Below are 106,301 nucleotides of genomic sequence, written 5' to 3'. Positions count from 1 at the left end.
CCTGCAAGCCGCCTACCAGTTGTGCAAATATTGCCGGAACGGCTGTAATCCCCGTGTCCAACGTGAATTATGAGATATTTCCACCCATTACGACAGCCCCCCCCCGCCCCGCCGCGTGTGTGCGAGGCCGGGGGGATTAGTCACGGGGCAAGCCGCGCTCGGCACAAAGCTTTGGGGAGGCCGACGGCTCTCGCACCCCGCGCTGGGACGGGTTGGTCGAGGGGGGCTCTTTTGGGGGGGGGGGCGTGCCTCCTGAAGCCTTCCCGGCTCCGGGCTCACGCCTGGTGCGGGGGCGAGGAGGGGGTGTCGGGGTGCCCGGGAGGCGGTGGGAAGGCGGGGCCGGGGCATGTGGTTTCGCCTCGACCCCGTCCCCGGGGAGCAGAGGCTCCTTCCTGCCGCCCGAGCCCGGCTCATGTTCAAAGCCACGAGCAGGCAGCAGCTAATGAGGCCAGACAATAGGGAGCTGCGTGGGGCAGGAGTGCGGGCGAGGGCCCGCCGCGACGCCCCCCATGCCAGGCACGGCACAGCCCTGGCACCGCGGCCCACCGGGACCCTCCGCGGGACCCTTGCCGCCGGGCAGGGCACGTGCCCACGAAGCCCCGGCGGCGCTGCGGGCTGTTTCGGAGGGCGCCGCTGGGGTGTCCCACCCACGCTGTGCGGGGACAGCACCCCACGGGGCCACTGCCTCCCAACCCGGGGACGAGCCGAGCGCCCGCTCCGGGTGGAGGTGCCGGAGGGATGCGGGTGCCAGGCGGGGTGGCCGGGGCTGCCAACGGCTGGCTGGCTCCATCCCTGTGCGGCTCCAGCTGCCCGCAGCCGGCAGCCCCGTTGGGGCTGTGCCGGCGCCAGGCCCAGCTCCGGAGCGCCTCAGAGCCGCCTTTGTGCAGGGCTCTGCCGGCACACATGTGCGGGTGCTGGGAAGCAGCTGGCGGGACTGGGACCCTTTCCCAGCGCCGCCCCCGGCCGGCGCCACCCCCCTCCCCACCAGCACAGGGACCCCCAGGGCTCTGGCAAGCTGCCCTCTGCCCCTCGCCTGGGGCACCCCGTGGCACTTCCAGGGGCAGCCGGGGCTGTGGGTGAGAGATGCCCAGGCACGGCTGGGGCATCCGTTTCCTCCCTGCCCGTGTCCCCCACAGCAGTGGCGATACCTGGGACGCCCGGCGCCCTCCTGCCCGGCCAGGCCCTGTGCCCATGTACCACCCTGGTCGCAGCCTGGCGGTGCCGGGACACCCTTGCAGCCCCCCTCTCCCTCTCGTTGCCACCCTGTGCCTTGGTTTCCCCCATGCAGAGGGTCATGGCCAGGTGGGTTCCCCGTCTCTCCTTCCTTTCCTCGGGAGAGGGGAGGGAGCTTCCCCTGCCGCTTCCCTGCGTCCCGCAGCCAAGCCAGGAGACTGTGACGAGCTCTGGGTGCAATGAGCCAGCACCGGATTCCTGGCACTGGTGGGGCAGCCGGGAGCCATCACCCTCCTCCTCCCTGCTCAGCCCCGCTCATGTCCCGCTGTCCCACAGGGCTGCTGCCATGCCACAGCAGGCACAACCACACAGACCTCAGCCCTCCCCTGCCCACCGTGCTGCCGGATCCCAGGCCAGTGGGGACGCTGGGAGAGAGGAGAGGGGACAGGTCAGTGGCACCACCAGGGACAGCGAGGAGGGCACAGGGCCGGGGGGTGCCATGCTGCCAGGCATGGTCCCCGCTTGCAGAAAGTGCTTGCACGCAGCAGGGCATCGGGCACGGCCATGCCCAGGGGATCCCCAGGCTCTTGGCAGTGTCCCAGCCCCAGTGATGCCAGCAGGCCATGCCGCCGGGGGAAGCCCAGCGGCTCCTCGCTGCCTTGCGCCAGCACCAGCTCCTGCTGTGGGGCAGGTGCCCGGCACGGCCAAGCCCCCACGCCCCACTGCCCTCCCCGGGAGAGGTGCCCACTGCATGGGGACACATGCCAAACCAGGGCAGGGAATGGGACGGGGTGGCCGTGGGCAAGCTGGGGATGGGCAACCCCATGCGGGCTGGCATCGGGGGCATGGGGCAGTGAGCTGCCGCCCCCCCAGCTGCTCGCCGGGCCGCAGGGAGGCCCAGGAGGAGCCTTCTGGGGAGGCAGGGGCCTGTTGTGCTCCAGCTGTGCCGTGTTTCCCTAGCTACACCGCGCAGCTGGCCGGGTGTTTGTACCGCCCGGAGTTGATTTTGGCAGACCAGTGCTTCCCCCTCCTCCCCTCCCCACCCGCCTTCCCCTCCCCGGGCGCCCGCCCGCCACGCACCCACCACCCCTCCCTGCCACCCTCAGTGGGGGTGGCAAGGCAGGGACACGGGTGGCACACGCTGCCCCCCCACCCCGCGGTGCGTGCCTCAGTTTCCCCAGCTGGTTGATGCTCTCCCCAGGCTTCTCCATGGTGTCTGCTCACTGCCCACCGCCGCCACCCTCGCCAGCCCGCGCACATGTGGGTGAAGAGCGGGACCGGTGCTGGGTGCTGCTCTCTCAGCCTCCTCCACAGCTGCCCCCTCCCCGGGCAAGGGAACCCAGGCATCCAGGCTCCCGTCCCCCTGCAGCCGCTGTCACTGGTGGGCAGAAGCCCAGGGTCCCGCTCTGGAGCTTTCTTCTGCCTGGGGTGGGCAGCAGCCAGAGGGGTTTGGGGATGTCAAGGGCACAAGTTGTGAGGTGCATGTGCCTTTGCAGAGTTCAGTGTGGATTTGGGGGAGGGCATGCTTTGGGGGCCCGTGCTCAGGGGTGCTGCATGGATGGAGGATCCGTATGTCCTGGGAAGGGGCTGGCTGCGGGGAGAGGTCTGCAGGGGGTCCGTGTGCCACAGGCAACTGTGTGGATGGATAGTGCCCTGCAGTGCCCCGTGTCCTGGGGTGCCAAGTGGCCTGGAAGGGGGCTGAGTGGGTGGGGAGCTCCCAGGATGTCCCATGCCTGGGGGGGCCCAATGAGCCCTGTGAGGGCTCATGCCTGAAGGTGGGCTCGGTGTATCGAGCCCCCAGGATGCCCCATGCCCAGGCGATGCCCCATGCTGGGGGAGAGTATATGGATTGAGGAGGGGGGCGTTTGAATGGGGTTGGCCTGCAAATGCCTTATTCCCAAGGGGGCTTATGTGGGTGGGGGACTCCTGGGGGGCTGATGGAGGCATACCCAGGATGTCCAGTGCCCAGGAACGCCCCAAGCCCCGTGGAAGGGGTGTGGATGGTGGTGGTGGTGTCTCCACAGTGCCCTATGTCCTGGTGGGTGTTGTGTGGATTTCAGGGGGGGATGTCCCCAAGATGCCCAGGCCCTGGGGGTACCCCGTGCCCTGAGGGCAGGTATGTGGATAAAGGCATCCCTCAGGTACCCCATGCCCTAGGGCTGGCGTCCGTCTGAGCAGGGATGCTGCACACCCGGGGGTACTCCATGCCCGGGGGCGGGTGGGCAATGGAAGGGGATGGGGAATGTCCCAAGGACACCCCGAATCCGGCGGCTACCCCATGCCCGGCGGGGAAGCTGCGTGCCCCGGGGTGCCGCAGGACAGCCCGGGCCCGACGGGGTCGGCGGGGCCCGGGGGGGGGGAGGGGGGTGTCGGAGCGCAGCGGGGGCGCGTCCCCCCCCCGGCCGCTGCCTGCGCCTCATTAGCGGGGCCTTTGTTTGCACAGGGCTCGCAGCTCCCGCTTGCCCATGCCGCCGCCTATAAAGCGGAGCCGGAGCCGGCGGCCGGGCAGAGGCGGCGGCAGCGACAGCGACAGGCAGCGCCCGGCCCCCCCTCCCCTCCCCGCCCCCGCCCGCCCCGGCCCGGCACCATGCGCGCCGCCCGGGGGCTGCTGCCGCCGCTGCCGCCGCTGCTGCCGCTGCTCGCCCTGCTCCTGCCCGCCCGCGCCGCCCGCCCCAAGCTCGCCCTGCCCATCCGACCCGACACGGACCCGCTGCCCCCCGGGGGGGCGGCAGGTAGGAGACACCCCCCCGTCCTTCCCCCGCACCCCCTCCCCGCTCCGGGCACCCCCCCCGTCCTGTACAAGCCGCTGCCGCCGCCCCTCTCCTTGTGCACCCCCCTCCTTGCACCGCCACTCGCACCCCCATCCGTGCACCGCATGTCTGCACACCCCCCCTTTTCTTGCGCCCCGCTCCGGGCCCCCCGGCTGGGGCCGGCACCGGGAGCGGCACCGGGAGCGGCACCGGGGGCGGGCGCCGTGCCCCGCGGGCGGCGGGGCGGTGCCGGCCCTGTCCGGGGCTGCGGCAGGGGGGTGCCCGCTGCCCGGAGGTGACCGGGGGCGGCGGTGGGTGGGGGGTCTCCGCAGGCTGCGCCTTCGGGGGGCACTTTTATGGCCTGGAGGAGACGTGGCACCCGGACCTGGGGGAGCCCTTCGGGGTGATGCGCTGCGTTATCTGCCACTGCGAGCCGGTGAGTGCCCCCGGGAGATCCCCCAGGACCCGGCCCCGCTGGGGAGGGGGCTGGCAGGGGGGCGTTCGACCCCTTCATTCAATACACCACCCCCCCATGGAAAAGGGAAGAGGGGATCCCTCCCTCCAGCCAGCCGGACACCTGGATGTCCCCCCCCGCGCCCCGCGGCAGTGGGGAGGAAGAAGGGAGGTTTAAAGGATCAGGCTTCATTCCTCCGCCCCCTCCTCGGGGATGGCCCCCGGCCCCCTCCCTCCCTCTGAGTAGCCCCCCGAGGCCGGGGCTGGCGGGGCCGTGCACAGCTGGGCAGGGGGCTGGGGCCGTGGGGAGGGGGCCCGGCCTTGGCGGCCGTACAGGCAGCTGGGGGTGCGCAAGGTGTGCGGGCAGCCCGCAGGGCTCCAGGTGGGCCGGGCCGGGGGGAGCCAGGCTGTGCCGGGGGGGCACACCTTGGCACGGCTTGGCACGGCTTTCCCGGGCTCTTCCCCTCCCTGCAGCAGAGGAACCGCCGGGGGAAGCCAGCGGGGAAAGTGAACTGCAAGAACATGAAGCAGGACTGCCCCGTGCCCGCCTGCCCCCGGGCCACGCTGCTGCCGGGGCACTGCTGCCATACCTGTCCCAAAGGTGAGGTCGGCGGGTGACTCCCTGCAGGGAGCCCCCCCTGCACCCACAGGGTCCCCCGTGGGCAGAGGAAAGGGGGCACTGCGTGCACACCCCTAAAAAGGGCTGTTCGCTTTGTCATGGAGGCGGCCAGGGTCCTTGGAGTGCCCGCGAGGGACTGGGCAGGGGGAAGCTCTGATGGGCACAGCCATCCCCGAACCACCCTGGGAGGGGTGCAGAGAGGGTGCCCAGGGGTAAACACCCTGCCTGTCCACCTGCCTGTGCCCAGCGTGACCCGCACCCCAGCGCAGAACCCCGCGGTGATCCGCAGGGCGCATCTCTCTTTGTCTTGGAGGGGGGATTTGTAATTGCCCCTCACCCCAGGCTCTTGGGCACAAGCAGCCCAGTGCAACGATCTGTGCCCACCCCATGCCAGCCTTGCCAGGCCCCCCAGAGAAGAGCCCCGCACCCCCCTTCGACACCTTCGAGTACTTCCAGGACAAGGAGGACGACCTGGACAAGCCCTACAACGACCGCTCCTACCTGAGCTCCGAGGGCCTGGCCCGCGACGATGCCCGCACAGGTGAGCCGCCCGCCCGGGCGCTCCCTGTGCCTGCACCCCCCTGCGCCCCCCACCGTCATCAGCATCCCCTCCCCAGAGTTCGTGGCCTTGCTGACGAGCGGCCCGGAGCCGTGGCACCCCACATCCAGCGCGGTGGCCAAGGCTCGCTTTACCCTGCTGCGCTCCTACCTGCTCTTCTCCATCAGCTACGAGCGGTGAGTCCTGCCCCTGTCCTCTGCCCAGGCTGGCACAGCGGGCACCCCCCTGGAAAAGGGGGGGATGTGGTGGTGCTTGTGCCTCAGTTTCCCTTCCAACATCCCCCCGTGGTGGCACAGCCTTGCATGGGCAGGGCAAGAGATTTGGGAAGGGGGGCAATGTGCTGGGGGTCCAGCCCAGGCGAGCAGCCGGGATTTCAGCACGGCCACGGCGTGGGCCTGGCCTCGCCCCTTGGCCTCCAGGTCTGGAGCAGGAACAAATGGGAATGGCTCCAGGGCTCCATGGAGTTCGTGGATGCAGTGGGGCAGAGGTCCGTGCCACCCCTGGGCTCTGCCAGTGGGCACTGCCGGGGCGCTGCCGCCGGGGTCCCCCACCCTCGCCGGGCCGTCGCCGGATGCCCGCTGGTGGCAGAGCCGCGCTCCTCTCCCTCCCTCCCTCCTTCCCGCTCCAGTTTCTTCTGCTCTTCCTTGCTTCCAGGCCCTTTGCATAGTAAAGTGGTGACTAATTTCCAGCTCTGACTGGGGGAGCCAAACGGAGTTGAAAATGCTCCTAATTTACAGCTGGGCCCGAGCGCTCGGCTCCCGGCGGGTCCTGCCCTGCCGCCTTTCCCGGCAGGGACCCCCCTCCCGCTCGGTGCCGGTTTGGCACCGCGCCGGGGCAGGGGAGCCTGGGGGACCCGTGCTGAGCTGGCAGCTGGCGGGACGGCAGCGTTGGGCCAGTCCGGGCGTGGGCAGGCAGAGCATGGCGCTTGGCACCCCAGGGGGACGTCATCCTTCTCTTGTGCACCCCCAATGGCTGGGCAACACCCATGTGCCCTCCCGGACGCGCGCCTGTGCCCGGTGCTGAGCGAGGGTGGTGCTGCGGGAGGGGGGGCCGGGCGGGGGGTCCTTGCTCACCCCCTGGGTGCCCACAGACTGGGGCGGCCGAGCCGGGTGCGTTTCAGCGACCCTGAGGGCAACGTGCTGTTCGAACACCCCGTGCAGAAGAGTGCTGCCCCCGAGGACGGCATGGTGAGAGGGGCCGGGGGCGGGGGGCACGGCGCCTCTTCCTCCCCCTGCCCGGGCGTGTGGAGCCCCCGGCCCCTGCCCAGCCCTGCCCTCGCCCGCAGCTCTGCGGGATGTGGAGGACGGTGTCCAAGGCCAACGTCCAGCTGCTGCGGGGGGAGCAGCTCCGTGTGTCCCTCATCACGCGGGCACAGCCCTCCGGAGAGGTTCACGGGCACATCCTCAAGCACCGGGCGCTCTTTGCGGGTAAGTCCAGCTCCCGTATGCCCACCGGGTGGTTGCCCACCGGCATGCCCCTCATGCCCCCTCTTCCCGCACAGAGACGTTCGGTGCCATCCTGACCTCGTCAGACCCCACGCACCTGGGTGCTGGGGGCATGGCCATGCTGACGCTGAGCGACACCGAGAACAACCTACACTTCATCCTCATGGCCCGCGGGCTGCTGGAGCCCAGTGCCGGCGGTGAGGGTGGGCAGGGGCACCCCACAGGGCCTGCCACCGCCATAGGGCTGGGGGGTGCATGGCATTCATGTGGCTCGGGATGCGTGGGTCGGCATTTTTGGGGTTGGGGGGGTGCATGGGCTGAGTGCAGGGCTCAGGGTGGCTATAGGGGCTGTGCATGGCGTGGAGGGGGGTTGAGGTGTGATAGGGGTTGTTGCGTGATTTGGGGTGTGCATGGGGGGGCAGGGGGTGCTGGAGGGTGTATAGGGTGTATGGGTCAGTGTGCAGAAGGATGCGTTTGGGATCTGGGTTGTGCAAGGATTTGGGGAGTGCAGGGGGGAATGGTGGGGGTCATGGTGTGTGCAGGGGTCCAGGCGTGCAGGACAGGCAGCTGGCAAGAAAGTGAGGGATCAGGTGCAGGGATTTGGGGGTGGTGGGCACAGAGGGGTGGGCTTGGAGCACAGAGGGACAGTGGTCGCAGGCCCCCAGTCCAGCGGGTCCAACCCTTCTGCCATGGCCAGAATCCCCCTGGGTCCCACTGCGGGTCCGCATCCTGCACCAGGACCAGACGCTGCGGGAGATCCGTGCTAACATCACTGTGGAGGTAAAGCAGTCTGTTCCCCCACATGCCCCGGCAGCCATGGTGCTTGCCATGCCAGGGCTGAGCCGTGGCACCGTGCCCCTCCTCAGCAGGACCCCGACTTCGCGGAGGTGCTGAGCGAGCTGTCTGCCCGCGAGCTGCAGTGGCTGGTGCAGGGGCAGCTCCGCATCGTGGCCGAGACGGAGGGCCGGCACGCACGCCAGCTGGCGGGCACCATCACCACCCGCCGCAGCTGTGACAGTGAGCATGGGGTGGGCACCCTGGGGTGCAGGGGGGGCGGCCGTGCCCCCCATGCCAACCTCACACCCCCCTCCATGCCCTTCTCCCCTGGCTGAAGCCATCCAAAGCGTGCTGTGTGGAGCGGACGCCTTGTTGCCGACCAAGACGGGGGCCGTGGGCTCAGCCAAGCTGGCACTTCATGAGAATGGCACCTTGGAGTACCAGGTAAGCAGGGGGCACCCATCTCCCTCCTGGGGTCCCAGGGGTGTCTCCCCTTCCCCCAGTGCTGCCCCTCAGCACCCTTGCCGCAGGTGCAGGTGGTGGGCACTGCCAGCGAGGTGGTGGGCATCACGCTGGAGACCAAACCCCGGCGGAAAAGCAAGAGGAATGTCCTGTTTGATATGACACCCAGCTACAAGGATGGTCTGGTGAGCGCTGGGTGGCACTGGGGGGCATGTCATGGGGACCTTGGGTGAGTCTGTCCCAACCCATGTGGTCTCCCGCCGGCGGCAGGCCCGGGGCACCTGGCAGAGCCCCAGCGCCCGCGATGCTCACATGCTGCTGCAGAACGAGCTCTTCCTCAATGTGGCCACCAAGGACTGGGCGGAGGGCGAGCTGCGGGGCCAGGTCATCTCCCTGCCCTACAGCGGGCTGCTCGCCCGCTACACAGGTACCTGGGGGGCACCAGGGGCGGTGGTGGGGGCGGTGGGGCAGCCCCCCCGCCCACCAGCTCCCACGGCCCCTGTCTGTGCGCAGAGTTGCCCGTGGTGCTGGCAGGGCAGCTGGTGTCCCCCCCGGTGGGCAGCGGCGCCGGGGGGCACGCCTGGCTCTTGCTGGATGAGCACTGCCACCTGCACTACGAGATCTCGGTGGCGGGGCTGGGCCGCCCAGCTGATGGCACCGTCAGCGCCCACCTCCATGGGGTGGCTGAGCTGGGCGAGATGGGCGCGCGTCCCCACCAGCACAAGCGCCTCCTCAAGGGTTTCTACAGCACCGAGGTGAGGCGAGCACCCTGACGGGGCACCCCACAGTGGGGCCTGGGCCAGCCCTCATGCCCCCCCCGGTGCCCCTCTTGCCCCGGCAGGCTCAGGGGGTGGTGAAGGACCTGGATGCCGACCTGCTGCAGCACCTGGCCCAGGGCACTGCGTTCCTGCAAGTCAGCACCAAAGCCCACCCCCATGGGGAGATGCGGGGACGGGTAGGTCCCCACCTCGGCAGGGCACCCCTACCCATCCCCACCACTGCCCGGGGTCTCCAGCCAGGTGACACTGCCCAAAGCAGGGTGGGAAGGGGACAGGATGGGGGGCACACCGTGGCGTGGTCCCAGTAGCCCAGCGTGGTGTGTATGGTGGCCATGGGTGCTTCCTCTGCCAGCCCTGACCATGGAGGGCAGCTGGGCATCAGCATGAGAAGTGGGGTCCCCAGCGGTGCCGACCCTCCTGCTCCATGCCCCCATCCAGGTGCACATCCCCAACCGGTGCCATGCAGGAGGGACCCGCCTGGCCCCCGGGGAGGCCGAGCTCTCCGAGGGGGCCAAGATCAGGGACCTGGAGCAGCTGAAGAAGGACCCCAACTCCTGCTTCTTTGAGGGGCAGCACCGGGCGCATGGCACCCGCTGGGCACCTGACTACGACAAGAAGTGCTCCATCTGCAGCTGCCAGGTACGGGCCGGGGGTGGCAAGCTGGGGGGTAGCACCCGTCAGCGGTGCCCCCCTGTAACAAACCCCTTACCTGCTGCCCCCAGAAGCGCACGGTGATCTGCGACCCCATCCTGTGCCAGCCCCTCAACTGTACCCACCAGGTGCACCCCGAGGAGCTGTGCTGCCCCGTCTGCGAAGGTACCCGGGGGCCAGGGGCGTCCTGGGTAGGAGGCTGGGGGAGCAGGGGTGTTCCCCATGGGTACTCGGTGGGGGGGTCCCTCTCTGAGCCTCTGCACCCCCTTATGGCCTTGCTCTTCTTTGCAGAGAAGAAGATGGGGCAGGAGGAGCTGAAGCTGGAGCGGGCACGGGACAGTAGCGAGGGTGAGTGACAGCAGGCACGGACTGAGGGGGCAGCTCTGCCCCACTGGCCTCCCCAGCAGCCCTACTCCCCCCGTGGGGGCTGTGCCCACCTCCTCCTCCTCTCCCAGGCTGCTACTTCGATGGGGACAAGACATGGCGAGGCTCTGGCACCCGCTGGCACCCCGTCGTGCCCCCCTTCGGCCTCATCAAATGTGCCATTTGCACCTGCAAGGTGAGTGTGGGTCCTAGTCCCCACTCAGACCCCCACCCTGCTTTGGCAAAGCTCCCTTGGCTCCCATGGTGGCTGCCCTGAGCAGGCACTGTAGCAGAGTCTCAAATCTGGGAGTGGGGTGTGTGCCTTGTACCAACTGCCCCGTGCCCCCCGTGAGCCTCCCGCGCTGCCCGCAGGGCACCACAGGTGAAGTGCACTGCGAGAAGGTGCAGTGCCCACGGCTCACCTGCGCCAACCCCGTGCGCGCCAGTCCCTCCGACTGCTGCAAGCAGTGCCCAGGTACCTGCATCCCCCTCCTGCCCTTGGGTCTCCCGGCACCCCTGGCACGGGCCCTGCGACTCCCAATGCCACCGCCAGCGATGTCGCGGGGTGCCCCGCCGCATGCGTGCCCCTCCCAGTGCCCTTTCCTGCAGCCTCGGAGAAGACCGTCCCCGAGCTGGCTGACACCATGCAGGCGGACGGGCCGCGGGCGTGCCGCTTCGGGCGCCGCTGGTACCTCAATAACGAGAGCTGGCACCCCTTTGTGCCCCCCTTCGGAGAAATGAAGTGTATCCTGTGCTGGTGTGTGGTGAGTGTGCCAGGCCTCAGGTGGCACCAGGGGAAGGAGAGGTGCCCCGTAGCGGCCCCCAGTGCTTTGGGGACTTTGGTGGGAGAGCAGCCAGCGGTGGGCACACCGGGGACTCACCAGCCCCCTGGTCCCCGCGCTCAGCCCCTCTTTCCGCCCTGCAGTCGGGGGAGACACACTGCCAGCGCCAGGAGTGCCCGCCGGCCGCCTGTGCCAGCCCCGCCAGGAGGGACAACCCCTGCTGCGCCAAGTGCCGCGGTGAGTGCGAGTGCCCGCAGGTGGGCACTGCTCCCCCCAACACCCCCCAGCGGCCTGTGCTCCTTCCCAGCCCCCCGGGTGCTGAGCCATGGCTGGGACTAACCCAGGCGCCCTCCTGGCACCAGCCGTGCCCATCTCTCAGCCCCACTTCCCCCCTACAGCCCCAGATGCCCCCCCAGACGCGCAGGAAAAGGTCCACGACGCCAGGGCGGAGGCGTGGAGCCGCTGAGCAGTGACCGCTGCCCGGAGCGGGGCGAGCGAGCAGCGAGGCCGGGTGGCCGTGGGGGGGTCCCCACCGCCCATCACCCCCGCGCAGGGCGGGGGGCACAGAGGAGCACGGCGGGGTGGACACGGCCAGGAGCCCAGCCCGAGCACCCCATCTCGGCACGGCCGCGATGCCAGGGCTGCCCTGCCCCCTCGCACTGGCGGGCAGCGGCCGGGCTGGTGGAGGCCGGGGCAGCCACTTCCCTCTGCTTCCGAGCTCCCCCGGCCGGCGGGCGCAGCGGCCATCGCACCCACCGCACCCACCGCACCCACCTTGTACATAGTGTAAAATCCCTCCGGCCTCCGACTCCCTGTACCCGCCCCAGCTCGGCCGGGCTTGTCACGTAATTTATGGTGCCCAGGGACGGGGGTCCCCATGTATTTATTAAAACCAGAGCTATTGCCCACTTGGCTCCCCGCCTCTTCCTGGCAGCAGCGGGCTCAGGGCTGCGCCCCTGCGTCCCACCCTGGGCTCCGGTGGGATTTGCAGGCCCTTGCCTTGCTGGTTTTGGGGGCGCGCATGCTGGGGAGGGTATCTGGGGAACACAGGGCTTGGGAGCCAGAGCCAGGCTGGGGGCACCCATAGCAGGCTGGGGGGTAGTGGGTGTAGGGTGGTACCGGAGGGGACCACAGCAGGGTCTGGTGCCTGTGGCTGGGCCTGTGTCCGTGGGGGGGGCTGCAGACGCAGCGCCTGGTGACGGTGCCCGCTGGCACAGGGACAGCAGGGCTCTGTCCCCCGCACCTCCACCGTGGCACAGAGCCCAGCCCAGGGCCCCAAGCCAGCTGCCGCCCACGGAGGCACCTGCCCCCAGCATCCACAGCACCCACAGCAAGCCAAGTGCCCGGAGCTGGGGGTGCCACACAGCCACCCTTAACCGGTGCCAGGGTGCATGCTCTGGGGCAGCGCTCCCCCAGTCACCCCAGTACAGCTGCACTGGGCCAAGGTCTTGCCTTAGCTCATAAGGACACCTGCCCTTGACTCCTCAATGGGGGGGACTGGGGCACCTCTGTGGACGCCACTGTGCTGTACTAGAATACACTGGGACAACTGGGACAGCACCAGAGCTATACTGAGATACACTGGAACAGTGCCAGAGCTTTAAGGAAAGTAGCACTGGGCTATACTAGGAGAGGACTGGGGCATACTGGCACAACAACAATGCTATAGTGGGACAGTGTTTGCCAATACTGGGACTGCACCAGAGGTGACACTGGGCTAGACTGGGGTAGTGGTAGGGCAATAGGAGGATGGCACTGGGGCATACTGGACTGGTACAGAGCCCTGGCTGGGTGTCCTGCCCTGTGCGTGCCCACGGCCACGTGGGTGCCTGTGCCAGCAGGGTGGCAGCACCCATGGTGGCCTTGCAGTGTGCTGATGGCCTGTGGCTGGGCACACTGGCGGCAGCGGGCAAAGCGTGTGTCCTGGCACGGGGCTGCCCCTCCGGATGAGTGTCCCAGTTGCCACGGGGCAGTGCCAGGAGCTGATGAGCGAGGAGGAAGCTCCGTGCCCGGGGACACAATGAGCAGGCAGCCCATTTTATCGCCGCCCTGCTGCAAACCGGTTCGTGTCCGGCGATGAACCCTCCCCAGGCTGGCAAAGGGCATATCCCAGCCCCCAGCCCGGCCGTCATCACCCACCCTTGGGGGTGCCAACGTCAAATTGGAGGGCGGCACCTGGGCGGCAAGAACTAGCCCAGTCCTGGTCCTGCAGCTCCAGCCCAGCAGTGCCACGGCTCCATCTTTCCCCACACCCAGTTCCTGCCACAAAAGCGCATGTGGTGACCCAGGGAGGAGGGCGAGCTTGGCCCTGCCAGCTGCCCCTGCCCCTGAGCCCGTGGCGGCAGCGAGGCGGCGGTCCCGGCAGCCAGCCTGCCATGCTGCAGCGCCTTGCCCAAGCACTGTGGTGCCAAGCTCTGCCCGAGTGCCCCTCTGGAGAGGGCTGAGCCACTGCTGCCCGGCGGGTTTGGCAGCGAAGAGCGGAGCCCACCTTCCTTCCCTGGGGCTGGCAGCCCCAGGGGTGCTGAGCGGCATCACGGTAAGGACAAGCTCCCTGCCAGCTTTGGGGTACCCCTGGTGAGGGTGCCGAGGTGCCCTGCCACCCATGGGCATCCACGGGTTCCTCCTGCGCCCTCAATTCCAAGACCTCAGGCATGCTGCACCCCACGCCTGCCCTCCAGCCAGGCACGGCCATGGGCCTGGGTGCTGGCTACCCGCGGTGCCCCCCACACCGTCCTCCCCGCTCCTGCCCCGCTGCCCAAACCCCACCCGGGAGGGACTGCAGGCAGGCAGGCACCGTGGCAGTGCCAGTCCCACGCCAGCCCCTTGCGCCCGTGGGGAGAGGGAGCAACGTGTCCCACAGGGACCTGTACCTGCGGTCACCTCACGCCAGCTTTTACCTCCCACCTGCACCCCCCACCTGCCCACGGGTGCTACCCGCAGCTGCGGGCAAAGACCACGGGTGGAAGGGACCCCGCCGCCGGGGCAGGGCTCCCCGGCCGGGCTCCCCCTGCCCGGTGCCGGGTGCTCGGCGCTGGCTGCCGGTGCCGGGCGCTGCCGGCGGAGGCGGAGCGCGGCCGGTCCCTCCCCCGGGCAGTGCCCCGGGCCCGCCCCGCACGGCCCGGGAGGAGCAGCCGCCGCGGGCACCGGCACCGGCACCGGCACGGGCAGGAGCGGCGGCAGCATGGCCTCCGGGAACGAGGCGCAGCGGGCGCTGCAGTATGAGCAGACCTTGGTGAGTGCGGCCGGCACCGGTGGAGGCACCGGGGGGTCACTGGGAGCGGCGGGGCGCGGCGGCACGCCTGGGGATGATGGGCGGTTTGGGGGTGCTGCCCCGCTCAGCGGGGCAGTGCCTGTTAGCTCCGCAGTGCCCGGTTTGGGGTGCCGTCTCGGGCAGGGCACCTGTGTGGGGGTACCACCCCACCATCCCCCATGTGGTGGAGGACCCCAGCTGAGCCCTCACCCCCAGGGCAGGACTTTTGCACACCCCTCCATTCCCCCCACCCCCCTCATCTCTGGGGGGATGATGCCCGCCCTGTGGGGACTCCCACAGGCACCACCCGGGTACCTTTCACCCCCCGCGCTCCGTGTCCCCAGTCCTCTGCCCCCAAGATAGCGTATCTCCCCCACCTGCAACCTTAGCCCCACGTTTGTGACTTTGTCCTCTCCAAGGCCTCCCCGCTGACATCCGGCTGCCCCACAGCCGTCCTCCCTCCCTGCCGTGCCCGCAACCCCTCCACTGCCCATGGCCCTCAGACATGCTGGGCAAAGGTGCTTCTCCCTTGGCCTCTGCTTGGGACCGTGCCCGGGGCAGCTCAGCAAATGGGTACTTTGCCCTGGCAAAGGCCTCAGCCAGGCAGGGCTGGGGAGGTGGGCAGGGAAGGAGGGGGCTGAGCTGCTGCAGGGTACCCGTGCCCATGGCTGCCCAAGTTTGCCGAGAGCCTGAGCTTGTTGCTGCGACCGGGGCTGGCCCTGCTGGGGCTTGCCCACCTGGCATGCAGGCACAGGGCAGCATCAAGGCACTGCTGCGCCGGGCACCATCCGCCTTGTCTTTCCAAGCACGAGGCCCTTGTCTGGGGGTGCCCCTCAGTGCCCACCCCAAGCTGCCCCATCTCGGCCGCTGTCGGGTGGCTACGGGGCACCAGCGGGCCATGGGAGCCCCGGCCATGCCCAACGTCTCTGATCTTATCAGCCCCATGGTGCCTCCCCGCCACAGCTGAGCTGTGGAGAAGCCGGGGGCACAAGCAGGGGTGCGCAGCACTGTCTGATGCGAGACATGGGGGTGCCTCTTCTGCCCCCCAGTACTGGACTGTCCCCCTCGGCGCTGTGTCCATGGTGGGTGGGCAGAGAGGCCAGCCCAGCTGGGCACTGCGAGGCGGAGGAGCTTGTGGGCACTGCGGGAAGGGAGAGACACGCTGGGCTGGCATCGGGGCAGCTTTGCACCGTACTGACAGACTTTGCCCTCCCTTCCTCCGGGCGGGGTAGCACCCATGCCCTGGGCTCCTCAAGGGCATCCGTCCCCATGGCCTCCGGGCTGTGGCAAGGCTCATGAAACTGCCTGGGGCTCGTGGGTGAGGCTGGGTGCAGGTGCCTGTCCCACAGTCTCACGCTTGGCTTGTGGGAGCCGCCCGGGCACATGCTGGGCAGGAGGGGTGCCCAGCCCTCCCCAGTGCATCTGAGCCACCACCAGCTCCTGCCAGCATGTGCCAGGACGGTCAGGATCCAGCCAGAGCCTGGCACGGGCTGGTCTGAGCCGGACAGCCCTGGGGACAGCCCTGGGGACAGCTCTTGCTGCCCATGCCCACCACCGGGGCATCACAGCCAGGCTGCAGGGCTGTGCCCAGCCGTGCCCAAAGAGCCCCATCTCCACCCCACATCCTTACCTCCCCCAGATCTCCCCAGCCCTGGGGTGCCTTGGGTATGGTGCCACTGGGGGCTGGCACAGCCCGAGCCCTAAAGGTCCCTGCAGGACCCACAACCGTTCCTGGGTGCCAGTCAGAACCCCCCGCTATGCCATGGGTGCTGGGGTCCACGCCAGCCGTGGTGCCCCCCACATGCCAGGCTGCTGTAGCAGGGAGCAAAGGGCCTCCGGGGGGGGCACGGATTAAGCTTGACAAACTGCCCTTGTTCGCTGCGGAGCCGCTCAGGGCGATTAGAGCCCAGCTAAGACGGGCAGCGTGACACACCCCCCCAGCCTCCCCCTGCCCACTGCCAGCCCGGGGGACCCCCCGCGCTCCTGTCTTTAAATACCTCCTCAGGATCACAGTTTGGCAGGGGGGAGGTTGGCTGGCACCAGCCGTGCAGAGGTGGGCACCGCTGCCAGGCAAGCTCGGTGCTGTGGGACAGGGTGGCACAGGGACATGGCAGCGCCAGATGCCAGCACCTGCCCCGGGAGCAGCATCACCCGGGCGCAGTGGGCACCATGGGCTGGCACGGCCCGGGGGGCTGCGGCACGGCTGGTGCCCACAGCGCAGGAGCCCGGGACCGTCGTAGCGGCCTGTGCCCATGTCCCCGGGTGCCCCTCGCCAGGCCCCCCCGTGCCCGCTCCCTGCCCGCCCGGCACTGTGATTGTTCAGCTGCTTCGCGGCGGAGGCCGGAGTCCCGGAGCTGTTTGTGTTTCAAAAGGCCTTTGTGGAAAAATAACCCGAGCAGGAGGAGGAGGACGAGGAGGAGGAGGAAGGAGAGAGCCCACCACTGGCCTTCGCCGTGGCCCTGTGGCCATGCTGGCTGCGAGCACGGCGGCTGTGGCTGCCCGGCCCCGTTATGGGGCACCCCCAGGGTCTCATGTCCTGCCTGTGGGGCCATGGCATGGGTCAAAGGGGTGGCACGGGGTGGCAGGTGGCCGCGGGGTGGCACGGCCCCTTCGCTTGCATCCCTGTTGTTGCAAGGGAGTTAGCTGCAAGCGGGGGGGCAAAGGAGAGCAAAACCCACCCCCCCCAACCAGGCTGGACACCCTGGGACTGGGCATCCCCACCAGCTGCCCCGACACCCGGGGGGCAGCGTGCCAGCCTCTGGCACGGCCCCAGGGGGTGGGCACAGAGCCGATCTGGGGGGCACTCAGCCTGGGGGTGCCCTGGTCCCGACCGGGACTGGCCGTGGGGCGACAGCGGGGCTGGGGGAGGCAGGCGCTTGGCAGGGGGACAGCACTCCTCAGGGCGCCCGCCCGTTTAGTCTTCCAGAGGAAACAAGCTTCGCCCGAAGAGAGCCTTTGAACACCAGGCCCCATGCGGGGCCAGGGTCCTCCTCTGGCAGCCGATGCTGGATCCAGACCCCTCCCCGTGCCGGCATCTCCGCCCCGCTTGTGCAGGGCGAGGAGCCACCCAGCCCATGCTGAGCAGGATTTGGGGGGGGGGACATCTGTTCTAGGAGGGGGTCAGCAATGGAAATGAATGTGACCCCCTCCCTGGCTGCCTCCTTGCCCTCCTTCCTGCTGCCGAGCACAACCCAGGTATTAGACAGCAGAGAATCCACCTGGCGCCACTCTGGCTGCTTTCTGTTCCCTGCCAAAGGGACCTGGGCAGGAGCGATTCCTCCTGAGAAACGCACCTTCACACCGTCCCCACGGGGAGCTGGCACGTGCCGGCGGGCCGGGGCGGGCTGTGAATGGGACCCAGGCGCCCATGGCAGGCACTGCCGCCGGCAGCTGGGGCTAGGCTGCCCACGTGCCAAGCGCAGTGCCCACCCATGGCGTTGCCCCTCTGCCGGGCGCTGGCACAGGCCATGCCAGGGGGAGGGCGGCTGCGCCCCGGCTGGGCAGCCACGCGCTGCGCTGGCACGGCACGGCGGGTGGGCACGCCATCGGCATGGGGCTCACGTCGCCCCGACGTGGGAGCCTGATGGGGCCCCTGCAGCCCTGAAACCTCCCTTTGTGCCGGGCCAACCTCTGGCACTTGGCATTCAGGTTGTGCTGGGGGGAGTGAAGCGGAAACCAAGCAACCGAGTCCTTGGCAGTGCCCGCCAGCGCGGGACAAATGCCCCCAGCTCAGTGGGGAGGACAGGCACAAAGAGATCCTGGCCGGCACAGGAGGCACTGCCAGGGCCACCCCCCTGCCAGGGCCAGGCCACGTGCCACGGCCAGGCAGGAGGCACCCGAGGAGGAGGGGGTGTCCCCTACGTGGGCACGGAGCCCCTCGCACTCCTTTGCTCCCCAAACCCCCTCCTCACAGCCCAGGGACCACCCTGCACCTGATGCTGTGTCCCCCCTCTCCCCAGGGACTGGGTGTATGCCCTGCCCCGCACTGCCCTCCTGCCTCCCTGCTGCTGGCTGAGACCGGCCAGCTCATGTCACGCATGGCCTGCTGAGGCTGCCTCCAGGGGGGGCATCCCGGCCCTGCTTTTAGTGATGCTGAGGCGAGGCTCCTGCAAAGCACCAGCACAACCCCGACACCAGCCCTCAGAGAGTCTCCTGGCCAGGCTGGCCGTGCTCCCATCACCAGAGGCCCTTCCCCACCCTCTGCCTGGGGCACCTGGGCAGGGCCGGGGACTGGTACCGGCAGTGCCGGCTTCCTGCGCCGGGCACGTGGGCAAAATGATCGCCATTGATCCCTGTGTGCCTTATCTGCCTGGCCACTTCCCACGCCCCAGCAGGCGTCTGGGGACCCCCAGAGGCACCACTGCCCCTTCCCCTCAGGGTGCCATGGCCACCTGTCCCCTCGCCTGGCACCCCCCGGTACTGGGAGGCCCTGCCAGTGTGGCTGCTGCTCCCCTGCCTCAGTTTCCCCACTCAGGCGCTGGAGATGGGGGTCCAGCCCCCTGTGACGCCCCTGCTCCCTCCTTCTCCCCCAGATGTATGGGCGCTACACGCAGGACCTGGGCACCTTCGCCAAGGACGAGGCGGCCCGGCTGCGGCTACAGCAGGGGCACGGGGAGGGGGCCACACCCCGGCCACGCCGCCCCTCCGAGCTGCTGGAGTACACCCAGGGCCGTTGTGGCCCCTGCCGTGGTAAGGGCCATTGGGCACAGGGACATGGGGGGACACCAGTGGGCACAGCCCCACAGCAGAGCATGGTCTGGGCACGGCTGCCCACCTCACCGTAGGGGCAGCGGGTAGGGTTTCTCCGGCTGTCATGGGACACTGGCACCAGGGACACTGCCACCTGCCCGCCGGGCAGCGGGGACACAATGGCCCAAAATAGCCGGGCACACCGCGGAGAGCCACGGGGGGCCCCCAGCCCCTCCAGGGGGCCATGCCAGGGGGGCCATGCCGGTGGGAGGTGCGTGCCCGGCGGCACCATGTGTGGCTGCGCGCCGGTGGTTGCAGCACGGCTGTGATGGCTGGGCAGGGTGGTGCTCCCAGCCGGTGCTGGGTTGGTGCTGCCGGTTGTCAGTGCTCGTGTCCCTGCCAGCCTGGCCCCACCGCGCCGGTGTGCCCATCCCCGGGGCATCCGGCCCTGAGCCTGCCCTTGTACCCGCAGTCTGCGCCTTGCAGTGCCAGCGGTTCCTCATCTCCAAGGTGGGCGAGGACTGGGTCTTCCTCATCCTACTGGGGCTGGTCATGGCGCTGGTCAGCTGGGCCATGGACTTCGCCATCGCCACCTGCCTCCAAGGTGAGTGGACACCAGTGGGCTACCCGGGGTGTCACGGGGAGACCATCCCACAGGGCCGTGTCGTGCCCCTTGCCACCCGTGACGTACCTCGCTGGCTCTGCCTGCAGCCCAGAAGTGGATGTACGGGGGCCTGGACACCAACGTGCTGCTGCAGTACCTGGCCTGGGTCACCTACCCCACTGTGCTCATCACCTTCTCGGCCGGCTTCACCCAGATCCTCGCCCCCCAGGCCGTGGGTAAGGCACGAGGGGGCTGCCTGCGCCTTAACAGGGTGTCTCCTCTCTGGGGCTGGGGGCTGGGAGCTGCATGGGTATCCTCCTGGGCTATGGAGTTGGGGGTCCTGAGGGTCTTCCCAGGGCTATGGGCTGTTCTTCAGAGGGTCTTCTGGGAGCTATGGGGTGGATGTCCTCCTGGGCTATGGGACTGGGATCTTCCTAGGGCTATGGGCTGGTCTTCAGAGGGTGTTCTGCAGGCTGTGGATTTGGGGTCCCTGCAGGGCTATGGGTTGGGGTGTCCCTACATGGCCATGGGGCTGTTCCTGGAGACTGTACTGTGGGGACAGATGTCTCTGAGGTCTCCTTATGGGGGGGAGGTGGCAGAGCATCAGGAATCTCCCCCAGAATGATGGGGCAGGGGCTCCCAGGTGTCCCCCTGCCACGGCTGTGGGTCAGGGCTGTCCCCACGGTGCCAGGCTCGGGGATCCCCGAGATGAAGACCATCCTGCGGGGCGTCGTGCTGAAAGAGTACCTCACCCTCAAGACCTTCGTGGCCAAGGTGATCGGGCTGACGTGCGCCCTGGGCAGCGGCATGCCCCTGGGCAAGGAGGTGAGGGCACTGCCTGGGGCAGGGCAGGCGGGGGGGCGGCACTATCCTCAGCACCCCCGCTGTCCCCGCAGGGTCCCTTCGTCCACATCGCCAGCATGTGCGCGGCCCTGCTCAGCCGCTTCCTCTCCCTCTTCGGGGGCATCTACGAGGTGAGCAGGGCGGGCTGGCCCCAGGGGGGCTCTGCCTGTGCCCCCCAGCAAGGTTGGCAGCGCCCAGGGTGGAGCGGGGGGACAGTGCCCGCTCACCCCTGGCTCGCCCACAGAATGAGGCAAGGAACATCGAAATGCTGGCGGCCGCCTGTGCTGTCGGTGTCGGCTGCTGCTTCGCTGCCCCCATTGGAGGTAGGGTCACCCCGGGGCCCCCCGCCCCCCCCGCACCTCCCGCCTGGGCACTGGGCTCCGCGGGGCAAGGCGAGCAGCACCCCCAGGACGGCTGGCACGGGAGAGGGCAGTGTCGCTCAGCGGGGAGGCAGAAGGGAGGAGCGGGCACTGTCCTCCTGGAGGTGTAATGTCTGCTCTCGTCCTCTCCCCCGCCGCCCTGCGCTCCAGGGAGCTCCCTGCTTCGGCCCCGCTGAGCCCTGCCCGTAGGTTGGTGACGTGTCTCACTCCTTCCTTGCCCTCTGCCTGCTGTGCCGCCCCATCTGTCTGTCCATCCGTCTGCGTGCGCAGCCCCCACCCCAGCGCCACCCGCCATGTATCTGCTCACGTCCCTGCGCTACCCTCTTGCTTGTGCCGACTCCTGCTCCGCCGTGTCCACTGCCACCAGCCGGGGACCGGCCATGCGCTTTGCCAGGGAAGCCCTTGAACCATCCTATAGTGTGTCTGTGGGGCCGGCTGGACCCCGGCGGGCCGTGCACGAGCATAGGCTCGGGGTGGGAAGCACGCCAGGCGCTGGGGGCCCTTCTGGGTTTCGCCGCCTCCCTTGTGCGCTTCTCCCCGGTGCCAGGCGTCCTCTTCAGCATCGAGGTCACCTCCACCTTCTTCGCGGTCCGCAACTACTGGCGTGGCTTCTTTGCCGCCACCTTCAGCGCCTTCATCTTCCGCGTCCTCGCCGTCTGGAACAAGGACGAAGGTACCTCCGGCAGGGTGGGGGACACGCGGGTCCACCCACCCAGCCCCACTGACCCCCGCCGCCCCCCAGAGACAATCACGGCACTGTTCAAAACCCGCTTCCGCCTTGACTTCCCCTTCGACCTGCAGGAGCTGCCTGCCTTTGCTGTCATCGGGTGAGTGCGGCTGCCGTGGCACCCGTCCTGTGGCCCCGGGGTGGCAGCGGCAGTGCTGGTGGTGCTGGTGGCAGTGGTGGCAGCAGGGCACACGGGTGCTCACCACTTGCCTCTGCCCAGGATCGCCAGTGGCTTCGGGGGCGCGCTCTTCGTCTACTTCAACCGCAAGATTGTGCAGTTCATGCGCCGCCAGAAGACCATCAACCGCTTCCTCATGAAGAAGTAGGTGACTGGTGGTCCCTGGCATCGGGGCAGAGGAGCCAGGGCTGCACCGACGTCACCCACTGTCCCGTACCATCCCGCCAGGCGCCTGCTCTTCCCTGCCCTGGTGACGCTGCTCATCTCCACACTGACCTTCCCGCCCGGCTTCGGACAGTTCATGGCCGGCCAGGTACCTGCCGTGGGGTAGCACATCAGTCCCCACCCTGGGGCTACTGCCAGCCCCAGCCGACCCCTGCCCCTCTCCAGCTCACCCAGAAGGACACCCTGGTGACACTCTTCGACAACCAGACGTGGGCCAAGCAGGGCCTCAGTGACGAGTTCGAGTATTTGGGCATCCTGGAGGCCTGGCGGCACCCCCGCTCCAACGTCTTCGTCACACTCGTCATCTTCATCCTCATGAAGGTGGGTGCCTCCTACTCCTGCCAGCCCTGAGGTGCCACCAGGAGGCTCTGGGGAAGGGCTCCTGGATGCTGCCAGGGAGGTCATGGGTAGTTGCCAGCAAGGCAGCACCGGGAAGCACTGGGTGGCTGCTCCAAGAGGCCACAAAGGCGTTGGCTGGCTGCCACCGACATGCCATCAAAGAGATCTTGTCTGGGAGCCGCCAAGGTGCCAGCAGGGAGGTCCTGGCCAGGTGCCCCCAGGTGCCACCGGGGAGTTGCTGGCAGGGTGCCCCTGGGAGGAGCGGGGCTGCCTCTTGGCACAGTGTGGTTGCCCACATGCTGCTCCATGGCAGCCAGCTGTGGGGCACGACAGAGGCAGGGCTGGGCTGGGGCAACTAACAGGTGCCTGTGTCGCCTGTGCAGTTCTGGATGTCAGCCCTGGCCACCACCATCCCGGTGCCCTGCGGAGCCTTCATGCCCGTCTTCGTCATCGGTGAGAGCCTATACACCGCGCAGGCACAGCAGGAGGAGGGAGCCACCTGCCAGCCTACGCTGGGGCACCCATGGGTGTCCCCTTCCCCGGCAGTGCCAGGGTGGAGGAGAGGACTTGAGGCTGGGTCGGGTGCCAGGAAAGCCCCCGCACCCGCTCCCAGCCCCTCTCTCTGGGCAGGGGCAGCCTTTGGGCGCCTGGTGGGGGAGAGCATGGCAGCCTGGTTCCCCGATGGCATCCACACTGAGAGCAACACCTACCGCATCGTGCCGGGGGGCTACGCTGTGGTGGGTAAGCACTGGGCTGGCACAGGGCCACCATAGCGGGCATCACTTGGAGATGCTCCAGAGGAGATGGTGGGTTCCCCAGGGCTGAGGTGGTATCCCTAGGGAGTGGGGATGACCGCACCACGGTGGGTGTCCCAAAGGCTCGGGCTGTGGTGCATGCCCTGGGTTGGGAACCCAGCCTGGCAGGCAGCGCCTGACAGCCACTCCTGTGTCTCCCGGGGACGGGCACAGGGGCGGCCGCACTGTCAGGTGCTGTCACTCACACGGTGTCCACGGCTGTCATCGTCTTTGAGCTGACGGGGCAGATCTCTCACATCCTGCCGGTCATGATTGCTGTCATCCTGGCCAACGCTGTGGCCCAGAGTCTTCAACCCTCCCTCTACGACAGCATCATCCGCATCAAGAAGCTGCCCTACCTCCCTGAGCTGGGCTGGGGCCACCACGAGTGAGTGTGTGTCCCCTGCCCTGTCCCCAAGCCCCTCACCAGCCACAAGGGGAGGAGGTGGCATCATTCTGAGGCCACCATTACCCTCCCTGGGCAGGAAATACAACGTGCGGGTGGAGGACATCATGGTGCGGGACATCCACTATGTCACCCTCAACTGCAAGTACCGGGACCTGCAGCACGTCCTGCACAGCACCAAGATGAAGAGCCTGCCGCTGGTGGAGTCAGCTGGTGAGACACAGGCAGGGGGCTCTGCCGGTGCCCACCCCGGCCATGGGGTGTGCCGGCGGGGTGTGCCGGCAGGGTGTGGGGGGGTGGTGAAGGGGGTGTTGGAGCCAACGCAGCCCCTCACTGCCACCGACAGAGTCCATGATCCTGCTGGGCTCCATTGAGCGGGCGCAGGTGGGGGCCCTGCTCAGCCACCAGCTCAGCCCCCAGCGCCGGCTCCAGGCCCTGCGGCAGAAGGCGCTGGCTGAGGATGGGCACCGGCTCTCCGATGCCAGCATCCGCTTCCAGGTGAGGGGGGTGGCCGCCTGGGGGAATGCCCGGGCAGGGTGCCCCCAGCCGCCATGCCACCTCCACCGTCCCCCTGCAGATCAGCACGGAGGCCTCCTCGGGCGCCCCTGCCCGCACTGCCCCCCGCAAGCCCCTGAAGCCGGCACTGAAGCGTGTGCCCAGCAGCCTGGCCGAGACCCCCCTTGGTGAGTCTGCGCCCGGCCCTCCCAGCCCCTGCCTGCGCTCCCCCGCTGACACCCCCCCGCCCGCAGCCAGCACCGCCGACCACACCAGCATCGCCCTCAAGAGCCTCTTCTGTGCCAACACCGCCGCAGCGCCCAACGAGGTGAGCACCCGGCCCCGCCTGGCCCTGCCCACCCCTGCCCACCCCTGCCCGGCCCTTTCTACCCACTGCCATCATTTCCCGTCGCTCCCGTCCCTTTCCATCCCTTCCCACTCCTTCCCAGTCCTGCCCATTTCTGCCCATCGCTTTCCAGCCCTCCTCCTCCCTGCCCCATCCTGCCCGCCCCTGCCCATTCTTGTCCCACCCCTTTCCATTGCTGCTCAGCCCTGCCTGTCCCTCCCCATCCCTCTCCCACCCCTGGCCTCCCTGCCTGGCCCACCCCGGCCCTGCCCGGCCCTGCCCATGGCACCACCAGGCCATGCCCTAACACCGCTGTCTCTCCCCGCATGGTGCCAGGCCCAGGGCACGGCCTATCGCAAGGCCAAACACGTCCGCATTTCCATCACGGTAAGCTGCAGCCAATCACCGGCTGGGCAAGGCTCCTCTCAACCAATCGGAGCCCAGCACAGATCCTCTGAACCAATCAGAGAACTGGCACGATTCTGCTTGGCCAATCATATTTGGCCTGCACCTGTGCAGCCAATCTCAGACTGCCCCGATTCTGCTCGGCCAATCACAGCGTACCTCCTCCTAATCCCAAATCTGCCTGGCGAATAGTAGCGCAACCCGCAGCCTCTCAGCCAATCACAGCCACGGAATTTGGCCCCCACTTTGCTGTGCCAATCATGGCACAGCCTGCTTTCTCTCCACCAATCACAAGCCTGGCTTGTTCCGCCTTGGCTAATTGTGGTGTGACCTCTGTCCTCTCAACCAATCATGTTACCTGACCTGTGCTCCGCCCGCAACCTGCCCACGTGCTGGCTGCACCCTGCCTGCATGTGCTGCCGGCACCCTACCCTGTCACTGCTGCCGCGCTGCCTGCGGCCTTGCTGCACCCTGCCTATACCCTGCTTGCTCCCTGCCCATGCCTTGCCCACATCCTGCCCGCAGCGGCGTGCAGGCACGCTGCCTGCTGCCCTGCCAGGCCGCTCACATGCACCTCTTTCGCAGGAGGAGATGGATCTGGGTGACAAGATGACCCCGGCGGAGGTGAGGGGATGGGCAGGGGCAGGCAGGACCCTCCTGCCCACAGGGACCCAGGAGATCCCAGCAGGGTGCCAAGGCATAGCGGGGGGGGGCAATGCCCCCATAGTGGTGGGTGCAGGGAGAGTGGGGAGCCCTTGCTAGCACCCTGGGGGCTGTGCCCCCTCGCCCTGCCCCACAATGTGTGTGTGTCCCAGATCCTGGAGTGGGAGGAGCAGCAGCTGGACCAGCCAGTGGACTTCAGCAGTGCCAAGATAGACCCTGCGCCCTTCCAGCTGGTGGAGCACACCTCGCTGCACAAGGTGTGCCCATGCCCCCCTGGACCACCGCCTGCTCCCCCGGACCCCCCCAGGCCCCCAACTTAGCCTCCTCTTCCTGCAGACCCACACCATCTTCTCGCTGCTGGGCCTGGACCAAGCGTACGTCACCAGCATTGGGCGCCTGGTCGGCATGGTGTCCCTCAAGGAGGTGAGCCAGGCGGGGTGGGGTGGGGGGGCACGGGGGTGCACCCGGAGCCGCCTGCCCATGGGTTTGGGGTGCCCACAGCTGCGCAAGGTCATCGAGGGCTCACTGACGGCCAAGGGGGTGAAGGTGCGCCCGCCACTCGCCAGCTTCCGCGACAGCACCACCAGCGCCGGCGAGCCCGACACCACCGCTCTGCGCCAGCTCTGGGACCGCCACCAGCACCACCCCATGCCCCGTGAGGCCGGTCCCGGGGACGACGACAACAACGACATCCCCAAGGGCCAGTGAGATGGGGTCCCCTCCCTGTGTCCCCAGGTGCCGCAGGGGCTCCCAGTGGGTGTTGGGGGATGCCTGCCCCGTGCCCACCGATGCCGGGCTCGGCGTAGGGGTGGGCACCCTCAATCCAGTGCTGCTGCCTCCACACTGTGCCAGTGGCTGGCCAGGTGCCCCCCAGCCTGCCCGTTCCCCCCACCTCCCTGCCAGCTCCTGGGGCTTCCCACCTTGCTACCTCTGCCCCTCCCCAGCCCAGGTGCCCCCAGCATGGCCACTGTGCTCACCCCCCCCACCCATGGGCACCCCAATGACCCTGCTCGGGGTGGCACGTGGACCAGAGGGGCATCAGGTTGGGGCACCTACGGGGACACGGGTGGGCGCTGCCCTCCTCCCCAGTGCCTCATGACCGGGAAGCGGGATCCTGCTGCCTCTCCACTGTGTGTCCCCCCCATGTAAATACAGAGATTTTTATATTAATTTAATAAAAGGACTTTATAAACAGTGCCAGAGCACCAAGGGGCCAGAGGCAGGGTGGGGGCATGGCCAGTGGGCACCGGCTGAACCTTGCCACACGCTGGGGTTGGCATCGCTTGGGGCGAGAAGCCTTTACCCGGTGCTGGCTCACAGCGTGGCCTCGCTGCGGTACAGCGGCTGCGGGGGCTCGCCAGGGCGGGCGCCGGTGCGGCGCTGGGCAGTGATGACCAGCGTGCCAGCCTCGGTGAGGGTGCAGCTCACTGACAGCGGGTCCATGTCCTCGGGCAGCTGGCACTTGTGGGTGAAGGTGTCACAGACGGTGCCATCCTTGGCCACCTGTGGGGATGCAGCACTGGTGCGGTGGGGCACGGCACAGCACAGCATGGCATAGCGGCATGTACCCCATGCCCAATTACCCTGGTGCTAGTGATGGGGCAGCTCCCAGTAGCCCCAGTTCCAGCAGGGAGCTCAGGAGGGCAGTTCCCAGATCCTCGGTGACTTAGGGGCAATTCCCAGTTACCCCATTGCCAGCAGAGCGCAGCTCCCAGTTGCTTCAGTCTTGGGGGTGGGGTAATTTCCAGTCACCCCAGTGCCAGCAGTGACTGTTCCCGATTGCCCCCCACAAGCAGAGGGGCAGGGCAGGAGTTCCCAGTTTCCCCATTTGCAGTGAGGACAGTTCCCAGTTATCCCAGTGCCAGCAGGAGCAGTTCCCAGTTACCCCAGTGCAGGAGAAGCGCAGTGGAGCAGAAGCTACTTGTTGTCCCATCAACCAGGACACAGCTCCCAGTTACCCCAGTGCCGGCAGGGGCCATTCCCAGTTATCCCGCTGCGGGACGGGAGCCGTGGGGCAGGACTCCCATTGCTCCATGGCCAGGGAGGGGGATGTTGCCCCCCAGGGATCCTCACCTTCTCGGCCTGGATGGCGACGTGGCAGTTGGAGGTGGTCACCACGATGTCGGGGGGCTCAAACTGGCTGACGTCGGCCACCACCTGGTAGGTGTCACCCTGGGCACGCACCCAGGCGCCCAGGCTGCAGGGGCACATGGCGCCTGGGGACCCTGCGGGCATCGGGGGGCTGCTGGGCATGGGGCGTGGTGCCCAGGGGCTGGGGCACTGGGGGGTGCAGGAGAAGCTGGTGACACTGGGAAGGGATGGGTGTAGCAAGTGGCACCGGGGGTTTGAGGACATTGGCAGTGCTTGGGGGGAGGGAGGGTGCAGAGGGAAGTGGGGGCACCGGAGTATGGGGGGTACTGGGTGGTCTGGGGGTAGCAGGAGGCACTGGGGGATCTGGGGGCACCCATGGGCACTGGGAGGTTCTGGGGGCACTGGGTGACCTGGGGACAGCAGGGGGATGGTGTGGGACGCTGGGGGCACAGGGGACAGCCAGGAAAGTCTGGGGGGAAAGGATTGGGGGAACTGGCGTTACAGGGAGGTTCTGGGGGTGTACAGGAAAGGGCGGGGGGTGTAACAGGGCACACCAAGGGGTCGGCGGTACAGGGGGGCTGAGGACAAAAGGACGGGCAGGATGGTCTGGGAGGGGTGGGAAGGGACGTGGAGGGGTCTGGGAGCACTGGGAGGCTCAGAAGGGTCTGAGGAGGGGGGTGCTGGGGGCCCGGTGCGCCTGGGGGCAGCAGGGGCACTGGGGGTACTGGGGACTTGGCGGGGGGAGTTGGAGGACAGTCCAGAGAGCCATGGGGCACTTGGAGGGCAGCCGGGGCTCCCCCCGCCCCCACGCTGTGCCCAGGCACGGGGCAGCTGGATAACCCTTGGGGTAGCAGGGACCCCCCCCATCCCCGGTACCTGGGTACCCGAAGGCCTCGTGTGCCCGCACCCCGAAGGGGCCGTGCCGCCGGTCACCCTCGAAGCAGGGCTCGCCATGCCCCTGGCCGTAGGTGCTGATGCGCTCGGCGCGGTACGCGGAGGCCGAGCCGAGCGAGGCCATGGCGCCTGCCACCCGTGCCCCCCGAGGCCCCGGCCGCGGGGAGGGGGCCGGCCGCCTGCCACCACCGCCACCGCCAGATGCCCATAATTAGACACCCCGGCCCCAGGAATGCGAGATAAGGGCCGAGGCCTCGCCGTCACCCTGCGGGGACGCGAGGCGGGGGACGTGCCGCTGCCGCCGCCAGCCTGTCCCCCCCGCCCCCCGGGGAGGAGGTGTCCCCCACCTGCAAGAGAAGGCGCCCGGCGCAGCGCTCGCACGATGGACTTTATTCGAGAGCTGGCGGGATGGAGGAGGGGGTGCTGGGGTGGGCAGCCCACGGGTACCACTGCCGTGGGGCCGGGGGCTTGGGCAGCTCCCACGGGAGTGCGCACGCGTGCACATGCACATACAGCCCAGGTGTGCACACGCACATGCACGCGGAGCAAAGTCCCCCCACCCTCCTGCAGGCACCCCGTACCCCCCAGCCTGTCCCGGTGCCACACGGAGCATCCGCTGTCCCTGGAAAGGGGGTGGTGGTCGTGGGTGGCAGGGAGCCCATCAGAGTGGCGTCAGGCCTGCTGGCCCTTGCACCCCCTCACAGCTTGGCCATGCAGGAAGAGGGGAGCCAGCCCCACGCCGCGCACCCCACAGCAGGGCAGGGCAACGGGTGCTGTGCTCGGCAGAGGTCAATGGGGAGCGGAGGGAGAGCATGGGAGCAGGGGCATAGGGGGTGCTTGGGGCACCCCGGGGTGCAGGGCCGGGGCGGCCGTGGCCGGGCTGGGCAAGGAGCAGCATGCAGCGGGTGAGCGGCCCCACGAGAACACGTGCCATGCGGGAGCGGGGGGTGTAAGCGTTGGCAAAAACCGGCATTCCTCCCCCAGACGGCATGCCCGGACCCCCGGCACAGCCCTGGGGGGCCCCCAAGCTGGGGTGCCACCCCCAGCCAGGACGGGGGGGCTGGTCGCCCTTCATGTAGGCACTTGGTTCCCTGCTAGGGGTGAGTGACTCAAGGATGGGGACGTTGGTCCCGGGACCTGCCGCCTCCCCCTCTCTCCACCCCACGTTGCCCCACGGCAGACCTGGGGGACCCTGGTTAGGCTGAGCCCCCTGCCACGGGGCTGCCTCAGGGGTGCTGTCGCTGGTGGTCCAAAACCCACAGTCTGGGGGCCCGTGCCCACCCGGCCCCGCAGTCTCCCCGTGCCGGCCCCACACACGTACAGAAGTGTAGAAAGCCCCGGCACTGCGGCACACCCGCGGCCCCCCTGGCACCCCCCAGCACCGCACACCGGCCCCGTGCCCCGAGGCAACAGTTCACAGTATAAAACTCGGTCCCATAAAAGCCGGCTGGGAGAAAGGAGAAAAGCTCCCCCCTCCCCAAATCCTCCCCACCGCCCCGAGCCGAGGGTGCCAGGCACGGGGTGGGGGCACCGCTGGACGCTCGGAGAGGTTTAGCCAAGCCCATGGTGGGGGAGGGCCGTGCCCAAAAGGGGAGCCCAGTGTGGTTTTGGAGAGGGAACATGCGAACAACCAGCCCCGCTGATTCAGTCTCATCAGTTTGGGGGGGCACATCTGGGCATCAGGGTGGGGATCGGACCCCCCCAAGCCCTTCCCCGTGCGCCTTCCCCGCTCTCATGCAAGAATCCAGAAGGGCAACGATGTGGCCAAGCGGGGCCAGGGCACGGTGGGGGCACGCTGGCTGGGGGGGCTGCGGCGGCCCCCTGAACCCCCCCTGCACCCTGCTAGCAAGGGGGAGCAGCGGCAGGACCCGTCCCTCGCCCAGCGCGGGGTCCGGCCGGGGGGCGGCGGCGGGGGGGCTGGACCCCCACCAGGAGTGGCAGGGCACCCCAGGGTGGCATCAGGGCTCTTCGGCCTCCTCCTCCTCCTCCAGCGATGCCACCCCGGAGGAGGCGACGTCGGAGACTTTCCGGCGGAGCAGGAAGTCCTTGCTCAGCACCACCTCGTCCTCAGCAGGCGAGAGGCAGGCTTCGGCGTAGGACACGGAGTAGAGGGAGTCCTGGCACCGGAGCCGTGCCAGGCCCCGCAAGGCACTTTGGCTGGCCGGGGGAGGCAGCTTGGGCAGCAGCAGGTCCTCGCCCCCCAGGGAGCCCAGCAGTTTGGCAGTGAGTTCGGAGGGGGACACCATCTCCAGGCTGCAGAGGCTGGAGCAGAGGGTCTCGGGGGAGAGGGTGTGCGAGGAGTCGCTCTCGGGCTCGCAGGAGCCGTGCCGCAGGCTCAGCTGGCACAGGTGGCCCTGCAGCAGGTCTCGCAGCAGCGCGCTGGCGGGCACCGTGCCGGGCAGCTCTGCGGGGAACCGGGATGCCCGGGGTCAGTCTGGGGCAGATGGCACTGGGGGCTGCCAGCTGCCCCCCACCCTGAGCCCCGCAGGATGGGAGCAGCAGGGTGGGAGCAGCGTCGTGCCAGGCATCGTGCCCCCTTTGCCCACAGATCGCCGTGTGCGTGGCACTGGTGACCACCAAAGGAAAAGCCAAATACACCCTGGCACCAGGGAGGCTGCCGCGTTGCAGGGCTTCCCCCTCCCCACGCAGGCATCGCTTGCCACGGTGCCAGGCAGGGGGGTGGCCAGGCTGGGGAATGTGGCCAGGCATCAGGCACCCCGCTCCTTCAACCTTTGGCACCGGCAGCGGAACACCGACACCGGGACACCTTGCCTGCCCAGCAGATGCTGCTCCCCACGGCGCTTACCGGCGGGCTGGGAGCTCTCCGTGGAGGGCATGAAGTCCTCGTCATAGGACTCGTCGTTGGAGTCGTCCCCGTCCACTGAGGACCAGGCTCGCAGCTTGGCCTCGGCGATGGCAAACTGCTCCGCCACACCTGACGGGGGACAGGCACGGGTCACGCACGCAGCGGGAGGCACCCCCAAAATCCCCCTGCCCCTCTGTGCCCACGGTGCCACGGCACCGAGGGAGGGAGGGATGGGGACATCCCGCCCCGCCGCCCCTGCCCTCGGCCGCAGCAGGGGACCGTGCCCACCGGCGGCGAAGCGTGCCTCCTGCTCGCCCTCGCTCAGGTGGCAGTAGGAGCTGAAGGCGCTCTCCAGGGCGGCGGGCGGCTCCACCGGCTTGCACCAGCCCTTCCACTCGATGAGGTGGGCGACGCGGCCCTGCGCCATGGCCGTCGGCTTCGTCACGTGCTCCTTCACCACCTGCGAGATGCCTGCGAGATGTGCCCCCATGTCAGCACCCCGCAGGCACCCTGAGCCCCCCACAGAGCCCACGACCCTGGGACCCAGCCCCCCCCGCCTCCAGCCCCTGGGACCTCGCACCCCCATGCCCTTCTTCTGGGTGCCACCAGGGACCCCAGGGATACCTTGAGCCCCTCAAACCCCAGAGGGTGTCCCCAATGTGCTCCCCAAGAGGCCCAGCCCCCTCGCCCGCAGGAGACCCCCCCCCTTCCCCAGACACCCTGCCCTGCGCCCCGGCCAGGCGAGCAGTTACCGTGCAGCGAGGAGCGGGCCAGGGCGGCGATCTCCTGGATGGTCAGCGCGCGCCGCGACTTGGGCAGCATCTCGACGGTGTCCTCAACATTGACCTGCCGGAGCGGGCAGGGGCGTCACGGCCGCCGGCCACCCTGCCCGCTGCCTGCCGCCGCCGCCCCTCCGGGAGCCCTGTGCGCGGGGAGGGGGCTCAGCCCCGCTCAGCGCCCACCCCACAGGGTGCCGTGTGGCAGGCGCGGGGTGTCTGTGCACGCGGGTGTGTTACAGGCGCACGGACACATGTGTGCGGAGCGATGATCACAGCCACTAGACGCCGGGTGGTGGGTACACGCGCACCCGTGCCTGTGTGCACGCTCCCACGCTGACAGCACACCCGTACGCTGGTACTGCATGCACACGCACTGTGCACGCTCACGCCTGCACTCTCATACATGCGTGCGCAGACATGCACGCACAGACGTGCTCAGTGCAAACACGCCTGCATGTGCCCGCTCACATAACCACGTGCACACACACACTCATGCACATACACTGACCGCAAACGCACACGCACTCGCTGCACGCACGCGCACACTCACACATCCACGCACTGCAGCCAGGGCCACGCTCACCGTGCACACATGTGCATTCATGGCACGCACACGCATGCTCACTGTGCACGCTCCATGTGTGCACATACTGCACACGCACCCACCCGTGTGCACACACACACGCCTGTACATGTCCTGTGCTAGTTGGTGCCACTGAGTGTCCTCCCCAGCTCGTGCACACGCACACGCGTGTGCAAGGCCACCGTGGCTGGACTCCCCAGCACCCACTCCCTGGCAGCACCCGCCGTGCCGGGCCACCCCACCAACTGTCCCCGTTGCCCATCCCGGCCACGCCAGGCCCCAAGCCCGTGGCCGTGGGGGAAGCGATGCAGGATTTGGAGGCGCGCAACAAATTGCATTGCCATGGCAACGAGGCACCGTGGACTGATTTCTCCCAGGATACAGCCCGGCTCGCGGCTGACGTCAGAGCAGCCCCAGAGCCAGCTGCGAGCTGGCAGGGCCACGCGGGCAGCGGAGCCCACCATGCCCCCGGCCACGGCCAGTCCGGGTGCCACACTGTGGGGTACCGGCACACGAGGACCCCGGCTGGGCTCAGCTGTACCTGGAGGAAGTCCTGGCTGTCGAAGGAGGCCTGGCGCGCCAGGCGAGGCAGCGGGCGGGCGACGCTCAGCGGTGACAGCGCTTTCACCTCCTTCCACTCCACGCACAGCGTCGTGTCCACGGCCACTGTGGGAAGAGCCGGGGAGGCATCAGCACCTCCATCCCCCTGGCAGCTCCCTCAGCCCCCTGCCCCAGGATAGCTGCTTCTTGCCTGGTCTGAGACCAGACACAACTCGTTCCAGGGCTGCTCTGGAGCAGCTGGGCGCTGCAGCACAGGTGACTCACACCCGGGCAGCTCTTCTGCCTGTGTCAGCGGTAACGTGTGGCCCCAGCCTGGCACGGGTGACCGGGCACCCATCCCGGCTTGGCGGCTCTTTTGGAAGGGGTGGGGGCAGCTGGACCAGGCTTGGGGGAACGGGCAGGGCCAGGCTGTGCTGGGCCGTGCTGTGGGGGGCTGGCGTTCCTCCACCGCCTCCAACACCCCCCTCCCCAATTCCCATCTCTGGGGCAGGAGGGAAAGGAGCAAAAAGGACGGTGGTGGGGGATAAAAGCACCCACACTCCGTTCCAACAGCCTGACCTCCTGGCACCAGCACCCCCAAACGGATGTGTCCCCACCCCCTCGGGCACTGACTCCCAAGCACCGGGGCCAGGGAGGGCCCCCCTCTCACTGCAGCCCCCAGGCCAGGCCACCCCCAGGGGGCCAGGCCAGGATGTCCCCAAGGAGCCTCATCCCCCCTGCGCTGAGGCGGGTCTGGCTGATGTAAACCAGCCCTGGGGTGGCATATGGTGGGGGGGGGGGGGCAAACAGTGCTCCCCCAATCTGGGGGTAGCCCCTGGAGAAGCTGTGGCAGCATCACCTCCACCCCCAGCTGTGGGCAGGGGCACCCCGCGGTGAGGGCCCAACATCAACACCCCTGTCCATCTAGCACCAGCACCCCCACGGCCCCCCACGTGTCTGCAACACCCCCAGCCCCCTGCCCACCCTCAGATCGCAGCCACAGCCCCCATCGCCCCCATCCCCCCTGTAGCTCCCCCGGCACATCTGCAGCTCCCCCACAGCACCCTGTGGCACCCCACCCCTGCAGCACAGCCCCCCCCAAACACCTCCATCCCCCCACAGCACCCCCGTACCCTCCCAGGCCTCTGAGCAGCACCCCAGTCCCACACCCCCTTCCCAGCCCCCCGCACACCCCACATCACCTCCCCCAAAGCAGCATCCCAGCCTCTCCAGCCCCTCCAACCCCTACACGTCCTCACCTCCCCATATCTCCCCACACCCCCTGGGCCACCCAGCTGCCCCAAAGCCCCCAGCCCTCCATACCCCCCATCCCCCTATATGTTACCCGAGTCCTCCGGAACCCTCAAGCTCCCTGTATCACCCCCTTAATCCTCAGGCATCCCAATCCTCTGTGCCCTCCTCCATACCTCCCTATATCCCCCAGCTCCTATAGCCTCCCGGTCCCCATGAACTGCCCCATACACTCCCACCCCATCCCCTAGACCCTCAGCTCCCCCATAGCAGCCCTGCCACCCGCACCTTCCCGTATCCCCCCAGCCCCTCATCGCATCCCCCCCAGCCTCCCTCCAGCAGCCTCCCCACACCCCCCTACACTCCACATCCCCAAACCCGCCTATAGCCCCAGCCCCCTCCCAGGCCCCAAACACCCCCCCGACACCGCCCCCCTGCCCGGTGCTGCCGCTCACCCACCGATGGTGGTTTTGGAGCCGATGCAGCCCATGCTCCCGGGGGGGCCCCGGTGCGGGCACTACCGCCGGCTCCGCGCCGCCCGCATCGCCCCCCGGCCGCATGGGCGGCCCCGGGCCGCGCCCGCGCCCCGCCGGAGGGTGCTGCCGGGCCGGGGCCGGCCGCGGTGCGGGAGCCCCGGGCGGTTCGGGAGCCCCGAGCGGTGCCTGCGCCGGGCCGGGGAGCAGCACGTCCAGAGACGTCACTGTTAGGGGAGGAAGAGGAGGGAGAAGGGGAGGAGGGAGAGGGGGAGGAAGAAGAGGAGGATGGGCGGGAGGAAGGCTGGGGAAGAGGAGGCGGGGAGGGGTGAAGGACGGAGAAGAGGAAGGAAGGGGAGGCTGGGAGGAAGAGGAGGAAGGGGAGATGGGGAGAGAAAGGAGAAGGGGGATGAAGGCAGCCGGGGAGGATGAAGGAAGAGGGGGGCTGAAGGAAGAGGAAGAGGGGGATGGAGGAAGGGGGGCAGGAGGAGGACGGACGGAGGAAGAGGAGGGGGCTGAGAAGGAGGAGAGGAAGGCCGGGCACCGCGGAGAGCGCCCCGCCAGCACCTCGGACAGCGCCGCCCCACAGCCCCCCCAGGCGGGACCCCCGGCCACGCACCCCGCAGCCCCCCCGGCCGGGACCCCCGGCCTGCCCGCCAAAGGGTGCCCTGGCCCCGCCTGTGCCCCCTGCCCCACACCGAGGGGCTGGTGGGGCCGGGGGGAGCATGCAGCCCTTGCCAGGGGGGCAGGGGTCCCACCTGGCCAGGTTTAGGGCACATGGGTGCAGGCTTCAGGCCACAACAGCTGATGGCACCACAGCGACCTCCCCTGCAGGAAACCCAGGCTGGCACTGAGGCCAGGCTGAGGGGTGAACCTGCAGCCAAAGGTGTTCGTTCATTCTGAAACCTACTGATGGCAATCAACGCTGCGGTTCCTTTTCCCCTGGCACAGAGGGGCACAGGACAGCACTGCCAGGGTGCCACCCTCCCCTTTGGCAAGCAGGGCACCAGAGTAGTCCAAGGGCCTCCCTATTTACTCACTCACGCCCAGGCAGGGGGAGCCCCTGGCCCGTACCCCCCCACCCCAGGCCCCGCTGCCCTTTCCCTGCCAACTACTTCCCAGCAGTAGCACTGCCAGGGTTGCAGCTCAGACAGATCAGCCTCTAATCTGGGGAACAGCCTCCAGTTAATTATTCCATACCCTCTGGGCCATGGCCAGGGTGACTCAGCAAGAGGCTGCCCAACGCACCAAAGAGCAGCCCGGCCCCGAGAGGGGCCAGCCCACCCTTGCCCCTGTCCCCACCAGGGAGGCCCAGCAGGGCTGTGGGCAGGCCACATGTGCCCCATCTCCACCCCGCCTGCAAGACAAGGCACCTGCCCCAAGCAAGGAGGTTGTGGGGGGAGCCTCGCTCATCTCTCCCCTCTCCTGCCCCCCAGCAGAGTCCAAACAGACCTCGCAGGCCCTGCCACGCCTGCGCCCGCAGGAAAAGGAATGCCTGGGGAACGCTGGTGCTCCGCTCCACAGGCAGGGTGCTGGCAGGGCTGCCTGCTCCGCCACAGGACACCCTGTGTCAGGCAGAGCTGGCGAGGGGGATTCCAGGGGGTCTGGCTCCAGGCACATCCGACCTCATTTGCCAACCTTCCAGGCCCAGGGTGGGGGTACCTACCATCTGCCTTGGGGTGCCGGGGGGAGGCTGGCCCCTGCCTGGGTTCTAGGCTGGCACCCCCACGCCAGCCCAGGGGCAAGGGACATGGGACAGGGGCGGCAACAGCGGCACACGGGGCATTATTTAGCAATGTTCTTTTATTTCCAGTTTTAAGGTGAAAAGATGCCTTTAAATCTTCAATTAAATACTCCATAAAGAAAAAAAAAAAGCAAAAAAAAATTATTTACAAATTCACGTGACCAGTAATTGAATCCTTGTTTTAATAATTACACGTGCGGCTCGTCACATCCGGCGCTCTATAAATACAGGGGACGCGGATGGGGGCCGCCCCGTCACTTGCCCAATTGTGGCCTTAAACGTTTGGGAGAATGGGGGCTTTGGGGCAGGGAGAGGGGACTGAGCCTGTCCCAGAGAGAAGGGGTGACCCCCCCCTCCTCCCCAGCACCCTCCCCAGGTGTCAGAGCAGGAGCTGGGGGGGAAAATGATTTATATTTAAAATAAAAAACCATAGAGGGGGGCTCCAGGCGGTGATGGAGGAATAGAGGACAGGGGAGGGGGAGAAATCACGCTCCTGTCCCCAAACCAAATTTAATAAGTTTATATATATATAATCTCTCTATATTTCAGCAAGAAGTGGGGAGGAGAAAGAGGAGGGGGGAGAGGAGGGGAGAGTTATGTCCCCATCCCATCCCCCCTCCCCAGGACATGAGCCCAGGGGTGCTCTGCCCTGCTCCCGGTGTGCCTGTGCTGGGAGGGGGGAGAGGAGGGGCCCCGAGGGGACCCACCATGACAGCCGCCTCCGTCAGCATCCGTTTATTATCATTGTGACAAACTAGTACAGGCCTTGCAAACAGAACTGGGATGGGGGGAGGAGGGAGAGGAGGAGAACTGAAAAGAGAGAGGGGGGCTGCGGGGGGCACAGCAGGTCCCTCGGCCCCAGCGTCACCAAGTCCAGGGGGGCAAGGGGTGGGAGGGGATGGAGTCGCTCCCCGGGGTGCCCCACTCTCTCTCCCCCCTTCCTCCTCTTCCTCCTCCTCACAGCTGCTCAGTTGTTGTCCGACTCGTCCTCAGCTTCCCGGAGCCAGGTGAAAAAGGCCGTCACTGATTTGAGAGCCACCCCTTTGCCCTGCTGCTCGGCTGGGTCCTTGCTGGACTCCCATTTGTAGAAAGCCTCCTCCTTGATGACATCCTCGTCGTAGAGGGCATCAAAGAACATCCGCAGCAGGTCTGGGAGGGGACAAAGGGGAGCCCCTGCCATTCCCCAGCCACCAGCCACCCCTGCTGGGGTGGGGACATGCCTGCCACCCCCCTCCTCAGCCCACCCATCCTGTGACACTCACTGGGAGGCTGGTCCAACTTCACCACCAAGGCTTGCAGAGCGTAGAGCGCCTGGAGCTCCTTCTGCTCATCCCGCAGGTACTTCTGCAGCAGCTTGGCTTGGTTGCGGATGACCAGGGCGTCCACGCGGTAAGGGTTCTCGACTGCAGGAGACAAGGGATGAGAGAGGGGCAGGCGTGGGCAGGGGCACCCCCCGGCCTCACCCTGGTACTCACAGACTATGGCCGAGTGGCACACGGATGTCATCAGGGCCCTGATAAACGTGTTGGACGAGACCTGCTGCTCGCTGAGGTTGGCCTGGAGAAGGGAAGGTAGACGGGCTATGAGGTGGCAAGGGAGGCGAAAGGGAGACCCAGGACCCTGTGGGCGCTGCGCCTGCACCCTCACCTCAATCCAGTCGTATATTCTTTGGTTGTTCGGGTTCTCCTTCAGCAGTTTGTCCATTTGCTTGCACAGCTCCTCTGAGGTCAGCTCCTTGCGGCTCGGTGTGTCCGAGCTGTCCCCCATCGTGTACTCCAATTTCTGGGGGAGCAGGCAGAGATGAGCTGTTAAAGGCAGCATAGGGGAACACCATGCTCCTGGCAGCAGGACCCACCAGGGTCCCCCCACGACCCATCTCTGCCCCTCACCACTGCTGAGCTCCCACCTGCTCTGTGACAAATTTGTTGACATCCTGGTCCTCGGGCAGGAATTCCTTCCAGCTTAGGCCCCCATCCCGCCACAGCTTGCCTGCTGTCTTCTGGCCCTGCAGGACAGACAGACAGTTGGCACCAGCACCCCATGCCCTCCATCTCCAGGGAGGGGGAGACTGCAGCTTGGCCACATCACTGCCATTCCCCAGACAGGGCAAGGGATGACCCCTGCCATCCCCTCTGGTGGCAGAGGGGCTCAATCCCTGCATGCCAACTGGCCCCCCTGAGCAGGCTGTCAGTCCCCAAGGCAGCAACTGGCAGCTACATGAGCCCTGTGCACTTACCATGCCCTTGCACAACAAGCCCAGCACCTCAACCAGCAGCGTGGTGGCCTTCCCAATGGGCACCAGGGGCTTTGTTATCTCCCTGCAGGGCACAAGAGACCTGGTTGAGCTATCTGCCCACAGGAGACCCCCTGGAGCCCCATGGCAGCCCTGCAGAAGCACACAGCCCTCACCTGAACAACTCCTCCATGGGGATGCCTTCCTCTTGCAGGATTGGGGTGATGAGCTCGGCCAGGTACAGCCAGATGTGCGGGATGTCGATCTCCATGTCTTCCGCAATCTCCAAGATCTCCCGCAGCCTGTAGGACAGAGGGGGGCCATTGGGATCCAGCAGCCCCCATGTCTTCAGCTTGGGGGGACCTCGGGAGGTCTCGGTGATGAGCCCTGCTCAAGGCAGGGCCAAATTCAAATCCGGGCAAATATCAGCTTGAGGCCAGGCTACCCTGGCCCCTCACCCTTTGTAGTACTGCTCCTTGGAGAGCGTGCCCGCCTTCACCAGCTGGCACAGCAGGACCCCCATGTGCTCGCGGGAGATGGTGCTCCTCTCCAGCGTGGACTCGATGCCATTCTGCACGAAGATGTAGAGCGAGGAGGGGCTGCCCAGCTCCTGCACACACTGCAGGGCCTCCTGCAGGGAAAAGGCGGTCAGTACTGCCCCACGGCCAGCCCCAGCCCCCCGCTGCTTCATCCAGGCACCACTGGCACCCTGCCCAACTGCACTACCACCCAGGGAAGCGGATGGCATATTACAGGGGCCTATGGTGCTGTGCCTGGCCACCCCCTCCTCTCACCTTCATGTCATTGATGTGCAAGTATTCCTCTATGATCGCCTTGGATTTCTTCTCCAGCTCCTCTTCTGACAACGCAGGTTTGGGGGATGCTGCAGGAGGTGCTGGCTCTTGCTTAACTGCAAGGAGAAAGCAAGGAATCAGGCCCTGCCTGGGACAGGCAGAGCCCCAGGCTGCAGCCAGACCCCCAGGACAACACTCCTCCCCAGCTCACTCGTCTCTCGGCTCCTGTCCCGTTCCTCTGTCATGCTAGCAGCCTTGCGCACGGCCTCGGGGCCACCCTGCTTCTCCCGTTCTCTGCTCCTGTCCTCTGTCTCTTTGCTGAAGCTCCTCTTGGTGAGGGCAGACCTGTTCCTGTCTGCCCGCTCTCCCCGGTCAGGACGTTCCAGGCGGTCGCTGCCCTTCTCCGAACGCGACTCCCGGTCCCCTCTGTCCCCAGCCTTCTCCGACCTGTCACGGCTGGAGCTGCTTCTGGGTGGAAGGAGGACAGACACAGCGTGAAGACCCCATCACCATCCTCCCCAACCCCAGACTGCAGAGCTCTGCAATGCAAGACTGTCCCATTCCAATCCCAGCCCTTTCCAGGGCCTCTTCTAACACTTGACCACCCTCAGGGGAAAACACTCCAGGGCCCCTTCCTGCTGCAGGGGTTTATTCCAGCCCAGAGGCCGGGTTCTGTGTGTGCCTAAGTATCGACCGACTGCTGCCCGATTCAGGGGGTTCCTCCCCAGGCTGCAGACCAACACACCCACACACCAAGGCAGAGCTGGCCCCTCACCTCTGCACCACACGGCGGGACTCCAGGCTCTCGGCAGGGGTCGACTGCTGGAGTGCTGAGAAGCGGTTCAAGGTGCTCGTGGCTGGTCGCCCTGCATCAGATGCTGGGTGTGAAAAGAGGGCAATCTCAGAGTTCGGCACCTCCCCAGGTACAGGAACCACCAGGGGAAGGACCACCCCCTCCCACCCCATCTGACAGCACCCAGCCAGCCCCATGCTGCCTACCTGAATCTGTAGGCTTTGCGCCAGACCCTCCGCTGCTGCCTTTGCCCCAGCTCAGCCGCCCACCCGGTGCAAAGAGCTGGTTATTGGAGTCGATGGATCCAGGCTGCAGGTGGAAAGACAGAGTCAGCTCTGAACCCCACACCAAGGCAGGATCCAGGCCCTGCAGCCAGCTCAGCTGCCCACACTGCACCCCCAGCCTCACCTTGGTGATCTTCGTTAGCCGGCTGGTGTCGATGGGCCGGTTGCCCTTGCTGATGGGCACTGTGTTCCAGCCGTCGTCTGCGACTAGGCTCCCGCGCCCACCTGGGCACAATGGGGACAGACATAAGGTGCAGCCTGGCCTCGAGCAGTGCCCAGCAGGAACAACCCACCCCTGGCAGCCTCAGGTGCCCCCAAGCCTGGGCACTCACCACTGGAGGATGGCCCAGGGGGTCCTCTCCTCTTGTCTTTTGACATGAGCTGCTGCACTTTGATGTGTTCCCGATGCTCCTCCATCTCTGCTTCCTTATGGATCTGGTCAATGGTTTTGGGGCCCTGGTCTCCTCGCCGCGGCACCCAGCTATTCTGCAGAGGGCAGAGAAGGAAGGAAGAGTACACTGAGCTGGCTGTAGGACGGAGGCAGAGACATTCCCCCCTCCCAGCCGTCCCACCCTCAAAGCCTCAGGCTGGTCTCCTGCCTCAGCTATGACAGCTCCCTCTGTGCTGTGGCAGCTTTTGGCACAAAAGGGCTCAGTTTGCGGAGCCCCCCTGCATTAAACAGCCGCCAGTTACTGTGTGCCCACTACCACTACCATGCTAACCAAGGGCTGGGGGCTAGCATGGTGTCTCTGGGGCTGGCCACAGCTTACATAGCCACCTCTTCCCTCTCAGGGACGCACGGGCTGCTGGCACTCAGGACACAGGCCAGCAGCTACAGTCCCCAGGCAATAGCAGGCCACACGCCTTACCTGTCTGAGGTCAATCACATCCTGAAGCATGAAACGAATTCGGGATGATGTCTTCTTCTCTTTGATGATCTTCTCCATTTGATTGAAGTACTGGTCCATCCTGGGCTATAGAGAGACAGTCATGGTCACATCCCTCCCAAAGGCAAGGGCAGGGCAGGGCAGGTCAAGGCAGGGCAGGGCAAAGGGTACCTTGGCCTTCTCAAAGTCCAAGTCCTTGCCAATGGTGGTAAGCAGGCGGCAAAGGCACTCAAGAGACTCCTCATCATGGTTTTTGAGCAGCTTTACCACACAGTCATGCATGATGGCTTCCGTCAACATCTTCAGTTTGAAGAGCTCGCCAATGAATTTGATGTTGCCCAGGGATCGCCGGCGGGCCTTGTCCCGCGCCTCCTCCAGCTCATCCTTCATGCGTGCCTTCTCCTCAGGCTGCAGGGAGGGCACAGCAGGGCAGCTCAGAGTCCAGAGCCACCCTGACGATGCCCACAGCAGCCCTCAGCCACAGCCTCCCACCCCAACTCACAGCACTGGCATCATCCATCTCCTTCTGCCGCTTCTCAAAGATCTCGTCATCATCTTTGTCCTTCTCAAACTCCTTCTGGCAGCGGTTGAGCAGCAGCTTGCGGAAGTTCACAGTCACTGTGGGCTTGTCTGTTGTGGGCACTTTGAGCTGCAGGGAGAGGTACAACCCAGGCAAGGAGCATGAGTCATGTCTCCCCCAAAAGCTGGCCAGGTAAGGCCCAGGCACCGCTCAAACCAGGGAAAACCCTGGTGACACCCTGCTAAGATTCTGGACTTGGTCCTCCATCCACACACCTCAGTTTTCCCACCCCACACAGAAGGACCTGCACCCTGCTGAGCTCAGCTTGGCAGGAGACCCCCCAGCTCCTGCTCACCCCCATAAGGCAACGGCACATGTTAGCATAGGCAACAGAGAAGTTTGGCTCCGAGATGGCTTTCTCGAAGACGAGGTCGATGACACCCTTGAGCCGCTCCTCCGTGTCGATGGACAACTCCATCACCTGCTTCATCAGCTGCTGGAACATCTGGGGCGTCAGCTTGTTGAGGATGCTGCGGACACGGCGGAGCAGTTCCTGCAGGGACAGTAAGGGTCAGCAAAAGCCAGACACATCCCCCCCTGCCCTCCCACCGCCCACCTGCCCCAGCTCCCACCTGCGTCTTGATGTTCTCAGGATCCTCCTCCTCAGAGGCACGCTTGCTGCTGGGTTTCCAGGCCTTCTCAGCCTTGTTCAGCTTGACATCCTCATTGAGGGACACAGTGGCAATGATTTTGCGGGGCTCCTTCCTCTGACTCTGCTGGGAGCGGCGGGGACCCAACCCTGAGGGCTGACATCAGGAGAAGAAACTCAGCTCTTTGCCCTGGGACCAGCCAGACCAGCTCCCTGGGTGCCCCCATCCACCTGCTCAGATCCTCAGCTCCATCACAGACATCAGTGGCCCAGACACAGTGGCTCAAAGGCTTGATCATCATGGAGAGGCGGAGGGGGATGGCAAGGGTGAAGCTAGGAGATACTCACCAGGCCCCGGTTGCCCATGACGGGCCGGCCGAGGTTGGCAAAGGAGGGTGTGAAGTCAGGGCTGCAGTTCATGCCGCTGAGGCGGATGGGGTCGAGCGCCCGCAGTGGGGTCTTGTTGGCCTGCGAAGGTACACAGGGCTGAGGATGCCCAGGGGCAGAGGAGCGGGATGGATCCATCCCCCAGCCTCAGCGCCGGGACAAGGAACTGGAAAGAAGGCCCCAGAGGTGCCCCCAACACTGATCCCAGGCTCAAGGCTCATTGCAGATGCTGCAACAGGACCTTGCCCTGCCTTGACAAGGCACAAAGGAGGAGCCAGACCACAACCTGGGCACCACCCACGCTCCCCCGATTTCCAGGGCCGCACCAACCTTGTCCAGCACCACGTCTGTGATCTGGGGCAGCCCCTCAGGTTTCTGCATGCTGGCGAAAATGAACTGGAAGCCTAGCAGGAACTCCCGGTCATACCGCTTTTTTTCCTCAGGGTTCAGTGGCTTCCATTGCTCTGCAGTGGGGGGCAAGCAGGAGACCCTGATGTATCCTCCACCCTGAGCTGTGGCAGGTCCAGGCCCACCCAGGGACCAGCGAGGTGGGATGTAGACAACCAGAGAGTTGCCTCAGCCTGGTAATGCCACGAGCACAGCGCTCCTTGCTTAGGCAGAAAGCCTGATGCCACCAGCTCCCTGCCTCCTGCCAGGACCCTCGCGCTGGGGGCTGTCCCCCACCTTGTGCCAGGCTTGGGGACAAGATGGGAGGAGAGCGTGAGGGTTTAGGACAGCTGGACTATGCCACCCCTACCCACCCCACCACCAGGTCCAGAGGTGGTGGCTCCAAGCAGAGGCCTGGGCCAAGGCACAGCTCACCTTCTTTGTAGCGGTACTTCTGATCAGCAGCCTTGCCCTTCTCTGGGGCCAGCTTGTCCTCCTTCTCCTCCCACGTCTCCTCCGACTCCTCCTGTGGACGGGCGGGGGCCGCATCCTCTGCTTCACGGGCAGGGGCGGACACAGGGGGCTTGTTCTCCGCCTCCGAGGCACTGTCACTGATCTGAGACTGTATCACGAGGGACGGGGACAGCAGTCACCCCACAAGCCTGGTCCTGCCCCCTCCACCCCACATCCAGGTGTCCGCCCCCCCTCAGATCCTCATTACCATCACAGAGCATCAGTGGCCCAGACACGATGGCACAAAGCAGAATTCATCACAGGAGGAGATGGGACACAGGGTGATCCCTGGACACCCCTGGGACACTCACCTCTTTAAAGGCATCCAGCAAATCGCCTACTGCCTCCTTCTTGTTCAGCTCCTTCATCCTTCGCTTCTTCTTTGGCACCGACACGGCGACTGGGAGGAGAGGCAGGGAGATGAAGGACAGGAACCATCCCAGTCCCCTATGTACCCCGACATCAGCTCTGGGGTCACCAGCAAGGCCCCAGTAACACCAGGTGAGCTTCAGGATGGGGCCGCAGGGAGCCATGGGGATGTGGTCCTGCCACCCCAGCACAGTTCCCATCCCCAAACACATCATGTACCCATGTGGGCATTTGCAGCCCTGCGGATCCTACACACAGCCCACCAAGGCACCCCACTCCCTAAGCGTGCACCACAGAATACACCCTGTACAGACATACCTCACACCTCTCCCCATCCAGACGCTGCACCCCAATTTACCCTGTGCCTCTACGAAGCACCCCATCCACACCTCTTCCCTAGCGCAGTGCTCTCCAACCTCCTCATGGGATCCCTGCAGACACCCACACCTCCTTGCAGGGCAGCCCTTACGGGGACACCCCCATATGCACCTCTGTCCCCATATACACTCGCCTATACACCAACTCATACAGAGGTGCTTCCCAAGAAGCACACCTGCCCCCAGGTCGCCCTCCTATAGCGCCCCCTGCTCCATATGAACATGTCCTGTGTACCCATCTCCCCCATGCATCCCCAGGACCCCTATGTAACCCCCACACTCCTGTGCAGGGTGCTTAAAAAACCACCACCAACAACAAAAAAAACCACAAAAAACAACCAACCAAAAACCAGACACATCTGTTCCCCAGCACATCACCAGGGCACCCCACTTTCCCCAGGCACCTCTATGTACCTGTATACTCCTATACAGGCTGTCCCACAGAGCTACAGCTCCGCATCTCCCCTGCCACTCCTCCATCCGCTGCACCTCCCCGTGCCCCTGACGGCTGGGGTCAGCCCTCCGATACAACCCCAATACACCCACCCTACACCCTCTATAAGGCATCACATAAAACACACTTCCCTCATGGCACCCCACACATACACCCCTCTATACCCACCCCATACCCCTGCATGCAGATATGCTCCCCAGACGTCTCCCCCCACCTCGCCATCCACAGGCACCTTGTCCCCCCCAGCACCCCATACCCAGGCGTCTTGGGTCACCTAACTCCATCCCCCTCTCTGATGCCCTCCCCGTACCCCATGCCTGGCACTGCACTGGGGTGACCTCCGCCATGTCACCCAACACCCACCCTGGGGCACCCCACAAGCCCTGCACGCCCCAGCCCAGCATCCCCAACCTTGTGCGGTCGCCTCCGAGGTCTGCAAAAGGGCAGGGGCCGGGCTGGAGCTCCGGTCCTGGGCCTCACCGGGGCCTTCGCTCTCCTCCTCCTCTTCCTCTGCCGGGGGGGAGGCAGGGGTGCTGGGCTGGGCCAGTTCCTCAGGCTCCGAGATGGGACTGACGTCCGACTCGGGCTGCTCCTCGCTCGGCTCTGCTTTGCTGGTGCCCTCCACCCCGTTGGGCAGGGGCAGCTCTTCGGGCTGGGCGATGGGGGAGTCCAGGGTGGGTGCAGGCACCGGCGCAGGCACCGGCACTGGCTGGCACACGGGCACCTCGGGGACCGGCTCGGGCGCCTCCTCTAGGACCCCGTTGGCCTCGGCTTCGGGCTCAGGGCAGGGCTCTTCCCGGGGTGGCGGGGGGCTGGGTGAGGCAGGTTTGGCGGGTGCTTCGGGGGCCTGTGGTACAATGGGTGGCGGCGACGGCGCAGCCGGCACCGGGGGCACGGCTGGCATCAGGGGGACAACGGGCACCGGTGGCGCCTCAGGGGGCACAGACGCCTGTGGGGCGGGCTCTGGGAGGGGAATGGCGACCTCCTCCTCCTCCTGCTCCTCCTCCATGGCCACCATGTCCATGTCTGGCGTGGGCACAAGGGGCAGCTCCACAGCCCCTGGCACTGTAGTGATGGCGCTAAACGTCTTGTGCGGGTCGGGCGGCGCCTCGCCCAGCTCCACTTTAGTGTCCGTGTCCACGGGGGGCTCCATTGGCACCAGCGTCACGGCCGAGAGCACCACAGGCTCCACCTCGGGGATGAGGGGAGGGGGAGGCGACGGGGACGCCGACTTGCTGGGCTCCAGGGAGACAGGCTTGCTCACCACCAGTGCAGGCTTTGGGCGGTCATCTGCAAGGTGGAAGGCATTAATGCAGGGCTGATCCCCCACTCACCCCGCATGCCCTCCCAGACCGCTCCATCTGCAAGAGGGGTAGGCACAGATGCGCCAACCCACATCGCAAACATGGGGACAGTGGGGGTCCTTCTCCAGTGCCCAGGGGACAGCTGGGGTGAGCAGAGAAACCCTGTAAACTCTCCTGGACTCAACATGGGGACAGTGGTCCCCAGGTATGTAGGGAACATGTTTAACCCCACAAGGCCCAGGTGAACCAAGGAATGGGGGGCTGGCATCTCACACCATGCAGTGCCAAAAACAGGGAGCCTGGCAGCAGCCTTGCCAGCTAGCACACCCACCCCGGCACGGGCACTTACCTGGCCGGACAATAACTGCTACATGGGGGGTCTCTCCATTGGCCTGGGGCTCCAAACTGCTTCCAGCCTGGAGGGGCAAAGAGGGAGTTCAGCAGGGCCCTGTGCACATCCCACTGCCCCAGGCGGGGAGTTGGGGGCTCTCCTTACCTGCGGAGGGGTGGGAGTGGATGAGGTCCTTGCTCCAGACATGATTTCTTCAGTAATGTCTTTGCCGCCTTGGTTGGGGTCTCGTATCCGGATCTGTCCACGGGTCAGGGCAGAGAGGGGAAAGCTATCAGTGAAGTGGGGGACACAGCACATGGGCCACCTTCTTTCCCTGCGCCCAACACCCCTAGGACACTCCCTTCTTTGAGGGGAGAGGCGAGTGGCTCATTCAGCGCTGTGCCTGCCCTGGCCACATGCAGCCCGGGGACCGGTGGGTGCCACTTTCCCTCCCCACGGGACACAGCACACCACAGACACCCTGATGCCAGGCAGGCAGGGACAGCGTGGGGCAGGCAGGGACAGCGTGGGGCAGGCAGGGACAGCGTGGGGCAGGCAGGGACAGCGTGGGGCAGGCAGGGACAGCGTGGGGCAGGCAGGGACAGCGTGGGGCAGGCAGGGACAGCGTGGGGCAGGCAGGGACAGCGTGGGGCAGGCAGGGACAGCGTGGGGCAGGCAGGGACAGCGTGGGGCAGGCAGGGACAGCGTGGGGCAGGCAGGACTAGCCTCACAAGCCATTGTGTCAGGCAGCCAGAGCCAGTGCCATGCCCCCAGACCAGTGCCCATCTCCAGGGGTTGGGGCATCACCACGCTGGCACAGGGGCTGCAGGGACCACCCCTGGCCTTGGGGACAGGACAGGGGTCTGGCTTCAGCACACAAAAGTCACAGAAAGCTCCATGACACCCCAGGCACAGCCTGTACGCCCGCAGCCTCACCGGCCCCATGCCTGCCGTGGGTACAGCAGAAGCTGCAGGGCACCATGCTGGGGGCTAAGTGGGGGACACACACATGGGCCTGGACTCCAGCAGGGGGCACAGTGCAGCCAGGGGTCTTGTTCTCCCCACCCCCAAACATGACCTGCTCCCAGGACAGCAAGGACAGAGCCCAAGGGGCACAGAGGCCCCTCCACCAAGGAAACGCTAGCATCCTCCTGCCCCGGTGGCAGCCCCTGCCCCAAGGCACGGGGCCATGCCAGCAGCCGCCCAGCTCTCTGCTATAAATAGGCCCCACGCGAGGCCTCCGAGCGCCGGCATCTCCGGGAGCAGACAGCAGTTGGCAGCCGCGGCACCCCCGCCCCCCCGGGAGCCGTGACTCAGCACAACGCTGCCCGTCGGGACGGCCAAGGTCGCCGGCACCCACCACGCACTCTGGTCCCCTCGCTGAGCTCCCCCCAGCCCGGGAGGGGCACGGCCCCCACACTGCCCCCTTCCCTGGTGTGTTGCACCACACCCCACCCTGCACACCACAGGCACCCGGGGCTGGCACCGTCCCCTCCTGCATGCGAGCCCCCCATGCCCAGAGGCAGATGGCTCCTTACCGTCTTGCGCTCTCGTTTTGGGGGGATCGGCGGCTGCTGGCTCACAATGACCTGGGCGGCGGGGACCCCCGCCGGGAACTGTTGCACCCCCTGCGCCGGGTAATAAGCACCCGCTGCAGGAGAGGAGAGCGCGTCAGACCGGCCAACCCAGATCCTCCAAGCCCGTCCTGGGGACCCCCCAATGCCCCAAACACAGGGGTCTGTCAGGAGCCTGGGGAGCCCGTGTCACTCTGCAGTGAACCCCCATCGCATCCGGCCTGGATCGTCCCAACCCGCCTGACAGGCCTGACCGAATTCCTTCCCTGTGAAGCAGAGCGTCCCCGCGCGCGCCGCCCCCACGCCCAGCTGGGCCCCGCGGGCGCCTGCCGTGCCCACCGGCTCCATGCCGCTGTCAGCTCTGCCGGGACACTCAGCCATGCCGGCTATGGGCACCCCGGCTCCACAGACAGCTGCCTTCCTGCCGGCGCCCTTATCTCCCCAGGACCGGCACCAGCCCGAGGGCGGCACCAGGCAGCCCCGTCCGCACCCTCCATTCACACCCAGGCCAAGGGGCTCAGGCTCCCCGTGCAGTCCCAGCCCCCGGCAAGCCCAGCCCAGAGGAGGGAGCCGTGCTGGGGGCCGGAGGCAGAGCTGGCCCCCATCCAGGGCTGGCACAGCCCCCGAGAAGCACTCCACTCCTCCCACAGCATCCACGAGCATCACCCCTAGAGCGGTGCCACGGGGATGCAAGCGTGTGGGGAGACAGGCACAGCTGGGCCCCAGCCCCTTCCAGCTCCAGCGCTTTCCCAGCTGCGCTGAGCCTAGTACTCGCTCCGGTGCTCTGGTGACTGCCCCATCCCTGAGCCAGGGACTCCTTCTCTGCCCAGGGAGGACACGAGGGCACTGGATGGGCCTCGCACTCTGGGATGGGCCAGGTGCGGGTGGGAGACAGACAGACAGACCCCCAGCTGCCCAGCCCTGAGGACCAGGAGGGCTGGCCCATCTCGCTCAAGAGGCATGCCATGCCAGGCCACTCAGCCAGTCTTGTAGGGAAGGGGCACGCTGCTGGCAGCTCCCCTAGGAACAGACACAGCCCCAAACCAGAGGCAGGGGGCAAACCCACCCCAGGACCCTGCAGAGACACCCAGGGGATGCCCCAGCGCCAGGCACAAAGGAGCAGCGGTGCCCTGGCCCAAGCATGGGAGCCGGCCGCTGCTGGGGGCCACCTCCCTCCTCCGAGTGGCCAGCTGGGCCCTGGGACAAGAGGGAGGGAGGACGGGCACGTACCTGGCTCAGGAGAAGCCCATCTCTGCCCTGGTTATGCTTTGCTGTGCCGGGGCCGGGCCGGAGGCCTCGGCTCACATTTCTGTGTCTGCCGGGCCTCCCGGGACCGACCAAGCCTAAATATAGTCACAGCCCGGGTGGCCACATGCGAGCGGGGGGAAGAAGGGGGGCTGCTCACACTGCTGCTCCCCAGCGCCGGGAGAGGGCAGGCACGGAGCGGCCTCGGCACCCCTGCCTCGGCTCCTTGGGGAGCGGGGAGCTGAGGGGGGGTCAGCAAGCACACAACTGCTCACCACCTTGATGGCGAGCGAGGGGGAGCAGGGGATAAAGTCTGCCCCGGCCCTCCGCCAGGAGAGTTAAACATTAAACGACTCAGATTTGGAAAAGGGCAGGGGTGGAGGAACAAGTGGGACATGATACGCAGCCCTCAGAGTTGCTGGAAGACAGGCAACAGCCCCTGTCCCCCAAAACAGCCTGTAATGGAGTCACAGAGTTGGCCCCAGTGAGCTGGCAAAGGCAGAGGAGGCTGTGCTCAGCTCCTGAGCACAGGGGGCTGCAGGGAGGGCAGGGGAGCAAAAAAGAAGGGGGGAGTGCTGGGGCTGGAAGAGCACTGGGTAGCAGAGCAACCCCCCCATCTGTACCGTAAGTCCCGAACTCTGTGGGGCTGGCTCCAGGGTAAAAACTAGGGGCTCCGGGCTGGACCGGGTACTGCTGGGTTGGGACGACGTATGTGGAGCGACCCTGCAACAGAGGAGAAGAGACGTCAGTTACCTCCCCCGCGGGGCACGGACATACCCCCAAACCACAGATGTACCCCCAAATGTGCCAGCGAAGCAGCTGGGCGCCAGGGCAGGGAGCAGTACACAGACAAAGTGGGCACCAGGCACCTCGGGGGGCTGCTGGGGAGGGGGACCAGTGCTGCCCGCTGCCTCTCTACAGAGCCAGGCAACATCCTGCTCAAATCGGTGGGCACTTGGAGATCCTGGGGGACCCTCTCCACCCCCCCAAAACAGACCAAGGCTCCAACCCCGGGCAACACCCCCCACCAAGGCCCAGCCCAGCCCCCTCCCTCAGAGCCCGGGGCACGGCCCTCACCTGTCCGGGAATGTAATAGGCTCCTTGGGAAGGTGTGTAGGATATCTGGGAGGGTATCATCATCACCTGGGAAGCAGCCGGATACACATGGGCAGGGGGGCCGGGCCGGGCCGTCGTGTTACTCTGCACGCGGGACGCGCTGGCGGGAGGCTGCGCCCTGTTCTGGTAGAAATGCTTGGGGAGAGATGGGGCATGGTGTCAGCTGGGGCGCCAGCATCCCCACCTAGCACCAACGCACCCAGGGTGGGACCCCCCGTCCTGCCCCCACCGGTACAGTGCGCATCACCCCAAAAAATCAGCCTGGACAGAGGGAGAGGGGAGCAGCTCCAGGGCGGATAGGGAGAGCAGAGACACCCCCCCCTTGCCGGGATGCACCCCCCACCCCCACCCCGGCACAATCCTGCCCCCACGCACCTGTGGGGCCGCCTGGGTCCACCCAACCCAGCTCATGCCCGGCGCGGCCCCTTCCCAGCCCAATGGGGGCCGGCAGCTCCAGCGCCCGGAGCTGGCCACGGCCGCACACAGCTCGGCAGCGGCGGGTCCCGGCGTGCTTCACACCAGTTCCCGGCACTCGCATTGAATGCTGGGACCTGTAGTCCTGCCATGCCGAGCCGTGCCGGAGCCGGATGGTCAAGGCACACGGAGCCAGTTATTCCCCCTCCGGTCCATGCCATTCATCCCAACCCAGCTTCTTTGCCGGGCAGGAGCATCCCCGGGAGCAGCAGCTCAAGCCCAGCAGCGAGTGGGCAAGGAAGGGTCCACGCACGCACCCCGGGGCAAGGAGAAAGCGTTACCTGAAGAGACCTGAATCCTCCCTGTTAGCAAGCGCACGCGTACAGAGGGAAAAGGGGAAAGAGAGACAGGAATTACCCGCTTTGGGACAGGGCCTGGACGCAGGGTGGCTGGCAGAGAAGAGGACAGGAGGCAGGGGAGCCTTTTGCCCAGTGCCCTTATCCCAAATCCACTGGGGTTCCCTGTAGGGACCCCCCAAGGGGGAGGGAAGGGTTTGAGGGGCTCCCAGCTGGCACAGCCAAGAATGTCAACAGATCTGTCCCCAGCAGCCCCTCCATGCAGGAGGTCTGATGGAAGTCCAGAGCCTTGTACAGCACCGCAGGGGTTTGGGAGACACCCACAAAGTGGGGAGGAAGAGGAAGATGAGGAAGGGCACAGGCAGAAGCAGCAGCCTGGGCCAGGGTTAGCACAGGCACAGCCACATGCTGCAGGCTTCATGCAAGGAGGAAATTGGGGAGACACTGCAGGGAAACTCCTTCCAAAGCTGAGTGGGTGTCCCTCACTTCCCCAGACCAGCCTGTCCCCCCAGCTCTGGGGTCCCCACGTGCTCCCCAGCCCCTCCGTGCTCAGGGCGGACGTTTCTGTGCAGTGTCGGGGCAGGGTGCTCGGCATGCGGGGTGGGGGAAGCGGGTTAGTACCTGCTGGTGAATAGCCCGAGGCCCTGCTGGAAACTGAGAGAGGAGGAGAGGGAGGTTTGGGGCAGGGGAAGGAGGAAAGAAGAGCAGTCACTCGGTGGGTATCCCTGGCCAGAGGCACCTGCCCCCCGACCCGAGGGCCCGCAGGTCCCCGGACAGCAGCCGTGGTCCAAATCATGGGCATGCTCCCCCTTGCCAGGCACACATCAGCCCCGGGGGGCACAACCAGACTCCTCGCACCCCAGCGGCCGCCAGAGGGGTGGGGGCTGCTTGGCCAGGAAGCAGAAAGCTGCTGGATCCCCGTCCGCATCACTCTCTCCAACCCGGGGCAAAGCCCTTACCTGGCGCGGCTGAGAAGGCGTATTCATTTGTGAGGTCGGTGCCGGGTTAAAAACCACAGGTGCCGTCTGACCGGGTGGGAATGTCGGCTAGAGGGAGGCAGGGAGGGAAGGAGATGGCACTGCCGACCCCAGTGCGAACTGGGGAGGCAAAGCTGGGTCCCCCCCAGCCCAAAGGGGCCAGTTACCTGCGGCAGTCCAGGAGAAGGGGCAGGGTGCGGGGCTGTCGGGGCTCCTCCTGTGGGCTGTGGAGCTTTGTTCATTTCATGGGGTTGTGCATAAGGATCCCCTCGCTATCTGCAGGGACAGCAGGTGTAAGCCAGGGACAGGCAGCACCCCAGGCATCTGTGTCCTGTCCGTGTCAGCCCCAAGAACAGGGCGCCTCCAGCCCCTCGGCATAAAGTCAGACACCGACTGTGCCCTACAGACAGCATCCCGCCAGGGCACAGATCCCCAGCCTCTCTCTCCTGCTCCACTGGGGCACGGGGAGAGGGTGGGTACCACCAGGCCACCCAGCCAGCCCAGGCAGGTCCCCCTGCCCTGTGGAACAAAGGCCCCCTGTTACACCTCAAACCCAGCCATGCCCACCAACAGGACTGATCCGCCCTGATGTGACCCCACAGAGCTTGGCCAGGCACCCCACGCAAGCAAGCACTGGTGCCCATGACCTGCTGCCAGCACCCAGGCCACCACCAGCTCCAGGGGGCTGGGTGGGCCGGCGGCACCCCGGCGTCAGCCGTGCCCAGCTCCACCCTGGCTGACCTACTAAGCGCTTCCCCTGGCCAGCCAAACCTGTTCCTGCCGCTGGCGCCGGGTCCCCGGCATATGCCGCAAACACCTACCGGGGAGGGCAGGGAGCAGCTCCCGCGTCCCCCTGCGCCACTGACGCTCCTGCCCGGGGGAGCCCACAGCCCCTGCCACCGCCCAGGCACCCTCCCAGCTGTCCCAGGAGGGACTTGGCAGCCCAGTGCTGCTCTCCCCGCCCCAGTGCAAAGGCCACTGAGGCAGGAAGAAGAGGTGGTGCCCCCCACCCCATGCCTTGCTGGGTGTCCCCTACATCCCATGGCACCCTGCAAACGCGCTGCAGGCCAGGGTAGTCAAGGGAGCAGCCATCGTGTCTCCTGTAACCTGACGCCCGGCTGCATCAGCACCGCTGGCCCCCGGCCCCACGCGTCCCACCGACACCAGGCCAGACCAGCACCCCCGGGCCACAGGGTGCCCCGACCCTCCAGGGCTGTCCCAGTCATGGTGGGGGGTACCATCCCATCACAGAGGTCCCCCCAGCCACAGCCTAGCAGAGATGGGTCCTGCCGGGGTATCAGGAGGTGACAGGGGCTGGGCTGCACCCCCCTAGTGCTCCCCCCGAGCCCCCGACTCACCAAGGAACCGAGGGCCTGGCACGGGCAGCCTAGCACACCGGCCATGCCCAGCCCCAGGCCACGGTGGCCTGGGCCATCTTAGCTCAGCCCTGGCACCAGTCACCCCCAAAAAAGAAGGGTGGGGGTGTTACACAGAGGATGAGGACACCCAGGGGCAGCCTCAGCCTACCCGGCCCCCCACTGCCAGCACAACCGGGAGCGAGCAGGATACTCACCCCCCCGCAGGAAAAACCTGGGCCGGCTGAGCGGGCCTGCAGCGACCGTTCATCCGACTGACTTGGGAGAGAGGGGGGAGGGGGGAGAGAGAGATCAGCCCCGGGCCCCACTGCACCCCTGCCCGGCCGACCCGGCGGTGCCCGGCCTGAGGCAGGTCCCGGCCCAGCGGGGAGGGGGAACCGCCAGGGGTTTTGCACCGGGAAGAGCCGCCGCGGCCGCTGCCTCCCCCGCGCCGGGAGAGGCCGGGCCCGCGGCCTGCGCTGGGCCCGCGGCCGGAGGTCCCTGCCCGATGCCGCCAGGTCCCGGCCGAGTGGGGGACCGGCGGGCAGCAGGCAGGGTTCCGCGGCGGCGGGGCGGGGGGAGTGGGGGTGTCCCGTGGCGGGGCCAGGGCAGGCCGCGGCGCCAGCCCGGGAGCAGTCGGCCCCGCCAGGCCCGAGGCTGGCCTCACTGCCAGGCCTGAGGCAGCGGCCCGGCCGGCGGGCGCTACCGGCTCTGGCCCGGGGCGGCGGGCAAGGCCCGAGACGCCGGCACCATCTTGGCGGCGAGAGAGGGGGGGAAGCGGAGGGAGGCCGCGGGGGGGCCGGGGTGGCGGCGCAGGGCCCGGGGCGGCATCCGGCGGCCCCGCTCCCCCCCGCGGCGGCGGCGGCCTCTGCCAAGGACACGTGTCACTGCCGGCCGCCGCCATGGCCCGCGGCCCCGCCGGCACCGGCAGCGGCACGGGCGGGCGCGGCAGGGCGGAGGCGGCGGGACACGCACCACGTGCGGCGGCGGACAGCGGCGGGCCTAGGCAGGCGCGGCGGCGGGAGCACGTGCGCGGCGGCGGAACGCACCGGCCGGCACGTGGGCGCAGAGCGGCGCCGCGCGGGACCACCGGGGCGGCGAGGCCAGGCTGGGCTGGGCAGGGAGCAGAGCAGGACGGGGCAGGGCAGGGGGCCGGCGGCGGGGCGGCGCCCACGTGGTGGCGGCGGCGGTGCGGCGGGGCCCGGCGGCGCGAGGCCCGGCCCGGCGGCGCGCGGCCCGGTACCGGTAACCCCCTCCCCCCCACCCGCCCCCCCGCGGCGCGTGCCCGCCCCGCCCCCGCCCGTTACCTTCAGTCTCCTTCAGCGCGCGCGGCCCGACGCAGCCGCAGCGCAGCGCAGCACGACCATTTCCGGAGCCGCGCCGCGCGCAGGGGCGTGGCCGGGCACCGCTGCGGGGGAGGGGCGGGAGGGGCGAGCGGGGCGGGGCACCGGCCGCCGCGCCTGAAGCCGCTCTGGGCACCGCCCGCGTCACGTGACACCGGCGCCGCACCCCTACTGCCGCTGTCACGTGGCGGGGTGGGGCGAGAGGTGTCGTCTCTTGACCCGGCGGAGGGGTGGTGCGAGGCACGCCCCTCCCCCGCCACGCCTCCCAGAGGGCCACGCCCACCGCTCCGGCCTGCCCCCGCACTCCCCGTGCGGCAGCACGTGGCGCGGCGCCGCACCCGGAACCCTCCGGCACCGGCACCCATCCAGGACGGACACCCACGCGGGACCCGGCCCCACCCGAGCCCTGCATCCATCCCGGACCGTCACCGCTCCGACCTGCACCCACCCAGGATCCATCCAGCAGCGGCACCCACGCAGCACCACCCGGGACACGTGCCCACCGGCACTGGCACCCCCCCACCGCGACCAGCACCCACCCAGGACCTGTACCCGTTGGCATCTGCATTCACCCGGGACTCGCACCCCTCCAGCGCCCAGGAGCTGCACCCTACCCAGGACACACCAGCACCTCACACCCTCAGGGGACATGGCCCCCACCCTGCACCCCACGGTACCTTGCCCCTATCCTGCGCCCATCCCATGCCCCTTGGGACTCAGCACCCCCCACCCATCCCAAGCTCCCAGGCCCCGGTCTCCATCCAGCACCCTGTGCCGACCACGGCGCAGCACAGAACATCAGCAGAACCCTGCGCAGCCCCGGGGCAGCTGCAGCTGGGGAGTCACCCCCTGGCCCCCCCAGGAGAGCAGTCCCAGCCAGGGTCAGGCCACGCTGGGGTACACCCTGCCACAGCCACAGAGGGTGGGGAGAAGCAGGAGCCAGCCATGACACCCCACGGCTCTGTGTTCACCCCCTGCTTCTCAGGGGTCTGCACTGTACCCAGGCCCCAAGGAGCAGCTGGTACCCTCAAGGAGAACCACAGCACCAGGAAGGTATGGCCGCACCTGAGTCTCTACCCAGTTTATTTCCTTGACTCTTAGTAACAAAAACAAACAAAACCAAACTAGGCTTTTCCCCTCCCATCCCAACCCCCCTACCCCCCCCCCCCAGCCCACCCTCAGCTCAAACATCGTAGTTGGGGTTTTTGCGCAGGATAACAAATCCCTCGAGGATGGGTGTCACGGGCACATGCTCCTCCGTGGCCAGCTCTGCCCGCTCTCCGTGTGCCAGCAGCACTGGCGTCGTGTGAGTCTGGAAGCCGGTGATGGTTTTAGGCTTGCCCGCCTGGCCCACCACGTCCACAGCCTGCAAGAGGAGAGCGAGGTAAATGCCAGGGGCATGCCAGGATGCAGGAACGCCCCATCACCAGCCCCAGCTGCCCCTTACCTGTCCTACCCGAACCGACACGGGCAGAGGTCGCAGCTCCTCATCGAAGGTGACGAGCATGCGGGGCTGCATGGCAGCAACGAGCCCGTAGAGAACGTAGTGGGACTTGCCCAGGATAACTGGAGGGGAGGCAGAGGTAAGGAGGTTGAGCGCTGCCCACCTCATGGGACAGACCGGTGCTGGGGGGGACGAGCCCACAGTACTCACTGTTGCGCACGTCGAGGAAGGACACAAGGACAGTGAGCAGCCCAGCCACGGCCACCTGGCTCATGAGCTGGCGATCGCTGTGGTATGGGCACAGGGTGAGCGTCCCCTTTCCCAGGTGGGTCAGACCCTAGTGTGGCAGAGAAAGCACATGAGAGAGTGGTGCCTGGGACCCCCAGCCCTGCCCAGCAAAACAGTGACACCCCTGGAACACCACTGCCCTCCCACACCGAGGGCAGGGACCCCAACCTGCCCCACAAGTAGCGAGCGCAGGATCATCACCTGGGCCAACCGCACCATGAAGAGGTTGTTGGGGTCCTTGGCGTGGTACTGGGCAAGCTGCCGCAGCATTGCTGCCAGACGGGCATTGTTGGTACCTGGGCAAGAGGGGGTGCAGGCAGAGAGCAAAGTACATGGCTCAGGTCTCCCCACCTTCCCCCCTACATGAGCCCCAAACCAGTCTGTTCCCCAGGCTTACCGCTGCCCACCATGCCCATGGCAAAGATGGAGTTGTAGGAGACCTCAGGGTCAGCATCGTGGGAGAACTTGCTGAGGGTGTCAAGGATGTTGAGCCGGGGGTTGGAGACCGAGATAAGTGCGAGGGCCAGGGGCACGGCACGGCGGAGGGTGGGCTCCCCGTACCGCAGCTGCACAGAGGGGAGGTAGGTGTTAGACCCCACTTAAGGGCAGCGAGGTCTACAGAGATGTGAGGCAAGATCCAGTCTCTATTCCTCGGTCCCATCCCAGCTCTGTGCTGTACGCCCAGTGTCACTCACCAGGTGGCCAAATGTGCGCAGGGCCATCTCAGCACCGATCTCCTCGCCCATGGCAATGAGTGCGATCCCCAACACTGCTACACCCTGCAGGGAGAACCCAGCCTAAAACCCAAGTCCTCACAGCCTCTGTGCCCACCCTGAGCCCAGGGACACAGAGAGAGCAGAAGATGCTGCTGTGGGCAGTTTTCCCCCAGTTCTGATCCTGTAAGTGGCTTAGGGACCACCCCAAAGCCAGCTTCTGCACCTGGGACACAGGTCACAGCCCACATTTCCTCACCTGGTGAGCCCCCATGTCAGCTGAGCTCTCTTTCTTCTCCTTCTCTTTCTTGTCCTTTTTGTCCTTGTCCTCCTCTTTCTCCTTGGAGTCAAAGTGCTCACTGCAGATGTGCAGAAGCTGTTGCACCTTCAGGACATTCCCCGAGCCTGGGGTGGGGAGCGGAGGGCCAGGATCAGCAGATGGAAGGCCCAGGACTGCTCCTGCCTCCCCGACCTTGATCAGCCCAACTCACCTGCATAGGCACAGATGTCCACCAGCGTGTTGGCAAAGCTGCGGAACGGCTCCGACACCACCTCCAGCGCTGCCAAGATGGCCTCGATCGCCTCTCCCTTCCCTGCCAAGGAAGGCGTGGTGGTTAGAGGACAGCAGTGGATGGATGCTCCCACCCCATCCCCCAACCCAGTGCTGGCACTGCCTAGCCTTACCCAAGTGGTTCAAGCCCAGCCCAAGCGGCAGCCACCGGGCATATGTGTCCTTCAGCTCCGTCTCCGATTTCTCCATGATGGTTTGGAGGATGGTTGAGGTGACATCCCCGTTGCAGGAGCCTACTGATATCATCCCACAGGCCAGGGCAGTCACACCAGCCACCTGAAGAGGGAAAGGAGACATGCTGCACATGGGGACAGTGCATAGCGAGCTGGCCCCCAAACAGGGTCATGCTCTTCTGGCACAGCACAACGTCAGGCAGAGACACGCAGACCTGCTCCCAGCTGCGGGACAGGCCCTGTATCCCCAGGAGCTGCTGGGGACTGGGTGGGGAAGCAGGAACCCCTGGCTGAACCCTGCCTTACTCCCTACCTCCATGCTGGACTTGGAGTCTCCCATCACAGGTAGCAGCAAAGTCAGGACGTCCTCACGGTTGGAGCCTGCATATGCCAGCCCCAGCCTGCAGAGAGTCCAGGGGAGCATGAGAGGGGAGCGCAAGGAGGGAGCTTCACCACTCTGTGCGGCCCCGGGGAGGGTGGGGTTAGACCCTTACCCAAAAATAGCTCCGATCCTCATGGTGTTGCTGTTGTGAAGGACATAGTCGGACAGGAGGGCCAGGGCTGGGTCACATTCATTCCTCACCCCCGAGTTGACGATGCCACAGGCCAGGAGGGCTCCCGACTGCAAGGCAGAAGCACCGTCATGCACCGGCCACCAACGCACAAAGCTCTCTGCCAGCCAGTGACTGTCACCCCACATGTTACACCCACTCCCCAGGACAGGCAAGTTGGTAGCAAGTGAGCAATGCCACTCTGGATCCAGCTGAGCAGTCCAAAGCTCGTAGCTCTGTGACAAGGGGACCTCAAACGTGCCTCAGGCAGTCCCAAAGAGCTTCCCACCATGCTGCGAGCTGCTCAAAAACCTGGGACGCAGGGCATCTGCACCCTCTCTGGGCAGGAGCTGAGCCACACAGCTGACCAAGGCAAGGTTAACCGTTCCCCGAGCCAGCCGCACGCCCAGCCCACAGCCTGGCTGCCCCAGGCAGCTGAAGAGCCTGTGCTGGGATCTGTGCCACCAACCTTGATGTAATCCTCCGAGGAGTACAGGTATTTGTCGATCTGTGTGAGCCCCCCGTCCACATCCCACAGCAGTATCGTGCCCAGTGAGGCTGCAGCACTCAGCATCCCTGCAGTTCCAGGGGAGAAGAGCCTGAATCGATGTACCCTGCCTGGGGCAGGTGGTGGCCAGGGACACAGGACAGCCCAGTGGCAGCCGTGCCCTGCAGCCCCACTTTCAGCAGTCCCCCAAATGGGACAGGGCAGCAACCCCAAGCCTAGGGGCACCTCCAGCCCCTGCCCAGCTGGCTCCCTCACCATGGTCCTTGTTCTTGTACAACCATTTATTGCCATCGTCCGTCAGCAGCTTGTCCTGTCCGAACGCAGCATTCACAAAGCCGTTCACAAAGGAGGAGGCCAAATTCATGCGGGCTGAGTCCACTTGGGAACCGCTCCCCCCGAACCCTGGGGAACGATGTCAGGGTGAGCCAAGCAACTAAAGAAGCCCTGCCAGCCCTCCACCACAGAGCTGTCCCATGCCACAACGGGGTGAGGACCTGTCCCACCACCAGCAGGAAGGAGTCCAAATGCACAGCAGGCAGCTGGGACTACTCCACACCAGGTCAGAGAACCTGGGTGGGCTGCCTGCCCACCCTGGGATAAACAGCTGACTGCACCAGCCCAGAGGTGCCTTGCAGCCCCAGGAACTCCTCACAGGAGGAACAACAGATGCCACAGCATGAGCTCTTACGGTTATTTTCCAGGTGGGTTTTGTAAATATCGTCTGGCACTTTAGGCTCCATGATGTCCAGCTGCAGAGACAATGGAGAAAGGGAATTATCTCCCAGCCAGCACAGCCCAGGGCAGCTGCCCTACAAAGGCAACCTTTCCAGGTGGTGCCTAGCCAAGGTCATAGGGACAAAGGATCTCTTCCCAGATCTTGCCACAGAGCCCAGCAGCCAGGGCAGACACAGCTGGAGGCAGCCCAGGGCCCTTTTCCCAGCCAGGACACTCACCTCTCTGGCCAAGGCCAGGAAATTGCTGTTGAGCTGGACGTTGGACATGATCTCAGTCAGGTCCTCGTACTCCTCCACATCCTCGTTCAGCTCCAGGAAGACCCCGTGGCGGCCCAGCATAAAGGCCATCTGCTTCTGGACAACGCTGCACAGAAAGGAGAGGTTTCACAAGTGCCCGGAACCCAACCAGCCCCAGCACAAACACAGGTTCACTAAATGGTAAGCCAGCCTGTCCTACTCCAGAGGCACACAAGAGCAGCCCAGAGATGACCCACTCCTGCCCATCTTGATTTCAGGGACAAGAGTCTCAGCCCAAACCCCCAGACACCTCCAGTGGTGGCAGGATCCAACCCAGCTCTGCACAGACAGGGAGCTGTGCCCCACCACTATGGGCGAAGGCCCCAGAGGGCAGGGAATGAGTCTCTGCTTACACATCTTTGCAGGAAGTGAAGATGTCCTCCACCAGCTCCACGTCATTGAGCATCAGAGCCAGGCGCAGGGCTTCAGGGTAGCGGCTGAACTTGCGGAAGATGCCCAGGGCACAGCGCAGGAGAGCAGAGTTCTCTGGCTCTGGGACGTAGCTTACGCAACTTTGAGAAGGAGACAGGCATGAAGGTGATGACGTCAGGCAACAAGCCCTCCAGGGACCAGGCTCCCTCCAGTGCCTGAGACTGCTGAGGTCCCTCACCTGGTCAGGTAGAGGCACACTTTGGAGTAGGCATTGTCGTCAATGTACTTCTCCAGCATGTCCATCTGCTCAATTTCCATGAGCAGGTCACAGGCCTCGTGCTCAGCATTGTGGGCCATGTTGTAGGGGACGATCTCCTTGACCAGGGTGAGGAGTGTGTCCCTCTGAGCCTTGTCAGCCTCATCGATCTCCTGCCACTCCTTGGCCACCTCCCCTGCCAGATGCCTGCAGGGACAAAGGGACATCACTGCCACAGAATCCAGCTTCACCCAGCCCCAAGAATGGGGAGCAGCTGCCACTAGTTAGCCAGGGCTGCGTATTGTCTACGGGGGGGTCCATGTTCCTGCGAGAGCTTATGGGGGACAAACCCAGAGGAGGAATTGGGTTAAGAGCAGAGATTACAGAAGCTGCGGCAGCAAGATCTTGGCAGCTAGCAAATCACTGTGGATAGAGGATGAGGCGACACATGTGCAGGCGTGACAGGGGCAGCTGAACACAATCCCAGCAGGTCGGGACACCTCCCAGACAGGTCAGAGACAAAGCGCTCAGGGAAATCCCTCAGAGCCTTTGTCCTTCCCCGAGTACTACTCCCACCGAGGCTTACCTGACGTATTCATGCCCCCAAGATGCCAGCTCCTCCTGGGAGCCCACCAGCCGGTACTTCAGACACTCACGCTCCCCACTCATGGTCATGGCCAGAACAGAAATGATGTCTGCCGCAAAGCGCTGGGGAAAGAGTGCGGAAGTCCAGACACATGCCAGGCACAGGGAAACAGGGGTAGCCAGGGACACAAAACCCTCTCTGTGCCCACAAGCAAAGGCACAGCCCAGGCAACGTATAAGCCACCGGAGCAAGTCACAGAGGCTGATGTTAGACCACAGGGTCAGGAGAGCTCTATGATGACCTGCCCCAGCACCATCCCCTCCCAGCCACGTGGGATGGAGGGGCCAAGAGCTTTTACCTTGTTCTCTCCCGGAGACATGTTCTCATAGATCTCCTTCAGCTTGCCGTAATGCGGCCGTAGGAACTTGAGAGGTTTGGGAACGGAGGTCATGGAGGTGGTGGAAGACCGGATCTGCCTCCGCAGCTCCTCCAGGGCTGGGCGGTAGAGGGACGTATCCTTCTCCTGCAGAGGGAAGCTGCCTGTCAGGAGGCAGGGGGCTGGTTCCTGTGCCACCATCCCGCTGGTCCTCCCCAAACACAGCTGTGGCTCTGAGCAGAGGGAGGCAGAGGTCCGCTGGGCACAGGTCAGGGAGGCAGCATGGCTGGGGGACAGACTGCAGCAGACAAGGAGGAGCCCCACTCAAAGTGAAACCCCCCCCATTTCCACTGCACAAGGAACAACGGTAAGTGAGGGACAGATAGACTCAAGTCCTGGCCAGGGCTCCCTGCATGGCACAGACTTACCCCCAGGCGCTCCACCAGCATCTCCAGCTCATCCTGCAGCTGCTTGTCCTCCTCAGACTGCCGAAACGCACAGGAGAACGCAGAGTTAAGGGCATCCAGCACAGACACCCCCAGTGTGACAGGTGGGGGTATCACTTGAAGCCACAAGGGGACTGGGACACAGTGACACACACACCACCACCCCCAGGGCACATTACTGGGGTCACCGCTCCGAAGAGACCTCCCCTTCCCGGGTGGGGGAGAAGCACCTCCCCCGTTACCCTGTGCCATATGGCAACATCCCCACGGAGAGCGGCATGGCACGGGGAGGGGGCAGGGGGCTTCCCCAGCAACTGGAGCCCCTCTTCCCAGAGGCAGCCGCCCACCAGCCAGTGGGGACCCCCAGCACCAAGGCCACCCCCGTGCTGGGCAAAGAAGAGACCCCTCCACAGTCCCCGCTGACAGGATGAGGGGCAATGGGCACAAACTGCAGCACAGGAAGTTCCACCTCAACATTAGGAAAAACTTCTTTACTGCGAGGGTGACGGAGCACTGGAACAGGCTGCCCAGAGAGGTTGTGGAGCCTCTTTCTCTGGAGACCTTCCAAACCCGACTGGACGCGTTCCTGTGCAATCTGCCCTGGGTGATCCTACCCTGGCAGGGGGGTTGGACCAGATGATCTTCAGAGGTGCCTTCCAACCCCTGCCATTCTGTGATTGTCACACGCGCACCCTGATGACATCAGGGCTCCCCTCACCCCATTCCAGTGACATCAGATCCCAGAGCCTCCTGCCCCACCGCGCACGCACAGCCCCCAGGGCAGGGCGCCTTCAGCTACGTTACGCGGGCACCCCCAAGACGTCACGGCCACCCGCCGGAGGGGGCCCCCTCGCGCCGGTGACGTCACGCGTCCCCGCCGGAGGGGGCCCCGGTGACGCCACAGGCGTGCCGGCCGCCCCTGTGACGTGGGATGACGTCCCGCTCTGCTGGTGACGCGGGCTCGGCCGGGCCGTGACTCAGCTGCGGCCCCCGGTGCGGTGGCGCTCACCAGCTCCTGCTCCTTCTCGGGCCCCGTGGGCGGCTCCCGGCGGTCCCGGCCCCAGGGCGGCGTGGGCTTCTCGTCGCCGCCCGACCCGGGGCCCCCCTGCACCCGGCTCTGCCCGCCGCCGCCGCCCGCGTCCATGGCTGCTCCGCCGCGCACCCGCCACTCTGCGCCTGCGCGCCGCACACACCCGCCACCAATCGCCGCCCGGCGCCGCCGTGACGACACAGGAGCGCGCCAGGGGCGGGGCTGGGGGCGGGGCCGGGGGTGGGGTGGCCCCACGTGCCGCGGCGCTGCGCAGCGGCGGGCACCGGCACCGGCGGGGGTGGGAACGAGGGGGGACATGGCCCGTCCCGGGGTTCCGGCGGTGCCGGGGACGGGGTGGGAGACAGGCAGCTCCGCCCCCCTGGCACGAGTCACCGGTGCCACCCGAGCCGGGCAAGTGAGGCGGCATTGCCCGGGGCCGGCAGCCTCGGCGTGGTCCCGACACGCCACGGACACCCGTGGGCACCCCTGTGCCCTTCCACCCGTGCTCACACACAACACCTCCTGCACGCATGTGCCACTCTGTGCCCCTAGCCCCGCAGTTCAGCCAGGTGGCACTGCCTCGCCCAGCCCCACCGGGCCCCCCGGGGGGCAGCTTCGCCACCGGGCAGCGCCCCGGGCTGCTCTCGCCGGGGAACCCCCGGGCAGCGGGTGCAGTGCCAGGCGTTTGCCCCACCAGCGTTGTTCGAGGCGCCGCTGCTGCTCAGACCCGGGCACCCAGACAGCCGCTGTGTGCCCTGAACCCCGGCGGGCAGGGGGGACCTTACACGAGGACCTGCACCCAAACAGCCCCGCACGCCGCGGCACCCCGGGCACCGGGCAGGTGACCTGCAATGACACTCTGTGCTGGGCAGGCGGTAGCACGGTGTTGGGAGGTGTCGGGGCGGGGTGCGGGCCCTGAGCACGGCCACGGCCTCCTCTCGTTCACCCCGCGGCGGTGCGCGTGGCGGCGCACACCTGGGTGCATGGGACTGTGTCACGCCGCGCGCAGTGGCGTGGGCCTGCGGGTTACCGTGTGCGGGTGCCTGGGGATACCGGGCATGTGTCTGCGTCCGCCTGGGCATGTGCCGGAATCGGGGAGGGCCGGGCTGCTGCGGCTCTGCGCCGTTACCGCCCCGCCGCCGGTGCCGGTACCCAGCGCCACGTGGTGTCAGTGTGCCTCCCCGGGTGCTAAAGCCCGGTGCCGGTACGTGCGTCAGTGTGCCAGTGCCTGCTGTGTGCGCCCGAGCGCTGCTCCCCGTACCGGTGCCGGTCCGAGTGCCAGTGGCGAGGGTGCTGGTGCAGGTACCGGTATCTGTGCCGGTGCGGGGCTCCTCCCGCGCGCACGGCTGTCACCTTGGCGGCAGGGCTGGGCCGGGTGGAGCGGAGCGGAGCGGTGCGGTGCGACCGGCCCGGGCACCGGTTCCCCCACTGCAGCCACCTCCCGGGGCGCCGTCCCCAGCCGTCCCCGCTCGGTGCCCGCGGGCCGCGCCCCGCCGCTACCAGCCCCCGCGGCTCCATCCCTCCGGCGCGGCCCCATCCCTGCCCGGCCCCGGCCCCGGTCCCGGCCCCGGCGCGGCGCCCGGTGCGGGCCATGGCGGCGGCGGCGGAGGCAGGCGGCGCTGCGGCGGCGGCGGGGGCCCGGCGCGGCCCGGGCGGGGAGCGGAGCTAGGCGGCAGGCGGCCCGGGGTGGCCAGGATGAACGTGGCCCTCCAGGAGCTCGGACACGCCGTGAGTGCCCGGGGCGGCGGGGCAGGGCGGAGGCAGCGGGCGGGGAGCGGGGCAGAAGCGAGGGGGGAACGGGGGCACCGGCTCATGGGGCAGAGGAGGCAGCGAGGGGACCGGGAGGGGGCCGGGGCAGGGGAGACCCCCGGGCTGGAGGGCTCAAGGAGCTGGGGGGGGCTGCGGGACTCTGCGGGAGGAAAGGCTGGGGAGGGGCGGGGGATGCAGGGGTCTGCGTGGGGACGGAGAAACTGTGTGGTTGCAGGTGCCCTGTCCCTCACGGTGGGGTGAGAAGGGGGAGGAAGGGTAACCCCAAGCCCCTGCTTGGGCTCGGGCAGGGGCACATGGCGCGGTTTGGAGACAGCCCCACAGACGCTGCTCCGCTGGGACATGGAGCCCACCTGGGGCACAGTGATGCTGCTCGTAGGGTAGCAAGGGTACCCCTAAGGCAGCACCCCTGGAGAGAGCAGGAGACCCTGACCCTGTGGGTCTCAGCCCCACGGTGGGGCAAGAGGAGCCCTGGGATCAGGTCCTGCTCCTGCCTCGAGGATGCCAGGAGGAGCTGGGGCAGGGTTGCTGCCAGGTGGTGCCCAGGAGGATAAGGACCACCCGGGAGGGGAGAGGAGTGTGTCGGGGCAGCCAGGGTGGCAGGGGTGCCCGGCTGGCCGAGCTCCCATGGGATACTGAGCCATCCCTCCTAATGCCAGTGGCTCTCAGGATCCCACCCGGGCACAGGGCTCCTGCCAACTGTCGATCCCAGCCTCCCACCCTCCTGCCACGGCAGCCCTTGGCAAAGCCCACTCCCTGTCCTGGCAGTGTGGCAGTGGGCAGAGCTGGGCATGGGGCACTGGCTCTACTTCACCTCCTGCCCATCGTCCTTCCTGGACCCGGACACCAGCCCTGCAGGCAGCCCCGGGGTATCCACCTTAGACTGCAGTACAGACAGGAGGGTGAGCTGCACCCCACCCGGGCATTAACTCTGAAGCCTAAGGATGGCTCACAACCAGCAGCATTGCTGGTTCTCTTCCACCAAAGCCTGGAGCTTTTTCTTCCAGCTCATCCCCCTCTCCAAAGCTGCTGGCTCAGCTCCATCACCTCCCTCTTGGCTGAGTCCTCGGCAGCCCTCACGGCTGGGTTGGTGCAGCTCCTGCCGAGCTGCCCCTCAAGGCCAGGAGAAGAGGGTCCTTCCCTGCCAGGTGACACCTCCTGTAGTGCCCCCTCTCCCCCCACACACTCTGCCCGCACAGGTTTGGCCCTATGCCCAGGGCACCCCCAGGACCATGATGGGGTGGGAGGTGCTTCCAGATGTTTCAGGCCGGTGCACATCTGCATGGAAAGTTCCAGGCAGGGGAGGAGGGGAGAGGCAGCAGCACCAGGCAACGGTTTCCTGGCAACAGGGACCACGTCTCCGTGGCGATGTGGCACCTGTCGGCAGGGCTGATGCCATGGCTGTCATGGCGACATGGAGGGATGCTCCAGCGCGAGCCCCCGAGCCCCCCACCAGCAGCTCTCTCCGTGCTCCTGGGGGCCACCCAGGGCTGGGGACAGCCTCTGGGGAAGGCCCAAGCGCACCAAGGGGGGTCAGGAGCTGCCCTGGCCCCCCCCATGCACCCACCGAGTGAGCACAGGCCCTCGTCGTAAGAGCCGGAGGGCATGGCGGAGTGGGGGGCTGTCACCCCTACGCCCCTGTCCCAGCCTGCTCCCCCCCTTGGCAGATGCCTGACTACAAGCGTGCCACGTTGCAGGATGACGAAGGGCCAGAACCAGCAGGGGATGGCAGCGCCTCTCCCGACAGTGTGGAGGTGAGGTCTGCCCCAGCACCTCCATCCTTCCCCTCTCCATCCTCCCTGGTCGCCCTCCTCGCCCTCAGCCGGAGCCTGCCCACAACCGGGTGGGCAGCAGGAGCAGGGCCGGGAGCCAAACCAGCCCTGGCTGTCCCCAGGGACGTGCTGGGAGACAGCCAAAATGCGGCAGAATGTGTCCAGGCTATTGTCCTTCCTTGCGGCTGGGGGGGCCGCCAAGCACCCACTGCTGGCTCCCTGGGGCTAGTGCCCTGGGCACCCATGGAGGGATGCCCTGGTCCCCATCTTGTCATGCAGCCGAGCCAGGCACTGGGGAGAAGTAGGGGAGGGAAGGGGGAGCGGCGAGGCTCATTCCCTCCGCGGTGCGATGGCAGGTCTCTGCTCCTGCCCAGGTGGGGTTTCGGAAGGGGCCGGGGCCGCTGCTGAGCCGCCTGGCCTCGCGCAGCCAGCTGGAGCTGGTGCTCTGTGCTATCGCCGTCTCCCTGGTCCTGCTGCTCGGCATTGCTGTCGCCGCCTTGGCCATCCAGTACCGCAGAGGTAGGGAGGGTCCCTGTGTCCCCGCTGAGGCGGCAGTGGTGTCCCCCCACCCGGGGGAGCATGGCAGGACGGGGAGGGACAGTTAAGCCTGGGGTTCCTGCTCCGGGTGCCCTGCCCGCCTCGGGGTGCAGGCAGGGTTTGGCCCCTCTCCGTGCCTCAGTTTCCCTAGCACACGCGCACAGCCCCGGGCATGCCTTCCCTGCCAGATCCCTCTCACAGCACATGCCTGACGGACGCCTGCGTCCGAGTGGCCAGCAAGATCCTGGAGGCTCTGGATGCGGAGATGGACCCGTGCCAGGACTTCTACCAGTACTCGTGCGGGGGCTGGATCAAGAGGAACCCGCTGCCCAATGGGCGCTCCAAGTGGAGCACCTTCAACAGCATCTGGGACCAGAACCAGGCCATCATGAAGCATCTCCTAGGTGGGCACTGGGTGGGTCATGGCCACTGGGGTGGGGGGTGACCTCCAGGTGCAGGCAGGCATTGCTCCGGCGTCCCCGGGGCTGACCCACAGCCTCCCGCAGAGAATGCCACCTTCAACTCCAGCAGCGAGGCGGAGCGGAAGACGCAGCGGTACTACCTGTCCTGCCTCAAGGAGCAGAGGATAGAGGAGCTGGGCTCCCAGCCGCTCATGGAGCTCATCGACAAGGTGAGTGGCCATCCACACAAGAGCCGTGCTGAGCTGGGCTCAGCCCAGCATATCTCCCACTCTTTGTGTAACCGGGGAGGGGGCAGCCCTCGGGGACAGACCCCACCCCTCCTTGAGGCACCGGGTCCGTCTGTCAGCAGATCGGGGGGTGGAATATCACCGGCTCCTGGAACCAGACCAGCTTCATGGAAGTACTCAAGATGGTGTCAGGCACATACCGAGCAACCCCCTTTTTCACGGTGTACGTGGGTGCAGACTCCAAGAGCTCCAACAGCAACGTCATCCAGGTTGGCACCTTGGCACCGAGCAGCGGCCAGCACCGGGGGGGCACCGGGCTGCCCATGCGACCCCTCTCTCCCCCAGGTGGACCAGTCGGGGCTTTTCCTCCCATCCCGAGATTACTACCTGAACAAAACGGCCAACGAGAGGGTGAGGCTGGGTGCCGGGCATGCTACTGGCAGCAATTGGGGGCAACCCATGGCAATGGGGTGCAAGCAGGGCTGGGGCACACCTGGCATCTGCACCCTGCCCATCGGGTGGCACGGTGCCTGGGCAGCAGATCGGAACCCCCCGGAAAGGTGGGATCAGCTGCCGCTGGGGCTGAGCTGGGGTTTGGGGTCCCGCCAGGTCCTGGCAGCGTACCTGGACTACATGGTGGAGCTGGGCACGCTGCTGGGGGGGGTCCCGGAACCCACCCGCCTCCAGATGCAGCAGGTGCTGGACTTCGAAACCCAGCTGGCCAACCTCACCGTGCCCCAGGCTGAGCGGCGGGACGATGAGAAGATCTACCACAAGATGAGCATTGCTGAGCTGCAGGTGGGCATAGCCCGGTGCAATCTGGAGAAACCCTCTGAGGATGCGGGGAGGGGTTGTCCAGTGGGACACAGAGGAGTCTGTGCCCACTGTTGCCCCCGCCCAGGGCACCCTGAGCATCCCCATCCATTTTGGACATGTGCTGGGTGCTGGAGTGAGGTGCTCATCCCCTCGGTTGTCAGGATTTGGGGGGGGCCTGCCACCCCACAGTGGGGAGCCTGGGACCCCCTCCTTGTCCTGCAGCACTGAGAGCAGCAGGGAGCCACGGGAAGGGTGCCTGGGGACAGAGAAGGGAACTGGGGTGGTGAGGTACCTCAGGACCTTCCTGGGGAGCACAGCCCCTGCCCTGGGGATCCCCCTGTGCCAGGCAGGATGGGGCAGAGCCGTGCCAAGCACCTGGTCCTGGGACGTGCTGCGTCCCCGTGTCCCACCCAGGCCCTAGCCCCTGCCATTGACTGGCTGGATTACCTGTCCTACGCCCTGGCCCCGCTGGAGCTGGCGGACACAGAGCCCGTGGTGGTGTACGGGGACACCTATCTCCAGCAGGTCTCTGACCTCATCAACGGCACTGACAGGAGGTGAGGCGCCCATGAGCACCCAGCCATGCCCCATTTGGGGCTGCCCCTATGGTGGGGACATGTTTTGGGCTTGCTGGTGGCTTGGAGGCTGGGGCATTCCCACGGATTGTGGTGAGACGCGGCGTCTCTGCCCACACAGCGTCCTGAACAACTACCTGATCTGGAATCTGGTGCAGAAGACGGCCTCCAGCCTGGACCAGCGCTTCGAGACAGCCCAAGAGAGGCTGCTGGAGACACTCTACGGCACCAGGAAGGTAAGGGGGGGCACCGGGACCAGCCCCTTCCACCCCCAGCCTGAAGGCAGCCAGGACCACCTCTGCCCTTGGGATGCTCTTGGGATGCTGAGCCCTGGATGATGCAGAGGAAACTCAGGGATCATCTTTTGGGATGGGAGTTTAGCTGCTGAGCATCTCCCCCCTGGCTATGGGGCAGAGCTGGGCTTGGGGCAGGGAGGGGAGCAGGGAAAGGGGCTGAGTGTCTCACAGACCCCCGTCTCGCTCCCACAGTCCTGCACACCCCGCTGGCAAACCTGCATCTCCAACACGGACGATACACTGGGCTTTGCCCTGGGCTCCCTCTTCGTCAAAGCCACGTTTGACCGGGACAGCAAAGCCATCGTGAGGACGCTTCTGCCTCCATCCCCCTCCCCACCAACATCCATGGGAACCCCCTCTTTCCCCCCCACACCCCAGGGCTGGAAGGTGGGGAGCAGGGAAACAAGACCCTCACCCCTAGGGAGGTCACATCCTGCCTGTCCTGCCCCTGCCCGAGGGGCTGCGGGGGGGCAAGGGGGCTGTGGGGGGCAGGGGACCTCATTGCCTCCCCTCCCCAGGCTGAGGAGATGATCAGTGAAATTCGGACGGCCTTTGAGGTGTCCCTGGACCAGCTGGACTGGATGGACGGGAAGACCAGGCAGGCTGCGAAGGAGAAGGTGACCCCAGGGAGGGCAGCGGGTGGGAGATTCCCATCCTGGGAAGCCCCCTGCCCCATCTCACCGCTGGGGTCTCTCCTCACGCAGGCGGATGCCATCTATGACATGATCGGCTTCCCCGACTTCATCCTAGACAACAAGGAGCTGGACGATGTCTATGATGGGGTACGGGGCCACACGACTTGTGGCAGGGCCTGCTCAAGCCAAGCCCTGGAAGGTCTCATGGTGGGACGATGTCCCCATTTTGGGGACCCATTTGGAATGGGGAGTTACATGGAGCCACCCCTGTAACCAAGTGCATCCCAGACAGGGTGGGGGGAACAGCCCCCAGTGGACCCCTCCTCATCCCTCCTTTTCCTCACCAGTATGAAGTCTCAGAGGACTCCTTCTTCCAGAACATGCTCAACTTCTACAACTTCTCTGCCAAAGTGATGGCCGACCAGCTCCGGAAACCCCCCAACCGTGACCAGTAAGGGGGAGGGCCGGGGGGAGGCTGTGGCACTGTCATGGTGTCACAGCACTGTCCCCAACATGGCCTGGGTAGCACTGGTTCACTGAGGGGAAGGTCCCCCCATGGGGTGGCACAGCATTGTAGGTCACTCGTGGTGGCTCTGGCTTGTCCTTGGGACAGCTGCAGAGTCCCTTGGTCACGGGGCGGAGGGCAGCGGTGACTGACAGCCCTGGGCAGGGCAGCACAGGGGACCCATGGTGGGAGATGGCACAGGAGAGTGACAGGGTGGGAGGCAGAGGGGACACATTCCTGCCTGTCCCCTGTCCCACCTCCCTGCCCCAGGTGGAGCATGACCCCGCAGACCGTCAATGCCTACTACCTGCCCACCAAGAACGGGATCGTCTTCCCCGCTGGCATCCTGCAGGCTCCCTTCTACGCCCACAACCACCCCAAGTGAGCCTGGCACGGGGATGGGGGGCATCTCCTGGGGGTGGAGGGGCACAGGCTGGATCAGAGCCAGCACCCACAGAGCCCCCCCAGTCACAAAGCGAAGCCTTAGGGAGTGAGGGTCCACCAAAGCTTTACATCCTGCAGCCTGCAAAGTCCCCGCAGGGCCACCGCTGTCCCCAACAGGACTCATTCCCAGCCAGGTGCCCCAGACACAGACAGGGTGCCAGGGCTGCAGGAGGGGTGCCGGCGCTGGGGACAGTCTGTGATGGCATCATCCCCCCGCGCTTACCTGGATCTCTCCCGCGGCCCCGCAGAGCACTTAATTTTGGTGGCATCGGAGTGGTGATGGGGCACGAGCTGACCCACGCATTCGACGACCAAGGTGAGAGCCCATGGGCAGCTTCGGCCCTGACCCCCATCACCTTCCTCCAGCCCCCCGGCCTCCCCCTGCCCTGGGTGTGGGGAGGGGGTGCTGTGGACACGCAGGGGTCCTGCTTCGCCATCCATTGCATCATGTGTGCTCATGCCCCGCCCCGGCCACCCCCCCTTCTATCATCCTGTCTCCCCAGGTGGCACCCGCCGATACCTCCCCCCGGCTTCTCTGTGCAGCTTTCGCTCCATCCGCTTGGTGAGGACACAGTGTCTGCAGCCCCGGCCCCCTCCTCATCCTCCTCCCTGCGGGGTGCGGGATGGGTCCCTCTCACACCCGCTCTGCTTTGCGCCTTCACTGCTGCCCTGGAGCCAGTGGGGATAAGATGGGGGTGATACGGGAATTTGGGGTGACCAATCCAATCCAGCTTGGGACAGTGGGGATGGCTGGGGACCCAAGAACATGGCTGAGCCCCAACCGGAGCCCACCCGGAGTAGGGGCTGAGGGACACCGTCTCCCCTGGGCATGGACCCAAGGCACCAGGTCCCCCAGTGTCCTCTAGGGCTGTCCCTGCCATATACCACCTCACCCTGCTTTGGGACCCCCCGCAGCAGGGGCTCAGCAGAGGGCCGTCGTCCCCTGGTCCCACCCCGCCCCACGGCTTTGTCCCGCAGGGCGGGAGTATGACAAGGAGGGCAACCTGCGGCCATGGTGGCAGAACTCCTCCCTGGAGGCCTTCAAGAACCGGACGGCGTGCATGACAGAGCAGTACGGCCACTACACCGTCCACCGTGAGAAGGTCAATGGTCGGCAGACGCTGGGCGAGAACATCGCAGACAACGGCGGGCTCAAGGCGGCTTACAATGTGAGTGCTGCTGCCTGGGGGAATGTGGACCCCCTGCCCCATGCCTGTGTGTCCCTCCCCAGGGCTTCAGGGCACCTCTCCCACAGGCTTACAAGTCCTGGCTGCAGAAAAATGGGGAGGAGAAGCGCCTGCCAGCCCTGGGGCTCACCAACCACCAGCTCTTCTTTGTGGGCTTCGCGCAGGTAGGGCAGAGTAGGATGGTGGGGTCCACATCCCTCCCCGGCCCCTTGGAGCCATTCCGCAGCCCCTCATCCTGCCCCCCATCCCTGAGGCTGCTCCCGCTCCGGCAGGTGTGGTGCTCCGTCCGGACGCCGGAGAGCTCCCACGAAGGGCTGGTGACTGACCCCCACAGCCCTGACAAGTACCGTGTCATCGGCACCCTCAGCAACTCCCGGGACTTTGTTGAACAATTCGGCTGCCCCCTGGGCTCCCCCATGAACCCCGGCAAGCACTGTGAGGTGTGGTAGGGACAGGGAGGGTGCTGGGGACAGAGGAGATGATGCCTGGCTGTGCCTGCCTCTGGCCCTCAACAGCTACTGGAGCTGGCCCATGGGCAGAGAGCGGGGCCACCCCCCAGGTCACCCTCCATCACGGTGTCTCCCCTGTGCACGTACCACACGCCACCTCACCCCACCTTTCCCCCAGCACACACGGCCACGCACTGGGCACCCACTGCAGCCCCCATCCACAGCCTGGGGCTGGTCACGGCTGGCAGAGAAGCTGTAGCACCCCCAAAATGCAGCTCTGCCCCCCAACCCTGATGTGCTAGAGATGGGCACAGCTCAGCCCCCCCCAGTGCCGCATCCCTCCCCAGGCAGGCATGTCAGAGGGGTTAAGGGAGAGCACTAGACCCCAGCCCTCCCTGCTCCTGCCCCCAACCTGCCGGAGACGGAGGCCAGGGTCTGCTGGCTCCGTTCTTCCCTTGCCCCCTCCCGATCCGGCTTGGCTTCCCCATCCACCTCTGCTGGGACCAGCGGGCGGCAGTGGGGACTCTGGTGCCTTCAGCTGTGGGTGGCTGTCGCTGAATTTATTTAATGATTAAAAGCAGTTTCCACTTACTCCGGCAGCTCCAGGTCTTTCGCGGTGTCAGGGGGTTAGGGCAGTGGTGGAATCTGGCATGGGGGAGGTGACTCAAAAGTTGGGGGATGTGTGCGAGATGAGACATCCTGAGGGACCAAGGGATAGGAGTGGGAGATGAGACATCCCGAGGAACGGCGAGAGGGGAGCAGACGTGCAGGGAAGCAGCATGGCAGCCACGGGGCTGAGCCTCAGCCTGGCGTCCCTGGCAGGGTTGAGGGGGACCAGTCACTCCTCAGCCACAGGCATGGGGGGCCGTGTTGCTGGCTGGCATTGAGGCAGGTGGCTGGGGGACACCAGAGGCGGCTCTGGTTGAGGCTGGGGAGACGGGAAGGCAGGAGCCGGGCTGGGACAGCCCTGCAGCCCCGGCCCAGCCCCCGCGCGGGGGGTCCTCCGGTGGAAAGGCCAGCCAAGGGTGCCCATTGCCCCCCAGGAGGGCGGGACAGCACAGGTGACCCCATCCTGCCCTGGGGCCAGACCGTGGCCGAGACGCATCCGCAGAGTGCCTGAGGCCTGCCCCGGCCGGACCTCTCCCCACACCGCTCCCCCAGACCCATACTGGGATCCCGCCCCCCTACACCTCCGCCTCCGCACTGGGACCCCGCCAGCCTGCAGGAGACAGCGGCCACGGTGGGGCTTGCAAAGGCCGCCGGGAGTTATAGTCCTGTCATTGGCAGGCGCAAGGCCGGAGGGGAGCTGTAGTTCGGCGCGAGAGACGCTGGGAGCTGTAGTTCCGGGTGCGGCTCACCCCGCCGCCGCGCTGCAGGGGGCCGCACTCCATTTCCCAGCAGGCAGCGCGGCGGGGCTAGGGCGCGGGCCTGGGCGCCTCCGGCCTCGAGGGGCGCGGGGGGCTGCGAGGCCGGTCGGGGTGAGCGGCGGCAGCGGGGTCGGGCTGGGCCTAGGGGGGCTGTGTCCGTGCCGGGGTGCTGGGTCCGGGCCAGATCGGGGCTGCTGGGCCCGGACTGAGAGTGCTGGGGCCCGGGCTGGGTCACGGGTGCTGAGCCTCGGCCCGATCCTGGGTGCAGGGAAAGACGGGTGCCGCTGGAGTCAGGCTGGGCGAGGGCTGCTGGGCCGGGCCGAGGCTGCCGAGCAGCTGTGAGTGCTGGAGCTGAACTGGCCCCTGCGGGGCCCACAAGCAGGCTTGGCCCTAGGGCAGCAGCCCCCTGGGGATGGGGGAACTGGGACGTCCCTGCCCCTGGGCCGACACGGCCCCATCCCCCAGCCAACACACTCACCTTGCAGAAGTGCCACCCGAGCCTGGCACCATGGACGCACCACCCATCACGCCTGGGGAGCTGCTGTGTCTGGGCTCCAGTCTCGCCTTCTCCGGCCTCTTCTACTACCTGTACAGGAAGAAAGCCAGAGTCATGGCACGCATACAGGTAGCCCTGTCCCTCAGATGCTCTCTCCTGCCCACTGTCTCTTCCCTGCTGCCCTACACTGCCCAGCCCAGAGCCTTTGATTTGGGTGCACCTCTTTCATGACTGCAGCCTGCTGCATCATCTACCAATGTCAGATGCCCAGGACCAAGCAGGTCACACCCTGCCAGAGATCCCCACAAAGCCATGCATGACCCACCTCTGCCTGCCAGCCCATCTGCCCCTGCCCGTGTTCACACCCAGTCCCTGCTCTTCCAGGAGGCCCCAAAGCTCCAGGTTGATGATGATTTACCAGCAATGGTGTCTGCAGCTGATGGGAGGTGCCTGCCTTATGTTGCCCTGGAAGGTAAGGAGATCCTGTGACCCCAACTGGGGATAGGGGCCGGGCTCTCCTGTGCTGGCCATGATGCATCCCTTGGTCCTTAGGCATAGTGCTGCCAGCCAAGGCTGCTCTGACCAGCCATTACCATGAGGGGCTGCAGGGTGTGATCCAGAAACTGCTTCTGAAAGAGCATCGGCTGATCTGGAACAGCTTGGCCCGGAGCTGGTGAGTGATGGGAGGGGACGGCAGGGGGGGCTTGACTCAGTGGGTCCAGACCCCCATCCTCTGGGGCCACTTGAGATGCAGAAAGTGGCTGGGTTAAAGGCTCTAGTCCCTGCCCTCGGCTCAGCCCCAGGAGCTCAGAGTTTCTCTGCGTTGTCCACATCCCAGCACTGCACTCTCTGCTTGCAGGAGCGAGAGCGAGCGGGTGCTCTCGGAGCAGATCTACACCGTCCCTTTCTTGCTGGCCTCGCCGGACTCCGAGGCGGTGATGCCAGTGAGTGTGGAGAGCCCACTCCAAGCTGTCTGCCTGCCACTGGAGACAGTGTATGAGCGGTTCCAGCAGCCAACCCATGGCTTCCGTGACTTGCTGGGCCAGTACTTGAGCGGGGAGAAGCCCAAAGGCATCCTGGAGACAGAGGAGATGCTGCGGGTGGGAACTGGGCTGACAGGCATCGGGGAGCTGGCCCTGCACCCCGACGGCTCCCTGCACCTCCAGCCACCGGCCCGGGGGGGCGAGTATTTCCTGTGCCTGGGGGACTGGCAGACAGTGCTGGCGGAGCTGGAGTCGGCCAGTGGGCTCTGGAAGGGGGCGGCCATGCTGTGCGCTGCAGCGGGCCTGGCCGTCCTCCTGCATGCCTTGTGCCGTGCCTACCGCCGCGCCCGCCTCAAGCAGCAGCGTGAGGACAAGGAGCTGGACGGCGAGGAGGCCGGGGATGGGGGGCCTGAGGACTCCTGTGTGATCTGCCTGACACGGCCCCGTGAGTGTGTCCTCTTGGGCTGTGGCCACATCTGCTGCTGCTTCCGCTGCTTCCAGGCCTTGCCTGCCCGCCTCTGCCCCATCTGCCGGGGGCCCATTGACCGTGTGGTGCCCCTCTACCAGGCCTGAGAGCACCTGGGGGTGGCCCAGGGAGGGGCACCGTGAACCAAGCCAAGCCTGGAGCCTGCAGAAATCTCAGCTGTCCCCTTAGTACAGCTGAGTGATTCCTGTTGGGAGGGAGGGGTCCTGGTGTGCCCCCTTGTCTGGTTTTGGGAGGGGGTCAGTTATGGCCTCCTCATCTCCTTTGGGGTGCCAGAAGGACCTCTCCCCCCAAACATGAAGGCCTGGGGGAAACTTACTCAGTGCCTGAGCCGAGGAGCCGAGTCCCCAGCCCCACACTGGGGTGTTCCTCTGGCAAGTGGCTCTTTGACCTGTGCCCCTTCCCCAGCCCTGACCACCCCCCCCCAAAGCCATGTGGCACTTTTCCCTTGTTTGGCTTTTCCAGCGTGTGGTTTTGTCTGTGGGGAGGATGATGGGGGCAAGACCAGGGCTGGTGGGACGCAGCCACCAAGGTGGGGTGACAAACACCCACCCCACCCCCAGCCACTTCAGTGGCACATCTTGGTGCCATCACTGTCGTTCCCCCCCCTCAATCTGCGTGCCTACAGCCACTGTCCTAACTGTGCAGGGGCACCCGGGGGCTGATGGTGATGAAGTATGCCCTTTCGCCAGCTGCTCTGCCACCCGGGGAGGGGGGCCGCGTTCCTCTGTCCCTCTCTGTAGGGTCCCCACTCTCCTCCTGGAGTGGCAGGACAGCCATGGAGTGCCCCAGAGCCTGCCCATGCCTCCGGCCCCTGCTGCACCCAGCTTTCTTGTCCACCTCCTGGCCAGGACCGGGTACAGGAGCGGCTTGCGGTGGTGTGTGGAGTGATAAAGCCAAGGAGTCCAGCTCAGCCTTGCCTCTTCCTTCGCGCCATGAAGTCGGGGGGACGTGCCGGCAGCCAAGGCTCTCCCCTGGGAGGGGGCGTGGGCGGGCCCCACCACCTCCCTCCCCACCCAGGGAGCCAGCCCGGGTGGGTGGTGGGCAGGGACCCCCTGGCTGGTGTGCACCTCCTCAGGATACAGCCTGGGGCGGGGGGAACAGGACCGTTGCCAAGGCGATCATGCTCTTCCAGTCTCCATGGCAACCGCTCCCCTGGACTGCTCCCCATCAGTGCCTGGTTGCAGTTGCTCAGGCAACGCAGGGGCTCTCCTGGCTCCTGCGGCTTTGGGGCACCCAGGGGTTGGGGGGGGGCCGCTCTGGCAGCCAGACAGCAGCAGGGGGATGAAGGGGAGGGATGATGTGCCCCCTCCCCAGAACAGTGGTCCCTGTTGCTGCCGGTGTGGGGCTGGGAGCTTGCCTGGGGCAAAGGTGCCCCTGTGGTGTTGCCCCCAGGGCCCACAGCCAGCCGTGATGCCCCAGAGCACCCAGTGAAACCCCAGAGCACCCAGTGAAACCTCCTGGAACTTGTGCACGAGGTTCCCCTCCTCCCCCCCCACTCCAGTCTTTCAGCTCAGCTTCTTCCCCACATCAGCACAGGGACTGCCGTGCTGCAGAGCGAGCAGTGGGGCCCGAGTCCCCCCCCAGAGCCCGGGCATCCTCCCTGCAGCAGGAGGGTTTTCGGGAAGGAGATAAATACCAGATGAGAGAGGGCCTGGCTGCCAGGAACACAGTCCCCGCGTGCCAAGAGCTGCTGGTGCGAGTGGGTGTGTGGGGTGGGGGGTGCCTGTGCTCCCCAAGATTGCTCACCTCGTTCCCAAGGGCCCAGCCGACAGCCAGCGATGGGCACAGCTGGAGAGGGCCCTGCAGCCACCCGCTCCCCTCTGTCCCCACAGGTGCTGAGGGTGCCCAGGACAGGGGACACATCCCCTGTGCTGGAGGAACATGGGGAGGGTGCCACCCCATTCTGGGGCACAGCTCTGCCATGTATACCCACCGTCTTGGGTCTCTGCCACCCACGGGAGGCCACCAGCCCCACGGTGGCCTGGACAAGCGGGGCCCGCTGAGCAGCCCTGCCTGGCACTGCTCTGGGCAGCAGCGTGACTCAACCGCTCAGCTCAGCCAGAGCCTCGCTGTGCCAAACCACCCGGCACAGGGGCTGCCCGGCTGTGCCGCAGCGCCTGCGCCCCCGGCCGAACCCACTGTCCCCTCCTGGGGATTCTGTCGGGAGCAGGACAGCAGGGAGCTCACGGTGCCCAGGCTGAGCCCTGCCCAGCCTCCCTCCCCGCCATGCAGGGCCCAAGAGGGACGCAGGCGTCCTGCCAGCTGCCCCCCCTGCCCACAGGGTTCCTGTGGGTGCCCACCCATGCCCATAGCACCCACCCGCACCCCCCAGGGCTCCAGCCTGCTCCTGTCTGTTGTCATGGTGACCAGAGATGTGGTGACAGAGGAGGATGGAGCCTCACACCCCAGCAGGGCTCTTCACCACCCCCCGAGGTCGGCCTCCCCCACCCTCCTGGTCTCCCTGGCCCCAGATCTGGGCAGGTGACCCTCCGTGAAGCCCCTGCCCCACTGGGGGTGCCCCATCTGTTCAGGTGCAGCCATGGCTTCGCTGGGACCACGGCTGTGCCCCGGGCAGCTCATGTGAGGGATGGGGACAGTGCCACCCCCCTTCCACATGCCCCAACTTACAATCGGAGCCCCCTCGGGAGCACCCTCTTCCCAAAGCCAGGCTGTGCGCGGAGACAGACAAACTCATCTCACTAGTGACAACCTGCTGGCTGGCCCCAGCTTTCCTGTGAAGGCTTGAGCCCTTCCTCCCTGGGAAAAGCGCTTTCCCTCCAGGGAAGGCTTTTTGGCCTCGTCTTCCCACATCACTGGCTGCAGGGACAACACAGGGCAAGGAACGTGCTGCTGCCCCATGCTTGCCCTGGGCTCACCCACAGCACAGCTGCCAAGCAGGATGCCCCTTCCCTGTCCCCCAACATCTCCTCACTGCAGTGACAAGGGCCACCACAACCATTGTCACACACGGCCATCCCCACCGCCTGCCCCCAGCCTGGGTGTGTGTCTCTGCTCCCCCAAAACGCTCATGCAAAGGAGCTGCCCGACCATGGCACAGGCAGCACACACAGCGGCATCCTCACCTGGGCTCTGCCTCCCAGGAGCCGCTTGGCTACCGAGAGCTGGCAGCAATAGAGGGGGACACATCCCTGACCTTGTCAGTGACCTTTGCTGGCCCCCCATGCCGGGCCGGGTGCTCAGAGCCGTGGTGCCAGCAGCAGGGAGCTGGCGCTTGGCAAGGCCCCCCAGGGCCATGGCTGCCACCACCGCGGAGCAGAAGTGCCATTTCACGTTTCTTGGCAGGGCTGGAAGCAGCACAGATGGAGACACCAGAGCCGGCCTCCAGGCACGCCTCTGCAGCCCCAGCCCTGTGGGGCCAGCCCCGGTGCTCCCAGCCCCAGGTGACAGCACTGCCAGCCTCCCGGACCTGCACCAGGGAAAGCGCCAGGTCCGGTGGCCGATGCCGCCTGCCTCCTCCAAGCCCCCTGTCATCCAGCCACTGCTTGCCAGGCCACCGACCCCCTCCCTGCCAGGCCTTGGGGACCACCAAGTGCTCTCTTCCAGTCCCACTCTCACTGCCCGGGGGTCCCTGCAGAGCCTGGGCGGGACGTGCCCCACCATGAGCCGCTTGCACACACACAGGGTGTTTCTCCACTGTAAAACCGCCTGAAGCACCAGTGATCGCAGGGAAACCCCTCACCTCCATCAAAGCACCCGGAGCCGGCACCTGAGTCCCCTCCAAGGGTGCAGGGCTCAGGGGCAGCACCCAGCTGTGGGGCTGGGTCACGGCAGGTGCTGGTGGGCTCCCAGAGCATCACCCGAAGACCAGTGATGAGGCACAATCTCCGTCACCAGCCCCACTGCAGCTGGGAGCCCGGCTGCGTGCCCCCTGCCTGGCCCCATATCCACCCCAGGGGGGTCACGGCTGGCCTCCAGCCCTTGGATCACCTACAAGGTGTCCCAGCCCAGGGGCTGCGGCCCAGGTTTAAGGAGCCAGGGCAGGAAGAGCCGCCTGCTTCCTGCTCCCACGGCCCCTTCTTCCCACTGGAGCCGGCTTTGTGTCGGACAAAAGGCTGCAAAGGAAGCGAGAAAGGAGATTACGTGGCTGCTAAAAGGCGGATAACGAAGGTGGGATGTGAGCCAGGGGAAGGAGGGTGTGCGGTCTGGCTCTCTGTGGGGGATGCAACCTGCACTGGCAGAGGATGAGGGTGGGGTCCCTCCTGCACCCCCCTGCCCACATTCAGGTCCCTGGTACCTCCTTCCTCCCGCCCGGGGACGCATGGCCAGCAGCATCCGTAGGGAGCCAGACTAGAGCTGTCCCAAGGAGATGCAGTGCCCAGAGCCACAGCACTGCCCTGTCCCACCTGCAGCCCAGCTGTGCCGGCACAGTCCAGCCCTCCACTTGCCTGGGCAGAGTGGGGGGTCCCTTCCACACCCCCAAACCCCAGCCAGCCCCCAGAGAGCTCGCCCCCCACCCCACAGCCAAGCCAAGCAGCTCCCCTGGGTGCAAGGCACTGTACAGATACAGGTGTGGGATAAGCGGGGCCGTTCCCAGGGTGACCCCTCTCAAGCCTCTCCCCCGGAGCCTGTGGGGCTGAAAACCCTCCTGGAGCACAGCACTGGCCCCGCTCACATCCCACACAGCCCATCTGCTCCTCTTCTCGCTCACCCCCAGCCCCGCGTGTGCCACGGCCTGCCTGTCCCTGCCCACGGGCAGCGGCACGTGGGCTCAGTGACGGGAAAAGCAGGCCACATCTCAGCGTGGGCCTCTCGCCTATTTTCCCAGGCACTTTTTGCAGGAGCAGAAGCTGTCACATGAAAAAGTTCAAGCTGGTTCCCCAGCAAAGGTAGGAATAAGAGCACTGCCTCGCCCAGTGGAGAGCGGGCACCACTGCCCCATCCCTCCGCATCTCTCCTCTGGGAGGGGACAGTGGGACCGGGGCTCTGCAGAGCCTGGCACAAAGGGAAAGGCATGGCTGAGCCTTCCCAAAATAGAAGTACCTGCCCTCTCGCATGGACCAGCTGGGCTGATGGTCTTCTGCAGTGCCTTTCAACAGCATCTCAGGCCATGGAGATGCTACCACCAAGAGATGGACCACAGGGCTGTCTGTAAAACCCCATGCTTGCTCCCTTGAGACACCCAGAGGAAGATTCTCATGGGGCTGGCATGGGCCTGGCGCAGGGCTAGCAGGCGCTGCTGCCACGCAGGGCTCTGGCTTTGCTGCAACCCAGCACACCCACATGAGCAGTGGGGCCTGCATGCAAGGGAGCAGCAGGAACAGGGCTGCCCCATGACAGAGTGGTCCTCTCCAACCAGCCTGACTCCTCCTCCTCCTCCTCCTCCTCCTTCATCCTCATCCTCATCCTCATCCTCATCCTCATCCTCATCCTCATCCTCATCCTCATCATGATGCAGGGCCATGGCTGTACCCACAGCTCAGACAAGGAGCAGCAGCCTCAGCCTGATCTTAAATAGCCCCCCCAGCCCCAGGTGAGTGGGATGGGGGGTCCCAGGTGAGGCCACTCAGGGCCACCAATGTCAGGCAGTGCCATCACTGCCCTGGCAGCGGAAAATGCAGGAGGAAAGGGCCAGGAGTGTGCAGAGGGGACATAAACAGGGCTTGCGGGGGGGCACTGGCACCACTCTTGTAGGTCTCCTCACTGACCCGTGGCAGATCCTCATGGAGGGTAGCTCCCCTTCCCCTTGTCCGCAGAGAGCCCCCAGGGACGGGCCAAACCATGGGGCAAGGGGCATCTCGGGGCACAGCCCTTATGTGCAGAATGACACCCACGTGCCCCCCACAGCCCCACAAATACATGCAAATGGGCACAGGTGTGCACAGACGTGCATAGGCATGTGCAGGGACCCACACATGGCGGGCCAAGGGGACTGGCAGGGCTGGGGCAGGACCCATGTGGCTCCAAGGGGGGAACCCAACACTGCGGAGGCTGGGGGAGGGGCTGTGGGAGGGGCACCCCTGTTGGGCAGGGGGCACAAGTGGGGGGCTGGTGCCAACTTGGCTGGGGTGGCCCGGAGTGGGAGCTGGCCCGGGGGCCCTGGGGAGCCTGAGCCTGCCGGGCTGCAGGAGGCTGGGAGCAGGGCTGGGGGTGCTTGGGGTGGTCTGGGGGATCCGAGAGGGGTGTTGGAGGGTCTGTTTGGCATCACCTTGCTGCGGCTGTGCCTGATGGTCCTCGGCTGTCTGACAAGGGGGTACCCGGCTGTGCCAAGGGCTCCCTGCTCCACAGGGGCACCCCGTGTTCAGGGACACCCTCGAGCTGGGGCGACCAGCCCGGCAAGGCCGTGCCGGGAGGAGCATCCTGCGCTGGGGCCGGGGCAGGGCCCGGGGCGGGGGTCCCCCCATCCCAACCGGTCGGACACCGGGGCACCAGTCGCCGGGCCGGGCCGGGCCGCGGCGCTCCGGAGCCGCCCCCCGCCGGGGGGGTCCCCGCTCCCCCCGGATGCATGACTTCATCCTTCCGCCCGGGTTTCCTCCCCGCCGCCGCCGCCGCCGCCGCAGACCGGCTCCCGGCTCGGCGCGGCGCGGCTCGGCCCGCTCGGCCCCGCCATGTCGCAGGTGCTGCCCTACGGCGAGGACAAGGTGGGCCGCTACGGCGCCGAGCCCGAGGCGGGGGAGCTGCCCTTCAGCTGCCGCTTGCAGGACACCAACGCCTTCTTCGGGGGCAACCAGGGCAAGCGGCCCCCCAAGCTGGGACAGATCGGCCGCGCCAAGAGAGGTACCGCCCGACCCCCCGCCTCTGTCCCCCGACCCCCGCCTCAGCCCCACGGCAGCCCCGGCGCTGCACCACGACATCCCCGGGACACCCGCATCTGCCCCGCGGCATCCCCGGCATCCCCGGCGCTGGCTCTTGGATCCCCGGCTCTGCCCCACGGCAGCCCCGGCACCCCCGATCTGCCCTTCCATGCCCAGCTCTCCCCGGGACCCTCGGATCTGCCCCGCAGCATCTCCGGCGCTGCCCCCCCCGGCGCCCCCGGCACTGGCCCTTGCACCCTCAGCGCCGCCCCACAGCACCTCCGGGACCCTCGATGCTGCCCTTGCAATCCCCGGCGCTGGCCAGCGCATCCCCGGCGCTGCCCCCCGGCACCGTCGGCATCGCCCCACAGCATCCCCGGGACTCCCTGGCTCTGCCTTGCATCCCCAGCACTGTCCCCTGGCATCCCCGGCACTGCCCCCAGCACCCCCACCACTGCCCCCGGCATCCCCAGAATCTCCGGCTCTGCCCCACAGCATCCCCGGCACAGCCCCCCCCGGCATCCCTGGGACCCCCAGCTCTGCGACTGGCACCCGGCGCTGCCCTAGAACTGCAGACCCCCCTTGTCCCCAGCTCCAGGCACCAGCGCTGCCCCCCCAGCGCCGCCCCACACCCCCCGCAGCCCGGGACTGCCCCCGGGACTGCCCCCGGGACTACCCTGCAGCATCCCTGGGGCTGCCCCCCGGCACATCCGCGAATGCCCCCGGGACCCTCCCGAAACTGCTCCTCAGCACCCCTGGGATTGCCCCCACATCCTCCCGGACTGCCCCCCCATCCCTATAAACAAGCCCCCCCAGCCCCATAGACCTCCCTCCACATTTCCGCCTGCCGCAGAGACCCCCGCCAGTGGTGCTGATCAACCCCCCCGATTTACTGTCCCCCTCAGGACGTCATGAACCTGTGTGCCCCCCCCCCCGCTTTACTGCCTGTGCAGAGACCCCCACCAGCAGCATCCCTGCTTCCATCACGACCCAAATAAATGCACCCACCCTCCCCTGCAACCTCGTCTGTCAACATCGAGCCTCCGCGGTGCCTTGGGCACCCCCAGGAATGGCCCTTGCCTTCCCTGAAGCCCCCACCCCACCTGCCTGGAGTACACCCATAGGCGAATACCCCTCCTTCAGCTGCAGGGGCAAAAAGGGGGGTGGGAATAGAGGCCCCCCCAGCACAAACACACCCCAGCCCTGTGGGGGGGTGAGCTGCTGCCTGCTCCACCCACCCCCCTTTGCAGTGCTGGCTGGATCTAGCAGCCCCCCCGGGGGTGATGAAGGGCCGGTTTCACCTCGGCGGTTATTGCGGGGGTCTGGCTGCTCCCCGATGATGCTGGTGATGGAGGGGTCTCTGGCCAACCCCCCCCGGGGGTGTGATGGGGGGGTTGCTGACCACCCCGGTGGTGATGTTGGGGAGGCAGTGTCTGTCCACCACTCCCGAGGGTGATGGTGATGGGGGAGGGGTCTGTGCAGCCGGTGATGTTGATGGGGGGGGGGTATCTGTGTAGCCCCCCGATGCTGACGGGGGTCTGTCCAGCCTCCCAGTGGCGATGCTGATGGGGGGGGGGGGGCGGCTGTTCAGCCCCCCCCCCCGTGGTGATGCTGATGGTGAGGGTCCGTGCAGCCCGCTGTGCTGATGGGGGATACCGTCGGGCTCCCCCGAGAGTGATGCCTATGGGGGGGGGTGTCCTGCGCAGCGGGTGATGCTGACAGGGGTCTGGCCGCCCCCCCAGCTGGCAGTGCCCCCCCGCTGGGTCATTACCCATTCCAGTCCTGTTGCTCTCACCAGCGCCTGCCGCAGAGAGGAGGGGGGGTCCTGCCTGCCCCCCCCTTCCCAAACCACCCACCCCGAGGCGGCCGGCTGGCTGCAGCGGGGATGCTGCCCCTACCCAGGCCGAGCGAGGGGGGCGGGCGGACACGACACCCCCCCCCCAATTGCACCCACGTGCACCCCTTCACCCCGCTCCCCAGCCCGGGGCGGGGGGCGATGGGGGCACAGCTGGAGCCTTCCCGGGGCGGCGAGCGGGGTGAGGGCAGGGCCGGGGGGCAGAGGCTGGGGGTGCGCCCCCCCCCCAGCCCCTCGCCCACGCGCCCCCCCCTGTCCCCGCAGTGGTGATCGAGGATGACCGGATAGACGAGGTGCTCAAGGGCATGACGGAGAAGGCGCCGCCGGGGGTGTAGAGCCGGGACCCGCCGCCAGGACCCGCCGGCCGAGCCCCGCGCCCCGCCCGGCCCCGCATGCTGCCCGCGCCGCCGGCGGGAGGGGGCCCTGCCCGCGCCCCCCCGGCCCGGGGGGGCGGCTCTGCTCCACCCCCCCATGCACTTTACCCCTCCGCCTCCCCTCGGGGGTGGGGGACAACCCGCCGAGTCCCCCCCACCCTGGGCAAAGACCCCCCAGCCTCCTTGGCCGAGGTGGGGCGGGGGGGCGGGGGGTCCCCAGATCCCGGGGCGGCCCCGGGAGCGGGGGGAGCGCTGCTGTCCAGAGGCATTTTTTGCTCCATCGTTTTTTGCATGAGCTTGGTGGCCCGGGCGCCCGGCCCTGGGGCCGAGGGTCAGCCCCACCACTCCAGCACGCTTCTTTTTAAACAGAAACTCCTCATATTTGTATTTTTATATCCGAATCTTTGTTAAAAACGATCTGCTGACGTTGAGATGTTGAAGTAACCGCATCGGGAAAACAAACAAACAAACAAACGGTTCATATTTTTTTCCATAAGAAAAAAAAAGACAAAAAAAGAAGAAAAAACCGAGGGGGGGGGGAATCAAAGTGGGATGGGGGTGAGAAAGATGGAGGGAGTGCAAGGAAAGCTGAGGACACGGGCAGGGGGAGCAGGGACCCCCAGCCCGACCCCCCTCGCTGGCAGCAGAGCCGGCTGGAGGGTCTGGCAGCACCATCAGCCACTGCAGACCCCTCCTGGCAGCGCCGGGGCCAAAGCCCACCAGGGCTGGCTGCGGGTGCCGGGGGTCCCAGCCCTGCCCCTCGCTCGAGGGTGCTGGGGCCAGGGAGGGGAGTGGGGAGGGCAGGGACCAGCCTGAGTCGTTGTTTTTAATTTTGTACTTTAATTTAATTTTATTTTTTAAGAAGCTTCTCGGGGGGGTCTGATGTGCATGAGAAACTCGTCATCTTTTTCAATAACCTACGAGTGGCATTTATGGAGACGACGACGCAAAAAAAAACCACAACAAAAAAACACCAAACAAAAAACAAAACTGAGAAAAAAAAAAAGGAAAAAAAAAAAGATACTTGTGTCATGATGTTCTACGAATGATCCATTGTAAATTTAAATGCCATTTTTCACTGTACTGGTGAACAAAATGCGATGAATAAAATACATTCATGTACCGAGGCAAGGCCAGCAGCCGCCTGCTCCTTTCTCTCCCTCCCAGGCGCCGGCTGGTTTTTGGGGTGCCTGTGGGATGGGGTGGCATGGCGGGGTGGGGGGATGACCCTGGAGTCCTTCTCTGGCTCTCAGCGGGGGGAGCAACTGGCTGACCCACTTACGCCTTTCGCCAGAAATAGCAGCCCGGCAGCTCGCGCCTTTTCGGTATGTCACCACTGTCCCTCCGAGGAGGGGTCCCCTCCATGCCCCCTGGCATTGCCCACCCTGGGGGGGGGTGTGTGTGTGTGTGTGCCCACCTGGACACCCCCAGTAGCACCCACTGCGGCTGCTATGCCAGCACCTATGTGCCAGCATCCATGCGCAGTCAGCCCTGCTGTGCACGCGTGTCACCAGCCCTGGCACACGCGTGGCACCGTGCTGCCGGCCCCAGGCACGGGCTGACACAGGCGTGTGCAGCACACCGGGGTTGTCACCACAGCCAGGAGTAGGGATGGAGGGGGACAAGGGTAGACGTGCCACCCCACCTGCACATGCGCCCCGTGGTGCCCCCAGCCCCGCGCTGGCACGTCCCAGCCCGGACCCTCAGCTGCCCAGTCAGGGCTGGGGGGTGACAAGGACACGGTGCCCTTGTGCACCCCCATGGCCGAGGAGGCTGGTCTGGGGATCCTGTGGCAGGACGGGGAGCAGTGGGGACCCCCCCATGCACCCAGTGCCAGCACCCCCTGTCCTGCCCCCAGCCCAGCTGCCTGTGCCGGGGGGGCAGGGAGCCGCTCCCCGCAAGATGGATGGGTGGAATTAAACCCGATTTGGTTTCATTACCAGCCGCAAAGCCCAGAGCCCTGGCGGCTCTCCAGCTGGGCGAGGGAAGGGCCAGGCAGGGTGAGGGGGGCACAGCATCTCCCACTCCCCGGAGCATCCTGTTGCCCCCCAGGAGGAGGCCAAGGCCCCCCCTTTTTCTCCCATTACTTATATCACTGGACAGCTTGCGGGGACACACACTGGTTCCCCGTCCCCCACCCACAAGGGTGGAGCAGCTTAAGGCTTTGGGGGGGGGGGGGCGGGCAGGGAAGCCCCCTGGGTCACAGCTGGATGGCAAGGAGATAGTCCTCGTCATCTGGGGGGGTGGGGGGCGGCGGTGGGGCAGGGGGTGGGGGGGGCTGGTGCAGCTGGCGCCCCAGGGCCAGGTCGGGGGGGTCCAGGGGCTCCCCCTTGCGCATGACGTAGAGGAAGTAGTGGAAGGCGCCGGCGTCCCCGTCCCCACAGGCGGCATGGCGCAGGGACCAGCCGAAGGCCTCCTGGGCGTAGTGGGGCTTGCGGAAGTGGGGCTGGGCGAAGGTGATGGAGATGAAGCAGCCCCCCGGGCGCAGCACCCGGCTCACCTGCAGCAGGAGACACAGGGGGGACACACAGTGAGGTTCACCCGCTCTGACAGGGACAGCCCCATCCCCCTTACCATCTGCCAAAGATTCCCCCCCAGCCTCTCCCATTGCACCCCCAAATCTCCTGTCCTAACCTTGACACCCCCACAGTTCTGGCATGTCCCCAGACCACCCACACCCCGGTGGCAATGGGGAAGGAGGGGTTCCCCCACATAACCGCTCCCTGCACCCCAAAACTCTTCACTCCCACAGCATACCCATCCCTGGCACAGGGAAAAGCTTCACCCTCCTGGGCACAGAGCCCCCTCGGAGCAGTGTGGGACTCCCATCCCCCCCACCCCTCCCCAGGGCACCCAATGCCACCCCCCCCCCCGACACCCAGCGGCCAGGCTGGGGGGTTGGATGGGAGAGGACTCGACCCCTTTTAATCACCATTTTCTCCGTGCTGGAACTAAGCCCCCGCTAACAGGATGGAAAAGAACATCAATTTTCTTGCTTGGCTTTATCCAATGTCAAAAGGCTTTTTACGGCCAGCGCTCGCATGCTCAGCGTGCAAAGGCAGCGCCTGGGGTGGGCGGGCGGCCAGGCCCCCAGCCGGCCACCCCGCCAGCCCCCCACCCCAGGTGGGGACACCCCTAGACCTCCCTGCCACCGGCATGGCAGAGAGCCACTGCGGCAAGGGAGAGGGCTGGGGGCCAAGGTGGGGGGTTTCCCGAGCTCTGGTTTAATCCTGCCGGGAGGCTCCAGGGCTCAGCACTGGTTGGGGCCAGGGTTGGAGAGGGGAGTAGGCAGCCTTTGTGTCCCCCCCCTTCGCTGCGGTGAGGGTTTTTGAACCAAACCTTAGTGATTTTAGCCAGGAAAAGGGGAAGGCAGGTCCCTATATCCCCCGGCAGGCATCCAGCTCAGCTTCCCTCCTGCCAAGCACTGGACGCATCCGTCCTGGAAAGACCCCATGGCTTCCCAACTGGCAGGGACGGGGGGGTCCCCGGGGCTGGGGGCAGGCAGGGATCTCCGGCTGGAGCTGAGTGGCATCCCGCATCCCATCCTTCGTTAATAGAGCACCAACGGCTGTTGCTTAGAGACGGGTGCAGGAAACCTTCCCATCCGCTGGCCAGCCTCGGGGGGGGAGAGGGCGGCTGCTCCCCGCTCTGGCACTGACCCCTCTCCCCCTCCTCATCACGCCCAGATTGCCAGGGCAGGGGTGCCCCCGGGGCATCCCCACAGGCAGGGCAGATTTTTGGGTCCTTAAGTGTCCCGTCCTGCCCAGGCAGAGGAGGACAGAGGCTGTGAAAACCCCAGGCCCCCCACGAGAAGGGGGTGCCAGCCACGGCCGGGCCCGCGTGGGGGGACTGGCAAAACAGCAGGTGGGTGGGAACACCCCACGAATCCCTCTGGGGATGAGGGCAGTGGGGACCGGCCATGGGCAGAGGCCAGTACCCAGCGATGCTGGGGGAGGGCAGGGATTGAGCGGGGGATTAAAAAGGGAAAAAAAAAAAAAGGAAAAAAAGAGCTAAATCCTCGCTGTTTGGCCAAATGACAAGGACAGGCAGCAGTGCTGGCAGGGCAGGGCCCGGATGGCGAGGACAGCCCCGCTGCCTGCAGGTTCCACTCCCTTCTGGGCTCAAGGGGGCAAGAAAGGATTTGGGGAGGGGGGCAGTAGCCGTGAGCACCCTCTCAGCACCCCGTGTCCACACCCAAGGGTGCTAGGCAGGTGCAGCGATTAATTATCCTCGCAGAATTCCCCTGGGGCCGGGGAGGCTGCCAGGACCCGCACCCTGGTGCTGGGGCAGGTTCGATCCTGTCCCTGCCTCTGCCATCAATTAATTGGGGCCCGGAGGCATCGCCTGTCCCCGTGGCAACACCGCGGCCCTGTCGATGCTGACAGAGGTTGCCATGGCAACCCCAAACCGGATGATGGGGACCCCAGCTAATGAGATCAAAGCTGGGGTGGCGGGGGTGGAGAGGGTGTGGGGGGTGTGTGTATGAGCCTGTCACAGCCCCATGGTTGTCACCTTGCCCTGAGCGAGCAAGGCCACCTCGATGTGTGTCCCCAGGTCCCCTCCGGGCACCCTCAGGTGCCCCTACAGCCATCCGTATCAGGATGGGGCCCATTGTTACTGCCACCCCTTTATATTTAGTGTGCAAATAAAGAGGGGGGTCATGCAGTCCCCCAGCAGGACCCAGGGTCCCCAGAGACACACCCTGCTCCATCCACCTCCCCGGGGAGAAGGTGATGTGGGGGGGAGAGGGGGCATCTCCCACCCCCAAGGGCGCTGGGAGCCCCCCAGGTGCCCCTTTGCAGGGAGGTAGAGAGGGCAGCACCGACCAGGGCATCCCCAGGGAAGCAGGGTGGCGAGGGGGCATTCCATACCTTCGCTCACCCCAAATGGGGATGGGGTCCCACCCTCTCCCCATACTTCTGCCAGGGATGGGGTCCCATCCTCTCCCCATACCTCCGCCAGCACCCGGTGCATTGCAGCGGTCGCCTGGGGCGAGACGTCCCATGGGTCGGTCTCCTCCACCATCAGCACGTCGAGGGTGCCCTTCTCCAGCACCACGTCGAAGGCAGCGTTGGGGAAGGCGAGGGCGCGGATGTCCATGACGGCCCAGCGCAGGCCGGGGCAGCGGGCGTAGCGGGCGCGCATGGCCGCGATGCAGGCAGGGGAGAAGTCGATGCTGGTGACGTCGGTGTAGCCCAGTTCGTGCAGGTCGTAGCTCAGGGTGCTGTTGCCGCAGCCTGCGTGGGGCACAGCTCAGCCGGGACTCGAGGTGCCCCTACCTGCACCCCGACCCGGCTCCCGCAGACCCCGGGAAGGGAGTGGATGGGCCGGGGCAGCCTACTCTAATTAACGACTGCTCGGCTAGTTCTTAATTACCCCCTCGCTGCAAGGTGGCATGCTTTGGGCTCCGGGCTCCCCAGGGCTGCGGGTTGAGAGTGGCCCCTGCACGCCGGGTCCCCACACCAGGACGGGGCGCAGGTGGCCGCGGGGATGCTGGAGACAGGGAAGGGGCAGGGGGGCTGCAGGGGGTTCCCGGTCCCCTCCCGCCCCTGAGCTGTGGGCCCGGAGCCGGCCGTGCCCCGCCGTGGGGCAGGGGCCCGTCGCAAATCAGCGCAGCGTGCAGCAGCTGGGGGGACTTAACTGGGAGGGGGGCACGGACAGAGGGGCAGCTGTCTCAGGGGGCCAGCGCCTGGGCAGGACACGGCCCCCCCGCCCGGTGCGGCGGGCACGGGGAGAGGGCCCTTCCCTCCCTTCGCCGCGCCGCCGGGGCTCAGCCGCTGCCGGGGGGGCGGAGGGGCGGATTTGGGGCTGTTAAGTGCAGCTGGCGGCGGCTGAGCCGCTAACAGGATCGGTGATTACACCCGTCTAATCCCGCCCGCCCGGCACTGGCGGGGCGGGGGGACCCTGCCGGTCCGGCGGCGGATCAGCCCGCGGGTGGCACTGCGGGGCGGTTATACCGGCCCCGCCCGCGCCACCGGGAGCGCTGCCCCCGGTACCGGCCCGGTGCCGCACCGCCCCCTCGCGGCCGGTACCAGCTCATCCACCGGCGGGACCCCGAGCCCCGCCCGTCCTCTCCCGGGAACGTACCGAGGACGAGGATACGGTCACCGGGACGCAGCTCGGCCTCCAGGTGCGGGAGGAACCGGGACAGCCCCCCCAGCCACTCCCGGGGCTCGGCGCCCTCCTGCCGATACAGCGCGTCCCAGAAGCGGCGCTGCCGGTAGCGGCGGTTGGCGGCAGGCGCGCGCCGCCGCTCCATGCCGGGCGGGGCGGGGGAGCACCGGGCGCCACGTGCTCCCCCCCCCGCGCCCCCACGTGCGGCTTCCGGCCTCGACGGTTGCACCGCCCTAAGCGCTCCGGCCGGAAACGCGGAAGGCAGCGGAACGGAGCGGCACGGAGCGCGGCGGCCATGGCGGTGGGGCGGGGGGCGGCGGCCCTGCGGCGGGCCTGGCGGGAGCGGCGGGCGGCGCTGCTGGAGCCCAGCTACACCCCGCTAGTGGCCGCCTGCCTCTGCCTGGCCGAGGGCGGCGTCAACCTCTGGGTCATCCGCAGGGTCCCCTGTGAGTGCCGGGATTCGGCCTGGCCCGGCGGGGCGGGGGGAGGCCCCGGCCGAGGGCAGCGGGGGGGCCTCCGGGCGGTGACAGCTCGTCGCCGGGCTGGGCAGAGCTGGGGGGGCTGCCCCCGGGGGGGGGGCAGTGGTCCCGCCGGCAGCGTGGCAGGGCTGCCCCCCGCGCGTGCAGGGGACAGGGGTGCGCTGGGGCCTGGGTGGGGCCGCGGGGGGCCGGAGCCTCCGCTGACAGCGAGGCAGGGGGGCGTATGGCAGGGCTGTGGGGTGCCGACGTGGGGGAGCCCTCTTCGCAGCGTCCCCCCCCAGCCCCCAACCCTGTCTGACCCCTCGGCCGTCCCCACAGACACCGAGATTGACTGGAAGGCCTACATGGATGAGGTGGAGGGGTTTGCCAACGGGACCCTCGACTACACCCAGCTGAAGGGTGACACCGGGCCGCTGGTGTGAGTGACGGGAACAGCTGAGCTCCCTGCGACCAGGGGCTCCTGAGGGGTCCCAGTGGGGCAGCAGGGCCTGACCCCTCACTCCTGTCTCTCCACAGCTACCCCGCCGGCTTCGTCTACATCTTCCTGGGCCTGTACTACGCCACGGGCCACGGCACTGACATCCGCCTGGCGCAGTACCTCTTTGCCGGCCTCTACCTCCTCAACCTCCTCCTCGTCTTCCGCATCTACTGCCGAACCAACAAGGTAGCCTGGAGGCCTCGCCGGCCGCCTCAGGGCCTCTCCTGCTCTGCTGAGTCCTCACCCGGGGGAAGCGGGCTGGGCAGGACGTCAGGGTTGAGGGGGCTGAGGTTTGGAGGGGCTCGGTGGCGGTGGGGTTCCAGACAGGCTGCTGACTGCCCTCATGTCTCTCTGTCCCCTGCAAGGTTCCCCCGTATGTCTTCTTCTTCATGTGCTGTGCCTCCTACCGCATCCACTCCATCTTTGTCTTGCGGCTTTTTAACGACCCCGTTGCCATGGCCATCCTCTTCCTTGCCATCAACCTCTTCCTGGAGGAGCACTGGTCCTGGGGCTGCCTTCTCTTCAGGTGAGGGTCTGGGGACAGAGTGGGGTCATTCTCGGTGGCATGGTGCGTGCATGAATGAGCTCAGCCCCAGGGAGCAGGCTGCCTGGGCACCTGTGCGGGAAGCCACAGCAGTAACACAGCTTTCTGCTCAGCCTGGCTGTGTCCGTGAAGATGAACATCCTGCTTTTCGCACCTGGACTTCTCTTCCTCCTCCTTCAACGGTTTGGTCTTCTGGGCTGTATCCCCAAGCTCTGCATCTGTGCCCTGCTCCAGGTGGGTCCCTACTCCGTCCCTGCTTGCATCAGGGATAGGCTAAGCCCCAGCAGCAGGGAGTAGGGGGCTGCCCTGCCTGCATTCTGCCTGGCTGTCCTGGGGGCTAGGGCCCTCTGGCTGGATATACAGTGGCACCAGTATCTGAGTTGGCCCCACACAGCAAGCTGGAGGTCGATAAGTAATCTAATTCAGGGGGATCCCATCTTTGTCTGACTGTCCCTGTCACCTCATGTGGTGTTGGAGGTCTCAGGAGGTGGCAAGGGTGACAGAGACCTGGCTTACGGCTGCTGCAAGGGTGCTGGTGTGTCTCTGGCAGGTAATTCTGGGGCTGCCCTTCCTGCTGGTGAACCCTGTGGGGTACCTGACCCGCTCCTTCGACCTGGGCCGCCAGTTCCAGTTCAAATGGACGGTGAATTGGCGCTTCCTGCCAGAAGAGGTTTTCCAGAATCGGGCTTTCCATGCCACGCTGCTCCTGGCTCACTTGGCTGGCCTGGGGCTCTTTGCACTACACCGGTGGCACAGGTGAGACCCGGGATTCCCCACGGGTGCTGGTCCCTGCCAGCCACTCCCTGTCAGCCCCCAGGGTTCAGGATACGTGTCTGTGACTCCCCTGCCCCCACAATGCTGTAATTCTAGGGCTGCAGGCAGAAGTGGAAGGGAGTACTGTTCCATTTCAGGGAGCATACTGCCCAGGCAGCGTGACTGACAGGGGAAGGTCAGAGTGGGAGGGACTTTCAACAGCTGAGGTTGATGTTTATGCTTCCCCCTCAGGTCCAAAGGCAGCATCCTGGCTCTGCTGAAGGATCCTGCAGAAAGGAAACACCCATCCCCTCCCTTGACCGTCAACAATATCCTTTGGCAGGGTGGGCAGCAAGGAGGCAGGGAGAAGGCAGGGCAGGGCAGACCTTGGGATCAGCATTTGCAGGCTCCTGGTCCTGCTGCCACACTGTCAGGACCAGCCTGACCTGGGGGAAGGAGCTGCGCTGTACGGCTGGGGAGCTGCTGCTGGCTCACACCTCCAGCCTCCTGCATTTGTCCCCTTAACGCCAGTGCACAGATAGTCTTCGTCCTCTTCTCCTCCAACTTCCTGGGCGTCTGCTGCAGCCGGTCCCTGCACTACCAGTTCTACGTCTGGTATTTCCACACGCTGCCCTACTTACTCTGGTGCACCCCCACTGCCAAGCTCGCCCACATGCCCAAGTATGCGCTACCAGAAAGGGGGACCACCTGTCTGCTGGGGGGTCCTGAGAGCAAGGGGGGGCGGTATGTCCTCCTCCATGCTGACCTCCGGCTTTCTCCCCTGCAGGGTGCTGCTGCTGGGCGTGATTGAGCTCTGCTGGAACACCTACCCCTCCACGGTCTGCAGCTCCCTCTCCCTCCATATCTGCCATGGACTCGTCCTGCTCCAGCTCTGGTATGGCACAGCCTCCCCGCCGGCACCGCACCTCCCCGCGCCGAGCAGGAGGCCCGCAGCCATCTCCAAGAAGGCGCGGTGAGAGCGTGGCTGGCCGGCCAGTGGGAACCGGCCTCTGGGACTGCCCCCTCTGCCCGCTGTTTCCCCATTCGGCTCCCAGGCTGCCCCTGGCCATCCCGGGAGGGCTGCGAGCCCTGGAACTGTGCAAAGAGGGCAGCGTGGGGACCCCCGATGGGCAGGACTTCCCCAATAAAGGGGGCTTTGTGTGCCCTTCCCTGGCCACAGCATCCTCGTGCCGTGACGGTGTCAGGACAGCCATGCCTTGACCTGCCCCACCTGCGGGGAGGCAGAGCAGCAGCCAGGACTGTGGGAGCTCCCTTCCCAGCCCTGGGAGAGTGCTGCCCAGGGCAGGGGAGCAGCCTCTGGGGCGAGGTTAAGACAGAGGATCTGCAAAATTGCTTTGCCTCAAGGTTTGACTCGCCTTGATGTAGCCCAGGGATCCCTCCAGCATGGCAGTCCCCGTCTGCTCCCTCCCACAGGAGGTGGCTGGGAAGGGGCCGACACCCTCCAGGGCCCTGCTGAGCCCCAGCATGGCCTGAACGGGGCCAACAGCTACCTGCCTGTAAGAGAGACGTGTACGCAGGCAGCACGGAGCCAGGCTTTTTTATTGGCCCCCTCCGGCGGTCATCAGACGTTGTTGGGGTTGTAGCACAGCATGTTCAGCTTGATGTTCTCGTCCCAGTGACGCAGCAGCAGGAACAAGTGCCTGGCCGCCCCTTTGAGGCAGCCCACATCCACCCCCTCAGGCAGCCGCTGTGCCTGCAGCCACGCGTCGGCCTTGGCCGCCACCAGCTCCCACTCCTCGAAGAAGCCAGCACAGCGATGCTCCAGCCAGGCCAAGGCCACCGCCGTGGCCCAGCTGGCACTCTCCAGGTCCTCCTGCCCCACGTCCTGCCAGCTGGTCTCAGACGGGGCAGCTGAGTTGGGGCCAGTGTCGGACTCGGAGCCATGCCCACTGTCTGCCTGCGCCCACACGGCCGCGCTGGCCACCTCGGAGCAAGTGCTGCGGGACAGGGGCGAGCTGGGTGCTGGGGCTGCTGCGGGTGTCTTGCCCTCCTCGCCGCAGGGCCTGGCCTCGGGGTTGCTCCTGGCCCCCGGGGACGCGGGGCTGAGGCTGGCTCGGTGGGAGGCGTAGGGGGAGGCGCGGCGCAGGCGGTCCAGGGGGATCTGCACCACTTCGGAGAAGCTCTCAGTGAGCTGGAACAGCCCCCGGGCTTGCTGCAGCTGCACCTGGAATGCGGGGTGTGCAACAGGGGGGTGCCAGGCAGGGATGCAGTGTCCCCAGGGCACAGGGACTGTCCAACGCACCCCTCCCAAAAGCCAGCAACGGCCCCCAGGGCCATTCAGGGTGCAGTGCCTCTGAGCAGGCACCCATGGGATTTGCAGCCTCAGCTGGGTGCTGCTGCTGGCACTGCCGGGCATCGCCTGGGCTGCTACCCAGCAGAGAAGGTGCCTGCTCAGCCCCCCTGGGTGGGAGGGGGACAGAGTCCTTACCAGCGGGAGGTAGTCGTGGCTGGCATGGTTGCTGGAGCATTCGCTTTCCGGGCTGAGGCAGTGCGGGCGCAGGGCCAGGCTGGGCCCCCTGCGCCTGCTCAGGCTAAACCTGTGGGGCAAACAGGCGAGTTAGTGGCGAGGGCAATGGCTGAGGGGCAGCTGGACCCCAGCCTGCTGCAGGGAGGGGGCTGGAGCACAAAAATCCCCTTTACTCTGCAGGAGTTGGCAGGGCACATCCAGCCCACGCCACCCAAGAAATGGCACTGCTCCCCTCTCCCCTCAGTGTGCCATTTTTTGGGCCTCGCATCCTGGCCCCCACCACGTCACCTGGATCCAGCGATGCTCTCTGTGGATTTCTGGGAGCCCATGGAAGTGGCGGAGGGGCTGGTTGGAGGCCCTGCAGGCGGGGAGAGCTGAGCATGGGGGGGCCATGACGCACCCAGAGGTGCGTCCTGCTCCCCAACACCTGCCAGGGCGGTTCAGCCCATGTGCCCTGGGCAGCGAGGGTAGGCGTGGGCACAGCAGAGGCTCCAGCTCTCAGCTGCTGCGACATGGTGCCAGGGGCAGCCCCTCGTCCCCCAACATCCAGCCCTCAGCCCCCCCGCCCCAGTCCAGGACACACCGTTTGAGCAGTTCTGCTTTTCCCAGCCATCGGTAGCAGAGGAGATGCTGGCTGGAGACCTGGGGGTCTCGTCTCGCTCTGCAAAAGAGCAAAGCCCTCAGGGCTCCTGGGCTCCCGAGACCCTCACCACCCGGACCTGCTGCAGATGCTGCTATGCTGCCCCTCATCTGCCCCCCACAGTGTGGGGCAGAGACTGATGCCTCTTCCTGGGCACCTACAGGGCTCTGTCAGGGACCAGCCCCACGCAGTCACGAGCTGAGGGTCCCTGGAGACCACGGTGCTCAGGCAGGTCCCCGGGGAGTGTAACCCCCTGTGAGGGGCTGGAATGGTACCTGCAGCAACGAGGGCCTCATCCTGCTCCTCCGCATCCCGCTGCTGGCCCAGACCCGCCGAGGAATTCCTGTGGTGCCAGCTCCCCGCCAGGGTGGCTTGCGGCCGGCTGGCCAAACCAGCTGCAAGGGACAGTGCCACCTCAGCCCTCTGTCCCCTTGCTGCCCTCTCCCCAGCATGCCGGGACCCCTGGCCGTACCTGTGACCCACACCTCAGGGGCTGCGGGCAGGGCTGCCTGCGTGGCACTGTCCACAGGCACCAGGCGGGTGTAGAGGGAAGGCACGTTGCAGGCTTTGCTGGTTTGCACGGCTTTCAGGCGAAACCGGCGGGCGAAACCTGCCCGGAGCGAGGCGGTTAGAGGTGTGGGGATGCCAGGGCCGTGCCGGGGTGGGGGGCACACACACCAGCACCCACTCTGCTCCAGCTCGGCTTCCCGCTGCGCCGCGTTCTCGTTGTCCCGGATGACGGAGCGTGCCGCCAAGCGGTGCAGCGGCTTGTCCCAGGCCTTGCCTGCCTGGCATGGGGGGTTCTCCCTGCCCAGCCCCTCCCGGGGCTGCAGCAGCGACTCCAGCGAGGCCGTCACTTCCCAGGACACGGGCTTGCCGGCTCGCAGCGCGTGGATCACCACCTGGCAGCGCAGGGGCAGGCTGGCATCGCCCAGGCTGGGCTCCCCCGGCTCAGGCACTGGCAAGGCGCTGAAGAGGTAGGAGGGCTCCACCAGCATGTCCCAGTCCAGGTGGGTGGGCGAGAGGAGGTTATCTGGGCAATGGCAAGAGGTGGGCTCAGCGAGGTGGGGGCACCCGTCCCCATCTCCGCTGACCTCGTCCCAGGGAGCCAGCACGCACTCAACTCCACCACGCTGGGCTGCAGCCGCCGTGCCCGGGGTCCCAGCTCGTCCAGCTGCCCCTCCAGGGACTGGTTCCTCTTCCGTGACACCTTCTCCAGGGCCCGGCAGAGCCGGTGGGCATCCAGCTCCCCATGGGGTGAGGAAAAGCTGCGGCCGGCCAGGGCAGCGCGTGCCAGCACCTTCTTCCGCTGCGCCAGCTCCTCCATGCTCAGGGCCACCGTCACCTGCGGTGGGGGGGAGGCTGACGGCGAGCCCGGCAAAGGCAGCGGCACAGAGCCCAGACTGCGCCAAGCCCTGATGGGGCACCTGCAGCCCCGGCCGGCTGTTGGCCGGAGCTGCTGGCTGACGCCCAGCCTCGCTGCTCGGCAGCCTCCCAGGGCGGCGGGCGATGCTCTCCAGGCTCCTCGTATACATGGGAAGGACCAACGGCACCGAGACAGGAGTTTGCAACCTGGGGGCTGGCTCAGGCTGATGCCCAGGCAGGAGGGGTTGGAGGGGATTTTTGTGTGTGCGGGGCAGGGGTCTTAGCTCAGTTGCTCAGGCTGGATGATGCTTCGGTGGGATACAGTCCCCAGCACCAGGTGATTTCCCCATACTGAGATGCTTCACCTAAAAGCCATGGCAGGGCAGCAGTGCCAATGCCACCCCTCGCCCCGGCAGCGGGGAGCCTGGGGCGGATCATTTACACTGCAGGGAAATCACTTACGCTTGACATTTCGGCAGCAAAGGCCACCAGCTTGTGCTGCTGTGCGGCGGGAGTGGGTTACCTGACCCGTGCCACCTGGAGGGAGCATGTCCCGGGGTGGGTGACAGCTGGCCTCACCTGGCCTCAGGGCCATCGTCACCAGGTGAGCTGCCTCTCCTCATCCCAGCAACCTGGCTGGGTTTTAAACCCAGGCATGAAGCAGTGGGGATGTGGCCCATCGCTAAGGAAGCGTCGGGCAGCGTTGGCCGAGGGCTGAAGGAGCTGGGCAGGAGGTCAGCCAGCCCGCCCCCTCCTCTCCAACTTGGCAGGTTCATTACCCGATGCTAGCCCGGATAGTTTCACTTAATTCCTGTAGCATCAGCAAGGATCTGAGCTGGCTAGGGAGTTTGTTAGCCACCCAAATGACTACGGAGCTGGGGATCGGCTTCTTGGTCCCCAGCTGTCCCGTTCCAGTAGAACAAAACCACTCGAGGAGCCTCCTGGTGGCACCCATGGCTGATCCTTCCAGGCTACAATGATCTAGTTTCCAGCCCACAATGATCTAGTTTCCAGCCCGGCGGCCACGTGTCCAGGCACAACGGTCTGGTCGTGCCAGACCCCAGCTAAGCCAGGAGCAACCCCACCATGCACGAGCCCTTGGACCCCGTTGGCATCCTTACCTTGGTGCCAGCTGGGGCAGAGGGCAGTGGGGCGGATTTGGTGGAGGACTCACAGAGGGACAGGCTCTTCTGGCCCTGCTGGGAGGCGGCATCGGCACCGGGGGCCAAGGAGCCGCCCTCAGGGGCCATGTCGCGGGAGCCGGTGGACTCGCTGCTGGTGGAGCTGTGGGAGAGCAGCCCCCGGCTGCGGTCGGTGCTGACGGAGCAGTGCGTCAGGACGTACTGCTCCTGGATGTAGGAGGGATGGTAAATCCGCTTCCAGATGTCTCCCCCCGAAATGGGATCCGCACCTGCCCGGCGAGCACACACCCCGTCAGCCCACGGCTCCCACACTTGCCCCCCACCCCGGCCCCGGCCCCACTCACTCCGCTCTGACACCTCCGTGCCCCCGGCGGAGAGCTCCAGGGAGGTGTCCCTGGATCCTGGGGGGCTCTGGGGCGGCTGGCGGCTCTCCCCGGGACCGGGTGCCTCCTCCTGGGAGGGGAAGGCTGAGCCCTGGGAGCCCTGGCGAGCCCCTTCCCGGCCCTGGCGGAGACAGGGCACCGCCATCAGCCCCCCAGCACGGGGATAAGCCGGTGGCACCGGGAACACGCCATCCTTCCCATGCCAGGGTGGTGCCTGTCATACCGGTGGGCGCCTGTCGCGGAAGCGGGCGATGCTGTAGAGGACGCAGTAGCTGACGAGGCGGTCGCCAGGGTAGAGGGCCGGGAGCTCGGTGGGCGAGAGCAGGGCCTCCATGCTGTCAGGGACGTACCAGTCGATGGTGATGTCGCTGATGGCCGGCTCGATCGCCTTCTTCAGGGACTTGATCAGCTGGGGCAGGTAGAGGAGCCAGGGTCAGCCACCGCGGTGGCCCCCACGCCCGCCCTTCCCTGCCTGGTCATTACCTTGGGCTGCAGCCTCTCCACCGGGCTGAGGAATTCGGCGCGGCCACGGCTCACCTTGGCCATGCCCTTCAGCAGCCGCCGGCATGCCCGTGGGCCCATGCCGAAGCTGAAGCACCTGTAGAAGAGAGCCAGGTGATGAAAAGCCACGGCCAGGCCAGTGCCAGGGGCTGGGCAGCCCGGTGGCGAGCCCCACCACAGATTTGGGCAGGGGTGTTTGGTAGCCGGAGATGTGCCGGGTTGGCACAGCCGGGGGGAAGCCAAGCCGGTGGGGTTGGGGGATGTGATGGGTGAAGGATGCCCTCAGGCTGGGTGGAGGCGAGATTTGGGGTTGCAGAAGGAGAAATTGGTGGGAACAGCCCAGGATACACGGAGAGCACCCTGACCCTGCTACGGTGCTGGCGCCGTACCTGACGGTGCTGGCCTGCCTGCGCACCAGCCGGAGGATCCTGCCCACGTTGCCTGCTGCCGCGTCGGTGAAGAGGAAGAGCTGGCGGGGGTAGCCGTGGTGGAGGGGCTGCGCCAGCGCCCAGCCCAGGGCTGCCGGCAGGTTGGTGCCAGCCGCGTCTGCCCGCAGCCCGCCGAGGTGCTCGCAGGCACGCTGCAGCGTCTCCTGCCCATACGGAGAGCCGGCCTGGCAGCGGTCCTGTGGCTCGCCAGCCCCGACCCCACGCCAGGGAGCCGGGAGCGGGGACACAGACGGGCTGGTGGGGGCTTTGCCCGGCGGCACTCACGTTGCTGCAGAGGCGGCTGGATGGGAAGAGCGGCCTGACGTCGGCGCCGAAGCTGGCGATGTTGAGCAGCGTCCCCGACGGGAGGCTCTTCAGGGCCACCAGCAAAGCCTCCTGGGGTGACAGCGGGACCAGGGAGGGCTGTTAAGGACCAGCCACCCAGGGAGCATCCCTGGCCCCGTGGCCGTGCCTCACCTTGACCTTTTCAAGGTTAGGGCCACTCATGGTGCCGCTGCAGTCGATGAGGAAGAGGACCTCGCGGGTGACGCTCTGCAGGTCCCCAGGGATGCCCTCCACCGCCGGGCAGAAGTTCAGCATCAGGACGGGGTTGGGGAAGATGTCTTTGTGGAAACGCTTCTGCACGAAAGCCACCTGCGAGCCAGGGAGGCCGGGGGCTTTCTCGCATCCCCCAGCCCGCACCGAGGTCTTCATCACCCTCATCCTACTGCCCTCCCCTTCCTCCTCCTCCCTGCCAGGCTGGCAGCGGCCATGCCCTGTCACCTGTCGCTCGCCGCTGCCGTCCTTCCTGGCGATCCGCATGTAATCCCGGCGGCTCCGGACGTGGGCCTCGTACTCGGGGTACGTCATGGTGCCGTCCTCCATCACCAGGTGGGGGTGGTGGGGCTCTGAGGGGCATAGGGGAGTTCGGAGTCACCCTGTGTCGCAGGGGGCTGGAGGACGCTCCGGGTGCTTTTGGGGTGATGCCCCATCTCCCCCACACTCGCCAAGGGCACCGTCCCCCCTCACCGCAGGGGTAGAGGATGATCTCCAGGTCCCTGTCGTAGCGGTGCGGCTCGGCCAGGGTGACGCAGGTGGTGGCGGCAGAGCTGGCCCAGGGGTCGGCGTCGGCTCGCAGGGCGTGAGACGGGCTCTCCAGCCCTGTGGGGAGGAGGAGATAGTGGGGCAGCCCCTCGTGCTCCCCTCTCAGCCCCCCACCCGCTGGGCTCCACGCCTGTGCCAGACCCGGCGCCGCAGCGGTGGCTGCTCCCTGCCAGCTCTAATGGGATTAACTGGGCCAGTGGCCAGGAGCGTGTCCCCACCAACACGCATCCCCTCCTCACCCGTCCTCTCCATCACACCTGCTCGGGGAGGGGGCTGCTGACCCAGAGCTGCCCAAAGCCACATGCGGGTGACTTTAGGGGGTCCCAGCCCCGCGGGTGGGATGGGGAAAGGGCTGCTTCGTGTGCAGGGAGTGCAAGAAGATGCCTGGGGAAGGGGGTTCACGTCTTCCTAGAAGCGTGGAGGGACCGGGGGGACACCGTCCTGGGGGGACATTGCCCATGTTTTGGGGAGGTTTTGCCCAACCGACACCGCGCTAGCCGCCCCCCCTACCTGCCAGCAAGCAGGGGCCCTTCACCAGCAGCTCGAAGGCAAACTCGTAAGGAAAAGGGTTGCAGGGCCGTCCCCGAAAGACGTCCACACTCTCCACAGGAGCCGCGGGGGATGGTTGGCTCCGGGCACCCGGTCCCCCAAAACAGCTGGTGGGGCTGCAAGGGGAGAGGCGGTGATGGCTCCTGCCCCCTCCCCGCTCGCCCGGCATCGGCATCCCCCCCCCGGGATGGCGGAGACTGAGGAAGCCATGAAAATCACCATAGGGCCAACCTGTCGTCACACAAGCTTGCCGGCTCGCTCTCGGGGACGGCGGGGACGCGGGGCGTGAGGACCGGGGGGAGGAGGAGGCGCAGGGCCCCGTCCGGCAGCGTGGCCAGCTCCTGCGCCGTGCTCAGGGTGACGGCCAGGCTCTCCGCTGGGCACAGCGCGCCTGTGACGATGACGAAGGTGGAGTGCTCCGCATCTTCGTCCAGGACGAGGTGGCCTGGGCAGGGGACGGATGGTGTGGGGGTCACTGGGCCGTGCGAAGGTGGGGGGAGTGTTAATTACTCTCAAAGGGGACAGCAGAGCGCAGGCATAACGAGGGCCATGCAAACGGATGGGTAAAGCCCCAGGAGAGGCGGAGCGGGGGGAAAGCGCAGGCTGAGATCTCCAGCCCCGGAGACCCCCCCCAAGGCACCAGGGTGGCCTGGCAGGGGCTCTCAGCCCCTCATATGCCCCCACGCTTCATCCCTGCTTGTTCTGAGCCTCCTGGCCAGGAGGACCCAGCAGGATGACACGTGCCATGGCACTTACCGCCGGCACAGCGGCGCAGCCGGCCGGGGCTGGGGCCACACTGCAGGCAGCAGTCCTGCGCCCGGTGCCGGTTCTGGACCTGGAATGTCACCCGCCGGCTGCCCACTGCCGCCTCGAAGCCGGCCACCACCTCCGACTCCTCCAGTGGGTAGATGAAGACGCCTGCGGGAGGGGGAGAGCCCCGAGGCAGATCCCGGCACAGACACCGCCGCGGCACGGTATAGCCCATGGCAGCACCGCTAAGAGCCTGGCTGACTGGCAGGGCCATTTAGATGCACGCGAGTGGGGCGACACGCGGGAGGGACCCAGAGCCTCACCAGCCCGGAGGAGGGCAGGGAGGATGAGATCTCCCTCTTCCTCAGTGACGGGAATGTTTTCACTCAGCCTCACTCTTCCCCTGCCCGCTGTGTGTCGGCGGTGCCCCCTCCCCCCGGCCTCTGCCTTTGCGCCCCAAAGCCGAGCGAGGTTTGGGGGCCGGGACACAGGTGGGCTGGAGACGGGATGCTCTCCAGCACGGGTGCTTTTAGGGGGCCATGCAGGCAGCCTGGGTCCCTGCCAGCCCCGATAGCTGCCTCTTACCTTCCACAGGCTGCTCGTGGGGGTTGGTGTACACGAGGTGCGCGGTGATGCTCAGGGAGTAGCCGTTGGCACAAGCCTTCACCCTGGAGCTCCTCAAGGGCAGAGCCTCCCAGGAGGAGAGGGCGTACAGGCCCGGCATGGTCCCTCGGTGGGCAGCTGCGGGCAGAGGGGAGGCAGGCGCTGGCTGCTCGGGGACGGCGTCTGCTGGGAAGGGGTTTGTGCGTGCGAGCTGCTTCCATCTGCCCAGCCTGCAAGGGGGGAGCAGAGCCCCAGCCCTCCCTGACCCAGGGACGCTGCTCTGCAGCATCCACCAAAACACATGGACCTGGACCCAGGTCTCTGCTTGGACCCCAGCCCACCCGTAAACGGGGCCTGGAGCCCTGGAAGCCCAGAGAGGTCTTCCACCCCACAGGTAAATATACCTGGCTGCTGGGCAGCGAAATGACTTCTCGTGGGCAGCAGCTCTGCCCCGAGCCCCCGGCAGACAAGCAGGGACTCCGAAACACGATGGGTAACAGCCAGCTACACGCAGCCCATCTCTTGGCCACTCCAGAGCAGCTCGGTGGCTCCAGAGCCTCCCCAGACTATCTCCTGCATGGGCTGGGAGAGGAGCATCTGCTGCTCCCATCTCTATCCACCCACAGAGGTTACCAGGGTAGTTCGTTTTTAAAAAAAAAAAAAAAAAAAAAAAAGGTGAGAAGCTCACAGCGTAACTAGGACAAAACACGAGCAGTGTTTGCTGGGGGTTTAATAATTAACAACAAGGTCAGTGCTGCACGGAAGAGCGGCACGGGGGGAAGGCGCTGCACAGGGAGCCCAGCTTGGGGGATGACGCTCTCTGCCTCCGGGCGAGGGACGCTTTGCCCAGAGACGGACACATCCGGCACCCCACCCTTCAGCAGCAGTCGTGGGAAGAGAGGTGCCACAGCACCAACCTACTCCACACCTCACTTCCACTTGGGAAAACCACCTGGAAGTAGCATCCCAAACCATTGCCTGGAGCCAAGGCATCTCTCTAACGTTGCCTTACCCCGTGCCATTGCATATTCACGTAAAATACGTGGGTCAGCCTTAGCCCTGCCTGTTAGTGGGTAGTGTGCACGGGTCCCGCTCCAGGCATGGGTCTGCACCTCCACACCATATCCCCTGCCTGCCCCAAGCCCCTGCTACCCAACGGCAGCGAGGTCCCCACGTCACACACAGCGTGCCACGTGCCCGGGGCGAGGACAAGGCCAGGTACAAGAGAAACATCTGGTCCTCCCACTCTGGTGGCCTTCGTCCTGGGAACAGCTTGTACGAGCATCAGTAACAGGAGGAGGCTCGGGGTGCCCTCGGCACGCGGTCACAGGGTGCCTCTCTCAGAGCATCCTTGAAAGCGGAGCAGGGCTACATCCTCGGAGCAGCACCGGCACTGACTCCCCAGCTGGCACAAGGCCAGGAGCCCCCGAGGAGAGCAGAAGTGCATTAGCAACGTGGCTGCATCCCAGGAAAATAAGCCCATTACGCTGGAGGGGAGCTGTTTCTCTGCTCAATTGGCATCGCAGGGTTATGCTGGCAGGTCCTGGCCACCAGCCACTCCCCACCATCTCCAGTCCTTCACCCCACATGCAGGATGCTGCATGCCCTGCTGAGCCCCCCAAATCGCCAGTCCAGCACACAAGGCGGCACAGGGGCAACGCACAGCCTGGTTTTCCTCCATGCCGGCCATGCCACCACTGGGAACATCATCAGCTGGGTCCTGCTCTGACCACAGCATCCAGCCCGTCTCCAGGGTCCGGGACTCCCCCAGCCCAGCCGCATCAAGCCATTAGAGACAGATTTCACCCCAAAGCCCTTCCATTTGTTCCCAAGGCACCCGGCTTAATGCTCAGCAACGCACCTGCTATTTGCCGTGCCGCACACTGGCTGGGGCGCTGCCGGCTTGTTTACCAGGGACTTATCGGAGAAGCCGTCCTGGCTGCTTTTTATCACTTCTCTTTACATTTATCCTCGAAGAGTAAACAGGGCCCATCTGGCCCTGCCGCGCTTCGTGCTGGCTGCTCTAAGCCCCATGGTAATGAATAAAACCAGACCCGGCAGTCCTCGCCCCAGCCTCTTCGTCTTCTCCTCTTGGGGCAGCAAACTGTCCCCGGGCACCAGCGTGGCATCACCAACAGGTCCCCATCCCCGGCACAGTCACCAGTGCCTTCGCAGCCCCCTTCTCTTCCTCCCTCCCCACCTGCTGCCTGCAGCAGCTGGTTTAGCTGGCAGCATCCCCGATACGGAGGGGGCTGCAGCAGGAGTGGGGCTGGGGGCAGCTCGCCATGCTGGCGGCAGAAAGCCCTTGGCAAAGGCAAGACGGAGCTAACTCTTCTCTAGGTCAGAAAAACTTTGCGTTTCTCTTCTCGCCTGTGGGCGGGTTGAGTTTTCCAGCGAGGCAGCTGCTGCAAGCCAGGTGCCTGACCCAGTGGATCCTCCTTAGCTGCCTGTGAACTTGTCAGAGTTTCACCTGCTGCAGCGACAGCCGCCCGTGCCGGGGTGCAGCGTGGTCCCAGGGAAGGGTGAGGCCAGCCCCGGCACAGGCAAACCCAGTGGAAATTTCCGCTGGTGACAGAGGCACAGGCCGGCACAAGAGAAGGATGGCAGGAGAGGAGCCCAAGCCTCTGCGGCAGCGCCCGGGGCGAGGCGTTGCCGCCCCTCCTGCTCACCCGCACTACTCCCGCTCCCCTCGCCTCCCCTCCCTGCGGG

At 66.5% G+C, this 106,301-nt stretch overlaps 12 protein-coding genes across 12 annotated transcripts; 6 read left to right on the top strand and 6 right to left on the bottom strand.

Annotated features, from left to right (window-relative positions):
* Positions 1 to 4,329: 4,329 nt before the first annotated feature.
* CHRD (chordin) lies at positions 4,330 to 11,046 on the top strand (the record flags this gene model as incomplete). Its single annotated transcript, XM_082003902.1, has 19 exons — positions 4,330 to 4,359; positions 4,851 to 4,977; positions 5,399 to 5,536; positions 5,613 to 5,730; positions 6,645 to 6,741; positions 6,840 to 6,981; positions 7,056 to 7,196; positions 7,697 to 7,779; positions 7,869 to 8,016; positions 8,114 to 8,220; positions 8,307 to 8,423; positions 8,509 to 8,665; positions 8,752 to 8,993; positions 9,080 to 9,193; positions 9,456 to 9,656; positions 9,740 to 9,833; positions 9,960 to 10,016; positions 10,124 to 10,227; positions 10,385 to 11,046. The coding sequence occupies 19 exons, from the start codon at positions 4,330 to 4,332 to the stop codon at positions 10,415 to 10,417; spliced, it is 2,250 nt and encodes a 749-aa protein (XP_081860028.1). The 3' UTR covers positions 10,418 to 11,046.
* Positions 11,047 to 13,994: 2,948 nt separating this feature from the next.
* Positions 13,995 to 25,975, top strand: CLCN2 (chloride voltage-gated channel 2; the record flags this gene model as incomplete). Its single annotated transcript, XM_082003528.1, has 22 exons — positions 13,995 to 14,045; positions 18,596 to 18,752; positions 19,225 to 19,356; positions 19,464 to 19,592; positions 20,048 to 20,181; positions 20,253 to 20,330; positions 20,444 to 20,522; positions 21,127 to 21,406; positions 21,527 to 21,628; positions 21,713 to 21,797; positions 21,875 to 22,030; positions 22,432 to 22,501; positions 22,679 to 22,789; positions 23,017 to 23,230; positions 23,328 to 23,461; positions 23,595 to 23,746; positions 23,826 to 24,071; positions 24,426 to 24,476; positions 25,080 to 25,118; positions 25,310 to 25,414; positions 25,494 to 25,580; positions 25,659 to 25,975. The coding sequence occupies 22 exons, from the start codon at positions 13,995 to 13,997 to the stop codon at positions 25,863 to 25,865; spliced, it is 2,799 nt and encodes a 932-aa protein (XP_081859654.1). The 3' UTR covers positions 25,866 to 25,975.
* A 496-nt stretch (positions 25,976 to 26,471) lies between these two features.
* Positions 26,472 to 28,266, bottom strand: LOC309407837 (heat shock protein beta-7-like; the record flags this gene model as incomplete). The annotated part of the gene is made up of 3 exons (XM_082003481.1): positions 26,472 to 26,660; positions 27,231 to 27,382; positions 28,125 to 28,266. 3 exons carry the CDS (start codon positions 28,264 to 28,266, stop codon positions 26,472 to 26,474), a joined length of 483 nt encoding a protein of 160 aa, XP_081859607.1.
* Positions 28,267 to 30,100: 1,834 nt separating this feature from the next.
* Positions 30,101 to 34,661, bottom strand: FAM131A (family with sequence similarity 131 member A; the record flags this gene model as incomplete). Its single annotated transcript, XM_082003332.1, is given in 7 exon segments — positions 30,101 to 30,546; positions 30,949 to 31,077; positions 31,237 to 31,419; positions 31,701 to 31,794; positions 32,852 to 32,976; positions 34,561 to 34,604; positions 34,606 to 34,661. Coding segments are annotated over 7 exon segments (1,077 nt in total).
* A 2,624-nt stretch (positions 34,662 to 37,285) lies between these two features.
* EIF4G1 (eukaryotic translation initiation factor 4 gamma 1) lies at positions 37,286 to 52,600 on the bottom strand (the record flags this gene model as incomplete). Its single annotated transcript, XM_082003853.1, has 33 exons — positions 52,450 to 52,600; positions 52,265 to 52,351; positions 51,927 to 51,959; positions 51,291 to 51,311; positions 50,497 to 50,670; positions 50,043 to 50,142; positions 48,139 to 48,251; positions 46,766 to 46,858; positions 46,619 to 46,685; positions 45,377 to 46,255; positions 44,077 to 44,165; positions 43,688 to 43,874; positions 43,196 to 43,329; positions 42,827 to 42,946; positions 42,462 to 42,635; positions 42,185 to 42,382; positions 41,812 to 41,958; positions 41,481 to 41,717; positions 41,292 to 41,396; positions 40,755 to 40,908; positions 40,547 to 40,647; positions 40,345 to 40,447; positions 40,121 to 40,223; positions 39,557 to 39,813; positions 39,346 to 39,461; positions 39,010 to 39,182; positions 38,728 to 38,853; positions 38,555 to 38,636; positions 38,225 to 38,323; positions 37,966 to 38,100; positions 37,794 to 37,875; positions 37,581 to 37,721; positions 37,286 to 37,467 (listed from the first exon to the last, which is right to left on the bottom strand). Exons 1-33 carry the CDS (start codon positions 52,522 to 52,524, stop codon positions 37,286 to 37,288), a joined length of 4,887 nt encoding a protein of 1,628 aa, XP_081859979.1. The 5' UTR covers positions 52,525 to 52,600.
* Positions 52,601 to 56,163: 3,563 nt separating this feature from the next.
* On the bottom strand, positions 56,164 to 63,439 carry PSMD2 (proteasome 26S subunit ubiquitin receptor, non-ATPase 2; the record flags this gene model as incomplete). The annotated part of the gene is made up of 21 exons (XM_082003608.1): positions 56,164 to 56,346; positions 56,428 to 56,546; positions 56,635 to 56,761; positions 56,914 to 57,008; positions 57,110 to 57,278; positions 57,408 to 57,491; positions 57,685 to 57,830; positions 57,917 to 58,018; positions 58,110 to 58,272; positions 58,483 to 58,570; positions 58,664 to 58,791; positions 59,190 to 59,296; positions 59,484 to 59,630; positions 59,917 to 59,977; positions 60,182 to 60,326; positions 60,613 to 60,771; positions 60,870 to 61,094; positions 61,474 to 61,595; positions 61,832 to 61,996; positions 62,278 to 62,334; positions 63,305 to 63,439. 21 exons carry the CDS (start codon positions 63,437 to 63,439, stop codon positions 56,164 to 56,166), a joined length of 2,727 nt encoding a protein of 908 aa, XP_081859734.1.
* Positions 63,440 to 65,020: 1,581 nt separating this feature from the next.
* ECE2 (endothelin converting enzyme 2) lies at positions 65,021 to 72,957 on the top strand (the record flags this gene model as incomplete). Its single annotated transcript, XM_082003527.1, has 19 exons — positions 65,021 to 65,053; positions 66,760 to 66,846; positions 67,239 to 67,383; positions 67,590 to 67,805; positions 67,908 to 68,032; positions 68,173 to 68,319; positions 68,396 to 68,461; positions 68,660 to 68,848; positions 69,281 to 69,423; positions 69,563 to 69,677; positions 69,930 to 70,040; positions 70,256 to 70,354; positions 70,442 to 70,519; positions 70,720 to 70,823; positions 71,148 to 71,258; positions 71,570 to 71,637; positions 72,300 to 72,490; positions 72,577 to 72,672; positions 72,781 to 72,957. The coding sequence occupies 19 exons, from the start codon at positions 65,021 to 65,023 to the stop codon at positions 72,955 to 72,957; spliced, it is 2,301 nt and encodes a 766-aa protein (XP_081859653.1).
* A 1,872-nt stretch (positions 72,958 to 74,829) lies between these two features.
* On the top strand, positions 74,830 to 76,376 carry LOC309407836 (mitochondrial ubiquitin ligase activator of nfkb 1-A-like; the record flags this gene model as incomplete). The annotated part of the gene is made up of 4 exons (XM_082003480.1): positions 74,830 to 74,949; positions 75,205 to 75,292; positions 75,373 to 75,493; positions 75,680 to 76,376. The coding sequence occupies exons 1-4, from the start codon at positions 74,833 to 74,835 to the stop codon at positions 76,374 to 76,376; spliced, it is 1,023 nt and encodes a 340-aa protein (XP_081859606.1). The 5' UTR covers positions 74,830 to 74,832.
* A 6,316-nt stretch (positions 76,377 to 82,692) lies between these two features.
* Positions 82,693 to 87,056, top strand: CAMK2N2 (calcium/calmodulin dependent protein kinase II inhibitor 2). Its single transcript, XM_082003788.1, has 2 exons — positions 82,693 to 83,025; positions 85,162 to 87,056. The coding sequence occupies exons 1-2, from the start codon at positions 82,857 to 82,859 to the stop codon at positions 85,230 to 85,232; spliced, it is 240 nt and encodes a 79-aa protein (XP_081859914.1). The 5' UTR covers positions 82,693 to 82,856; the 3' UTR covers positions 85,233 to 87,056.
* A 415-nt stretch (positions 87,057 to 87,471) lies between these two features.
* Positions 87,472 to 91,530, bottom strand: EEF1AKMT4 (EEF1A lysine methyltransferase 4; the record flags this gene model as incomplete). The annotated part of the gene is made up of 3 exons (XM_082003648.1): positions 87,472 to 87,771; positions 90,225 to 90,508; positions 91,359 to 91,530. The coding sequence occupies 3 exons, from the start codon at positions 91,528 to 91,530 to the stop codon at positions 87,472 to 87,474; spliced, it is 756 nt and encodes a 251-aa protein (XP_081859774.1).
* A 150-nt stretch (positions 91,531 to 91,680) lies between these two features.
* ALG3 (ALG3 alpha-1,3- mannosyltransferase) lies at positions 91,681 to 94,860 on the top strand (the record flags this gene model as incomplete). The annotated part of the gene is made up of 10 exons (XM_082003468.1): positions 91,681 to 91,831; positions 92,183 to 92,282; positions 92,381 to 92,528; positions 92,708 to 92,868; positions 93,000 to 93,120; positions 93,437 to 93,642; positions 93,892 to 93,983; positions 94,182 to 94,320; positions 94,427 to 94,612; positions 94,695 to 94,860. 10 exons carry the CDS (start codon positions 91,681 to 91,683, stop codon positions 94,858 to 94,860), a joined length of 1,470 nt encoding a protein of 489 aa, XP_081859594.1.
* A 361-nt stretch (positions 94,861 to 95,221) lies between these two features.
* On the bottom strand, positions 95,222 to 103,777 carry VWA5B2 (von Willebrand factor A domain containing 5B2; the record flags this gene model as incomplete). The annotated part of the gene is made up of 21 exons (XM_082003628.1): positions 103,575 to 103,777; positions 102,996 to 103,157; positions 102,459 to 102,684; positions 102,201 to 102,355; positions 101,616 to 101,747; positions 101,370 to 101,494; positions 101,064 to 101,240; positions 100,872 to 100,982; positions 100,548 to 100,750; positions 100,141 to 100,255; positions 99,881 to 100,066; positions 99,619 to 99,778; positions 99,254 to 99,543; positions 97,887 to 98,112; positions 97,456 to 97,800; positions 97,240 to 97,377; positions 97,043 to 97,162; positions 96,711 to 96,788; positions 96,416 to 96,485; positions 96,089 to 96,197; positions 95,222 to 95,824 (listed from the first exon to the last, which is right to left on the bottom strand). Exons 1-21 carry the CDS (start codon positions 103,711 to 103,713, stop codon positions 95,222 to 95,224), a joined length of 3,870 nt encoding a protein of 1,289 aa, XP_081859754.1. The 5' UTR covers positions 103,714 to 103,777.
* Between the last annotated feature and the right edge of the window lie 2,524 nt (positions 103,778 to 106,301).

This window comes from Phaethon aethereus, assembly GCF_964289735.1.
Source record: "Phaethon aethereus genome assembly, chromosome: 9".
In the NCBI taxonomy this organism is placed as follows: domain Eukaryota; kingdom Metazoa; phylum Chordata; class Aves; order Phaethontiformes; family Phaethontidae; genus Phaethon; species Phaethon aethereus.
The sequence above is the reverse complement of the archived record's forward strand: the minus strand, read 5'-3'. Positions and strand labels throughout refer to the sequence as shown.

Coding starts and splice junctions, on each gene's coding strand:
- CAMK2N2 (XM_082003788.1), top strand. CDS start 82,857: ATGTCGCAGGTGCTGCCCTACGGCGAGGACAAGGTGGGCCGCTACGGC. Junction 83,026..85,161: donor GATCGGCCGCGCCAAGAGAG/GTACCGCCCGAC, acceptor CTGTCCCCGCAG/TGGTGATCGAGGATGACCGG.